Source organism: Gouania willdenowi, chromosome 10 (assembly GCF_900634775.1).
Source record: "Gouania willdenowi chromosome 10, fGouWil2.1, whole genome shotgun sequence".
NCBI classification, from domain to species: Eukaryota; Metazoa; Chordata; class Actinopteri; order Blenniiformes; family Gobiesocidae; genus Gouania; species Gouania willdenowi.
In genome coordinates, this window is record NC_041053.1 from 40063028 (window position 1) to 40193088 (window position 130061).

A 130061-nucleotide genomic window follows, 5' to 3' on the forward strand; every position below is an offset into this window, starting at 1 on the left:
CAGCGCTGAGACAGAAATAGAACGTGACTCAGGAAAAGAGAACACAGCACGTCGCACACACACTAAAATATTTACATGCATCCAAACAAACATGCGTAGGAACCAAACACATGGGAGTCCTGGCACATGTAGGCGTACAGTATGTGTGAAAGTGAAAGGAAGATCCCCAAACACACTGATGTTTGGGTGGGTTTCACTCCTCAATCATCATCTGAAGTCACTGTGATTTTATTCAAAACATCATTTATTTTGTGTCTTCTTACGTTGTTGTGAAGTTTGCATGTTCTCCTTTAGGTAGGTAATGTTTCTCAGGTCTGGATTTATTCTCTATATATACCAACAGTATCTGTTTGATTCTGTTCTGTTCCATTGATACATCCTGGTATACATACATTATTCAGCATCCTGAAAGCTTTTCTGTTCGCTCTTGTTGGTCCATTTATTCTGTTGATGGTTTCTACAGTCCCAATAATAAGAATAAGAATAATAACAGAAATACACAAAATGACTCCATAAAAACATAAGAACACAAAATAACAACAAAAATACACATAACACAACAAAAATAATCAACTTTATTCTAAAAACACACAAAAATAACAGAAATATATATATATATATATATATATATATATATAAATAAATAAAAACTACAAAAAACGACTCCAAACACACAACATAAAAAGATGTACACCAAAGGGGTACGCTACGAAGCTAGCTTACCTATTATCAAGCTAAAGTCCAGGATTTAATCAGTGTGTGCTGGACTACGAAGCTCGCTAACATCTTACGGAACTTAAATCACCGTGGTAACTTAGGCTGAACGACTAGCCTGGTCCCCACCAGGTTTTGTTTTGGCTAGGATCTTAGCGAGAGCTAAAGCCCCGCCTCCTGACCAATCAGTTCTCTTAGAAAACGACCCGCTCATTGTTAGATGATCCTGGTTGGTGCAGATCTGACAGCTGCGTTTAGGAATGAAAGATTATTAATGAAATCATTTCATTTACCAATGACATCCTTTAGGAAAGATATAGATTTATATCTGATGGACTGATCTATAGTCAGCTGATGAAACCTGTGTCTCCGTAAGCACGGACGGGTGAAATCATTCATTCATTCATAGCATACCTCCAAAATGACTCCATAAAAACAAAAAAATACACATAACACAACAAAAATAATCAACAATAATCCAAAAACACACAAAAAAGCAGAAAAAAATACAAAAACAATGAAAAAATTACTCCAAACACACAAAACAAAAACAAAAAAAAGAAGTAGACTTAAAATGACAAAATCATGCAAAAGGCAACAGAAACAAAAGTAAATACTGCAAAAACACACAGAATAAGAAGTAATATACAAAACAACAACAAAAAACATAAAATGAGAAAAGATACACACAAAAAAAATGAAACAAAAACACAAATAAAGACTCTCAAAACACAAAAACCAACAACAAAAAACACACAATGGGAGAAATAATAAATAAAACAAAATCAAAATAAGCAAAATAAACAAATAAACACCATAAAGTCGGACAGACAGAATAATGCACTGAGCGCACACACACGCACGCACGCACGCACGCACGCACGCACGCACGCACGCACGCACGCACACACACACACACACACACACACACACACACACACACACACACACACACACACACACACACACACACACACACACACACACACACACACACACACACACCTAACTGGTGCCAACCAACAGAAACAGCTGTTGTTGGATGTTCTCCAGAACATTAGATTAAACTGAAAGAGAACAGAAGGAGAAATTTAGTGATGAAAGAGAGAACAGGGAGCACGGCTGGATGAAGAAGAAGAAGAAGAAGAAAGAAGAAGAAGAACAAGAAGAAGAAGAAGAACAAGAACAAGAACAAGAAGAAGAAGAAGAACAAGAACAAGAACAAGAAGAAGTTTATAAACCTTGTTCACACTGAGGCTAAATATCTGTTTATTCTCCACCTTTACTTTGAAAGTTCTGAAAACATTCTGAGACCCTAAATTCAAGATTAATCAAGTTTTCTATTTTGACGACATAGAAAATGACAATATCATATACACCAATACATGTATTTTATAACTTACTTTGTATTAAAATACAGCATGAAAAGCAGAGTTTGATGGATGTGTGTACTAACCCAGGCCATCCACACTACAGAACTCACTCACACATGCTGTCTCTTAGAGGACAACAAGCTGTTAATAAATGTGTTTTATTCTCCAACAGGACTTACTGTATCACCTTCTCACAGTGCTAAAGCTACCAGTACCAGGTTTAAGGACCATGGTATCCCTGTTCTTCATTGACAAAATGAGTAATGATTGCTGTCCATGTTCATACTTTTCATCTTCATACTTTTTAGTTCACCAACATTTCTACAAATCTTTTTTTTTTGTATCAGTTTTAAGTAATATTGTAATTTTCTGAGATACTGAACTTGTGATTTTCATTAGTTGTCAGTTATAATCATCAACATTAAAAGAAATAAACATTTGAAATACATCAGTCTGTGTTTAATGAATGAATATAATATATAAGTTTCACTTTTTGAATAGAAATACTGAAATAAATCAACTTTTTTTTGATATTCTAATTATATAACCAGCACCTGTAGTTTACAGTATATCCAGGTATTTCTCACGTACTCAATCTTTTCATACTATTCTACTGTGAAAACACAACATACTCATTTTGACGTCAAACTTAGTACGAGTAGTATTCACTCTTCACACACACACACACACACACACACGGGAAATCCTCAAATAACCTCCATCATCAAATCCATCCAAAATGTTACAATCCCTGAGCTCAGCCACTCACTTGCTTACAACACACACACACACACACACTAACCATGGTGTGTGTGTGTGTGTGTGTGTGTGTGTGTGTGTGTGTGTGTGTGTGTGTGTGTGTGTGTGTGTGTGTGTGTGTGTGTGTGTGTGTGTGTGTGTGTGTGTGTGTGTGTTCCAACTGAAAAATGCAAACCTTTAACCAAACCTGCAGCAAAGAAGGAACAAAAATTTTAAGTATCATTTTCGTCCAAAACCTTGGACTGGCCACAGTTCATTCCTTCACCTGTGACATGATTTCTGCATTTTGTGTATTATTGTGGTCATGTTCTTTGGTTTTGTGATCATTTTGTACATTATGGGATCATTTTGTGTGATTTAAGAGTCATTTGTGCATTTTTGTGGTTATTCTGTGTGTTGTAGTGGTCATTTCTTGTATTATAGTGGTAATTCTTATTCCGTGAGTCATTGTGGTAGATTTTGTGGTTGATTTTGTGGATTTTAGAGGAGATTTGTGAATTTTTTTTTTGTAATTTTCTGCATTTTTGTGATCATTTTGTGTGTGTTTTTTTGTCTTTTTTGTGTCTATATGTGCTCATTTATTTTTTTATGTGCGTTTTTGTGGTTATTTTATTTGGTTTTGTGATCATTTGTCATTTAGTACATTATGTGATCATTTGTGTATTTTTGTGGTTATTTTGTGTGTTTTAGTGATCTTTTCTTGTATTATAGTGGTCATTTGTATTCCTTGAGTCATTTTGGGTGTTTTTCTGGACACTTTATGGATTTTAGAGGAGATTTTTGTATTTCTATCATCCTTTTTGTATTTTTGTACTCATTTTGTGTATCTTTGGAGTCATTTTGTTTCTTTTTGTTGTCCTTTTGTATTTTTGTATGATCATTTTGTCTATTTTTGTGGAAACGACCTTTGAGTTTGAACTTTGGGCTCAAAAACCAATGTCAACGACACATTACAGCAGCTTTATTAGTGTATATGATTGGCTAATATTCTAGTTAGCGCTCATCACTGATTGGATGATAAGTCAAGCATTGAAAGTGGTCGTTGTTCATTTATGATCATTAATTAAAAGGCCGACTCAGCTTTGACCTACAGTAGAACACACAAGTAAGTGCTGGCCCCGAGTAATACACACAAAGATCATACAAAATGACCACAAAAATCTACGTAAAAGGACAACAAAATTACACAAAATAATCACAATATTACACAGAAGGACAACAAAAACAAAAACAAAAATGTATAAAATTGTGGCCTAAATGTAAAAAATGACTCTAGGGACACACAACATGACTCAAGACTAATAAACAAAATGAACACAAAAACACACAGGACAACAAAATTACACAAAATACCCACAAAAATATACAGTCCAACAAAACACACAAGTAACCACAAAAATATACAAAAGGGAATAAAAACACACAAATAACCACAAAAATGTACAAATGGACAACAAAACCACACAAAAATATACAAAAGGACAACAAAAACACACGAGTAACCACAAAAATATATTGTAGTGTGGATGAGCCGTGAAATAAGGTTTACTGAAGTCTTGTCAGAAGTCGCTTTTAATTGCTGGTTATAGAGCAGGACAATCGTACACAGTGTTGTTACACACACCATCCACACTGTCAGACATGAACTAACTCCTCCTCCCGCCAACACTTATCTAAATCTCGTTCTACTCCCGCCAACCATGAACTAACGCGAGAGTGAGGACACAACAAAAGGAAACGTCACAATCACATACATCAACCCAGGGCGGCAAACACACACGGGAAACACCCAATGTGGCAACCCAGACATGGCAACAAAGAACAACATTAAGGCTGGATTCACCGGCATCACAATATCTAAAAGACAACAAAAACACACAAAAATATACAAAAGGACAACAAAAACACACGAGTAACCACAAAAATATACTGTAGTGTGGATGAGCCGTGAAATAAGGTTTACTGAAGTCTTGTCAGAAGTCGCTTTTAATTGCTGGTTGTAGAGCAGGACAATCGTACACAGTGTTGTTACACACACACCATCCACACTGTCAGACATGAACTAACTCCTCCTCCCGCCAACACTTATCTAACTCTCGTTCTACTCCCGCCAACCACGAACTAACGCGTGAGTGAGGACACAACAAAAGGAAACGTCACAATCACATACATCAACCCAGGGCGGCAAACACACACGGGAAAACCCAATGTGGCAACCCAGACATGGCAACACAGAACAACATTAAGGCTGGATTCACCGGCATCACAATACTAAAGGACAACAAAAACACACAAAAATATACAATAGGACAACAAAACACACAAAATAACCACAAAACTATTTAAAAGGACAACAAAAACACTCAAATTTCCACAAAAATGAACATATTGACAAAAACACACAAATCAGCACAAACATTTACAAAATTATGCCACAAATATAAAAATGGACTCCAGGGACACACAAAATGACTCTGAGAATAAACAGAATGAACACAAAAACACACAAATCAGCACAAAAATTCTCAAAATGACCACAAAAATATACAGGACAACAAAACACACAAATTACCACAAAAATGTACAAAATAACTTTGAGAACATTCAAAATGAAAACAACAATATTAAGAATTTCCCAAGATGGCTCCAAGAATCCAAAAGAACAAACTATGTAACTTTGTGTTGGAAAAATGAATGAAATCTGAATGATATCTTAAACATTTTGATCCAAACGACTTCCTAAACACTGTGAGACACAAACATTACAAGGACAGTCTGACATTGACATTAAAGCTGGAATGTATGGCCTCAGTGTGGCTTTGACCTTTGACCTGGGGACTGTTGTTGAGGCTAATGGAGGTGTGAACCTGAATGCCTTTCTCATTATAGTCCATGACTCACGAATGAGTCTCAAAGAAGCTGATAGGCGCTGGTAAGAGGGCGCTGGTAACCCAGTGGTCAGTTGGCATGCAGATATTCTGTGCAGTGAAGAAGAGATGCTATGCTAGCAGACAGAACTAATAGAAAAACGTGACTTTTACAGATATTCACGTAATATTACAGAAATTCTTTCAGTGCTAAAGGGGTAAGGAATCATTTATGAACATGTTTAAGAGTAGAAGGCGGCCAGAAAGAATGTAGTAGCAGATTTCGACCTCCGTCAACACTTCTGGACAAGAGAAGGATAAATATAAATAAATAAAAGTACTGCGATTCAATTTTCAGAGTATCGATGTGAACCGTGATACCTATGAATCGATTTTTAACTGCCTTACGATTAATCGCTACACTTTATTATTAATAATAAATGACCATATTTAGTCACTCAGTGGTATTCACCAACACTCTCGACCAATGAAAGAATCCCACTCTCACCTTGGCCTGGTTCTACACACCATTGACTGACTGACATCGTTTAACATAAACATAAACACAGGGAAACCAATTGGCTGGTATGACTCTGGGAGTTGAGCCCACAACCTTCTGACTGTGTGACAGCAATAAAAACAATACACAATTATTATTAAGCTTTTCTTGGTTTTACAGTTTTGTTTTTATCTTTTTCTTTTGTTATTGTTTTTTTAGTGCTGAGATACCACGCTGCTGTCACTGTGTGACAGTTAGGTTAGTTTGGGTTAGATTGTATTATGGGGTCAGTTTGAGTTATTTCTGGTTAGGATTTAGAATTCCAACAATATTCAGGCCATTAAAGCTCCTGTGTAATTTAGTTGCCATGGTTTCCCTTTCAGGAAAGCCTTTGTTTGCATCACATCCTGATTTTATCTTTAACTCAGACAAGCTATTAAAGTCTCCTCTCTGAGATGGTGAATTATAAATGACTTTAGAGCTAAGCTTTAGCAAAGCTTTCATAGTTTGAGTCGGTAAAACATAAACAAGGGACTTTAAATATCGATGATGTCACACACTTTAGTTTTTCAATGTAACAACAAAAGATGATGGTTGTGTATTGTGTGAGAGACCCTCAGTTGTAAGGTGTTAATAGGGGTTCTCATCCTTGGGGTAAGGACCCTCTTTGGGGTCACCGCAAAAGCGTTAAAAACTATTGGAAGACAAGAAAATATGCTTTTATTTTGAAAAGAGGATGTTGGATTTTTAGCTTAAAGACAGTCCCAGGACCATTTTACTTTCCACTCGCGATGCATCATTACAATTGAGTATGACTAGTGTGCACACCGTGCATACTTAAAAAATGTCCCTTAATAGCAGAGGTTCTCAACCTTGGGGTCAGGACTCCATTTGGGGTCGTGAGACACTGGGAGAGGGTCGCCAGATGCCTTCAAGAAACTGAGAATATTTTTTGAACAATTTGAGCCCATTTTTGCTCATTTTTCCCCTTTTTCTGTAACTACACCAAACTTGTCATATTCTTGCTCCTTTTAATGCATTTTTGCTACTTTACTCAAATTTCAATGTCTTTTCTGCACATGTTCTAGACATTTTCAGCACTTATAAACCCTTTCCACCACTTTTCCACCTCATGTCACATATGTTGACCCATTATTGTCACTTTTAACCTCTTTTCACCATATTTCTGTCCATTTTTGGTCACTTTGAACCCATTTTATTTGTGATTAAAACCAGGATTTCCATCTTTAAGATGACTATAATAATAATTAACGTTCCTGGATAACAGTGGATATTATTCAGATGAATAAATAAATGTGGTTATCACAGATTCATAGAACAATAAACCATCATTTTACTGACTTTATGGATGGACCCCAAAAATCTCCCCTTTATTCCCCCTTATAGATGGTCTGTCTCCACATGACTGTTCTTCAATGTTCATGTCTGTGTTCAACCACCTTTATGTGGGGGGTCCCCACTCTCTGGGACCTTTATTTTGGGGCCACGGCCTGTAAAGGTTTGAGAACCCCTGCTTTAAAAGAATAACTCTTATTATATGATATTTAACTCATCACTAATAAGCCAGAACATCACCAGCAGAAAGGATTTTTGTTTTTCCTGACATTGGATGACTACGAAGGATACGATGGAGGATTGAACAGTTTGAATTAATTAGATCACTAGAATTTTCTAGAGATAAACAGATAAAGAGGATTGAAATATCGAGGTTTAGTCGCTCTCATCAGTTTCTCCTTCAGTCCTTTAATCTTCGAGGGTTAAAAGGATCTGAGGTCACATAGAGGACTCCTGGTGAACGGTGGGAAAAGGATACGTCAGCACACACACACACTAACATACACACACGCGCACGTGAAATGCATGAGTACATTATGGAATCCATTTCATTGTAATGTGCAGAATGGTTTTATCATTGGAAACGTGAGCGTGTAACGCGTTAACGTTATAGCTGCAGCTGAAAATAATTCACCAGCCACACGTCACATGCACACACTTAAACTCTGTATGTAAAGGACGCATGTCGTGCACGCTCGCCTGCTTGAGACGCACTGCAGGTTTGCATTCACACATGCACTAACTCACTCACTCACTCACTCTCATGTGACACAAGGACGATGGTCGAAGGTCAGCTGGTCCCACATACCATGACTGCTGCACTCAGCTGTGTGTGTGTGTGTGTGTGTGTGTGTGTGTGTGTGTGTGTGTGTGTGTGTGTGTGTGTGTGTGCGTGCGTCGACCTCTAGGCAGCATTTACATTGCAGCACAGCAGAAACATGACTTTGAAAGGAACTCCTCCTCTATACTCACACACTTACATACATTAGCCACATTTACATGAGAGCTTTACTTCCTCCTTTAATTCAGAATAAAAATTTAATCCTCTTTAAACTGACTTGTAAACACTTAATTTCGAATGAAAATGCCCATTCTGAATTAAACTTAAATCTGATTTAAGTGCCTGGTTTATTCTGAATTGAATAATTCCTCAATCTTTTATATGTTTAAATGTATTTGTGGAGGACGTTATTATGGATCCAAATTCCAGGTGGATCATCTAAATCTGTGCATCATTCGTCCATTTGTTTTTCATTATGTAATAAAAACATGAAAAACTAAAAAAAAACACTCATTATTTGATATTTGTTTCCAAAACCAAAATGAAAAAAGCTCTTTTGCTTCGGTACAGAAAACAAAAAACGGAAAACGAACGCCTTTATCCGTTTTCTCCATCACCGATTTGCCAAAGTACGTGACACGGAAGTGAAGCGTTTCACATTCTGTGGTATCTTTAGCTCTGCAACACTTAGGATTCTCTAAATCCTCTGAAATGTCCGTGAGGAGGTTCTGTGTTCAACACTAGCTAAAGCTAAAAGGACACGTTTCGGACGCACAGTTGGAAGCAGCGATCTGGTCATGCCGAACCGTTAGCATAGCCGTTAGCGTCGATGAGAGTACACTTTCGGGTCATATCAAATAATGAGTGTTTTTTTAGTTTTTCATGTTTTTGTTACATAATGAAAAACAAATGAACGAATGATACACGGATTCAACTAGACTATTGGTCCTCCTAGTTATCAGTTATTCTGACGTAAGGCCATCGTACGTGTTCGTACCTAGCTAGTTTTTGCTTGCTGCACATGTGCACTTTCACATGTTTAAAAGAGGGTAACTGACTAATGGGAAACGGACTCATAAGAGGATAGTGGTGATGCTTTTCATTCAGAGTTGACAATAATCAACCTAGTAGTTATTAGCAGAGACGTTTATCCTAACGTAAGCTATAATTAGCGATGCGAGCCCTGGCACAAGTCACGCACCAGGCTCGTGCACGCTCTCTCACACACGTTTAATGGGCGTTCCCTCTTAGGAGCAGGTAGAGTGTTGAACATGTGCATATTTTCAAAAAGCTGAAAACTCTATACCTTTAAATTAATTCCAGTCGTTCTGCACACGCTGGTCCTGTCTAGGGTTTGATTTCCAATGAAAGAGGACACTTGGGCTGACCTCATCACAATCAAAGTACTCAACGTTTTCTTTCATTATAATGGCAAAATATAATATAGTAGATAAATACGTTGTCATTGTCCGTAAGGTTTAAAAATGTATTTCTCTCTTTATAACAAAGACGTAAAAACAATCTGAAGTCAATCCTCTTTATTATGCATCATAACAATATGTCCTTGAAAAATGTCATATTTACCATTTTAAAATCTCTCAATCATTGAAACAATCATAGAAATAAAAACAACTGTATAACAAAAAACCCTCAAGGCTTAGAGAACATTAAGTAATCATTAAATAAACACTTCAATAAATAACTGGGACTTTAACTTCCTATAGGATAATTTTCTCTGAGCCTCCATGGAGGTTTTATTTCCTGCTGACATTTATTAAATAAATCCACCGTTATTTGGTCTCTTTCAGTCTTTTTCGTTTCTCTGCTGCGTGTCTGATGATTTTGTCAAAACAAAACAGCATCTTTAATGATTCTGTCACGTGTGAGTAAAACTATCGTAATGATATGACACTGTTAGAGCAAAGATCTGTTTTTTAAATGAACGCTTTCCCCGCGATACGTTCAGGGTCCCTGGGAAACCTGGAAATTATCATCCATTTATAAAATCCGGCTGAACATGACGTTAAAAGGTCATGTCCGTGTGGTCACACTAGTCGTCGCGATAGAGTGCTGGTGACGACATAATCCAAGATGGCCGCCAAAGCAAACGTTGGACTCGAGCTGAGATTATTTATTTAATAAGAGCCTTTGAAGATATGGATAAAATAAAAAGATGGATGGAAGCATTTATACATGCAGACACGCACACATATTGGCCACACAGAGTTTCACTAATGATCCCATACGCTATTTGCAGGGAGGGGCATTTTTAATTAAAACAGTTTTTTGCTGCTTTGATTCCAACATATTACTGTTAGTTTCACGTCACAGATGTTTGTTTTACCCTGAGTGTGTCGGAAGTTTTTAATGAAATGGTCCCAAACTTTTAAGACTTTAGGTTGGTTCTTCTTCTGTTGTGCAATTCTTCATCACAATGTAAATGGTGAAGCTACACTGCACCCAGCAGGTCATGTATGGTACTGCAGGAAAAATGCTGCAGAAAGATTTTATCATGAATTTACAACATTAAACGATGCGTTGACACTAGGGATGTAACGATACACTCAACTCCCGATACGATTCGATTCACGATACTGGGTTCACGATACGATTTTCTCACGATTTATTTTACAAAATGGGAATGTTGACAAATATTCCTTTATTTTTTTGGGGAAAATACTATACTATTTTCCTTTTATTTTTCATTGTCAAAAGAATCCCTTGATAAACTATTCAAAATGATGCAATTTAACTAAAAATAAATCTTGAATGAAATAAATAAAGGAATGATACAAATGAAGAAGCCTATTAATTTAAATTCTGTTTCTATAATAAACAATTCAAAACTGCGCAATAGTTCTTTTTCTTTTTAAAAGTGCAACTGAAAATGTATTTTGTGCCTTAACAATTGGACTTTAAAAAAAAAAAAACAGTCATTTTACTATATTTACGTCAGATATTTGTTTAGACCAGCAGAGGGCGCTGGTAACCCAGTGGTCGGTTGGCATGCAGATATTCTAGCAGTGAAGAAGAGATGCTATGCTAGCAGAGCTAATAGAAAAACGTGACTTTTACAGATATTCACGTAATATTTCAGATATTCTTTCGGTGCTAAAGGAGTAAAGAATCATTTATGAGCATGTTTAACAGTAAATGGCGGCCAGAAAGAAAATAGTAGCAGATTCCGCCCGTCACGTCCGCTTCTGGAAGGATTCATATATAGCGCCCTCTGCTGGTTAAAAAAAGTACTGCGATTCAATTTTCAGAGCATCGATGTGAACCGTGGTACCTATGAATCGATTTTTAACTGCCTTACGATTAATCGTTACATCCCTAGTTGACACACATTTTTGAAGTCAACATTATCAATTATGTTACCGATCATTTTTACATGATTGTATGTTACACACATTGTGGTTGGTGAAAATCTGCGAGAAGGTCTATTTATTAAATTGCTCTGATTGGCTAAAGTACGTCTTTATCTCCTTCTCCTCCTCAGCTGACCAAAGTGAAACAGTGTGTTATTGTCCAGCTGCTGCTTCAAAACTACAATCAAAATAAAAGTGAGAAAACAGTTCTCGTGATGTGGTTTTCTATGTTGTAGCCCAGGGGTGTCAAACTAGTTTAGTTCAGGGGCCAAAAACGGACCAGTTTGATCTTAAGTGGGCAGCAGATTTTAGGAGTAAAAAAGAGCAATTTCAGTATTATTGCACCCTAGTTTGCACTTCTACGTATAAATGACATTAAAATAATAAAGTATGTGGGGCACCAATATTATTGAAGAGATAAGTGAAAGATATCATGTTCTCCTTTAAATTTTATTTATTTTGTGACAAATTTGTGTTTAATTTGGGAAAATTTTGTGGGATAATTTTCAGGAAAATTGCAGAATTTCATAAAAAAATTGAGAGATCTTTCAACAATTTGAAATTACAAATAACTGCCGTCATGTGATCTAAGCATGGGGAAAACTGACTTTTATTTTTGGACATTTATACAAGTGGATGAGGAGGAAATTTCTCCCATGGGCCCAAGTGCATGCGCTAAAGGGCCAGTTTTGGTCCCCGGGCCTTGAGTTTGACACGTGTTGCACCTGAAAAAGAAAAGGTTTGTTGTGTGTTTTTTCCCTATAGATGTGAATACATCACGTTCTCCCCTGTCCAATCAGAACCCTTCCCAACCCACAGACCTAAAGAGGAATTAAATAAACACGTTTTGCATGTAAACAAGAAACGGAATACTTAGATTTTGAATTATTTAATTCAGTATAATTAATTCTGAATTAAGATACATCATACACACTTTGGCTGCACTAGAGGTGTATGTGTACGGTATGTGATTCACTCCTGGATACATATAAAGAACTCTGCATCTCAAGCTGTTATTGATTAGTGCTGGTACAGCATGTGTGTGTGTGTGTGTGTGTGTGTGTGTGTGTGTGTGTGTGTGTGTGTGTGTGTGTGTGTGTGTGTGTGTGTGTGTGTGTGTGTGTGTGTGTGTGTGTGATGATAATAAGCCTCCATCTCTTCACATTGTACTGGCAACCATGCAGGTCATCTCAAGGACGCATCAGCTTCCTGCAGAGTGTTTTCTTCTGGATCGATGCTTTTAAAGCAGAGGAGCAGAATATATCTCACAGAGGTTAAACTGTCTCACATTATGAGGAAGGAAAAAAAAACCTTCTTTGAGCCTCTAAAATCAACATAAAAGTTTGATTCCAACTGTTTAAAAACAATAAATAAATTTAAAAAAAATTCTAAATCTTGACTCATTTTCTCTCATTAATATAAATTATTCTATTTTATTTTATTTTAACATATGATACAACCTGGACAGATGTATCACAATATAATTATGATATAAATCTAGATAATTTTATTAAATAAAGTCTGACCAGAAAAACAATTCTGGGTAAAATTTGCTGATGCAAAATGCTATTTCTGGTCGCCTTCTACTCTTAAACATGTTCATAAATGATTCCTTACCCCTTTAGCACTGAAAGAATATCTGAAATATTACATGAATATCTGTAAAAGTCACGTTTTTCTATTAGCTCTGCTAGCATAGCATCTCTTCTTCACTGCTCGAATATCTGCTGTAAATACAGTGAAATTACTGTTTTTTTGAAAGTCCAATTGTTAAGACACAAAATACATTTTCAGTTGCACTTTTAAAAACAAAAACAACTATTATGTAGTTTTGCATTGTTTACTATAGAACCAGAATTTAAATTAAAGGCTTCTTCTTCATTTGTATTATTCCTTTATTTATTTCATTCAAGATTTATTTTTAGTTAAATTGCATTGTTTTGAATAGTTTATCAAGGGATTCTTTTGACAATGAAAAATAAAAGGAAAATAGTACAGTATTTTATAGTTTTTCCCAGAAAAAAATTAAGGAATATGTTTCAGTCATCATTTGTCTATTGTCCCATTTTGTAAAATAAATCTTGAGAGAATCAAATCGTGAACCCAGTATTGTGTATCGAATCGTATTGGCAGTTGAGTGAATCGTTACATCCCTACTCAATAAAATTTTACAAACAACCAATATTGGCAGATTGCCAGAATACATCGTGACCGAGCAAAAAGAGCCAATCAAAGCCAGGATTGTGTTTGATGGGCTGTCTGACAGCTGTTGCTCACAGGCCCCGCCCCTTTCCCGGGGCTGTAGCGCCGTCTTTTTTTACAGTGTATGGTCTGGAGGAGTTGAAGATGGAATTAACTACTTTTCTGCTTGAAAGGTAATTATTGCTGCTTGCCTTACATTATGTTTAATTTGTAATTGTTACACTAGAACTCTGTGGTGCATGTGTTGTTCATGTGTGCGTGCAGCAGCCTCTGTGTGGGCTGCTGTAAGTTACAGTGTGTTGTTGCTGCTGCTGCTGAGGTGTGTGCAACGTTATGAACTAACCATAAACTACGTGACAGACTAACTAACCATAACTGCACGTAATGGTCACATGACTTCCGGTAACGTCATCTTTTGTACGGATAGAATGCCGGTATATGGATACGTACTACATACTAGGAGACACTTCCCAAATATTATGTCATAATTTAGAGAAATTGAAGGATTTTGTAAGAATTTTCAGTTTTTTTTTGACTGTTTAATATTAGAAATGACTGCAAACATGTGATATAAGCATTGGGAAAACTGCCTCTGCAAATATTAGATTTCAGGTTTTCTCTGTCATTTTTATTTTCTCCTGCAGGCTGAATTAGATATTAGGTCCGGACTTGGCCCCGGGCCATGAGTTACATATACTTTCTATGTTGTTTTTTTTTTTCCAATTTAAACAAAATGCATAAACAAAAGCATTTTTTCAAACTCAACTTCACATTTCTTCTTAAAAACTCATTTACAGTTGGATTCCCACCAGTTGTGTCTTCATGTTGAGAACAATCTGTGTTTGTTTCTTCTCAGTTGATCAAAAGGAATGAACAGAAACTTTTTGGACCATGCGTTGGAGGAAGGTGTTCCTCGTATATGGTTCCTGATGGAAACGCTGGTGGATGTTTAACTGCTGTTGCCCCTTCAGGCCTGGAGTGACACATACAGCTGCACTTTAACATTGTTTGTGTTCCAACTCAACAAGTATCGATTGGTCCCTGGACTAAATTTCAGATTTTCCCAGAATCATTGATTTTTTTTTTAGTAAAAATGACAGCGAAAACATGAATCATTGTGTAAATGAAACTCAACACTGTTTGCAGGCACTCACAGTTTTCCCCAGTGCTTATATCACAGTATTACAGTAATTTTAAATATTAAACTGATATTTAAAAAAAAAAATCTAAATTCTTACAAAATCGTTAAATTTTCCACAAATTATTTGATAATATTTCCCTTAATTAAATAGGAATCGGTCACAAAATCGAGGAAATTTAAAGTGTAGATTCTGTTGGGACTGATATCTGTCACTTATTGCTTGGATATTGTTGGTTTCTTACGTATTTAGTATTTAATGTATACGTAGAAGGGCAAACTAGGGAACAAAAATGTGGAATTTATTCATTTTCCTGCATAAAATCTGTGACCCACTCAAGAACCAACTGGTCCGTATTTGTCCCCTGAACTCAAATGAGTTTAGCACCTCTGTTGTACATTGTATACACATTTATATACATATACAATGTATATACATGTACAGCATATACATGCATACAACATGTATTGTATGCATGTATATACTGTACATGTATATACATTGTATAATTGCCTCTTAAACAAATCAGAATAAAAATTAGGAATCAAAATCGGAACCGGAATTCAAACGATGCCCAAACCTATAAGATCAGGAAGTAGAATAAAACCATAAAACAAGATTCCTATTGAACGAAAACTGACAAATAAACCCAACAGATCCCAGATCCTGAGAATAGATCCATAAAGCATTGGATCAGGATGCTCGTTAAGCTGATCAGTTCGTTAAAACTGTCTGAATCAGCATGTGTGTGTGTGTGTGTGTGTGTGTGTGACCTTTGTAACATGTTTCCAGCCTCTTTCCTGATGTCAGCTGAAACTGTCTCCATTCCCAGGTGAGGTGACCTCTCTGTGCATCAGGAGCTAAAGAAGATGGATGAACCCTGTCAAGAACAATCAGGAATCAAGGCGGCACCAGGAGAAAGTGGTGCTCCATGGTTCCTCCATTGGTTCCTGGTCTGTTCACCTTGTTGATGAGGTTAAATACTGGTTCAGATCCTTAAAGGGCCATGTTACGCTAAATTTACTTTTCTGTGCTTTAAACATGATAAAGTGTTATTAGGGCTTCATACACATGATCAAAGTGTTATTGATTCCATCAATCATTAGTTAGAGGGTGATTTGCTCCTTTCTTTCTACAGTGTGAGCACAAACACCTCTCTACAATTTGATGACACGTTCCCACTTTGATGATGAATTTGACGCGGCACTGAGTTTGAGAAGCCACGCCTCCAGGAAGCTCTCTGCCGTGATAAACATGTAAACAGACACGCCCACGAAGGTGAGCATTTCAGCGTCCTTAGTGCAGTGCTATGTATGTATTTTCTACAGTCTATGTATGTACCAGCAAATGCCCCGCCCCCACGCTCTGTCTCATGTTTATAGAGCAGCATGAGGGCGGGTCGTCCTCTAGCCCCACATTACCGTGCAGGGAGGAGGAAGTCAGTGTCCCGTCAATAGACACGCCCACTCATGAATATGCATAAGTAGGCCACAATTTAGCGTGTAGAGTTGCTCAGAAAGTGAATTTTCAGAAGCTAAAACTCTGGAAAACAGGTGAGTTTGGGAAAATAAATCTCAAATATTATGTTTTTGTGATTTTTAGAACAAATGGAGATGGGTGAAAAATAGCATGACATGGAACCTTTAAACCTTTAAACAAAACAAAGTCTGGAATCAACAATGACAGGCAAAGATGGCTACGTTATTCACAGCGGGGGGGCCACAAAAATATGACTGTATCTGACCTGAGGGCCACACTATCAGCATTCATGTCAGCATTTAGAATAATGACATAATCACATTAATACAGGAAACAACAAAGAAATTTCTTCTGATTTTGAAGTTATTTTGTGTGTTTTTGTCACGCGTTTGTGTAGCTTTGTTGTCGTCTTGTAGATTGTTTTGTGTTTTTTGTAATTTTTAATGTATTCAAAGTCATTTTGTGTATCTTTGTTTTTAAATATTTGTCTTTGATTTTGTATATTTTTGTATCTTTTTTTTGAGTCATTTTCTTTATTTTCATAAGCGGCTTGTGTGTTCCTGGAATAATTTTACAGTATGCGTGTATTTTTTTTGACGATTACTTTGTTGTTGTTTTGTCCTTATTGTTTCTTTTTGGGTGTTTTAACTTGTTTTTGTTCTAATTTTGTGTATTTTTGCATATTTTTCTGTCATTTTGTGTATTTTGATGTCGTTTTGGAGTCCTTCTGTGGATTTTTGTAGTTTTATTGTTTAATTTCTGTCATTTTGTGTCTTTTTGTGCTTATATTTGGACTTGTGCATGTGGTCCCCAGGTCACCAGTTGCTTATGTCAGGTGTATATCATTCCCCGTTGACTCCCTGATGTCGTTTACATGCAGCGAAGCCATAGCACACATTATTCCATCTGAACTGCTTTGTTGCTGCGTTCTTGTTTGTGTCGCTTTGCTTCGAGGGTCAGAAAGAGGCCGACGCCCCCCTCTGAAGCACGGGTGTCACACTCAGTACAGTTCCCCTGCTAATATTGTTGCATTCGGATTCGGCTGAAATGAAGAAATAGACATTTTTTTCAAATGAACAAATTCAATTTAAGCATTATTTTTGTCATATTGTATTTCCTCAAAAGTCCTTATTAGTAGATCTATGTCTAACAAAACATATTATGCACCATATTTGTTTTATTAACTTTTAAAAATAGGACTACTTTACAGTTTTAGAGCCTGTGTTCCTCCATCTTGAAATCATGTGATTGATGATGTCACACATGCCCCACTGCCTGTAAACATCCCATTGTTTTCTATTGGAGTGAAACATTCAGCCTGATTTTTAGATCATTTAGCAGCTTTTTAGATCATTTAGTAGATTTTTAGATCATTTAGCAACTTTTTCAGTCAAAGACAACTCGCGATGCTTTTGGTTGCTCTAAATAATCAGGAAAAGTTAAAGATGTCGATGTAAACCTCTTCAGTTTATAGAAAGACAATAAAAACATTTGTGACCTGAAAAACAATCTATGACTGCAGGAAGCAGTAGTAGACAATGAAGCAGAGAAGAAGAGCTCTCCAAAGGGACCTTTACTCTCCCTTAAACAGTACGCTGATACGCTCTGGTGGCTGAAGTTCGCAAGTAAATCATGGACTGTTGAAGACACACAATTCTGAGAATAGTAGTTCTTTTGGGTGGGAGTCCTTCAACTGTCTGTGATTTACTCGCTCACTTGAAATGCGTCCGCTCGCATGTCGTTGGGCTCCAGAGACACCAAAAGTCACCATCATTAGTGAGTTTGTTCAGGTGTGTTTAGCTACGCAGGCCTCACTAAGACGTTTATGTGTGTGTGTGTGTGTGTGTGTGTGTGTTCCCGCTCAAACGCACTATTGCTTCTATACAACTCTATTATGACAGTTGGCTCAGAGGAATTCAAAACAAGAATGCATGGAGTCCTCGCCGTGGGCTTCACAGAACACACACACACACACACACATACACACACACACACACACACACTGGATCGCACAGTGACATGCAGCAGCCCCCACCTCTCATGTTTTCATAACTTGGTGTAAAGGTTAAGTTGTGCTCTGCTTGTTTAACGTGCACACACACACACGCACACACACACACACGCACGCACACACACACACGCACACACGCACACACACACACACACACACACCAAAAAGGAGCAAAAACAACGCGTCCTGTGCAGGTGTAGGAGCAGGTCAGAGGCTGGACGGCATGAAAAGAAAACTTTCGTTTTATATTTTCATTTTCAAAAATGGCCGCATTTGGACATTTGCGGTAGCGCTGAAGTGTAAAGCACGAATGCCAAAGAGCGAACACACAAAAGAATAAACACAAACGCAAAAAATGAAACGCTAACACACAAAAAAAAACGTAAACATAAAAATAAACATGAAAAAGAAAATAGTATAATAGTATAAAACGTAGACAAAAATAACAGATGTAGGCATCATGTTAAGGTATTTGTATAAATGTTTTGTAGCAATAATAAACTAAACGCAGAGAGACTGTTTGACTCTGACTAGTGATAAATACAAGAATTATCAAAGGAAATGTAGCTACTATAAATACAGGTGACATTTATTTATTGTTTAAAACACAGTAGGTGTTCATGTGTATTACCTCAGGACGTGTGTGTGTGTGTGTGTGTGTGTGTGTGTGTGTGTGTGTGTGTGTGTGTGTGTGTGTGTGTGTGTGTGTGTGTGTGTGTGTGTGCGTGTGCGCGTGTGTGTGTGTGTGTGTGTGTGTGTATGTGTAGGTGTGTGCAAATTTCAACGGCAGCGCTGCTGATTTTGTGTCAGTGGAAAAAGTGGAGATAATGTGATGTGTGCGTGCATGTGAAGGTCATTGTGTGTGTGTGTGTGTGTGTGTGTGTGTGTGTGTGTGTGTGTGTGTGTGTGTGTGTGTGTGTGTGTCCATGTGATACGCTCCACAAATAGCAGATGGCCACAGAAGACCATGGACACCAACGGCTGCTCCCTGTGGTATAACAGAAATACACACACACACACACACGCGCGCGCACACAGTTTGTCCCAGCTGAGAATGATAATGACACAACACCCGACAGGAGAACAGGTGAAGATGGATGGCAGCAGAAGGAAAAGAGGAACTGGAAAAATGTTAAAAAAAAAAAAAAAAAAACGTAGCTAAAGAAGGTTGTGTTGGTCAAGCTGGAGAAAGAAAGAGGATGAAAATAGATCTGTCTCTGAATCATTGATCAGCTCTGTTAACGTCACCTTTTACCAACACAGGAAACACAACCAGGACATAAAAGCTCAGGGTTTCCCACACTGGGTTTGGCTCTGACACACGCACGCACGCACGCACGCACGCCCGCGACCCCCAAATTAAAGGTCCCAGAGAGCGGGGAACCCCCACATGAAGGTGGTTGAACACAGACATGAACATTGAAGAACAGACATGTGGAGACAGGACCATCTATAAGGGGGAATAAAGGGGAGAGATTTTTGGGGTCCATCCATAAAGTCAGTAAAATGATGGTCCATTGTTCTTTGAATCTGTGATAACCACATTTATTTATTCATCTGAATAATATCCACTGTTATCCAGGAATGTTTATTATTATTATAGTCATCTTAAAGATGAAAATGATTGTTTTCACAAAAAAAAAGCAATCTCTGTGTTTATATCCTATTTTGTAGTACAGCTGCTTTCTGACAGAGAATGTTTGGTTAGGTGAAGCTAATGCACAGATATTCTTGATATACTTATCCAGCTCTGTAGTACAGACCCCGAGTGTATTTTGTTATCGTTTTTGTTTTTTGAAGTCATTTCTATTTCGTTGGTTCCTTGCTTATGTTGTCGAGGCGGCTGACTGGTGCTGTGGTAGTCGGTGCCTGTCGTGGTGACCCATTGGTGGTGAAGCTGAAGAAGGGGTCCTATCGGCCTTTTTGGCCTGTGGGACTCCGGAGGCAGCAGACAGGTACCGACAGGCCAAGCGGAGTGCAGCCACGGTGGTCACAGAGGCAAAAACCCGGACATGGGAGGAGTTTGGGGAGGCCATGGAGAATGACTTCTGGACGACTTCGAAGAGGTTCTGGACCACCATCCGGTGTCTCAGGAGGGGGAAGTGGTGCACAGTAAACACTGTATGGTGCTGATGGTGCGCTGCTGACCTCGACTTGAGACATTGTTAATCGGTGGAAGGAATACTTTGAAGACTTCCTCAATCCCACCGACATGCCTTCCGATGAGGAAGCAGGGCCTGAGAGCCCGGGAGTGGACTCTTCTTTCTCTGAGGCCGAGGTCGCCGAGGTGGTTAAAAAGCTCCTCAGTGGCAGGGCCCCGGGGTGACTGAGATCTGCCCGAAGTTCCTCAGGGCCCTGAATGTTGTAGGGCTGGTATGGCAGACCGGGGTGGTGGTCACCTTCTCTTTAAGAAGGGGGATCAGAGGGTGTGCTCCAACTATAGATGGATTACACTCCTCAGCCCCCCGGTAAGGTCTATTCAGGGGTACCGGAGAAGAGGGTCTGCCAGATAGTCGAACCTCAGATCCAGGAGGAGCAATGCAGACTTTGTCCTGGTCGTGGAACTGTGGACCAGTTCTACACCCTCAGCACGGCCCTTGATGGTGCATGGGAGTTTGCCCAAACAGTCCACATGTGTTTTGTGGACTTGGAGAATACATTTGATCATGTCCCTTGGGGACTCCTGTGGCGGGTCCTCCGGGAGTATGGGGTATCGGACCCCCTGATAAGGGATGTCCGTTACTTGTACGACCGGAGTCAAAGCTTGGTCCACGTTTCTGGCAATAAGTCAAACTTGTTTCCAGTGAGGGTTGGACTCCACCAGGGCTGCCTTTTGTCACAGATTCTGTTGACAACATTTATGGACAGAATTTCTAGGCACAGCCAGGGCATTGAGGGGGTTCGGTTTGGGGGTCTCAGGATTGCGCTGCTTTTTGCAGATGATGTGGTTGTTTTGTGTTTAGACAATCACTAAAAGCTGTGACCTTGTTCACAAAGTGAGGGAAGGAAGGAGCGAGAGATTGACAGGCGGATTGGTGCAGCGTCCGAAGTGAAAGGGAGTCTGCACCAATGCGGTCGATCTACGTTCCTACCTTCACCTATGGTCATGAACGAAAGAACAAGATCGTGGGTACAAGCGGCTGAAATTAGTTTCCTAGGGTGTCTGGGCTCTCCCTTAGAGATAGGATGAGAAGCTCAGTCATCCGGAAGGGGCTCAGAGTAGAGCCGTTGTTCCTCCACACTAAGAAGAGCCAGATGAGGTGGCTCGGGCACATAATTAGAATGCCCACGGACACCTCCCTGGTGAAGCGTTCAGGGCACGTCCTTCTGGAAGGAGACCTTGAGGAAAACACAGGACACGCTGGAGGGACTATGTCTCTCGGTTGGCCTAGGAACGCCTCAGGATCCCCCGGAGAAGCTGGAAGAAGTGGCCGGGGAGAGGGTAGTCTGGGCTTCTCTGCTAGGGATGTTGCCCCTGCGACCCAGCAACAAATAAGCGGAGGAGGGGGTTGGATGGATGGATGGATGAATGGATGGAATATAACTGTAATTAAAAAAAATTAGAAAGCGACCCAGTTCCATTTGCACATTACAATAAACGTTTAACTTTATGAGCTTTTTTTTTTTTTTTGGTGGTTTAGATTTTTTTCCTATTGTCTTTGATTCCTAAAAAGCTATAAGAACAATTTCTCATCATTTGACTTTCATCTTCCTCAGATCAATCCTGACTGCTGTTACTCAGTCGTCTCCACACCTTCACCTCCATGGTGTCCTGCACCTCCTGTAGAGAGAAAAATGTGCATCTCATGAACTCCTCATCCACTCTGCCACTGCTGCAAAATACAGGTGCACACACACACACACACACACACACACGCACACACGCACACACGCACACACGCACACACACACACACACACACACACACACACACACACACACACACACACACACACACACACTCAAAGTCATCGTCACACACAGAAGCTGCTCATATATCGGCTTTTCTCTTTTCTATTTCACACACACACGTTTCCCCATAAGAGCCGTCTGATCTATTATTGAGCAGAGCCGTCATTTGAGGCCCTGAAGGTCACAGGCATCAATAACTCTGCTGGTGACCACCAGACTACCACACACACACACACACACACAGCCTAACATGATGGAAAGTTGGTGCTGGATGATCCACATTCAACGTGAACTCCAATTTAACAGCAGGAATGAAGCTGTCAGTCACTTAAAGTTACTGTAAATCAGAGAAAAGCAAACGTTGGACAGTCGTAGTTTTTTCTGTTCTCTGTAAAAAGAAAAGGATGACATCACAAAAAAAAGAGCCAAAGAACATCTGAAAATATACTACTCATGATTATTTTAGAGCCAAAATAATTGTTTTAAGTTACTGTTGACGAGCTTTGTTCACTTCCTCCATAAAGAATGTAAGTGGTTTGTTTACAAAAAACAGAGGAGTGCAAATAAAACACAGATTCAAATGGTTTGATTTTTATAAAAAAAATTCAGCTGACAGCCATTGGTCTACTTTTGTACACACAATGTAAAAAATCCAACAACAAAATAGGGAAAATGCGCAAAATGACTAAAAAACATTCAAAATTACAGAAAAATACACAAAATGACTAAAAAACATATAATTACATAAAAATAGACAAAAGGACAACAGAAATACAAACAATTACAACATAATTACAGAAAAAAGTCAAAAGGACAACAAAAAATACACAAAAGTTGAAAAATACAAAAATTACGACAAAATTACAGAAAATGACAAAAAACACACAGAAATAAAGCCAAAAACCTTGTGATTGAGAGGCACTGACCCGCCTACTTTGCATTATTTCTAAACATTTAGCTTTACACTTGGTGACCGATTTTAACATTTAGAATTATATTTAACATTTAGATTTACATTTAACATTTAGATTTAGATTCAACATTTACATTTAGATGTATTTTTGTGAACACATTTTTTAGCAATGATATAGAACGTGCTCTTTTACATGAATTTCTGTCTCAAATGAAAGAAAACTGAGCGAAATGTTCAGAGTATGTTGGCTATTAAAAAGTTTTACATTCGGCCCCCCATAGCGTTCCTGCTAACATGAGCAGGAACAACAGGTAGAGACAGGTACTGAGATCTAGAGCTTGGAGCTGCTGCTAATGGTTTAGCCTTAATGTAACAGAGTAACAGAGTGCTGATGTAAGCAGAACAGCAGGAGGATGTACAGGAGACACACAGAGGCAAAGGCACGCAGGGCGACGCCTGTCATTGAGGTTGGGGGCGAGCGAGGAAGAGCGAGAGAGAGTGACGCCACTTGGTCATTAACTCTGGTACAAACTGAGGATTATTGTGATGTCATAGCCAAACATTAGACAAACTCCGTTTATGGAGAAAGTGTGAGAACAGTGTAAATGTTGAAACAGACAAAGAAAAGCTTGCATGTTGTCATGGCAACAGAATAAAACAACCGAACAAAAAAAAAATGAAGTCAGTTGTGACATCTGTCAGTCACCTTGTCTGTCAGAGCTGCACACAAGCCGTCATTCAGCGTGACCTTTGACCTCCAACGTGTCACTAATCATCAGCTTCAATAGTTGACGAGATCCACAACAAGACCCACTTTTTCACACTTTTTCTTTTTCTTTGCCTTTCATTCAGTCACAGTCGTGACTCGTGATCATTTCATCTTCACGAACACGTTTCACTAGCAAAGCTTAAAGCTGCAGGAGCCCATCATTTATTATCATCAGATAAAGACATAGGCTGTGTAATAAATAAACGTACTACTCATCCTAACGTACTACTTATAGTAACATACTACTCATACTAACGTACTACTACTCATCCTAACGTACGACTACTCATACTAACGTACTACTACTCATCCTAACGTACGACTACTCATACTAACGTACTGCTCATACTACTCATACTAACGTACTACTACTCATCCTAACGTACGACTACTCATCCTAACGTACGACTACTCATACTAACGTACTACTCATACTACTCATACTAACGTACTACTTATAGTAACATACTACTCATACTAACGTACTACTACTCATCCTAACGTACGACTACTCATACTAACGTACTGCTCATACTACTCATCCTAACGTACTACTACTCATCCAAACGTACTACTACTCATCCTAACGTACGACTACTCATACTAACGTACGACTACTCATACTAACGTACTACTCATACTACTCATACTAACGTATTACTTATAGTAACATACTACTCATCCTAACGTACTACTCATACTACTCATACTAACGTACTACTACTCATCCTAACGTATTACTTATAGTAACATACTACTCATCCTAACGTACTACTTATAGTAACATACTACTCATACTAACGTACTACTACTCATCCTAACGTACTACTACTCATCCTAACGTACGACTACTCATACTAACGTACTACTCATACTACTCATACTAACGTATTACTTATAGTAACATACTACTCATCCTAACGTACTACTACTCATCCAAACGTACTACTACTCATCCTAACGTACGACTACTCATACTAACGTACTACTCATACTAATGTATTACTACTCATACTAACGTACTACTCATCCTAACGTACTACTCATACTAACGTACTACTCATACTAACGTACTACTACTCATACTAACGTACTACTACTCATACTAACGTACTACTTATAGTAACATACTACTCATACTAACATACTACTCATACTACTCATACTAACATACTACTACTCATCCTAACGTACTACTCATACTAATGTATTACTACTCATACTAACGTACTACTCATCCTAACGTACTACTCATACTAACGTACTACTCATACTAACGTACTACTACTCATACTAACGTACTACTACTCATACTAACGTACTACTCATACTAACGTACTACTACTCATACTAACTTACTACTCATACTAATGTACTACTACTCATACTAACGTACTACTACTCATACTAACGTACTACTACTCATACTAACATACTACTACTCATACTAACATACTACTCATACTAACATACTACTACTCATACTACATCAGAAATGTGTTGGAGAGTCACTTTGATAGAGTTTTTTGGGAGCAAACATGAGAAACGACACTGAGAATTAAGTCAAAACTCTACAGGACTCCATATCCCACAATGCAATGCATGTCAATAAGAGTGTGTTTATAGTGGGGATCAAAACAAACTTTTTTTCCGAGCAACTGATCTTGGATTTATTGATCCATGAGGCCGACACTCGCACTTTGGTCTGAAAAAAATTCTGAAATTTTTACCAATTATTCCGTGATTAATCAATAGTCAAACTGTAAATGTATTGTTTGATCAGATTAATATTTTTTTAGGTCAATTTAGTGAGCAGTGTATTTTTCGTCTATTTTCATCTTCCAATATCGCAGGAACTACATCACATAGGAAACTAAAATGTGGCACCATAATACAGCTCCACCTACTCTCTGAGAATATACAAAAAGATTTGCTATACATCCTAAGTTTGTCTGGTTTTCAGGCTGGAACATGTTGGGGCCATGTATAGCAGATCTCTATGAGACCGAAGTAAATGGAATGTCCTGAAAATAGGGATGTAACGATTAATCGTAAGGCAGTTGAAAATCGATTCATAGGTATCACGGTTGATATCGATTTTCTGAAAATCAAATTGCAGTACTTTTTTAAACAGCAGAGGGCGCTATATATTTATCCTTCTCTTGTCCAAATGCTGAGGCGGCGGGTGGAATCTGCTACTACTTTCTTTCTGGCCGCCTTCTACTCTTAAACATGTTCATAAATGATTCCTTACCCCTTTAGCACCGAAAGAATATCTGTAACATTACGTCAATATCTGTAAAAGTCACGTTTTTCTATTAGCTCTGTCTGCTAGCATAGCATCTCTTCTTCACTGCACAGGATATCTGCATGCCAACCGACCACTGGGTTACCAGTGCCCTCTGCTTGTCCAAACAAATATCTGACGTAAATACAGTGCAGACTGTTTTTTTTTTTTTTTTAAGTCCAAATGTTGAGGCATAAAATACATTTTCAGTTGCACTTTTAAAAAGAAAAAGAACTAATATGCAGTTTTGCATTGTTTACTATAGAATCAGAATTTAAATTAATAGGCTTCTTCTTCATTTGTATTATTCCTTTGTTTATTTCATTCAAGATTTATTTTTAGTTAAATTGCATTGTTTTTAATAGTTTATCAAGGGATTGTTTTGACAATGAAAAATAAAAGGAAAACTTTACAGTATTTTCTAAAATAAAGGAATATTTTCAATTATCATTTATCTACAGTCACATTTTGTAAAATAAATCATGAGAGAATCGTATCGTGAACCCAGTATCGTGAATCGAATCGTATCGGGAGTTGAGTGAATCGTTACATCCCTACCTGAAAATGTGTTGAAATGACATGAAATGTCTTTATCTGATTAAAAAATGCAGCTTTCTGTTTGCATGTTCTCCATTGAGAACCTCCTCTAATTCTGATTCATCTCTGTGACTCGACTCGTGCACAGAATGTTGTTCGATCCCGTTCTATTGATTTCAGCCCCAGGATTTATTGTTGACACCACTGCAGCTCGACCCTGTTGCTGTTTCACAATAAAAGCACACACTTTCTAACGTGTAGCCTGATACAAGCCTGCAGGTTAATTTGATACAAGACATCATCTCAGAAAGCTGTAAATGTGATTAACGAATAGATAATGACAAAAAAAAACAGCTTTTGTGAAAGTAAACATATTTTATCAGCAGCTTTGAACTTGTAGATCTGACATACTACAAGTACATTTTACATTTTCAGTTCAGAGGATTTTAGACGATAAAACCTGAAAGGAAATGCTACATGCAATCGTTATTTGAGTAAGCAAAAGCGTCCCACGCTGCGTTAAATACGTGTGTTATGTGTGTTAGAGGTCACCAGGAAGTTGGATTTTTACTATTGATTTTAGCAGAAGTGGGACATTCACAGGAGAATGTGGACATGGTTCAGGGTTGTGGTCAATTCTAATTGTAATTGCGTAATTGATCAATAATTAAATTTCTGACATCATTATAATTGTAAAAATCTCTTTCTCTTGTAATCGTAATTTGATTATAAATGAGTTCAAATAATTGACATTGTAATTGTAATTGGCATGTGACCGTTCTATGATTCAGACGCCCACACCAAAAATATTAGTACCATTGATTAGATAGCCATAACAAAGTAACCAATAGATAGAAAACAAATTCTCAATAAATATTATCAATAAAAAGAATAAACACTAAACAAAGAAAAACATACATAATTAAGTAAAAAAAAAAAACTGTTAATTAAATAAGGATTAAATCCAAGTACACACATTACAGTAGAATAAAAACAATAATAATAATACAAATGTACAAATATGTATATAATACAGATATATACAACAATCAACGCTGTCAGGTTACAGTGATGAATTGTACAGTTTGATCGCTACAGGCTGTAATTATTTCCTGTGGCTTTTACAGTTGATTTAAAGCTGCAGTTTGTAAGGCAAGGCAAGGCAAATTTATTTATATAGCGCATTTCATACTCAAGGCAACTCAATGTGCTTTACATGATAAAACATTCAATTGTTTAAAATCAATAAGAACATTTAAATCAATAAGAACATTTAAAATCATCAGTAAAATCAATTAAAATCATCAGTAAAATCAATTAAAATCATCAGTAAAATCATCATTACATCAACAACATGACAAAAAGTCTCTCTCTCAATCATATGCAGTAGAGAAAAAAAAGTGCCTTTAACTTTGATTTAAAAATGTTCACATTGGATGCTGACTTCAGCTCCGCTGGCAGTTTGTTCCACTTCTTTGCAGCATAACAACTAAAAGCAGCATCACCATGTTTACTGTGAGCTCTGGGCTCCACTATCTGATCTGTGTCCATAGATCTGAGAGACCTGCTGGGTTCATACCTGACTAACATGTCACTGATGTATTCTGGACCAAACCCATTCACAGATTTATACACCAGCAGCAGAACTTTAAAGTCTATTCTGAGGCTGACTGGGAGCCAGTGTAAAGACTTTAAAACTGGAGTAATGTGCTCTGACCTCTTTGTTCTGGTTAAGACCCGAGCTGCAGCGTTCTGAACCAGCTGTAGCTGTTTGATGCTCTTTTGGGGGATTCCTGTCAGAAGACCATTACAATAGTCCAGTCTGCTGGATATAAAAGCATGGACCAGTTTCTCCTGGTCTTTCTGAGTCATTAAACCTTTCACTCTGGAGATGTTCTTTAGGTGGTAGAAGATGTTTTTGTGATAGATTTGATCTGACTGCTGAATGTAAGATCTGAGTCAATCAGAACACCAAGGTTTTTGACTTGGTCTTTAGCTTTTAAAGATCGAGACTCAAGATACTTGCTGACAGCAGTCCTCTTTTCCTTGTTACCAAAGACAATCACCTCCGTCTTGTCATGGTTTAGTTGAAGGAAGTTTTCACTCATCCAGCAGTTTACTTTTTCTAAACAGTCACACAACACCTCAATGGGACCATGGTCATCTGGGTTCAGTGATAGATATAGTTGTGTGTCATCTGCATAGCTCTGATAATCAACCTTACAGTTCTGTAAAATTTGTCCTAAAGGAAGCATGTAAAGGTTAAACAGAAGGGGTCCAAGAACAGAGCCCTGAGGAACCCCACAGGACATTGGTAATCTGTCAGATTCAAAGTTTCCAATGCTTACAAAATAGCTTCGCTCCTCCAAGTATGACTTAAACCATTGCATTACTTTTCCATTTAGTCCAACCCATGTTTGCAATCTGTGCAACAAAATTGTATGATCTACAGTGTCAAATGCAGCACTTAGATCCAACAGAATGAGAACAGATACTTTTCCTGAATCAGTGTTCAACCTTATGTCATTGATCACTTTGATAAGAGCAGTTTCAGTGCTGTGATGAGAACGAAAACCTGACTGAAATTTATCAAATATTTTGTTGAATGTTGTTGAAAGCTTGTAGAATCCTCTCTCCGCTCCGTTTTGAAACCGAAACTCAATCTCCCTTACCGTTATTTTTTGTGAGGGCTCTTAGAGACTTTTTTCTCAATAGAGACATATTGACAAATGTAGGGATGTTATCTTGTGAAATTTTTCTCCAGAGTCCGCGATAACGCAAAGTGAACGAGATCTGTTCCTCCTCAGTGTTTGTGACTATATTCTGTTGCTTCTCCACCTCAGTCTGCCTTTTTCCCCTTGATTAGCCGTGTAACTGTTGTGTCTAATGCTGTGACGGAGACTTCAGCTGGAACATCTGCAAATGCACGTTTACTACCGATGGTACCTGAACGCACCTGACGTCAGTCAAACAGCCAATAGAAATGCCCAAAACAACTCATGGAGCACACTTTGATTACAATATGCTCAAAGATGATTATGGATTTTTGACCAAATGATGCCAAAACATTTTTTACAAACTGCAGCTTTAAGACATGGGTCAAAACTGACCTGTTACCATATGAGATGCTAACAGAAAACTAACACGAGAGGAAGGTTAAGTTTTATGGGATTATTTAATAAAGGCTCAGGGGAATAACAGTTAGAATTGGAGAAAATGCCTGTCACCGTAATCGGAATTGAGAGTGTGTGTGTGTGTGTGTGTGTGTGTGTGTGTGTGTGTGTGTGTGTGTGTGTGTGTGTGTGTGTGTGTGTGTGTACAGCGTGTCACTGTGTGTCAGGATAAAGTCTGTTTGTCGGCTTTAAAACATCAAAAGTTTCTTGAGAGTCTTGAAGTGACAGGAAGTGAGACGTGTCAGTCAGTCAGTCTGCTGAGGACAGGACGAGAGACGAGAACCTTAAAGATAAACCATCAGGACGTTCCTGAGAAGAATCAGTCACAGTTTAATGAATAACTCACACCTAAAACACTGAACCTCTGAGTAAACGGCTAGCTAGCTTAGCCTCTGCACACACTGTGTTGTAAATGTCATGCTAACACACGCAAACGGAGAAATAATCAACATTAATCCAAAACGCACAAAAATAGCAGGAAAATATACAAAGCAACAACAAAAAACACAAAACGACAACAAACACACAGAAAATAAGAAGTAATACACAAAACCACAACAACAACAAACGAAGTACACTAAAAATGACAAATATCACGCAAACGGCAACAAAAACACTGGCAAAGTCTCCTAAAACACACAAAACAACAACAAACACACACAAAATGAGAAAAGAAACACACTAAAAATGACATATCATGCAAAAGGTAAGTAAACAACATGAAAACACAAAATAAAAATACAATACAATAACATTACAAAAAGCATGCAAAAAGGCAACAAAACCACAGATAAAGACTCACAAAACACACAAAACAACAACAAACACACAACATGAAAAAATAATAAACAAAACAACAACAAAAAATGAACACAATGATTCTAAAAACCACAGAAAAGTCATTTTTGGGTAAAAAAATCCAGGATAAGGTCTGACAGACAGAATAAGGGTGACATACTGAGCACACGCACACACACACACACACACACACACACACAACCAAGGAAGGAAATGTTTGCCTCCTTCAGCATCTGCTGACATTAGAGGCTCCAAATAATTCCTGGAACGACGTTTCCACAGCGACCGATGTTTAGAACGACAACAACGCTTCATATCAGGAGTGAGTGACTCTCTGCATGGTTGGAATAACAACAATGACTTTATTAAACGTCTACAGAGCCATTAGAGAGAATCTTTCACTACACGAAACAATCTAAGAAGTTTCACTTTGTGGACTTTACCTCTACTGCCACCTACTGACAAGGAGGTAGAAATATAAAACCCAATGCATTATTATTATTATCATCATTATTATTATTATTATTATTATTATTATAAATGGTCATCCCGGCTACGGATAGTAAAAAAATAGCACGATTGTTTGCAATATCAGCTTTTGTGACCGACTGGAAGAAAAACGAGAAAAATATCTCATTAAAGCAGGAAAAACTCCAGAATGCTAAAAAACTGAAAGATGTCTTGTTAATTTTGTTTTAATTTTTGTGGTTATTTTTTGTATTCCTGGTGTTATTTTGTATATTTTCTCTCATCTTGTGTGTTTTTTTGCTCATTTTGTACATTTTTGTTATATTTGTGTTTTTGGTATTGTTTAGTAGGTTTTTCTCTCATTTTGTGTATATTTGGGATTCTTTTGTGTGTTTCTGGTGGCATTTTGTATATTTTGTATCAATTTTGGGGTTTTTTGGTCTTTTTGCTGTTATTTGTGTGTCCTTGGCATCATTTAGTAGTTTTTTTTTCCTGATTTTGTGTATCTTTGTGGTTGTTATTGGTGTTATTTTGTGCACTTTGCTATCATTTTGTGTTTTTATTGTTTTTGTTGTCACTTTATATTTTTCAGTTATTTTTGAGTATTTTTGTTGTTTTTGTATTTTCTTTTGGTAATTTTTGTTGTTATTTATGTGTTATTGGTATCATTTAGTAGATTTTTTTTCTGTTTTATTTGTTTGTTTTTGCTATTGCTTAATTTTTTTTCTGTTATTTTTGTGTATGTTTCTTGTTTTTGTATTTTCTTTTGGTAATTTTTGTTATTGTTTAATTTTTTTTCCTGTTATTTTTGTGTATGTTTGCTGTCGCTTGTGTGTTTCAACACTGGAACTGGCCTTGATGTTGAAGTACTGCAAAATAAAGCCCTAAAATGCTCCTTTTTTAAACATTTTTTATCTTTACCCAAAATGCAAAGCGTGCTACAGAAGTGTGAGCTACAGATGTCAAAGTCCCACGATGGTAGGACTAGTTTAGAGTGGAACACAGAGTCCAGTGCATGTGACAGACGTTAATTGGCCTCTGCTCTGTGTGCTGTGCTGTAAGAAGGCAGCAGGTGGAGGTGGTAATGGAGGTTCGCTAATTTACCCCGACTTGCAGGACTTGACAAATTCAGGTTAGGCTTGTGCACGTTTCGTGTGCTTCTCCATGCACGACGTGATGATGGTTAATGGTTTCTGGGGCTTGTTCTGTCCCCAGCGTGCTCCTGAGTGCACAGCAGAGAGGAAAATGAAGCGGTTCCACTTTGAGAATACATCCTGAGTGATTATTATCACCTCATGAGCATCCACACTGAGGCACATCCAGGGTTTTTATGTGTAATTCTAAGGAAACTGCTTGTTACCAGCTGATGTCGCTCCAGTGGAGCCAGAATTCATCTTTCACATATACTCTATGTCAACCCCAGAAGATGTGTGAACTCTGAAAAATACAATAAACAAAATGATAACAAAAAAACAACAGAATGACTACAAAAAACATACAAAATGACAACAAAACTTTCAAAAACACACCAAAAACAATAGAAATACATAAATTAGAATATATAAAAAAAAACACAATTTACAGAAAAAAATACACAAAATGACTCCAATAAAACACAGAATATTGACAAAAATAGACAAAACAACAACAAAGTACACAAAATGATAACGGAATACAAAAAATGACTACAAAAACTTAAACAACAAAATGGCTCCAAAAAGACACTTAAAAATAAACAAAATATTGACAAAACTACACAAAACAACAACAAAAAAAGACTCAAATTACAAAAATACACTAAATAGCACCAAAAATTCACAAAATCACTTACAGAAAAAAACAATTTTTGACACTTATAAACCCTTTCCACCACTTTTTCCACCTAATGTTGCATATGTTGACACATTATTGTCACTTTTAACCTCTTTTCACCATATTATTTTTGCATATTTAACCATATTCAAGATTGGCAATGCCCATTATTTACCAGTTTAAACACATTTTCCCTATATTTTTATATATATCTATAAATAATGGACACGGTAAATCGTAAATGTGATGAAATTGGTCAAATTAAGCATGAAATATGGTGAAAATAGGTTAAAAGTCACAATAATAGGTCAACATATGTGACATTTGGTGGAAAAGTGGTGGAAAGGGTTTATACGTGCTGAACATGTCTGGAAAGTGGGAAGATTTGCAGGAAAAGGCATTGAAATGTGATGGAGATGTGTCAGAAATAGGAGTAATGTAGCAAAAATGCATTAAAAGGAGCAAAAATATGGTAAGAAAAAGTGAAGAAGTTGGGTGTAGTTGCAGAAAAACTGTAAAAATAAGCAAAAAATAGGCTAAAAACACAGAAATTATTAGTACGCTAGCATAACACAAATTGAAGCTTGTGTTTTGGGTTTTCTTTGGTATATATTCCTCAGGTAATGTAGTTTCAGATTTATGATGTGATATTAATAACTGTTGCATTTTTAACAGAAATTATCTCTTCTTTCTTCTCAGATCCACAAAGACGATGCAGAGCAGCTTATTTTTAAACATCTTCTCATGCTCCACATGTATCAGGTGACTGTTGTCATTAGACGTGAAATGTCCCAATGAGACAGACAGACAGACAGACAGACAGACAGACAGACAGACAGACAGACAGACAGACAGACAGACAGACAGACAGACAGACAGACAGACAGACAGACAGACAGACAGACAGACAGACAGACAGACAGACAGACAGACAGACAGACAGACACACACACACACACACACACACACACACACACACACACACACACACACACACACACACACCATTAGCTCTCTGACTTTGTTACAGAAAGCGCTTTGGAGGCTAAAGATAGTCTGGATGTGATGCTGTAAGTCTGGCTGATGATATTAAAGGAATGTTAGTCACATGACCTGTACTTTGTGTTATACTCACACATTTATCTATTTCATTTTTTTATTCTTTTAAATAATTGAAGGAAAGGTGTGGAAATGCTAATACATCTAAAAAAAGCAAAAAAAAAAATTATGTTTAAGTCACATTTGGCCAAAATATTTTTAACGTGTTTATAAAAAAAATAATATTCTACTGTTAATACATGAAACATTGTTGCATGACATAGATAGAGATATAGATAGAGATAGAGATGTAGTTTTAAATGTAATACTATAAAAAAGAATACACAAAATGACTTAAAGGAACAATAACAACACAAATCAATAACAAAAATAGGCAAAAGGCGAGAAAAATACTACTGTAAGTACACAATCACTCTAGACACACAAAAATACACAAAAAATGTAATAAAAGTACAGAAAAATACTAAAATAGAGAACAAAAACATTTAAAAATACAGAAAATATCAACAAAAGCATTCAAAACAATTCCCAAATGCCACAATAAGACAAATGAATAGACAAAATCACTCCAGACATACAAAAATACACAAAATATCAACATTATAACAGAAACACACAACGTTTAATGCTCAGAATGGTCATTATTCTAAATGCTGACATTAATGTGACCCTTAAATCACACAGTCACATGTTTGTGTCCCTGCTGTGATGTGTGTGTTCCCCATCTAAGAAACTAAGGAAAATAAGTTTAGATTAGATCAGAGGTGGGCTGGCCATCTGGCATACCGGGCATTTACCCGGTGGGCCGTCGACCCAAAGTGGGCGGTACCGTCCGCTATGTGTTTTTTTTTTTATTTGACGAGTGAGTGGAGGCAGACGTGGTAACAGGTGGCTAAAAATAGTACAAAAGTGGCAAAAACGTGGCAAGAAAAAAGTGTAAAGTGACTAAAATGGGCCAAAAACAGTCAAGAGTGGCCAAAAATGGACAAAAAAAAGAGAAACATGGTGGTATGTAATGACAAAACGTAGCTTAAATGGGCAAAATGTGGCAAACAATAGTGAAAAAGTGCAAAATGTGGAACATAAAGAGGCAAAATGAAGGGTAAAAAGGAAACAAGTGGCAGTTATTAGTATTTATAGAATGAACTCTGGGTAAAAACTGGTTCAAATGTTTTCCCCCTTTTAAGGTTTTCTGGGGGAATAATAATTAAGATGAAGACAAAGAATCACATGTTGAGAATCACTGACCTAATTCACTGATAATGTCGTGATAATGTCGCGATAATGTCGCGATAAGGTCACGATAAGGTTGTGATAATGTAGCGATAAGGTCGTGATAATGTCGTGATAATGTCGCGATAAGGTCGCGATAATGTCGTGATAATGTAGCGATAAGGTCGTGATAATGTCGTGATAATGTCGCGATAAGGTCGCGATAATGTCGCGATAATGTAGCGATAAGGTTGCGATAAGGTCGTGATAATGTCGCGATAATGTCGCGATAATGTCGCGATAATGTAGCGATAATGCCGCGATAATGTCGCGATAATGTCGCGATAATGTAGCGATAATGTAGCGATAATGTCGTGATAATGTCGCGATAATGTAGTGATAATGTCGCGATAATGTCGCGATAATGTCGCGATAATGTAGTGATAATGTTGTGATAATGTAGTGATAATGTCGTGATAATGTCGTGATAATGTCGTGATAATGTCGTGATAATGTAGCGATAATGTCGCGATAATGTCGCGATAATGTCGTGATAATGTCGCGATAATGTAGCCATAATGTTGCGATAATGTTGCGATAATGTAGCGATAATGTCGTGATAATGTCGTGATAATGTCGTGATAATGTAGTGATAATGTTGTGATAATGTCGTGATAATGTCGTGATAATGTCGTGATAATGTAGTGATAATGTCGTGATAATGTTGTGCTAATGTTGTGATAATGTAGTGATAATGTTGTGATAATGTTGTGATAATGTAGTGATAATGTCGTGATAATGTCGTGATAATGTAGTGATAATGTCGCGATAATGTCGCGATAATGTAGCGATAATGTAGTGATAATGTTGTGATAATGTTGTGATAATGTTGTGATAATGTTGTGATAATGTAGTGATAATGTCGTGATAATGTCGCGATAATGTCGCGATAATGTCGTGATAATGTCGTGATAATGTAGTGATAATGTCGTGATAATGTAGTGATAATGTAGTGATAATGTCGTGATAATGTAGTGATAATGTAGTGATAATGTAGTGATAATGTTGTGATAATGTAGTGATAATGTCGTGATAATGTCGTGATAATGTAGTGATAATGTCGTGATAATGTCGTGATAATGTCGTGATAATGTAGTGATAATGTCGTGATAATGTCGTGATAATGTCGTGATAATGCAGTGATAATGTGATAATGTAGTGATAATGTCGTGATAATGTCGTGATAATGTCGTGATAATGTCGTGATAATGTCGTGATAATGTAGTGATAATGTCGTGATAATGTCGTGATAATGCAGTGATAATGTGATAATGTAGTGATAATGTCGTGATAATGTCGTGATAATGTCGTGATAATGTTGTGATAATGTTGTGATAATGTAGTGATAATGTCGTGATAATGTCGTGCACTGGTCTGGACACAAAATGCCAGGGCTGAATTTTTATCCCAGTCCACACTTGGATTAGATGAGCTGGAAAATGAGGACGTGAAACCCAGAGGAGACAGGACACAGAGATGAGGACAGGAAGTGGAGACTGGATCAGCTTTAGGGACTTCAAAAGAAAAAAAAGAAGAAAAACAACCAAAACAGTCGCAGTCATAATGAAAAACATGAATCACTGAAGCCTGAACGATATAAAGATGGAGGTGATGGAGGTGATGGAGGTGATGGAGGGAACAAACGAGAGTAGAAGGTGAAGAAAGGTTAAAAGAGCTCAGGAAAGGATTAAGGATGACAAAAAGGGGCGGGGCTAAGGCTTAAGTGATTTTATCAATAAGTTATTCCTTCATCAGCCTCGACTCACTCACAAACGTCCTTTTACAAACGACACATTTCATTAACAATGGATGGAGGACGGATATAAACCAGTGGTTTTATGTGTACGTTAAAGCAGGAGGAGCACAAGCTTACATTTATCTCATGCTAATATGCTAATATTCTCTATATTGGTATTAAACCAAAACATAAGTTACATTTGTCTCATCCTCGTTTGCTAATACATTTTTGTCAGTGTTTGCTTACATTTTGCTAATGCTAATATTTCCTGTGTTGCTAGGCTACTTAACCAAAATATAAGCTTAAATTTATCGCATGCTAATGTATTAATATTTTCTGTCAGTATTTAACCAAACCATAAGCTTAAATATTTATCATGTAAATGTGCTAATATTTTTTATGTTGGTATTAAATCAAAACATGTTACATTTTTGTTAGTGTTTGATCCAAACATTAGCTTACATTTGGTGTCTGCTAATGTGCTAATATAATATTGTTAGTGGGAGATCCAAACATTTCCAAGTAAACTTTAGCGTACGTTTTGCTAGTGCTAATTTTTGCCATTATTTTCTATATATAACACGAGCTGGAATGGATCTCATGCTAATGTGCTAATATTCTTTGTGTTGCTGTTATACCACAACATTAGTCTAAATTTAGCTTGTGCTAAAGTGCAAATTTTTTTTTAATAGAAAATTATAACATTAAACACACGTGTTACAGTGGAGATTAAGTGTTTGTTTCTACGTCATCCTTCAAAATACCACAAGCACAACGTTTCTCAAGCACCCACAGCCACTGAGACTATTTTAAGGATCGTGTGCGGGAAAATAAATCAAACAATTCCTGAGTCGTGGAGCCTTGACGCAGTTCTTTTGTTGCCCTGTAGGCGACTCAGCAAAGGCAACCACGTGTCTATTAATAGCTGCAGATCAGCTGAGGGAGCAGTTATTTATAGCTACGCACACACACGCACAGGGAGGCATTAAACGCATCATCAACACACTCACACAGAGTCATTCAGAGGCTGTTGAAGCGCCTTAAGGAGTTCAGCATCAACGCGCTGACATAAGCATTAAGTCATATGATTGGAGGAGATTTATAAAATATCTCATAAATACACATTTTCCCATGAGATATTTATTGATGGAGAGGTTTAAGGAAGGCGTTTTCACACTAAAGTCCAAACATTTCCACTCGTGCAGCCTCGATGTAACATCCACACAAACACGGAGGAAGTGGAGCAATAAAAGCCCCCAAACTGGCCCTCAAGTTCACACTTCAGTGCTCAGTGAGGCCTGCTAATGCTAATGCTCCCTGTGGAGAGAGACACACACACGCATGCACGCACTCACGCACGCATGCACTTCCTGAATTTCATTCAGATTTAAATAATGTGATGATTCCAAGTCCAGATGTTGCATGAATGGTGTCATATCGGCTGTAGCATGTTGTGCAGCGTGTGTGAGCCACAGCTGTAGCATAGCTACGTGTGTAGGTACGCACGCACGCACACACGAATGCTACAGCTGTGGCTAGCTACGTGTGTACGTACGCACGCACGCACACACGAATGCTACAGCTGTGGCTCACACACGCTACACAACATGCTACAGCCGATATGACACCATTCATGCAACATCTGGACTTGGAATCATCACATTATTTAAATCTGAATGAAATTCAGGAAGTGCGTGCGTGCATGCGTGCGTGCGTGAGTGCGTGCATGCGTCTCTCTCCACAGTTTAGCGCCTCCGAATCCTCCATTTCCGCTTCTCAATTCAAAAGGTGCAAAATGACACAAAAAATAAACAAAAATGACCAAAAAAATACACAAAATGACTACAAAACTACACAATTTGACCACAATGTGACACAGCCAAAACACAAGCTTAAATTTGTCTAATTTGACGTTCCGGTACAATTGTTGTTTTACCAAAACTTTAGTCAAAATTTGGTGCCTGCTAATGTGCTAATATATTATTGTTAATGGTAGATCCAAACATTAGTCTACATTTGTCTAGTGCACATTTTTGCCAATATTTTTTATGTTGGCGTTTAACCAATGTTATATTATTAGAGGTTACTCAATTCAAAATGTGCAAAATGACACTTGCAGCAGCCCACACGGAGGCTGCTGCACACACATGAGCACATGCACTACAGAGTTCTCGTGTAACAATTACTAATCAAACATAATGTAAATCAAGTGCTCAATGAGTCTGTTTTTTTTTCACACAAACTACTATTTTGATGTAAAGTTGTCCTTATATAGTGACAGTTGTAGCAAATATGACAAAAAGTCACTTTTATAAGAGTTGCAGACTGCACCTTTATTAAGGCAGACTCCAGAAGTCGGTCACCAGTTAAAATAGTCACCACGTAAACTATAACATTGGTAATGTAGAGCTAACGGACAGATAGCGTAGCAACAGCAGGAAGCAATGATCATAAACGACTGTAAAATGACTGATACGCAGCCATGGAGCAGTGAGAAGGAGGCGACGTTTGTAGGAATAGCGAGGTTTGTAGTGGGGGGCGGCTGTAGATCTACTTATAGCCCGGAGTGACTTAACTCTGGATTTCTATTGGGAACTTGTAAATTTAACGTATTTATTCTGCAGTAGACTTTGAAACTGGTGTTTGAGTGATGCTCTGAGTCTCAGAGTTGTGGGTTAAATTCCCTGGTAGGGAATGTTCAGTGATATATGGCGATATTTCAACACGCGATTATTGTATTCATCCAAAAAAAAAATGTCCAAATCAATTTTTTTTTAAAACATGTTTGTTTAACGTGAAAAAAAAATTAAATGAAATTAGTTGCGCTAACATTAGCTTAGCACGTAAACGCTAGGTGTCAGTGAACGCACCGTCAGACCTTGTTAAACTACCTCAATCCTCAATGCATTTTAGTTAATTGGACTTTATTTTCATAAAACATACTTTGATAGATGTATGTGGTTAGTTTTTAAAAACTTAACAGAATCAGAATCTGTTGTAGAAGCAAAAGTGTGTTTTTTTTTTTTTTAATGTAGTTTGATAAACATACTACTTGTTTTTGTTATATTACTACTTGAATTACAGTTAGTTACCATTTACTGGTTCTTGAAAATTAAAAAAAAAAACTTAAAAAAATTGTATTTCATATCATTTTGTACTTGTAAAGGTGAAATTTGTAATTATTGATATTGTGATATATTGCAATGTACATGGTATTGTTTAGTATCAGGATACAGTTGTGTGCGAAAGTCAGGGCACCCCTTTAAAAACAGCATATTTTATATATTTAAAAAGTTATATTCATATTTACTGTCTCTCTGGTATATGGGAAAAAAAGACAATATTGTCAGGAAACATTAATGCATAGTTACATTTTATAAATTGAACAAAATTACAAAAATGAAAAACATAATTTTGGCATGTGCAAAAGTCGGGGCACCCGACAGCATCAGTACCTTCAGTACTTAGTAACACCCCCTCTGGCAGATATCACAGCTTGTAAACGCTTCTTATAGCCAACAATAAGTCTCTGGATTCTATTATTTGGGATTTTTCCCCATTCTTCCTTGCAAAAGGCTTCCAGTTCTGCAATATTCCTAGGACGTCTTGCATGCACAGCTCTTTTAAGATCTACCCACAGATTTTCGATAATGTTTAAGTCAGGAGACTGTGAAGGCCATTCCAAAACCTTCAGCTTGCGTTTCTTGAAGTAGTCCATGGTGGATTTGGAGGTATGTTTAGGATCATTATCCTGTTGTAGAAGCCATCCTCTTTTCAGCTTTAGCTTTTTTACAGATGCTGTGATATTTGCCTCCAGAATTTGCTGGTATTTAATTGAATCCATTCTTCCCTCCACCCGAGCAATGTTTCCTGTCCCACTGGCTGCAACACAACCCCAAGGCATGATGGATCCACCCCCATATTTAACAGTTGGCAAGGTGTTCTTTTCATGAAATGCTGCTCCTTTTTTTCTCCAAACATACCTTTGCTTATTGTGGCCAAAGAGTTCTATTTTAACTTCATCAGTCCACAGCACTTGTTTCCAAAAGTCATCAGGCTTCTGTAGATGTTCTGTTGCATATTTTTGACATTGTATTTTATGATGAGGTTTTTTTCTACAGACTCTTCCATGAAGGTCTTGTTTGTGCAAGTATCGGCGCACAGTGGAAGGGTGCACCACCACTCCTGAGTCTGCTAAATCTTCCTGGAGGTCTTTTGAAGTCAAATGTGGGTTTTGGTTTACCTTTCTGACCAGACTACGAGCTGTTCTCTCCGAGAGTTTCCTTGGTCTTCCAGATCTCTTCTTGACCTCCACAGTTCCCCTCACCTGCCATCTCTTAATTATGCCTCGCACTGTGGAAACTGCAAGCTGAAAACGCTTTGCTATCTTCTTGTAGCCCTCCCCGGCATTGTGGGCATCAATTACTTTCATTTTTTCTGTCTTACACAGCTTCTTAGAGGAACCCATGGTTGCTGAGTGTTTGTACAAGGTTTGTGGAGTCGCCGTATTTAAGAAACCCTCAAATTGGCACCAGCTGGCACTCCCTAATGACAATTGTTGACACATGCTTCAGGACCAATGAGCTGGTAGAGGTCTGAGCTTGTAAAAAGAATCTGACACTTTGAAACTCTCAGGGTGCCCCGACTTTTGCACATGCCAAAATTATGTTTTTCATTTTTGTAATTTTGTTCAATTTATAAAATAAAATGTAACTATGCATTAATGTTTCCTGACAATTTTTTTTTCACATATACCAGAGAGACAGTAAATATGAATATAACTTTTTAAATATATAAAATATGCTGTTTTTAAAGGGGTGCCCTGACTTTCGCACACAACTGTATATTGTATAGTGAAAACAAATGGTGAAACATTGTGAAAGCAGAGCGACTGATTGGACAAAAACATAAAAGTCAGACAATCGTCAAATAGTTACTTTGGCTTAAAATTGAGGACAAACCCTCATCAGGGACCTTTAAGAAGTGATAATATTATTGATCGCTATGCTAATAAGATCCTCTAACATTCAATAATGTTGGTTTGAAGATGACAAAACGCTTGTCTTATTTTTATGTCAATATCTGTTCGTCCACTTCGCTCCACACCTGAATCGATGCTGGGAGTTGTTGTTGTTGTTGTGTTCTTCACATCTATAACATAATTACTGTTCACTCATAAATCAGCTGAAGTGATAGTGATGCCATTAGCAGACCTGCATCGTTCGCTGTCCTCACTGTTTGTTTGGAGGATTTTTTTTTTTTACAAATGTGGCAAAATTTAAAAGGGAAACAAACAAACATTCCAACGATATAAACACTTTGTAGAGCTGTTTCACTCATTTACATATGATATTTCTGCGTTACTTTACACATTTTGGTTTTGCTGGCCCCCAAATTTGATGTCATTACAGGCTATTAAACTTCCTAACACAGTTAATGGAGTTAACTATAGTCATTAATATCACATTTACACAATGAACAAATGTGTCCAAACAAGCACACCAGTGACGTACCGTCAGGGTAGGCAAGGTAGGCAGTGCCTACCCAAGGGTGAATTGATATTTTGATTATTTGTTTTAATTATAATATAATTATAAATTATTGTTCTTTAATGTTGTGTATGATGTTGATTTTGTTAGATGGCTAAATGCTTGTTCATGTGGATCTTGTTGGGTTTTTGTTCTTATTATGACTTTTATATTTTGATAAACGCATTGAGATGACTTTGTTGGAAATTGCTTTATACAAATAAAGTTGATTTGAATTGAATTAACACTTGCCAGCAGAAACATATGAAATTGTCATTAGTGGTCTTGATTTGCAACGTGCCTACCCAGCCCTAGTGGTCACGGCACGTCACTGGAGATCACGTAAGATTTAAATAAATAATAATTAAAGCCGTAAGCAACGATGAACAGACCCTTACAACCACACGCATGTCGGAACGTGGCACACGTTGAGGGGTTTCATGTCGGCGTGTGGCAGAAATGTGTTGAGATGTAGCTGATCATTTTCAAGGATTATATCACAAACTTTCCTGCAATGTTTTGTGCAAATATAATGTCTATGATTTCCTTTTACCAATGACTATGAATGCTTTTTTTTTTTTTTGGCAAACTCTTAATAACTACAATAAGCTCCATGTTCGCTCGTGCGCCATGTGATCCCCATATGCTGTTAAAAATTCCTGGTGAGAACCCTGTTGTGGAAGAAAGAAATAACACAACTCAGGGAAATCCTCAGTGTACTGAAGTAATAGTTCTACAGTACACTGAAGAATTCTGACAATTCTACAGAATTTCGTAGAAGTTCCACAGCTGGGAGCCAATACAATTTTCAAGGGGGCGCTACTGAGTCATTTTGACATTCACATGTGCAATTCCCCCAAAATACTTCAACGCAGATTAAGACTGGTGAAAAATGTGATATTTTGAACGTGTTTATGCCGTCAAAAATGTGATCATTTCCTCTATAAGAAAAATAATTTAAAAAGAGGAGCATTACAATATGATCCTACGCACCGTGGTGCTTGGGCCCTAATAATAATAATAATAATAATAATAAATGGTATTTTTTCTCGATATTTTTGTGCTGGATTTTATTTGAACTACATTTTTATTTGAGAAAGTGAAAATTTAGAATATTTTAGTTTTAGATTGTGTGTAGTAAAGAATAATTAAATAATTAACTATATATATATATATATATATATATATATATATATATATATATATATATATATATATCCATCCATCCAGGAGCAAGTGGGTTTGAAAATGGATGGATGGATATATATATATATATTTAAACAAAACAATTTTAATCAGTAATTTTTTATTAAATACTAGACATTTTAGGCGATGTTAAGTTAAAAAAATAAACAACAACACTGCTTTATATTATAAACTCTACACAAACATTAAGAAAATCTGTGTTTTGCTACATTAATTCTTTGTTATAATAATGCTTTTTGACAATAAATCTCATGAACAAAATTTCCCCAAATCCATTACAGAGTTAAGTCAGTTAAAATCGTACAAAATTACTCCAAAAATACGTCAAATGACCACAGAAATACACAAAATAAGAACAATGCAAAACACACAAGCACCAAACCAAAGAACAAAATTAAGATGGACTTGACAATAATCTAAAAAAACACATCTTCTCCTGCACATTGTGCAGAATAACAAAAAGAAAACAGAACATCATTGGGTTCAGCTTTTATTTTGCTCCTTAACACAAACATAACTTTGGCAAATACTTCAAACAAAGAAACAATTTCTGTCCAATAAGTTAAATCAATAAAACCATTACACACAATATTATTATTATTAATAATATCAAGTAGAAACAAAGCTGCAGGTTAGACTGGGAACACTGGGCATCAAACTAATAACAGACTGTGTGGTTAATACTGATATTAGTGAAGACTCTCCATCTCCCTCTAGTGGTGGAAACATGTAAATGAGGTCAAAAGTGCATCAATCCTTCATAATCTTTAAATACATGAAGTTAAAGATGGTTTCTTCATCTGCAGAGAACGTAAACTCATTTTTTAACCTTCTTATTATCCTCGAGGTCAATTTCACCCCATTCACTGTTTAAAAAAAAAATAAATAAAAAATAGCAGTAATTGATTTTATATTTCATTACTTTTCCTAATTACACCTGCCAAAAAGTGATATTTCACACGCTGTGGAGGGCGGGGACATTGATAGTTCTCTTTATCCAAATCAAAACAAAGGAAGAGGGATGAGTGAAAGATTATGGTGGTGAATAACCCAAAATAATAAAAATGTATAAATAAAAATAACCCCAAACATGTTATTTGTTTTTTCTTCAGTTTTTCTGAACAACTGCTTAGTCCTCAGGTGCCTAACTGAGTTATTAGTGATTAAACTACATGTAATGTCATCAATATTATGACTTCAAGATAAAACTATCTCCCAGTGTCTTAAACTAACTACATTTTTATTAAATTAAACAATCCGGCCATGTTTGCTCTCAATAAAATGAATAAAAGCATCTGTTGTTTCAAATTTCCTCTAAACTCAGAAAAAAAAAGTCCAAAAAACAGGAAAAAATGTACTCTGAAAAACAGAAGAAAATTTGCATGAAAAACAGAAAAAAATTACTCCAAAAAATAGAAGAAGAAATTTGTCCAAAAAACATGAAAAAAGCCTGAAAAACAAATGAAATAAGTGAATACAATATGTTTCTGTAAAAAACTATTCAAGATAAATTAATACAAAAATTAAAAACAGTTTGTCCTGATGGTGGCGCTAGAGAACAGGTCATGGGTTCATTATTAAGAGCTTATTTATGAATTCAACAAATAAACAAAGTGGCACAAAAATTTGGTCAACAATTTTCTGAATAAAATCATTTTCTGGAGGTAAATACAGTATCTCAATCAAATGTGTTAGTGATAAAGGATTATAGGAGGGGTAAAAATAAATTTACATGACAAACTAGTTTATTGAATTATTAATTATGACATTATTTGCAATGAAAATATAAATTTTAAATATTTATAATATTAAAAATGTAATTAAAACCTTTTGATCAAAGGCAATAATGGGCCAAAGCTTATATATCACTGAAATACTAAATGTGTTCCAATTACAAACAGTTCAGTGAATAAACAGATGAAGTTTGCAGGGTTCCGTACCTACGATAAAGTTAAGAAACACTGGTTAAAAGAGAACAGGTCAAGGTTTCATTATAAGAGGGTTGAAAAGGTGAAAACAGAGAACTTTTTCCCAGATTGAGGCGTGTCTAGAGGAGGAAAGAAGCTAAAATGTCTTCAGGCTGAAGGATTTCTGTGCTCATCGTGTTAACCTTGTAGACATTTTGATACTGTAGCATTCTAATCACACACACTCTTCTGTGTGTGTGTGTGTGTGTGTGTGTGTGTGTGTGTGTGTGTGTGTGTGTGTGTGTGTGTGTGTGTGTGTGTGTGTGTGTGTGTGTGTGTGTGTGTGTGTGTGTGTGTGACTTATGGGAACAGCAAAGCTCCAGCTGAGTCTCTGCTCACACCCACAGCAGCTGATGCAGCACAATCACAGTAGTGGAGCTGCTGGAGAAAAGGTGCGTTTTTATGATAATCATCCTTCAAATCTGCTCCCACTGGACCGCGATGTTCTGGAAATACGTTATTCCACGAGCCCAATTTAACTTAAAAATCCCCTTTAATGAAAAACACGTGGATGCATGTTGACTGATTAAAAAATGTCGCCTCTTTTTGTGTGACAGTTTAAAAAGTTAACCTGAGAGTGTGACATGTTAACTCCAGCCACCAGAGCGTGTCAGCGCACTGTTTAAGGGCGTTTTGTTAGGCATAGATCTTGTAATGAGGACATTTCAAAGGTTTAAGGCCACAAAAAAGTGGAAGATCCCTTTAAAGATGAAGGTCATGATAATAATTCCAAGACATTGGCCATTTTGTTTAGAAAAAAAAAAAATTCTTGCTTTTATTTTGAAGTCGATTAATGCATGCAGTGCCGACTCTGCACAGTAAAGCTTTTAATTTTGCAATGATTACATTGGGTTTTGTTTTTTTAAGTTGTGATTATCTTCCTAAATGTTGTCCTGTGTGCTTTTGGGTTCAAACTTCATTTTGGAATTTGTTGATTTTCTTTCGCATTTAAAATGATTGTTTTGACGCTAAACGACACAATAAGCAAGTAGAATATTAGCGTACAGTCTTATGACCTTTTCTTCAGTTTAAAGTAGACATAATTGTTTTAATCAGAAATAAAATTGGTTAAAAGTGACCAAGAATGGTGATAAAGGTGGTGAAATGGGATTTTAAAAACCACAGAAATTGGTTAAAAGTTGCCAATTAGAGTGGTAAAAGTGGTAAAAATGGTTCCAAGTGTCAATATTAGAACAATTAGGAGGAATAACTTGTTTAAACTGGCAAATAATGGGCATGACAATCATGAATGTGGTTAAATTGACAAAAATTAAGCATGAAATATGGTGAAAAAAGGTTAATAATGGGTCAACATATGTGACATTAGGTGAAAAAGTGATGGAAAGGGTTTATAAGTGCTGAAAATGTCTTGAAAGTGGAAAAAATGTGGAGAAAAGGCATTTCAATGTGTTGGAAAAATGGCAGAAATGGGAGAAATGTAGCAAAAATGCATTAAAATGAGAAAAAATATGGCAAGAAAAAGTGATGAAAAAATGACAAGTTTGGCGTAGTTGCAGAAAAAGGCTAAAAAGAAACTGAAAAATGGGCTCAAATTGTTCAGGAAATAATCTTAGTTTGTTAAAGGCATCTGGCGACCCTCTTCCAGTGTTTCGCGACCCCAGATGGGGTCCCGACCCCAAGGTTGAGAACCCCTGCGTTAGGGACTAAATATGAGAAAAGGAAAGCCAAAAACCTGACATATAAGAGAAGAAATCCAGTGGAGGTAAATGTTTCCACTCTGAAAGGCATGACCTGCATCGGCTGAGCCGTATCTATGGCAACAAGCTTTTTTTTTTTTTTAGTCCATAATCACCATCACACAACATCAAACCACTTTGAAACCTGACAGATTAATGAACAATGGACACGGAATACATTAAAAAAGTATACGTCTCTGATTCCAACACTCTTCCTCTTCCTCATTCCTTCATTTCTCGCTCTTCGTCTCCCATGAGGCCTTTTTTCCTTCGCATTCACATCACGCCACACAGTACGGGATGATGAGAGCCAGCGCCGTGTACTTGTCAGTCCTGAGCACGTCTAAATGTAGTACCAAGCAGCAGATATGTTCCTCCAATCCAGTGTCTGATTATTACTCATGGAATAGCGTTTAGTTCAGATAGCCACGCCCCCTGCCTCGTGTGTCCCATTCCAGTGTCTGTTCAGTAACAGACGAATTCCAGAGCGTCTTCAGGATTGTCCTTCAGCGTTACCGAGTGACACAGAGTGTAAAACATCAAATACCAAAAACTCAAAGACTTTCATTCAACCGCAAATGATCGATTCAAGGTTTAGCAGCAGAACAATGGGGGTAAAAAAAAAATGATGCGAGTTCCTCAGATGATTCCGGCAAGATTGTTTTTGTCTTTTTTTTTTTTTTTTTTTTTTAAATATGTTAAGGTTTAATTTATTCATTCAGACAACTGTTCATTAGGAAATCTACTTTGATCTCCTGACAAATGCCAGTCTTCGTCAGAGGCATCTGCTGGTCACTTTGATGTTTCCTTTGATGTTTCGTTGACTTCTGCGTAATAATTTCACCAACATAATTTTGTCTTCTTTTTGAATAACATTTCAAGGTTTCATTCATTCATTTTCATATCCTGTTCCTCAGGAAATCCACTTTGATCTCCTGACATGTTTCGACTGACAACTGCCAGTCTTCGTCAGAGGCGTCTGCTGATCGCTTTGATGTTTCTTTTACATCCGCGTAATAATTCAGAATCTTGCTGGAATTCTTACGCGGAATAATTATGCAGAAATCGGGGAAAAGTGTCAGACAAAAAATGTCAGGATCAAAGTGGATTCTCTGATGAACAGTTAAACCTTAATATATTATTCAAAAGAGACAAAGAGAATACTTTGAAGTCAAACTTCAAAGGGAAACTGGTAAAAACTTGCCGAGTCATTCACACAATATTAGCATCATGTAGCTAATGTTATTAATTCATCCTGATACACACGGAAATTATTTGCAAAGACGTGCTAGCCACATCTTATGCTGTCAGGTTGAAAAAACTGAACTTGCCAATAGCTAGCTTGATAACAGTGTTGGCTAAAAGCGCTTGATAACGGCGCTGGCAAACAACACTTGCTAACGGTGCTTGCCAACTTCGCTTGCTAGCGGCCCTTGCTAATGACTCTTGCAAACAGCGCTTGCTAACAGCTAGCTTGCCAACAGCTAACTTGCTAACGGTACTTGCTAACAACATGCTTGTAAAAAGTGATCAGCTGAGCTCTACATCTACATTTATATGAAAAAAAGTCCGACAAAAATAAAGAACAAACACCTTGAGATGAACCGTCTTTCCAAAGTGCTGCTTCTGATGTGCATGTTGCTTGTTTTTGGCCTTCGCTGCTCACCGTCGCCTCACCTCAGAATGGCTGGTAGCTCAGTGGTGGGGGCGGTGCCCCCACGGGCATGATGGTGAGGTAGTTGGAGGGCACGTAGCCTCTCTGGCCGCTCCTCGTCGCCACCAGACTCCATTCAGAGTTCCCTCGTTTGTCGTGAGCCTCCAACATTTGAACGGCCTCGCCGGCACGAACGGAGACTTCACGGTTTCCCCTCGCCATGAAATCATAAGCAGCCATCAACTACGAAAACAAACCAAAAAAATAATATGTTGAAGTTTAATTTATTCAGACAACTGTTTCTTCACCGTTATCACTGAAAAGAGGGAATATTCACACTATTATAACAGTCTGCATGAATATATGACCAAGAAATCCAAAAAACTAAAGAAAATATGCAGTTTGGATTCAGGGTGTAAGGATAGACTCAACAAATGATTCGATTCCAATCCTGATTTGTGTTTTTTAATTAAATTAATGATTTGGTTGTAACGATGCACTTAAATCCTTTCAGTTTGAAAACATACAGATGAGAAAAAAACTGAATAGTAAAAAATACAGATTCTTATTCTTCTATTTAAATTGTCAATAATTTTTTTAACTACTATATTTTCTTCTTAGTTTGGAAGAAAAAGTTCAACAAATATATATATATATATATATATATATATTAAAACACAAAATAAACATATTACAAACATTTTCAAATCATAAATACAGTGAAAAAAATAGAGGTGACTTTCTGTCTGTGTGTGCGTGTGTGTGTGTGTGTGTGTGTGTGTGTGTGTGTGTATTTTCTTGCAATACTTACATACAGTCTTAGTTATTACTGTTTTCTTCTCATCGTTATTAATTTTTTAACTTCATAAAGACAAAATGCTGCCACATCTGCTCTGACTTTAACCTAATAAAGCTTTAATTCTTTGCCTGAACCCGACTCTGACCTTTGGCACAATTTAGGATACATACCGTACTTACATCACAAGTTTTCATCTAAAACTTCAAAACATTTGTCAAAAAGAGCAATTTACAAAGGAAAAATGTATATCTTTCGGCCTACGACCTACAATGGGGTCCCGAGCCACAAGTTGAGAGCATCTGTTGTAAGTGAATAATCCTGTGTATTAGGTGAGTAAACAGATGCAGAATAAACAGCCTGTATAAGGTCAGTGGAGCAATCAGTCATTTTAACAGAGGACGTATCACACACGCACACACGCTCACATAAAACATCAGGCCGTTCCACGCCCCCCCCCCCCCCACATGTGAGTCTTATCTACACCCTCACAGCCGTTCCCATAGTAACACATCATTAACCCTTTAAATAAATGATTTTTTCCACACACTGGAGCAGAACGTCTCGTCCAATCCACGACAGAAAGCAAAACTAAACATTTAAACTGTAAGTAGACAATTTACCAGCAGTACCTGAACCAGGGTTGGGGTCCACTGTAATCACGTTAAATGATCATTAATTACAATTATGGCACAATTATAATTGTACTTATAAAAATATGTTGCTGTCGTAATCACAATTAAATTGTAATTGAGTTCAGAATTGACTGTAATTGTAATTGTCATGGAAATTCTATAAATTATTGTCAATTATAATTTAACATAAAACTGAGGAACCATGTAACTGTTCTATGTACAGTTCTACACATATGGAGTAAATCATTATTAAAATATGTTTCATATAAACCTTTATTAAAGGATCCATGTTACGTTAAATGAACTTTTCTGTGTTTTAAACATCATAAAGTGTTATTAGGGCTTCATACACATGATCAAAGTGTGTTTTTCATTGATTCCCTCAATCGTTAATTACAATTTGATGACGAATTTCACGCGGCACTCAGCTGGAGAAGCCACGCCTCCAGGAAGCTCTCTGCCATGATTGACATGTAAACAGACACACCCACGAATGTGCGCAGCGAGCATGAGCTCAGCTACGGAAGGAGAGGGAGGAGGGCGGGCCGTCCTCTGACCCTATGTTACGGTGGGGGGAGGAGGAAGTCAGTGTCCCATCTATAGACACGCCCACTCATGAATATGCGTACGTAGGCCACAAATCAGCCTGTTTGTGTAGAGTTGATCAGAAAGTGACTTTTCAGAGGCTAAAACTCTGGAAAACAAACCTCAAATATTATGTTTTTGTGTTTCTTAGAACAAATGGAGATGATGGTGAAAAATAGCATGATATGGAACCTTTAAGAGAAATTGAAATCTAGGAGTTTACTGACACAAAAAAGGTTCAGATGTACACACCAAAATATTAAAACCTACATTTTCATTGATTATGAAGCCTGACAAGGTAACCAATAATTAGGAAATAAATGATAGATATTAGTTTTTAGTGTATTTTACAGCTGATTTAGGACCTGTTAGCATTAGAGATGCTAACAGAAAGCTAACACAAGAGGAATGTTCACTTTTATTACAATATCTATTTCAGGTTTGGTAATTGAGATTAATTAAAATTGAACATTAGTAATTGAAAACATAATTGTAATTGACTTCCAGAGGGAAATGATAATTGTAAATTTAATTGTAATTAGAAAAATAAATGGAGGTCAGGATAATTAAAATTGAGTGCCCGTCACATAGAGCTGCTTTTTAATTTGTGCATAATTTAAAAAAAAACACTGTAGTTGTAGTTAAGGGTTAAAGTGTATTATTATTATTATTATTAATAATAATAATAATAATAATAATAATAATAATAATAATAATATGAGAACTAAAGATTGTAAATTTGAACATTTTTACATTCTATTATTTACCATTTATTAGCACACAAAAGTATGAAAGACTGGTACCGTTGCGTACGATGCTGAATCACAGGTATTGAGTATGGGTTGAAATGTGTGCATCCCTGATCATAACATGTGACACAGTTGGAACGAGCCAATGAATGGATGAGTTCACACCTGGAACCCTGGGGGCCTGGGCGGAGGTTTGATCTCTGCGGTGTACGAGTGTCTCCGTGCTGCGCTCACACCGTCCGGTAAGGTGAGGTGCGGTGAAGGGGGCGGGGCATCTGTGGCCTGGTGATAACGAATCAGCTTAGAGGAAGGAACGTAGCCTCGTCGACCTAAGAACAGAACCAGAACCAAGAAAAGTGGATTATTCAAAAAATACTGTTTGTTAATAAATAAACTGAAGCACAAAAACATTCCCGTCAGGACAACAGTGACGTTTCACTGTAATACCAAGAGTCAACCACCAGATGGCAACAACAACATTTAGAGTAAACGATAAAAACACATGTATCGTCTTTTTTCTTTTCTTTTTAACAAATGTGAATCTCTTATATTTTTTATGTCATTAGTGAAAAAAACTCAAACTAATAAATGATTATTAGACACAGACTCAAGCTACAATGACATCATGTAAAGGATTTACAATATTCACGAGTTGGGGTCCAAAATAAAAATGAAGAAGGTGCATAAAGAAAAAATGTTCCATATCCCAAGAAAGAGTAACATTTATACTATAAATTAAAACTATAAATTCTTACATTCCCACATGCAGTTATGGGCCAACGTTTGAATAATATCCACTGATATCCAGGAACTTTATCATTGTTTGGGCCATAGTATATATTCATCTTAAAGATGTAAATCATTGTTTTCATCAGAAATAAAATGGGTTAAAAGTGACCAAAAATGGTGGGAAAAAGTGGTGAAATGGGATTTTAAAAACCACAGAAATTGGTTAAAACAGACAGAAAACATGGTTAAAAAAAAAGGGTTCAAAGTGTCAACATTGGAACAATTTGCCAAAACTGGCAAATAATGGGCATGACAAATGGCGAATGTGGTTAAATTGTCAAAAATAAGCATGAAATATGGTGAAAAGTGGTTAAAAGTGACAATAATGGGTCAACATATGTGACATTAGGTGGAAAATTGATGGAAAGGGTTTATAAGTGCTGAAAATGTCTTAAAAGATGAAAAAATGTGCAGAAAAGGCATTTAAATGTGATGTTGAAGTGTCAGAAATGTAGCAAAAATGCATTAAAAAAAAGCAACAAAAAAAAGTGATGAAAATATGGCAAGTTTGGTGTAGTTGTAGAAAAAGGGTAAAAACTGTGCAAAAATTGGCTCAAATTGTTAACAAATATTCTTAGTTTCATGAAGGCATCTGGTGACCCCCTCCCAGTGTCTTGCAACCCCAAATGGGGCCATGACCCCAAGGTTTAGAACACCTCACTTAAATAACTACTGTATTAGCCCATTGTAATGCAGCTCCAGAAAAACCATAACATTTACACTTTGTAACAATTCATGATCTATTTATTACATTAAATGCTGCAGAAAAGTGATGTTTCTGTCACTGTAATACCAGTAGTCAACCACCAGATGGCACCAACAACTCATTCTATAGATTTACTCATGACAAACATGCAGCACAGCATGTTTCTATCCTTTATTTTACATTGTACACATTTTATTTTCATGTATAGTGTTGTTTTCTCTTCTGTTTAAATAAAGAAGAAACTTTAGATTTGAATGATTCCTAATCCTCACCTCCTGTGTCCACCAACCATCTGCGTTTGTCTCCACGTGTGTCGGCCTCACTGATCACAGCCACTAACTCTCCTTTGGAAAGGTTCAGGTCCAAATCCCTGCTGCCCACCACCGTGCTCAACAGCTGGTAGAGCTTCCCTGAGCCGTGTTTGTCCGTCAGCAGCTTCAGACGCTGCTGAAAGGACGGATTGAGGGGCTGGAGGAGGAAGGAACCAGCTTTTAGTACAAACACACACACACACACACACACACACACACACATACACCTCTGACCGTCAACATTGGCGAGGACGATGAGCACCACGTTTCTGTGCCGATCACAAAACAAGTCTGATCCGAGGGCCTCATACAGGAAAGGATGAAGGTTTTTGTCATGTTGTGTTTCTTAGTTTTCATTATGTGGTTTTTTTTTGGTTATTTTGTGTGTTTTTGTTTGGTTTATTTTTCTTTCATTGTGTGTGTGTTTGTCATTTGGGTTTAAGGGTTTATTTTGCTAATTTTTGTCGTAAATTTGTGTATTTTAATATAATTTTGTATACTTTGTACTTGTTTTGTGCACTTCAAAAGACATTTTGTGTGTTTTATGTGGTTTTGTGCCTTTCTGGAGTCGGTTTGTGTGTTTCCAATATCATTTCTTTTGTTTTTATTCTCAATTTGCCCATTTACGGAGTGGCTTTAAGGGTCTGTACTACCAGGTTAGGTGTTCAGACTAAGTTACCACGGTGATTTAACTAGTTAAGCAGTTAACAGGCGTCGTAGTACAACACATACCGAATAACGGCCAGAAGTTAGTTCATAGTACAGGCCCTAAATGATTCCAAAAACAGACAAAATGAGAGAAAATGCTTCAATATTATCAGAAACACACAATCAACAGCAGCAAATATGCACAAAATGACGTTAAAAATACCAATACTGAAATAAAAACAAATAAAATCAGATGTTGTGCTGATGCAGACATTTTAAGTATCGCACAGGTTAAAATCGTTGAAATTTGTGCACAAACTTTGAGTAGCTGCGTCTTTTGTGACTGTTTATCGCGCATAGCAACAGACGTAGCAACTTTTCCTGACGTAATTGGAGACTTCTGCAGTTTGGAGATGTGGATGGTTTCTCTCTTTAATGAGCAGCGTGGGCCGTACTAAGCCCCGCCCCCATCTCAGACGATAGAGACAATTTTTATTCTTTCACTTTGGTTGTGGTTTTTATATTTCTACAATAGTCGCTCCTTATGACGTAATTTTAAGCCAATTCATTGCTGTCATTATTGTTTGAATCATTAGTAAAGGTTGTTAATGACAAACATCATATACTGTAAAACTTTATTCATTTAGATCCTCTTTGTGCCAGAGGCTGAGGACGAGTAGGGGAGCAAACATTCTGTAACTGTATGATAAATATTATAAATATAAACCCACAGCTAAACAAACAAAGGAATGAATGAAAAATAAAGTCATAGTTGTGATTAACAGTGGAATCAACAATGGTTCATCTCTAGGGTGAAGTCAAGCTGCAGTGAGGTGTGAGCCGATTGGTCCAGGGCTGTGATGTCATCGTCAACCAGCTGGGTTCACGTCTCAGTGTGAATGTTCCTCTTCTGGTTCTGCAGCTTTCTTTCTCACCACGTGTTCACGTGTCGACTGACGGCTCGTGTTTGCTCGTAGCTTTGGCTCAAAGCCACGTGTACGTTTCCTACGTACGGTTATTGTTCACACGCTCTGAGACACTTTCATCTGGTTTCCATAAAGATATTTGCTCCCAGAAATAGGAAGTATTGCCCATTAACGTAGGTTTTCTCTCATTTTGTGTGTGTATTTGGTGTCATTTTGTGTGTGTTTTTGGTGTCATTTTGTGTGTGTTTTTGGTGTCATTTTGTGTGTGTTTTTGGTGTCATTTTGTGTGCGTATTTGGTGTCATTTTGTGTGTGTTTTTGGTGTCATTTTGTGTGTGTTTTTGGTGTCATTTTGTGTGCGTATTTGGTGTCATTGTGTTGCTGTTTGTGTTTTTCTGATAAAATGTAGTGTTGTCTCTCATTGTGTGTGCTTTTGTTGTTGTTTGTGTATTTTGGAATTATTTGCTATACGTTTTCTCCTCTTTCATGTGTATTTGTTGTCAATTTGTGTGTATTTTTTTGTCATTTTGTGTGTGTTTTTGGTATCATTTTGTGTGTGTTTTTGGTGTCATTTTGTGTGTGTTTTTGGTGTCATTTTGTGTGTGTATTTGGTGTCATTTTGTGTGTGTATTTGGTGTCATTGTGTTGCTGTTTGGTGTCATTTTGTGTGTGTATTTGTTGTCATTTTGTGTGTATTTTTTTGTCATTTTGTGTGTGTTTTTGGTGTCATTTTGTGTCATTGTGTTGCTGTTTGGTGTCATTTTGTGTGTATTTGTTGTAATTTTGTGTGCGTGTTTGGTGCCATTTTGTGTGTGTATTTGTTGTAATTTTGTGTGTTTTTTTGTCATTTTTTTGTGTGTGTTTTTGTTGTCATTTTGTGTGTGTATTTGTTGTAATTTTGTGTGTATTTTTTGTCATTTTGTGTGTGTTTTTGGTATCATTTTGTGTGTGTTTTTGGTGGCATTTTGTGTGTGTTTTTGGTGTCATTTTGTGTGTGTATTTGGTCTCATTGTGTGTGTGTATTTTTTTTGTCATTTTGTGTGTATTTTTTTTGTCATTTTGTGTGTGTTTTTGGTATCATTTTGTGTGTGTTTTTGGTATCATTTTGTGTCATTGTGTTGCTGTTTGGTGTCATTTTGTGTGTGTATTTGTTGTAATTTTGTGTGCGTGTTTGGTGCCATTTTGTGTGTGTATTTGTTGTAATTTTGTGTGTGTGTTTTTGTTGTCATTTTGTGTGTGTATTTGTTGTAATTTTGTGTGTATTTTTTGTCATTTTGTGTGTTTTTAGTATCATTTTGTGTGTGTTTTTGGTGTCATTTTGTGTGTGTATTTGTTGTCATTTTGTGTGCGTGTTTGGTGCCATTTTGTGTGTGTATTTGTTGTAATTTTGTGTGTGTTTTTTGTCATTTTTTGTGTGTATTTTTGTTGTCATTTTGTGTGTATTTGTTGTAATTTTGTGTGTATTTTTTTTGTCATTTTGTGTGTGTTTTTGGTATCATTTTTTGTGTGTTTTTGGTGTCATTTTGTGTGTGTTTTTTTGTAATTTTGTGTGTTTTTGTTGTAATTTTGTGTGTTTTGGTGTCATTTTGTGTGTGTTTTTTTGTCATTTTGTGTGTGTTTTTGTTGTCATTTTGTGTGTGTTTTTGTTGTAATTTTGTGTGTGTTTTTTTGTAATTTTGTGTGTGTTTTTTTGTAATTTTGTGTGTGTTTTTGTTGTCATTTTGTGTGTGTTTTTGGTATCATTTTGTGTGTGTTTTTGGTGTCATTTTGTGTGTGTTTTTGTTGTGATTTTGTGTGTGTTTTTGTTGTCATTTTGTGTGTGTTTTTGGTGTCATTTTGTGTGTGTTTTTGGTGTCATTTTGTGTGTGTTTTTGGTGTCATTTTGTGTGTGTTTTTGTTGTCATTTTGTGTGTTTTTTTGTCATTTTGTGTGTGTTTGGTGTCATTGTGCTGCTGTTTGTGTGTTTCTGATTAATTAGTATTTTCACTCATTTTGTGTATTTTTGTTGTTTGTTTGTGTGTGTTTGGTGTCATCCTGTGCGTTTTTGTTGCCGTTTGTGCATTTTTTGATATCATTTAACATGCTTGTTTCCTCTCTCTCTTATTTTGTTTGTGTATTTGCGTGTCTGTTGTCGTTTTGTGCATTTGTGCTGCCGTTTGTGTGTTTCTGATATCATTTAGTATTTTCTCTAATATTGTGTATTTTTGTCGTTTGTTTTTGGCATCATTTGATGTGTGCTTTCTCTCATTTTTTGTGTCTTTCTGCCTCATCTTGTGTATTTTTCTGTCGTTTTAAGTGTTAGTGGAGTCATTTTGTGTGTTTTTGTTGTTTGTTCATTTCCGATATCATAGTCTTTTTTCTCTCTCTTATTTTGTTAGTTTTTGCATTTGCATTTCTGGTGTCGTTTTGTGCATTTTTGTGTGTTTCTGACATAATTTAGTGTTTTTGTTCTGATACATGTTTTTGTTTTAGTATTTGTGTTTTATATGTCATTTTGTGTGTTTATTTTTTGTTTGTTTGTGTGTTTCTGATATAATTGAAGTATTTTCTCTCATTTTCTTTCTTTTTGGAATCATTTGATATACTGTACCTTTTGGCTCATTTCATGTGTTTTTGTTTCCATTTTGTGCATTTGTGCTGCTATTTGTGTGTTTCTGATATTAATTAGTGTTTTCTCTCATTTTATGCCTTTATGTTTGTGTTTTTCTATTATTTAAGTTCACTTCGGAGTCATCTTTTGTATTTTTCTGTCTTTTGTGAAGTGATTGTGTGTTTTTGTTGTATCTTTGTACTCATCTTGTGTATCATAAATCATTTGAGGCTGAAAACACGAGATTCCATTGTTATTTCAGCTTCTTTCTTGTAGTTTGAAGGTTACGTGTCAGTCTTTGTGCGACTCTAAAATCTATTAAAGCCTTTTTTGAATGAATAAATAAGTAAAATTAATAAGTGATGTTGTTCCAACCTGGACCACTGGGCCGTTGAGAGAATCCTCCACACTTCGACATAACGTCTGCAGCCTCCTCGCACCTTCAAGAACTACCGAGTCGGCCCATTCCCAGAATGCACTTGTGCTCAGAGAGCTGTGAGGCAGCTGGTGGAGAAGACATAAAGGGGTTAAAGGGGTTCATCTTCCATGGTGAGCATTGAAAGCACACGTACCTGCTGAGCAAAGCTCTGGAAAAGCTGCTCCATGTCTGCGGCCAGGTCTCTGTGCAAACAGCTGAACGTTCCCAACATTCCCCACATCATCTGCAGAGCCAGGCCGTTAAACTGAGGAAGCTCATTGAGCAGCAAGGTGTTCATCGTCCTGAGAGATGGAAAAACAACTCTCACACTCAACACTGAAGAATGAACCTGGAAATTTCACTTTCTGGGAACAGATTTTTTATTTTATTCTCATATTTCACCAAAAAAACTGGATTAAACCCACTTTATTGATCCTAGTTTCAAACTCTTAGTGTCTGACCTGTACGTGTTGGCCACCGCCTGCTCCTCGTAGCTCAGGTTGGACTTCCCTTCAATCAGCTCGTAGTCCAGCAGCTTGTCCAGTCTCTTCCTGATCAGGTTCCTAGGGCCCGCCAGGAGGTCACGGAGCGCACAGAGCGGCCTGTGGATCAGTGCTCTCACTCGCTTCTCCTGAATAGAGGTAAACAAACAGCAGAGCTATTATTCAACTACAAAACTCACTCACACATGCTGTCTCTTAAAGAGACACAGGCTAAAGTGGGTCACAAAGAAGAATTTTTTAAAGCAGTGTTTTTTCAAAAAATATATATTTACACTCGTACATATTAAGTAAAAATGGTAAAATAATAATAAACCTGATTGATTGGTAAGGCTGCAACAATGTGTTGATAAAATCGATTAAAAAAAAACTGAAAGCATTGGCAACGAATTTCATTATCGATTCGTTGCATCGTGGGATTTATGTCAATGACCGTGACGCAGTCATGTGTGTTTGTGTGTGAGCGCATCATGAGTGTTTGTGTGTGAGCGCACCACGTGTGTTTGTGTGTGAGCGCACCACGTGTGTTTGTGTGTGAGCGCATCATGAGTGTTTGAGTGTGAGCGCACCACGTGTGTTTGTGTGTGAGCGCACCACGTGTGTTTGTGTGTGAGCGCACCACGAGTGTTTGTGTGTGAGCGCACCACGAGTGTTTGTGTGTGAGCGCACCACGAGTGTTTGTGTGTGAGCGCACCACGAGTGTTTGTGTGTGAGCGCACCACGTGTGTTTGTGTGTGAGCGCACCACGAGTGTTTGTGTGTGAGCGCACCACGAGTGTTTGTGTGTGAGCGCACCACGAGCGTTTGTGTGTGAGCGCACCACGTGCGTTTGTGTGTGAGCGCACCACGTGCGTTTGTGTGTGAGCGCACCACGTGCGTTTGTGTGTGAGCGCACCACGAGTGTTTGTGTGTGAGCGCACCACGAGCGTTTGTGTGTGAGCGCACCACGTGCGTTTGTGTGTGAGCGCACACAAACACTCGTGGTGCGCGCACTCATGGTGGTCGCAGCACAAGTGTTTGTGTGTTTAAAAAAAAAATCTGATTCATCGATTAATTTACTGATCGATTAATCAATTATGATAATCATTAGCTGCAGCTCTAATGATTGGCAAAGTGGATGTAATAACTACTGTAAGTCTTCTTCACTTTTGTTAGCTTTAAGGTGGAGGTTATGGTGAAAACTCACAAATGTAGGAAGGATCCACTGTCTGAGGGCAGTGGTTATCTCTTTGTAGCAGATTGGAGATTTCTCTCCATCCATGTCCAAGTCAAACTCTTCTGTTTTACACGTGAGAAACACCTAAACAAACAAACAAACAAACAACCAAACAAACACACAAACATGTTTGTTATTGATCACTTAGGACGGTTCAAAGCAACGGGAAATCTTAACAGGAACTCAAGCTCAGAATTTTTGGTAATATTAAAAAAATATCTCTCATGGGAATTATTTATTGGAATTAAATTTAACCGATGCTAAAATAAATTTTTCTAACAATATTTACCATCCCCGTTAGAAGCCAAACTTCAATTTTGAAATTATCCTGTTACCGTAATTCCAATTGAAAGTTTCTAACTTTGAAAATACACAGAATTTTACAAACCAATTACGGCGTCTTCTTCTTTTTTTTTTTTAAATGGCTTCATTTTGCTTGGTTTTTAATATTTATATTTGGATATGACATTTCAAATCCAAAAATTCCAGTTAATTCCAATAAATAAATCTCATGAATTATTATATTTTTAAAAATTCCCCAAAATTCCTGAGCTTAAGTTCTCGCAGAAATGTATTCAGCTCAATTATGGCTTTTTTATGGTTTCATTTTGCATGAATATTAATATTTATGTTTCCCAATTTCACATGAATTCATATATTTTTAAAAATGATCACTTATTACTGCAAATTTTCCATCTCTTTTCAACCCTAATCACGTATAATCGGTAACACCAGCTGGTACAAAAAGCTCAATGCGATCAAAGTTGATCATTTTCCTGATCCTCAAAAAAGGAGTGCGTGTCTGATCACGCCGTTCGTTTAACACGCACACACCTACTGTTGATTAATCCATGGATCTCCAAGGTCTCACAGAACAAAACGACTGCGTACCTGTAGGTGATGAAGGTAAATCTCCACGTCTTCCAGAAGCTGCAGGATTCCACTCTCCAGGATGGAAAATAAATCTCTGAGGTTGTCAAACTGCTCGTCCACCAGCTGCAACACACAAATAACAGCAACGTTTGAACATTAGGAAGAAAAACAATAGTTGATACGTGATCTCCTCTGGCCGACACTCATTTCTGTCTTTTTATTCATTCGTTTGAGCTAACAGGCTAACGACCAGGACATCCTCACCTTTTCAAACACATTTCATGCTTTGAAATTAGTTCATGATAAAATAAACCAGTGGTTTTTAAATGAATCCTCCACTGTTTTAACAAATGTTGTCAAAAACCTTTGAAATGTCCTTATTAGTAGATTATTATTATTATGAACCATATTCATTTCATTTCCTTTTAAAAATAGGACTACTTTACAGTTTTAGAGCCTGTGTTCCTCCATCTTTAAATCATGTGATTGATGATGTCACACGGCCCCACTGGCTGTAAACATCCCATTGTTTTCTATTGGAGTGAAACATTCAGCCTGATTTTTACATTATTTAGCAGCTTTTTACATAATTTAACAGCTTTTTAGATCATTTAACAGATTATTACATCATTTAACAGCTTTTGTCATTCGTATACGTTTATGTTGTGTTTTTGTTCGTGCATTAAATGTATTTTTGTGTCAGTAGTTTCTTGTATTTTTTTTGTGATTTTGTCTGATTTTCCGTAATTTTGTATTTTTGCTGTTTTGTGTATTTTTGCTGTTGTTTTGTGTAATTTTCTTCTGTTTCCTGGGCTTTGTTGTTCTTTAATGTGTTTAGAGTTTGCTTAAATCTTGACATCTTTCCTTTGGTTCTTTTCTGCAAACCAGACAAATTAATGAACTGGGTTAGCATGAATGAGTGATTAACGCAAAGTTACTAATTTGTGTCATTTATATCAAACTTTGAGCTTTCAACACACATCGTATCTGTTACAGAACTGAGCTGCTAATACTGCAGCATGTGAGGGTGTGGCTTCTTTAATAGCAGTAGGATGGTTAATCATTAAAGTCTGACCTTTTATTATGTTGAATATCCTGTCGATCCTTTTAAAGCCTGAATGACGCACTGATCACAGCCTCCATGTGTGTTTCTGTTTCCATTTTTCTGACACTAAACCAAACTCACCATATTTTAACCTATTTTCATCACTTGTTCTTGCCATATTTTTGCTGATTTTAATGCATTTTTGCTACATTACTCCCATTTCTCCATCAAATTTCAATGCATTTTTTGCACATTTCTTCTACTTTCCAGCACGTGTGTCAACATATGTGACTTTTCCACCTAATGTCACATATATTAACCCACTAAGGTCACTTTTAACCTCTTTTCACCATATTTCACGCTTATTTTTGCCAATTTAACCACATTCACAAATTGTCATGCTCATTATTTGCCAGTTTAAACTAATTGTTCCAATATTGACACTTTGAACCCTTTTTACCACTTTTTCTGTCTGTTTGTAGCCAGGTTTGCAACTTTTAACTCATTTCTGTGAGGGATTTTTCACCACCGTTTCCACCATTTTTAGTCACTTTTAACCCATTTTATTCTTGATTAAAACAAGGATTTACATCTTTAAGATGAATATATATTATGGCTCAAATAATCATAAACTTCCTGGATAACGGTGGATATTATTCAGATAAATAAATAACTGTGGTTGTCACAGATTCATAGAACAATGGATCATTTACGTGACTATTTAATATAGAAAAGTACTATAGAATGACGGTCTGTTTGTCTGTTTTTTAGAACCACTACTTCTGAACAATTGAATCTACACAGACTTGGATTTTTTTGTGATCGCAGAAAAAACAGAATTCACGTGCTGAAACGGAAAAGGCAATCTGGAGTTGAATTTAAATAATTAGGTCCCAATATCAGGCCTGTTCTGGGATAATATCACACATTTACACGTTGTTTTCTTCCTTCACAGACAGGTGACTGAATGTGTAGCAAGTGTAGCGAACATCTCATACTTTGTAATCACACGTCTGCGCAGGATTTTGTTCAAAATGAAATGAAAAAAGTTCTATGACACAAAATAAACCCTCACTTCTACATTTCAATGTTTTTTTGTTTTCTCCATAAATCAAATGACTGTATCGTGGAGCTAACGGATAACCCAGCGATGTCATCTCACATGATTTCAGCATAACTTCCATTAATCATCTGAAGCCTATAAATCTAAAATGAATAACGAAAAAGTCACAGGTGAGTCGTACCTTCACAGCCATGCCCGTCTCATGTTTCAGCTGCTGACTGAGGCGAGCCGTCTTCTTGGCGATGCTGTGTGAGTTGAGTCGGTAAATTTTGTCCTTAATGGTCAGATTTTCAGTTTTTTTGTATTTATCAGCTAAAAAATGATGGAGAAGAAGAACTTTATGAGAACAACCCAACCAGTAAAGTGTATTTATGAGAAAAATCATCCTCACCGACTTCTTTAAAGCGCTTGTACTCATTGATGCGACAGTTCAAGGCCACGGAGGTATGTGCGGTCTGCTCCAGGAGGGCGTACGCTGGGTGAGACGGATCAGTGTGTTTCTGGATGGTCTGAAGAAGGAGAGGGTACCGGGCCACGCGCTGCACCGGCATCACCAGGAAGAACGTCAGAGAGGAGGCGTTGACCTCAGGCCTGAACAGACGGTTAGTGAAGAGTTAAAGGTTCTACTGAGACCCACAGTCAGTGAAGAGTTAAAGGTTCTACTGAGACCCACAGTCAGTGAAGAGTTAAAGGTTCTACTGAGACCCACAGTCAGTGAAGAGTTAAAGGTTCTACTGAGACTCTTAGTCAGTGAAGAGTTAAAGGTTCTACTGAGACCCACAGTCAGTGAAGAGTTAAAGGTTCTACTGAGACCCACAGTCAGTGAAGAGTTAAAGGTTCTACTGAGACCCACAGTCAGTGAAGAGTTAAAGGTTCTACTGAGACCCACAGTCAGTGAAGAGTTAAAGGTTCTACTGAGAGCCACAGTCAGTGAAGAGTTAAAGGTTCTACTGAGACCCACAGTCAGTGAAGAGTTAAAGGTTCTACTGAGACCCACAGTCAGTGAAGAGTTAAAGGTTCTACTGAGAGCCACAGTCAGTGAAGAGTAAGGTTTTCCTGTGTGAGAGATTAACTCACGCTGAGGCCTTGATGACTTGGACCATCTGGTTCCACAGAGCCTCCTTCTGTTTGTATCCGTTCTCCACCTCAGACACATGGTTGTAGTTGGATAAATACTCTTTATAAGCTGCTTCTATGTCTGAGGAGAGGTTGAGGAAGGAGTTACCTGTGGACACGGAGAACAAGACGTGATGAAGACACAGAAATGGGCTCCAACATGTACAGCACAACATTCTTTGGGTTCTGTTTGAGTTTAAAGAGCACAAGGTCTTTCTTTGTCCTTCCTTTAAATAAAGACTAAACAGAGTCTGATAAACGTCACTTAGCTTCATTCACTCTGGTATCAACTTTCTGCTTCCATGTCCGTCCTTGGCCACGTGTTACTACGCCTCACATCAGCTTCAGGGCCTCATTTATAAAACTTGCTGACTCAGAAAACGGGGCTCACAGACACTTTGGTAAAACGGTGCGGTGGTGAATTAAAGTAAGATTGATTTCATATATTCAATGTGCTCACATGTCATAGTTATAGATCCACATAATCACTTCTGCCATGAACAATCGTAGAATCTCATTGTTCAGAAGCTCGTTGTGATGCAAAAATCATCCATGAGTTACTTTGACCATTTATGGTAGAAAGTGGGCGTGTCGAGGGTGGAACAAGGGAAAACTGGTGTAATTGAGCTACGCACGGTTTTAAAAATCTGAATTATTTTTTGAAGTAGCACATTTTCAGGCTTTTGACGTACAATCAGTTTTAGTGTAGATTCTATTCAATGTTTTATAAATGAGGTATCGTCATATAATGTTGGACTGCAACGTTCCCTTTCATCAGAGTTTCAGACTCGACCCATACCCATTATTACATTATTGTTACATTATTATTACATTATTATTACATTTTCTGCATCAGCTTAGTCGTTTGCGTTCATTCAACATTTCTTTGGTCCTCATTTATCAACCTTGCGTGAAAACGAGTGCTAATTTGAGTTCACATTGTGTCGTACGCCAGGACCAACGTATGATTTATGAAATATTCTTATCTGTACAAATGATCAGGTGTTGATAAATCCAGTGTTTTATTTTAAATCCATGAAGCACAGCAATGACTTCTGCTCTGGTTCTCCTGTTTCACGTGTTGTGGTCTGTGCATCAGTGTAATGGGTATACCAGGAAGTTGTGCGTTATTTTTTTTAAATTGCAATTAACTAACACAAATATTAAGTTAAGAACCGTAAGTTGGCTCGATTGACGTGAACGTGTTTGCTACAGTTTCAGGACGTTTAAAGTTATCTAAACACGGAAAGATGATGAAACAGAAGCAAAGTGGAAAAGTGTAAACTCTGAAACTGAACTGAGGACCTTTTGAAACTGTAAATCAGGTTTTGTGAGATGTGTGAGATGTCACTCACAAAGTGTTTCTAGAAACATCGGATCCCCGGGCTGAACGTGCGTCTGATCCAAAAGACTGAGGAATCGACTGGAGACGTCCATCACGTCTTCGATGTAGAGAAACAAGCTGTCCAGGTTGGCTAAAGGAGGCTTTGGGACAGAATGTGATATGAACACGTTTTTATTAACATCTGCAGAACTAACAACGACTCCTTTTCTTTTCTATTCTTTCCTAATGAGACGAGAACAACAAGCAGCACATTGTCGGACACTGTCACAGTGACTCCATTCATCAGAGTTTGTTGTTTTTCTGCTGCTGCTCAGTTTGTTTCTGACAGGAAGACGTGTGAGGAACAGAACCAACGCTGTTTGAGGTCCAGTGTGAAACATCTACAGTCAGTCATGATTTAAGGTGCAATGTTCTGTTCTGTTCCTCACACGTCTTCCTCCAAACTTGGACCAGAATGAAACACACTTTACTTTCATCAGAAAAGAGGACCATGGACCACTGACCAACAGTCCAGTCCTTCTTCTCCTCTTTTATTCTGTAAAAACTGAAAAGTAAATGTATTCTATGTTTTCATAGTTTTTATGAGCTGGAAGCCCAAATGATGTAAAAATGAATAAATAAATATCGTTTAAACTGTGGGCTCTGAATCTATTATCTATGAAAGTTTAACCTTTTGAATGGAATTATGGAAATTAAACACCTTTTCCATGATATTCTAATTTTTTGGAAAGGGTCTGTACTTCTATTGTCATTTTGTATATATTTCTGCTATCTTTGTGTACATTTGCACTCATCTTGTGTATTTTTGCAGTTATTTTGTGTGTTTTCTGAGTCATATTGTAGATTTGTGTTGTGATTTTCTAAGTTTTTACTGATTTAATGTCTTTTCTGCATCATTTTGAGCATTTTTGCCCTCATTTTGTGGGTCTTTAGTACTTCTGTGTATTTATGTCATTCTCATTATTGTTGTCCGTGTACTTTATCATTAGTTTTTGTTAGTTTTTAGGATCATTTTCTGTGCTTTTAGTCATGTTATGCATGTATTAAAAGTGTGGATGATGACAGGAGGTGAGCTCCAGCTGTACCTGGATCTTTTGCAGGTTAGTCCTGATGGTGACGCAGCTGATCTGCAGCATTCGGAGGTAATTCCTCTCAGACTGGACCAGTTCCTCAGTGGCCAGTAGCTGTCTCTGAGCTGCTCTCTCTTTAGCCGCTGCCTCCTCATCCTCCTTCTTCCTCCTCGCCTCCTCTGCCAACACCTCCTCAGACACCGAGCACTCCTCGGTGAAGCTGTCCTGGGACGGCAGCCTGGAGATCATCCGAGATTTCTGTGAATCTTCTCCGACTCCGTCGTCCTTCGCTCCCATCAGAGGGAGAGACGAGGACGGAGATGGTGGGAGAACCAGGGTGAAGGGCGTGGGCTGGAGTCTCCTCGGTACCTCCATGTTAGGAACCACTGCAGGAAAAACACATGCTTTTATAACCAATCAGTTGCAGCTTCTGTATGATTGTACAGAAAACTCCAAAATACCACTTCAGCTCCATTTAGACCAACAAATAACAAAAACAGCACAAATCTGTGTCGTTAAAAACTATTTACTTTTACAAACTCCAGGAAAATCTTTGTTGAAGCGTCGTGTTTTTTTGTGTACTTTAGTTGTCGTAACGTATATGTCTTTGTGCATTTTAGTGTATAATTGTAGTCATCTTGTGTTTTTGTTGTCGTTTCACTCATTATTGATATTTCTTTTCATTTGTTGTTTTATTGTGATTGCTTGAAGTCCTTTTGTGTAATTTTGTAGTCATTTTGTGTATTTAAGTTGTCGTTTTCTACATTTCTCTGTGACTATTTTTGTCATTGTTTTGTCTGCTTTTGCTGTCGTTTCATGCATCTATATTAATTATTTTATGTTTGTCATTTTTTTGTGTGTTTTTGTTATTTCTTCTAATTTTGCTGTCGTTTTTGTGTGTGTTTGTGGCCCTTTTTGTGTAGTTTTCTCTGTGATTTTAGCAAATATTTGTAGTCGTCTTGTGTTTTTGTCGCCGTTTTTTGCATTTTTTTGTCATTTCTTTCATTTTTGTTGTTGTTTTTGTGGTTGTTTGAAGTCCTTTTGTGTATCTCTGTAGTCATTTTGCACATTTTTGTTATTTTTTTAACTTTTGTTGTTGTTTTGTGTGTGTCATAATTTGAGGAAAAATGGTTGGAAAGCAGTTGTTGAATTATGAGGAAACTAACATGAAAATATTTGTGCATTATTCTCCAACATATCAGGACAAACTTCTTCATCCTTTTAGGAGCGAATGTAGACGTGTATCAATCATAAACTAGGGCAGAATTAAATCTAAAACGACCAAAAAGGCTGAAATTCCTGCTGCAGTGAACACAGGAAAAGGTTGACACACAACAAGGTCTAAAAAGTTCAGATCCAACAAAAGCTGTTTGTACAGCTGTGCTGATTATCAGACAGATGTTACATCACAGAGAGGCAGCGTTTATCACAGCGGGGCCACAAACTATGACTGGATCTGATCTGAGGGTCACATGGTCAACATTCATGTCAACATTACAATAATAGAGATTTTGTGGCTTTTTTTGTGTATTTTGTGTTACTTTAGTGGGTTGATTAGTTATTGTGTGTAGTTTTGAAGTCATTTTTGTTGTTATTTTGTACATTTCTTTACTCACTAAGTGTATCTTTGTGTTTCAGAATCCTTTTGTGTGTTTGTTTTTATTATTAGTCTTGTTCTGCCTTTGTGCTGTCATGTTGTATATTTATCTTGTATTTCTGTTTGTGTACAGTACTTTAGTAGTCATATATTATTCTGTCATTTTGTATATTTTTTGCTTGAGTGTTTTTGGTGTCTTGTTTATTTTTTTGGTGTTATTTTGTTTATTTTTGGTGTCATTTCGCATATTTTGTGTTTTGTCTGTGTGTGATTTTCATTATTTTGAGTATTTCTGTTTTAATTTCTCTTTTGGAGTCATTTTGTGCATTTGCTGGTGTTTTATGTGTTTTTCGTATGGTTTCCTGTATTTCTGTGACTGACGTCATTAGAGTTCAGGGGTTTTCTTGATCAATAACTTGATCTAATCGTCAAAACAAACAAACTAGCTAACAAACAAACAAACAAACAAAACAGAAGAGCACGTGTCTGAACACAAAACTGATGAAACCAGTCAGTATGAAGTTTTCCACATGGCTCAATGAATGCAAACTGCAGCAGAGAGTTGTGTATTTTCCACACTTCCCACAAACCAGTGGGACACAGAGGACGTTTTGTCATCTCTGAGTTTTATAGCCACGTGGGCGCCCAGCGGGACGCCGCCCTGTGGCTCACTGAGCGACTAATTCTACCAGTGTTGTCACAATTAGCCGTTACATGGTCAGAAAATGGAATGTTTACCCTGTGTGGACTGGCCTGTCAGGTTCAGATGCTCCACAATAACAACAATATTCCATTAACTTGTGAGTTTTTTACCTTCTGCTAAAACGCAAGGTGTGGAGGTGAGAAATACAGAGGGGAACGGCGTGGGAAAACACGCACACCTCCACACAAAAACCTACAACAATATATACAATGACACAAACGTACACAAAATGACTAAAAACACACAAAATCATACCAAAAGCTAATGAAAAGAATAATTACATACGTGGTCTCCAGGCCCCGGGGGCTTGGCCCCCTAATAAAATACACAATAATGTTGCCACAAATACACAAAATTACTAAAAACCCACAAAATGAGGAAAAAATTTTTTTTTTTTTTTTTTAAATGATGCCAAACACACGCAAAATGAATGAGAATACAAAATTGCTTCATATTCATACAAAATGACGCTAAAACACAAATCCACTAAATGACTACAAATGTACACAAAAAGAGCAGAAAAATACACAATATGACCCAACAAAATAATATAAAGAAAACACCTCCAAAAACACACAAAATGTTACCAATAACTAACAAAGATAATGATAAAGTACATGGATAACAATAGTGAAGATGTCACAAATACACAGAATGACTAAAAACCCACAAAATGACGTCACATTCATACAAAATTGTGCCAAAAACAAACAAAACGACGGCAAAAATACACAAGATGACTACAAAAGTACACAGAAATAGCAGAAATACACACAAAATGACAATAAAAACACGTAAAATGACACAAAAAAAATACACAACATGACTCCATAAACACACAAACACTTTGTTGTTTCCTGTGTTTGGTCATTATAGTTAAATGTTGACATGATTGTTGATCATGTGACCCTCAGATAAGATAAAAATCACACGTTTTTTGGTTCCTTCTGTGATTAAAGTTTGCATTAATGATGTTTATCACCTCAGAGGTGAAAAGTGTTTATTTCCAAATAAAAGCTTGTAGAAAAACTTCCAGCTTATGGCTGTATGTGGAGGTGTGTGTGTGTGTGTGTGTGTGTGTGTGTGTGTGTGTGTGTGTGTGTGTGTGTGTGTGTGTGTGTGTGTGTGTGTGTGTGTGTGTGTGTGTGTGTGTGTGTGTGTGTGTGTGTGTGTGTGTGTGTGTGTGTGTGTGTGTGTGTGTGTGTGTGTGTGCGTGCGTGCGTGCGTGCGTGCGTGCGTGCGTGCGTGCGTGCGTGCGTGCGTTGACTCTACCTGCAGCAGACGTCTTCATTCAGTCGTGGTGAAGCTCGCCTCTGCAGATGACGCTGCAGCATGGAGGACACACACGCTGCTGTAACTTTCTCCAGTGACTCACACACATCAGGCTGCTGTTCTGTGTGTGTGTGTGTGTGTGTGAGCAGGGGGAAAAACTGAGTGTGGAAGTGTGTGAGGAAAGGGGGATGGGAGTGGAAAGGAAGGGGGAGGATAAGGTGGCACACACACACACACACACAGCTGTATAAACTGAGTGACTGCAGCAGCTGGTAGAAAGGAAGCAGCACTCACTAAGACAGCAGCTGATTGGCTGTTGACCTGAAACAGAGAACCAATCAGAAGAGGCCTTGGAGGGGTTTTAGGGGACAGTGAGTGGACCAATGGGGTCGCAGCCTGGAAGTGATGGAAGTTTTCCTCTCTGGAGAAACAAAAGCTCAGTGACGAGCCCCCATCCTCTCACTGGATTAAAAACACAAAGAGTCAGTGTTAGTGGGTAATAACACACACAATCTGTCACTACTGTCAAATATTCAGACCACAGGTTCTCAACTCAAGGGTCGGGACCCAAAAGTGGCTCAACTGCAACTGCAATTATTTTCATAATCGATTAATCGGTCAATAAATTAATCAATTAATCAGAATTTTTTTAAAACACAATCTTAAAATCACACAAAGCGCACACACAAACACTGCATGTACACACAAACACTCTGCATGCACACACAAACACTTGTGGTGCGCGCCGCACACACAAACACTCGTGCACTCACACACAAACACTCGTGCACTCACACACAAACACTCGTGCACTCACACACAAACACTCGTGCACTCACACACAAACACTCGTGCACTCACACACAAATCTCTGCAGGTGAATCAAACGGCTCTGCGTCACGATCAGTGACACACACAGTAAACTCCAGGACGCAACAAATCGATCATGAAATTCGTTTCCAATGCTTTTAATAGTTGATTTTTATTGATTTTATTGACTCAGATCTTTAGCACTGACAGCTTTTTATTGTTGAACATGAACCAGGGTCAGTTGAGGCTTAGACACGTTAGTTTAGCTCCAACTGGACAATTGGACACATGAGGAGAGCATCTGGACATCTGATGGAAAAACAGACCAACTCACACCGTCAGTAGACGTAGAGCACCGTGAGAAAGATGGTCCAGGTCAAATTATGTGTGTGTGTGTGTGTGTGTCCCCTCCCCCCCCGACAAAAAAAAATAGATAAAATAACAAAAACACAAGATGGCCAACAAAAATATACATAACGCCAATAAAAACTTCACATTACCCAGAAAAATCGTGAACATGAGCTGGGTTTAGACCGTCGTGAGACAAGTTCATTTTAAACTACTGATGATGTGTCGTTGCAATAGTAACGGCAAAAAAACAACAATGAAAACATAAAATGAAACCAAGACTCAGAAATGCCATTAAAATAAGTATGTAGTGCGTTGACATTAGATAGTATGCAAAGAGTGAGTATGTGAGAAATACCAGGATGTATACTATATGGGGACATTTTTTAAGTTTGCACGGTGGGCACAGTAGTCATACTCATCCGCCCACCCTGACTCCCTCTTCCCTGTTCCCTTCCCCCCTCATCAAGGTGTAACACTGAACTCTCTTTATAATTTTGACAATTATGCAATAAAATCTATTCATGTATTTCATTGCAATAATAAAACATGCATTGCTGACTAGAGAACATGTGCCGACAAGGTGAAAAAAAACAAAACAACTCTCGCACTCGCAGGAATTTGAGTCGTTCATCGCATACGTGAACTCACCATTAGAGTTTTAATCAGCGTGATGTAAGAGGAACACGGTTGGACAGGTTCATTAGACTGGAATGTGAGGAGGAATGCTGCTGTGCAGGACTTCCTGATCCCGACTCACACTCAACATTCAAGCACGACTTAAGGTGTGCAACAGGAAATGAAGGAAGAAATTCATAATATCAAGTTTCACCAGGGAGAGCTTCTCCAAACAGGAAACTCAGTGGATTCCAAGAGGAAACTTGATCATTAAAACATTTTTTTTAAAAAAAACAATTATACAAAATACACAAAATGCACAAAAAATAAAAAAATGACAAAAATACACAATCTTAGAAAACATGCAAAATGACAGAAAAAAATTCACAAAATATTGTTAAAAACAAACAAAATGACTTAAAAATACCTAAAAAAAAATATGAAGCAGTTCAAGAAAACACAAAATGACAGAAAAATACACAAAATATTAGTAAAAAAGAAATAAAATGACAAAAATATACAAGACGTTTAAAAAAAAAAAAATAAATACAAAATGGCAGAAAAATACACAAAATATTAGTAAAAAAGAAACAAAATGACAAAAATATACAAGACGTTTAAAAAAAAAAAAAAAAAAATACAAAATGGCAGAAAAATACACAAAAATCAGCTTGATAAAACAAAACAAAAAGACAAAATACACAAGGAAAAGTACACAAAACAACTTTTAAAACCAAATACAAAATGACAGAAAATTACTAACTAAGGACTGTTCAGAACAACTCAAGAATGTTTGACCAGAGAGACACGTAAACACATGTAAACTTGCGATGGTAAAACAGGGGACGGGACCCAGATAAGCAAACTGCTTCTCTCAGCTCCTTTTTCGGCATGTACAAAAAAAAAAAAAAAAAAAAAGTGAATGTAACCATATCGGAAATAAACTGAATAAATAAAAAAATAAAATAAATAATAAAAACTTTAAATGATGCAAAATGATTTGAATATTTAAGAAAACACAAAATGACAGGAAAAAAATAAATAAAATGCAAAAAATTTTTCAAAAAAAAAAAACAAAAATGCACAAAATTATAGAAAAGAATCAGAAAATACACAAAAGGACTGAAAAGATCAATAAATCTAATGTAAAAAAACAAACTAAAGACAGCAACACAAACGATGCACTAAGTATAAAACACATTAACTTTTATTATGACTTATTTATTTAATTTAAAAAAATGTTAAAAACTGAAGTTTATATTCAGCTCTGCAGTCCTGGTAGAATTATGAGTGGGTCCCAAAGTAGACGCACAAAAAACTGCAAAAATACACAAAATGGCAGAAAAAAAGACAAAAAACAACAACAGCAAAAACAGACAAAATTACTCCCAAATACAAACAAAAAAACAGCAAACATACACAAAACAATAACTCAAAACAAACAAAATCACACATACACAAAAATAAGAACATAAATTAAAATTACTCATAAAACACTGAAGACGAATCAAATTAATGTAATAAAAAAACAAAACAAAAAAACAAAACAACAAAGTTACAAAAAAAAAACTAAAAAAAGACAAAAAAAATACTGAAAAGATAAATTCAAGTAAAAACATACAACATTATTCATAAAATGCAAAAATACACAACATGACAATAACATTTTTGTGGCCTCCACTGATAAAAGTCTCTGAGCTAAGGAGTGAAAAACTGCTCATAATCAGGATTTTATTACTTTCCTGGACTTTTTCCAGCAGAACAGTTTTTCCACTTCATATATAATAATATATACAGTATAATAGAATAAAAACATGGTCGTGGTGTAGATGACACTCTGGAGTGGTGCGTCTCGTCTTTAGAGCTCATGAAGTGTCACAACAATTATTAAAGAGAAACCACAAACAGGTCCAACCCTTCATTTACCGTCAGTGTGTTTCTACATTTAGCTCTGAGAGAATCATTACCCCACCCTGCTCACACACCTGTGTGTGTGTGTGTGTGTGTGTGTGTGTGTGTGTGTGTGTGTGTGTGTGTGTGTGTGTGTGTGTGTGTGTGTGTGTGTGTTGGAGAGAGACCATCACTAGCCTCTGTAATATCTCTGTTTTTAGCAGTAAAGTCTGCACACAGACCGCTTAGGTCGATGAGATCATGGGTTTTAAATCTTTCTATGGTCCTCAACTAAATGTGTCCACGGGTCAAAAATAACACTTTATATTCAGCAACAGTGACTTTGACCAACAATAGTATAAACACACAAAATAACAAAATAAAACACACATACAGTAATGACTAGGGCTGAGTGATATGAACTCATATCTCAATATTTTCTTATTTTCTCTCAAAATGGTGATATATAATATTAATCTTGATATTCTTAACTTAATGAAGTTTGACCAGAAAGGTTCATTTAAAATGCCATACAGACACGTTTATTAACTAACAGCTGCACTAAATGGACCATTTTCTCCTCTCAGAGACAGCACGTGTGAGTGAGTTCTGTATTGTGGCTTGTTTAGTGGTATATCTGGGTTAGGACGCACTCAAGAATCCATCGAACTGAGCTTTTCATGATGTTCTGACAAGTAACAAAAGAAACGACTTCTAAAACAAATCATTTTAATACAAAATAAGCTATGAAATAAAAACATATTGTTAGAGACAATATTGTAATTTTCTGTAACGCCAAAAAATAAATCTCGATATATTGGCCAGGCCTAATGACTTGAAAAACCAACAAAATGAGAAGAAGAATTCCTGAAATGTTGACAGAAATAAAAAAAAAATGGCTTAAAGTACACAAGAGGAAATCCAGCTTCATAGTACAGGCCCAAGAAAATGTGATATAAATGACATTCTATACCAGAGGTGGGCAACTTTTATCACAGCGGGGGCCACAAAATGTTTGGCCAGAGGGTCACATGATCAACATTCATGTCAGCATTTAAAATAATAAGCAATCTGAGCATTAATACAGTCATTCTGTGTGTTTGTTGTTGTCTTACTCATTGTGAAGCATTCTGTGCATTTCTGTTGTCCTTCTGTGTATTTTTCCTGTAAAATATATGTTTTTTGGAGTCATATTGTGTATTTGTGTTGCCATTTTGCATTTTCTTTGAGTAATTTTTGTGTAAATCTGTTGTCGTTTTGCTTGTTTGTTAGTGCTGTGGTTTTGCGGAGTCATTTTTTGTGTTTTTCTTGTCTTTTTGTCTACTTTTGTTGTGATATCCTGTAATTTTGTATATTCTTCTGAGTAATTTTGTGTATTGCTGTTGTCGTTCGGTTCATTTTTGTAGTAGTTTTGTGTATTTTCTGTGTTTTTCTCTTGTCTTTTATTGTATTTTCCTGCAATGTTGTAATTCTTTGTGTTTTTTAATGTATTCTTGCTCTTGTTTTGTGTAATTTTCTGTCAGTTTGTACATTTAAGTTGGGGGCCGCATGAAATTAGACCGAGGGCCGCATTTGGCCCCCAGGCCACCAGTTGTCTATGTCTGTCCTAAATATAAACTAAGTTCCTTATTAAACAAAACAGGACGAGATCACTGGAGGATTTGAGTCATCACAACACACAATAATATCCTTCCAATGTGAACCAGCCTGTAGCAGTCTGCGTTCATTCATAAATAAAGATATTCATATTTCTACAGTTTATTAAGAATAACAGTGAAACTGAAACATGTATAACTAATATTTAAAGTTTAAAATAAAACAAACAAACACCTGAAGCACAAACATACAACAGAATTTCAAAATAAATACAAAGAAAATAAGAAATAATTTTCTAATAATTCCTATGAAGGCTTTTGAAAAATAGAATTGAAGATAAAAAGCACAGAGGTAAAAATAAAGTGGTTTAATGTGGAATCATTCCATGTTTCCCAGTATATTCCACTGGACACTGGGAGCTCGACACGCGCGCGCGGCTCTACAGGTACAGCCGCGCGTGCGTGAACATGGATCGATAATAAAAAATAAAAGCATGAAACAGCTCTTACCTGTCTGATATCGTGTGTGTGTGTGTGTGTGTGTGTGTGTCACACTCACCTGTTCGTGTGTCAGCGAACCGTCAAGTGTGGGAACATCTGCTCACGTGCACCGATTAGAATCCACACCTAACAAAATAAAAGCACAGGGAGGGTGAGGACAAAACAGTTACCAAAATAAAAGCATGATGGGCGAGTGAGGGGATGAGTTTACCTCCGTACTGAGATTATGATATAATGTAAAATACAAGTATATATATTACATTAGTAAAAAAAACACAACATACTAATATACTAATGTAATACAGATACCCCACATGGTGTCACAACCCCAAGGTTGAAAAAGTTGTTTCAAACTCAAGGTCCGGGGGCCAAATCCTGCCCTTCAGAACAGTGGTTCTCAAAGTTGTTGTTTTTTTCTCAAGTACTCCCTTTATCTGAATATGATTTACTTATAAAACTATTTAAAAACAATTATAAATCATAATAATGGAATGAATGAGTGATAACACACATAAATCATCTCATTTTGTAAACATGTGGAAAGAAACAGTATTTAGTGCAGTGGTTTTTTGGATCGTGACCCCGTTTTAATATCAATATTTTTTGCCGACACAAATTCTTTTTTTTCTATTTTTTTTAAAAATTATTTTATTTTTGCATTCGCATTTTAGTTGAACTTGATTCACAAAGTGAAAGTATAAAAATACAGTTGTTTAAGACTGTTATTAAATTTAATAAAAGAATCATTACAAAATTTCAAAAAATTATTTTAATTTTTCTGAAAATTACGGCAACCCCATTTAAACTCCAGGCGACCATACATGGGGTCCCGATCCCAAGGTAGAAAAACACTGATTTAGTGGCTCCTGAATAAATTTAATTCTATAGTTTTAATCCTCTCCAGTCATCTCACGCCTGCAGCGCTAATCCCCACAAGAGGGCGCCAGAGTAACTCAGAGTGAAAGCAGCCACAAAACACCATCGAAGAAGAAGAACTCCACAAAACACCATCGAAGAAGAAGAACTCCACAAAACACCGTCGAAGAAGAAACGCGTGTGTTTCCTCCTCCGGGTCGACAGGGGGCGACACTAACTGTTCACAGCGTGTTTACGTCACGAGTCAAAGGTAGTGCATGTGTTTGGATATTTATGTTGATGCTGGGCTTCAAACTTCCTCCTGCTCTGTTGTTTCAGTGCGTTTTTTAACCTTTGTTCTTCACTTTGCCTTCGCGTTGTTTGGAGACATGTTAGCTTGAAACTTACCGAAGATTATTCCCGTTTAAAGGTAAGGTAGAAGCGGTAGTTCCATTACCGGACATTGAAGAAGCCGTGAAGGAAAACCTTTTAAATCACGTGTCAAATCCCCGTATATTAGTATAAACTTTTTTTATATATATATAAATATATATATATATATATATGCAGTGTGTACGAGATAATAAATAGTTGTTTAAGATTGGTTGTTCTTGTTTTTTTAGTCTGAATGAAGTGTAGAGGAGATATGTTTGGGTTGCTTTGGTCACAGCTGGATGGTTTTTGAGAATTTTAGAAATATTTAGTTTATTTTATTTAGAAAATTAAAGGCAACGCAAATGGATTCGTACAGCGTATTTTAAACCAGGTGTTCTCAATCTTGGGGTCGTGAGACACTGGGGTCGCCAGGTACCTTCAAGAAACTAAACACTTTAAAAAAAAAAAAAAAAAAAAAACAATTTGAGCCCATTTTTGCTTTTTTTTAACTTTTTCTCTGAAAATACACCAAATTTGCCATATTTTAACCTATTTTCATCACTTTTTCTTGCAATATTTTTGCTGCTTTTAATGCATTTTTGCGATATTACTCATTTCTGACACTTCTACATCATATTTTAATGACTTTTTCCTTTTTCCAGACATGTTCAGGACTTATAAACCCGTTCCACCACTTTTCCACCTAATGTCACGTATATTGACCCATTATCATCACTTTAAACCTCTTTTCACTATATTTCATGCTTAATTTGGCCAATTTAACCACATTCACCAGTTTTCATGTACATTATTTGGCTTTGCTCAGCTTTCAGGGATCGACTCCTGAGGTGAAATGAGAAACCTGAAGCTGCTGAAGAGCCTGAGCAGCTCCAAGCTGCAGGGTTTGGGTTCTCCGCAGCATCTGTCGGTGCGGAGCGACACCAGCTCGTTGCTGATCGCCTCCCAGTACTCCATCACAGAGTTCGACCCGAGAACCGGACAGGTGTGGTGCTGATCTCAGAGTTCTCTGCTGGGTCATTACACGTCATTTCAACACATTTTTTAGGACATCCCACGCACTTCGGTCTCAAGAAATTCTGAAGTTTTTCTGTGATTATTCAATAGTAACTGTAAATGTTTAGTTTGATCAGATTAGGATCTACAGCACAAAGGAAACTGAATATTTTCAGTGGCTCATAGCTGCATGTGGGAATGTAAGAAAAACTCTGATCTCTGTTTTAATTTATAGTATAAAGCAGGGGTGTCAGTCGTTTTAGTTCAGGGGCCAAATATGGACCAGTTTGATCTCAAGTGGGCCACATGTTATAGGTGGAAAAAAGATTAATTCAACATTATTGGGCCTTAGTTTGCACTTCGACGTATACATAATACAAAAATATGTAAGAAATCAATAATATCCAAGTAATAAGTGACAGATATCAGTCCCAACTGAATCTACACTTTACATCTCCTCAATTTTCTGACCAATTTCTATTTAATTAAGGGGAATATTGTGTCTAATTTGAGGAAAATTGAAGGATTTTAAAATGTTTAGCATAAAAATGACTGCAATCATGTGATAAAAGCACCAGGGAAACTGAACACCTGCAAATATTGTTGAGTTTCATTTACACAATGATTCATGTTTTCTCTGTCATTTTTACTTTCTCCTGTGGGCCAAATTGGATGCTCTGTAGGGTCGGATTTGGACCCCGGGCCACGAGTTTGACATGTGGTATAAAGATTAGTCTTTCTTGGGATATAAAAGTATTTTTCTTTATTTGACTTCATTTTTATTTTGAACTCCAACTTTGGGTTATTTCACTGTACGCCGACATTTGCAGTGGTGGCCTAGTGGTTGAGGATGCGGGCTTGTAATCGGAGGGTCACTGGTTCGAATCCCACTCGGGCCATCACTGTGGGATGTTGAGCAAGTCCCTCAACCTTTACTGCTCCCCTGTGGCTGCTCACTGCTCCTCATGAATGAGTGATGGGTCAAATGCAGAGAACAACTTTCATGTATGTACCTGTGCTTATATGATGAAAATACCTAATTATTATTATATTATAATCATTTATAGTTTATTAGTCCAAAGTGCGTGGGCCAATTGTGAAATGACACGGAACGACCTTAAAGATGAGTGAAAACAAAGCTTCAGCTGGTTTCACGTCTGCTTCCTGCTCCAGGTGGTGAGTGAAGCCTCGCTGACGGCGGAGGGGTTCCTCTCAGACGATGGCAGTGGAGAGGTGGTGGGGCTACAGGAGCTCTCTGAGCTGGAGGCGGCATGTTTGGCCACGGCGGGAGGAGACGTGGTTCTGTTCCACCTCAACACCTGCCAGGTAAGGAAATACTGCTCAGTGCCACCTGATCATCTGAGGAGTATCCACTGAAAAGCAGTTGTTTCCACAGCTGGAGTGTGTGGGCAGTGTGGACAGTGGTCTGACCTCCATGAGCTGGAGTCCTGACGAGGAGCTCGTCGTCTTCACCACTGGTCAGTGAACCTGTCCAACTCCTCACAACAACACATAGGATCAATATTTAATACAGGGTTCCCACAGATCCTTAAAAAGACTTAAATTCATGAACCTAAAAATAAGGTCTTAACCCTCTGGGGCGTTTTACCTGACTCTTCTGATTGTTTTCATACATCAAAATAATTCAATATTGATACAAAAAAATGAAGTGCAACCAACATCTGTTCAGGTTAAATGAGCAGTGGTTCAACCTAACACTTTTTGTTTTGTCACAGACTGTAATGTCTTTAACCTCTTCAGCCCCATCGGACCCGCTGGCGGGGGCAGCTCCAGCTTAATGTTGTAAAGAATGAACGAAATCACATTCTGTACCTCTCCGTAATCCTAAGAAACTATAGAAGCTAAAACTGTAGCCACCCCACGTTCAGAACAAAAGACCACAGCACACCAGGCCATTATGTTCAAAGAGGGAAAACTCAGCCTTTTTCCACAGCTGTGAGTCACAAAATAAACACAGAGTTCTATAACAAGAGCCTACGTGAAACTACAGACTGATCTGAATCCACTGATATCCAGGTCTGGTATGTTACGTACCAAAACAACGCCACAATATCAGAAAATACACAGTGAAATAAGCCAGCAATGATGACAAATGGTGTCTGACCTTTGTTGTTTATCAAAAAAATGTTTAATTGTGCAAAAAACTACATAATCTGATAAATCCAAATCGTGTCATCAGACAGGTACCGCCATTACACACATCTGAGCACTTCTCAGCCGAGAATTCCGTCCAATTAGCGCATAGCGCTTGTGCGCAAAATGGCCGGTCCCTCCTTTGTCCAGCTCTGATTGGCCAGTGCTAAAGCCCACCCTCAGCGTTTGATATCACCAATTTCTCCAGGCTTTGAGCTTTGCAACACTGTGTCAATCATTCTGATTGGTCAAAGCATTGCTGAACTAAACACGTGTAACAGCACCAAAGAGTGGAACCAAAATTCATGTTATGCATGGCACCACAGAACCCTGAATAAATGTGGATGTGTTTATTTCAAGCCAAATTGCAACACCTAGTGGTCAAACATAAAGCTAACAATGATTGGAATCAATTTGTCTGAATATTACAGTTAAAAACTTGTTTCCAAACTTGTGGAAAACTTTGACACAGTTGTGGCACAGTGGGCCTGTGCCTGAACATTTTAGTAAAAAAACGTGCATCTTTGGCCTCATGTTTATTATTATCACCAAACTTGCTGCAGTTGATGTCCATATATTCATTAGTTCAATTATTCCTGCTTTTACAGCCTTAGATAATGAGAATTGGCTTTATATTTGATGTAAATCTCAAGGGTTTTTTGGGCAGACTACATATTTCTGTAATTAAAACATGATTTATTGTCACTTAGTATCATATATTTCCAAAATTTCACATCATATGGGTCCTATTTAAAAAAAAAAAACAGCCATGTAGGTCATGTAGAAGCTTTTTTGTTATGGGAATGTGATTTTCTTAAGTAAGAGCTTTTAAAACACATCCATATAAAATCTGCTGTAATTAAATTAATTCCGTTATTTCCTTCTATCAATACAATATTTTAAAAATGATTTTAGATCGATTAATTTCATCAGGAAGGACAGCTTGCCGAATATAAATGGATTCATCGATATAATGGATGAATGGTTGCACCCTTAGTGTGAATGTAACAGTCACTGGAACAAATAAAAGCAGTGGTTTGTTTTGTTCTCTCAGGTCAGCAGACGATCATCATGATGACCAAAGACTTTGAACCAATCACTGAAGTGGGAATCCATCAGGATGACTTTGGTGAAGGTGAGACACAGAGATCTGTTACCATTAGATGAATGGAGTCGTTTCACTCACTCTGTTTTTCCAGGGAAGTTCATCACAGTGGGATGGGGAAAGAAGGAGACACAGTTCCATGGCTCTGAGGGGAAGCAGGCGGCGCAGAAGAAGATCCTGGTGGGTGCACGCGCACACACGCACACACACACACACACACAGCAGCAGAGTTTGATGTTTTATCGCTGGTGTAACGTGTGTGAATCCCACGTTGCTGCTCAGGAGGTGCAGCCCGCTCTGGCCTGGGACGACCGCACACCCCGGGTCACCTGGAGGGGCGACGGACAGCTTTTTGCCGTCAGTGCCATTTGTCCTCAGACCGGAGCCAGAAAGGTCCGTGTGTGGAACCGTGAAGGCGTCCTGCAGGCCACCAGTGAGCCCATCAACGGCCTGGAACAGGCGCTGTGCTGGAAGTAAGAGATTAAACCACTCCCATAAAGTCAGTTTCTATTAGAGATGCACGATTTCTCCCAACTTGTTTGTCTGAAACTGAGCTACTGTTGCTTTGGACCACAGGCATCTTTTCTTCCGAAATGCTTTGATTTCTCAGTTTGGACCAACGATGTCAAAATTATTTGGTTGACGCCCCCTTTTTTTTTAATGACGGCGAGCTAAACGTAGCTTTTTTATGACAAAAACACGACGTCACTTGGTGGAGTTTTTGTTGGCGCGACGATGCTGGATGAAAATGTCAGTGGGTGTGGCCAGTCAGATGTTCATAATGCAGGAAATTTGGTGTTTTAATTGGAAAAAGAATAATCATTTTTTAAAATGACAAAAATATAGTTTTAAATTTAATTGACTTTTAAATAATTACATATTTATACTGTAGGAAGTGGAATTATAGAATACAGTTGTTTGAGATTGTGTGTCATTAATTTGAAAAAGAATAATAATCTAAAAAGTTACAAAAATCTAATTTTAATCAGTAATTTATTTCCTTTAATTAATAACTAGACATTTCAGGTGATCTGATTTGAATTCCGGACGATCTCATGTGGTGAAAAATACAACATTAAATCGTATGAACAGATTGAGTATGTGAGAAATACCCAGTTGTATACTATATTTATAAAGTATGCATGGTGTGCACACTGGTCATACTCAACCGTCCCATGATGCATTGCGAGGGGAATGTAAAAACATCCCCTTTTCAAAATAAAAGCATCTCTTCTTCTCTTCAATGAGTTTTTTAACAGTTTTGTAAATAGGGCTCTTATTTTTAAGATAACCGGACGTTTCTTCAGTAGAAAATCTCTGAAATGTGTGAATGAAATATGTTTACATGACTTTTATGGATCAAATAAGCACATGCTGATATTCTACGTGGTCACTTTCTCACTTCAAATGTTTTCAGAACTTTCAAAGTAAATCAACAGAGATATTTAGCCTCAGTGTGACGCTGTAGGTTCTGGTGTGTATGTGGCCCCTCAGCTCAAGGTGCTGTTGTTATTTGATGGTTCCAGACCTTCAGGGAGTCTGATAGCGAGCACTCAACGTCAGCCCAACAAACACAGCGTGGTGTTCATGGAGAAGAACGGCCTCCTGCACGGAGACTTCAGCCTCCCGTTCAGCAGAGACCAGGCCAAGGCACGTTCACACCTTCACCTGTTTGATTAATGACGCTTTAAAACAGCCCCACAAAGGTATAGATAACAGGCAGTCTGGGGGCCACAGGCGGCCCTCGAGCTAGTTTTGTGTAGCCCCTAGAGCAGGGGTTCTCAACTGATCTCACCCTGGGACCCACATTTTGCCACGGTCATTAAATCACGACCCACTCTTTTTTTTTTTTTTTTTTTTTTACATTTAACGAACCTAATTTAGTTTTTCAAAAATAACTGTTGAAAACACGTGTTCCTATGATCCTTAAAATGTCTTAAAAGTCATTCAATTAATGAATCTAAGGCCTTAATTGTCATTAAAATGTCTTAAATCAATGTTTGAAAAGTCTTACATTTTAACACAAGTATGAATTTATGATTGTAATTAGTCTCTCATTTCAAAATAAATGGTAACGTTTGTTTTTGTTTTGTTTTTTTAATTAAGATTGTTCTTAATGGCTTTTCTTGTTGGGTTTTTTTATATAAATAATTTTCTGGCTATTTTTGTTGTCATCTAATGTGTTTTTGGAGTAAATTTGATTATTTTAGTGTATTTTTTAGTGTATTTTACAGTCATTTTGTGTGTTTACAACAAAAAGTCTTAAAAAGTATTTAATTTAATTTGACTGAAGCTGTAGGAACCCAAAAATCAACATCCATTTCACAGCATGCCTGTCAATAGAAAAGTTTATTTCAAAATAAAAGACAAGTCCAATATGAAACATTAAGTATTAATTTATTTTTGGCCAGCTGTCCGCAACCCACCCAGTACAGGACCGCGACCCACTTTTGGGTCCTGACCCACCAGTTGAGAATCGCAGCCCTAGAGGTAAACGCAAATGTCTAAAAAAATGTACAAAATTGCAGAAAAATACACAAAATGACTCCAAAAGCTACACAAACATAAAAATACATAAACACACAAATGACACCTGAAAACACAAAACAAGAAAAACACTAAGTGGCAACAAAAACACACGTAATGACTCAAAAATAAAAAAAAATAAAAACTTAATATCACACAAAACAACAAAATATATACAGAAAATGATTGATATCACACAAAACGACAATGCTAAATGCTAGAAAAATACACAGAATGACATAAATAACAGAAGAAAAACACACAAACCCTTTGTTCTTTGCTCAGATTGGTTGTTTTTTGATATGATCCTCAGAATCTCATTTTTCTGCGATAAAACGCTTTGTGTTGTAGGTGAAGGAGCTTCTGTGGAACAGCGACTCCACGGTTTTAGCCGTTTGGTTAGAGGACATGACGGTGGGAGGTGATGGAGACGTCAAAAGTTACAGTAAGTCCTTCAAAAAAGAAGATTTTTGCAATAAAACGTTTGTGTGTTTTAACTTGACTGTGACTTGAATGAATAGATAATTATAATATAATGTATGATGCAGCTTCAAAACGACTGTTTTGTTTTAATTTCCCAATAATTGGACAGGGACCACATGTTTAAAGGGATCCGTTTTTACAAATGTGGCCTAAAACCTTTAAAATGTCCTTATTAGTGGATCTATGTCTAATAAAACACATTATACATCATATTCATTTTATGAACTTTTAAAAATAGGACTACTTCACAGTTTTAGAGCCTATGTTCCTCCATCTTGAAATCATGTTATTGATGATGTCACACGGCCCCACTGCCTGTAAACATCCCATTGTTTTCTATTGGAGTGAAACATTTGGTAGTAGACCTTTACTCTCCCTTAAACAGTGCGCTGACACGCTCTGATGGATGAAGTTATTGAGTAAATTTTAGACCCTGGGGACAGAAGTCCTTTTGGGTGGGAATTCTTCAACGGTCCAAGATTTACTCGCCAACTTTAGCCACCAGAGCATGTCAGCGTACTGTTTAAGGGAGAGTAAAGGCCGCTTAGGAGAGCTTTTCATCTCTGCTTCCACAGAGTTAGAACTATCACCCATTGTGCTCAGATTATTATTCAGGTCACAACAGTTTTTATCCTCTTTCTGTAAACAAGAGGTTTACATCAACATTTTAAACTTTTCCTGGTTCGTTAGAGCAACCAAAAGTGGCAGAAATTGTCATTTTGACTCAAAAAGCTGCTAAATAATCTAAAAAAGTTGCCAAATGATCTAAAAAGCTACTAAATTGCATAAAAAGCTGCTAAATAATCTGAAAAGCTACTAAATGATGTATAAATCAGGCTGAATGTTTCACTCCAGTAGAAAACAATGGGCTGTTTACAGGCAGTGGGGCCCTGTGACATCATCAATCACATCATTTAAAGATGGAGGAACACAAGTAGTCCTATTTTTAAAAGTTAAAACAAATATAGTGCATAATGATATGTTTTGTCAGACATATTTCTACTAATAATGATATTTCAAAGGTTTTTGACCACATTTGTTAAAACAGTGGAGGATCCCTTTAAGAACCACTGGATTATTTTGTTATTAACTCATTTCAATGCATGAAATGTGTTTGAAAAGGTGAGGATGTCCTCGTCATTAGCCTGTTAGCTCAAACGAATGAATAAAAAGACGATCAGTGGATCAGGCTGGTGATGTCTCATTATGAACAACGCGGTCTCTCTACAGTCCAGCTGTGGACGGTGGGGAACTACCACTGGTATCTGAAGCAGAGCCTGGACTTTGGCTCTGGGCCTCAGACGGCCCCGGCCTGCGTCTGCTGGGACCCACAGCGGCCCCTGAGGCTCCACGTGTTGAACCACAGCTGGACCAGCGTCACCTACGACTGGAGCTGGACTACAGAGAGGAGCTCAGGGACGGATGCCAGCGACAACGCCAATGTGGCCGTGATAGACGGAGGTCTGAGCCAATCAGACGAGAGGTTGAGGGTCATGTGTTGATTGAGGTTCTAAATATTCCTCTGATTCACTTCAGATAAAGTCCTGGTGACAACCTTCAGGCAGTGCGTGGTTCCTCCTCCCATGAGTTCCTTTGAGCTCCAGCTCAAAGCGCCGGTCAATCAGGTGACTTTCCTTCGTCGTCCTCCGTGGACCAATCAGATGGCTGCGCTCACAGCTGATGGACAGGTTTCAGTCTTCAGGGCAGGAGGTAGGTTTCCTCCGTATTTCAGATGTACGTGTTGCTTACATCCCACAATGCAATGCACCAAACTTTTCTGACAACTACCTTAAGGTTTCATTTGACACATGTTTGGAGTGACAACTGCCAGCCTTCGTCAGAGGTGTCCGCTGATCGCTTTGTTGTTTCCTTTGAAGTTTATTTGACTTCTGTGTAATAATTCCAAGATTATTTTCTAATAATATGTTAAGGTTTCATTTCTTTACATTTTCTTATTTTTCAAATATTTTTAATTTAATTGGTTTTTTTTTTAATTAAAGAAATTAAAAAATATAATTTAAATATTTTGTAATTATTATTATTGTTGGACCCAACTCCAATGGACATTTATGAACCATCTCCTTGACTTCTGTCAACACAGGTTCAGAAGAAGAAGAAGCTGATAGAACATCCAACGGGTTCAGGATGGTTTCTCCTTCTCTGCTGCTTCACAGAACCTTCAGGTATCACTTCCTCCTCCTCCGACACACACACTCCAGGTTGCCTCTTAAGCTTTTCTTCTTCTGTTTCTTGTTCTGCAGTCTGTCTGTCCCTCAGGACGTCCCTCTGTCCCTGCGTCACTTCCTGTGGTTGGATGAGGAGACCTTTATCGGTGTCATTCCTGGTCCAACGCCAACCTCGTCCTTACTGCTGATGCTCCGCCCCCAGAAGGAGACTCTAGCTGTCAGGTCGGCGCCCCGCGTCTGCTAGCCTCCCACTCGCACTAACGTACTACTAGTCGCACTAACGTACTACTAGTCGCACTAACGTACTACTAGTCGCACTAACGTACTACTAGTCGCACTAACGTACTACTAGTCGCACTAACGTACTACTAGTCGCACTAACGTACTACTAGTCGCACTAACGTACTACTAGTCGCACTAACATATGCATTAACATACTACTCGAACTAACGTATTACTCACACTAAGTCTGACACTTAAATGAGTATGTAGTGCGTTCACATTGGACAGTTAATGGCTAATGTTAGGTTTTTGTATTAATGCTAATGTTAATGTTATTGTTAGGCTCATGGTATTGCTAGCATAATGTTAATGTTAGGATAATTCTAACGTCAGGTCAATGCTTATGCTCGGCTAATGCTGTTGCTAGGCTAACGCTATTGCTAATGTTATTGCTAGGCTAACGTTATTGCTAAGCTAATGTAAATACTAAGCTAATGCTATTGCTAGGTTAATGTTATTGCTTGGCTAATGTTCAGCTAACGTTATTGCTAGGCTATGCAATAATTCAGTATGTGAGAAATACAAGGATGTATACTATATGGGGACATTTTTTAAGTATGCTCATACTCAACCGTCCCATGATGCATTAGGAGCTGAATGTTAAATGTTCCTGGGGCTGGCTTCAAGCTAAAAATCAAACATCCCCTTTTCAAAATAAAGGCATCTCTTCTTGTATCCCATAAGTCAACCGGAAGTTTCGTCAGTAGTAAATGGAGGGTCTCCTAAAATCTCCAAAATGTGTGAATGAAATGTGTTTTTGTGAGTTTTATGGATCAAATGAGCACATGTTGATATTCTACTTGGTCACTTTCTCACTTTCAAAGTAAAGGTGGAGAATCAACAGATATTTAGCCTCAGTGTGAACAAGGTTTTTAACGCTGTAGGTTCCAAATGCATCTTGGGAAACTTGGAAGTATACTTCAACCATCCTAACCATACTTATAGTATATGGTAGACAGTATAAACTAAATGAGTTTGTAGTGCATAGTACAGAGTGTGTCCATGTGTTTTTCTTCTCAGCTGTCAGGTGATGGTGGAGGGTGTGGTGGTGAGTTTGGCCCTTGGCTCTCAGAGCAGCTCTGTGGCCCTACAGCTGGAGGACGGACAGATCATGAGACTCATCTGGGGTCGGTCAGCTTTAAGTTCATACTTCACAGCAGAGATTCATCATTTCATTCACATTTGTTTTGGACCCTTCTTCTCTCTGCTACTTCTCAGACGGTCCAGTGAAGGCCTGGTGCGACTCCAGCGGCTGCACCGTCCGTTTCCCGACCCCGTGCATCCAGACGGAGCTCTGCAGCATCAGTGGAGAGGTAAAGGCTTTACTACATCTCAGGGTTCAGACATAAACCAGACAGTCTGAAGATGAGCTGTAGACAGCTTGGTGTCATGTGAACAAAAATTGTGGGAGGAGATTTTACACTTCTTGAATAAAAAGGTGTAATAAACTTAATTATTTGCAAGATGTTTAAATGTACAAAGGTTTCTTCAGTGTTGGAGCTACATTTTGGTGAAAGTTGCAGATCTGTTGTACATTGATTTGCTGTGAATTTTCAAACTCTGAACAACAGAGTCTTGCTGTAGCTCCACCTTTAGGGCAGTTGGTCTGTTTTTGCAGCTGAAACAAACTGGTATGGGACGAGATTATTATTAGAACATGAGAAGTGGGATTTCCTCAGAAGAAGAAAAAAAAACACGTAGAACAATATTAATAGCAAGAATATGTGCATTTCCTGAAGAAAATGCAAGTGCTGGCCCGCTCTGCATTAGCTTAGCATTACCTTAGCATTAACAGGAGCTAGTATTGGCATTACCAAGCATTAACATCAACTTAGAATTAGCTTTAACATAACATTAACATAGTATTAGCTTAACATTAACCTAATATTATTATTAGCCTAGCATTAACATTAACCAACATTAGCTAGAATTAACATTACCTAGCATTAACATAGTATTAGCTTAACATTAATCTAATATTAACATTAGCCTTGCATTAACATTAGCCTTGCATTAACATTAATATGAGCTAGCATTAGCATTACCTAGCTTTAACATTAACTTAGAATTAGCATTAACATCGTATTAGTATAGTATTAGCTTATGTTAACCTACTATTATTAGCCTAGCATTAACATTAACTAACATTACCTAGCATTAGTATTAATCTAGACTAGCATACCTTTAACATAACATTAGCATAGGATTACCAAACATTATTATTAGCTTAACATTAACTAGCATTAGCATTAACTAACATTAATATTAACTTGCATTAGTATTAACCTAAAGTTAGCATAGCATTAACCTAACGTTATTATTAGTCAAACATTAACTTGCATTAGCTAGCAATAGTATTAACTTATATTAGCATTAGCTACATTAGCCTAGCATTAACATTAGTTAGTATTAACTAGCGTTAGCCTCCTCCATCCTCACCAATAAGTGATGAAATGTCAAGAAATGATGAGCTTTCTTAGAGAATGTGCTCATACGTGTCATTAATTAACTTTTAAGTGTTTATGATGAACTAAAGACCGTTTCTAATTCAGAGACAATCAAAGAAATGCAAAACTATGAAGAAGAAAAAACGTTCACAGAGACTTAAAACTGATTTCTTCTTCTTTTAAAACTGACTAAACTTCTTTGACGTCCAGGAGCACGTGTTGGGCCTGACGGACAGATCTCACCTTTACGCTGGAGACGTGTTGGTAAGACGTGCACGTGTTTCATTGTGCGTGTGTTTGTGTTTAGACTCGTTTCTTCTTCTCCTCCAGCTGGCCTCAAACGTCTCGTCTTTCACTGTTTGTGACGACTTCCTCCTTGTCACGACGCACTCGCACACCTGTCGCTGCCTGCAGCTCAGTGCGCTCACAGTCACAGGTACGGTAGGCCAGAGGTACGGTAGGCCACAGGTACGGTAGGCCACAGGTACGGTAGGCCACAGGTACGGTAGGCCACAGGTACGGTAGGCCAGAGGTACGGTAGCCCAGAGGTACGGTAGGCCACAGGTACGGTAGGCCAGAGGTACGGTAGCCCAGAGGTACGGTAGGCCACAGGTACGGTAGGCCAGAGGTACGGTAGGCCAGAGGTACACTAGGCCAGAGGTACGGTAGGCCAGAGGTACGGTAGGCCACAGGTACGGTAGCCCAGAGGTACGGTAGCCCAGAGGTACGGTAGGCCACAGGTACGGTAGGCCACAGGTACGGTAGGCCACAGGTACGGTAGGCCACAGGTACGGTATGCCACAGGTACGGTATGCCACAGGTACGGTAGGCCACAGGTACGGTAGGCCAGAGGTACGCAAAAAAAATAGAAATATGCATGATGACCTTTGACCCCACAGGGCTGCAGGCGGCCTTGGCGTCAGACGGAAACCAGAACGAGGAGATGGTGCGGCGCGTGGAGAGAGGATCCAGGATCGTTACCGTAGTGCCTAAAGACACACGTGTTATCCTACAGGTCAGTCGCACACAAAGCTCAACTATCGGTCAGGAACCCAAATGGGGTCACGAGACACTGGGAGGGGGTCGCCAGATTCCTTCATAAGACTAAGAAGATTTTTGAACAATTTGAGCCCATTTTCGCGTATTTTTTACCATCTTTCTGCAGCGACATCAAACTTTCCATATGTTAACTTATTTTCATTACTTTTTCTTGCCATATTTTTGCTCCTTTTAGTGTAATTTTGCTACATTACTTTAATTTCTGACACTTCTACATCACATTTTAATACATGTTCAGCACATAAACCCTTTCCACCACTTTTCCACCTAATGTCACATATATATTTATCCCATTATTGTCACTTTTAACCATATTTCACCATATTTCATGCTTATTTTGGCCAATTTAACCACATTGACAATTTGTCATGCTCATTATTTGCCAGTTTAAACTAATTGTTCCAATATTGACACTTTGAACACTTTTTTTTTTTTTACCACTTTCTATCTGTTTATTGCCACTTGGATTTACACATTTTAATTTCTGTGGTTTTTAAAATCCCATTTCATCACCTTTTCCCCCATTTTTGGTCTTTATTTTTCAACCCATTTTATTTCTGATGAAAACAAGGATTTTTATCTTTAAGATGACTATATACTATGGCACTAATAATACTACACTTCCTGGATAACAGTGACTATTATTCAGATAAATTACTATTTAAACAACTACTTTTAACCATTTTATTTTAACTTATTAGTTTTTCACATTAACCAAATCTTGTTTTAACTACACAGTTAACATTGCACTTGAAATAAGCTTAATAAAACTTTAAATTAAACAAGTACGTCAAAACCAGTAAACATTCCATGAATTTACTGTTAAAAAATAAACAGTTTTCCAAACTTTACAAATATATGAACAATAAATGTATTTAACTTAAGTGTTCATGATAAACAATGTTTAAAACTGTTACTTTTGAATGAAGTATTCAACCAACAGAAGTTTATATAAACCCGTGGTTATATTTAGAGGATCTTACCATGAGATGTTCATCAAACATTTCAACTATTTCCACTGTAGCTGCTAAGCTAGCACTGCCATTGTTCACCACAGGTTAGACTCATTAACAGAATCAGGTGTGCACACTCACAGTGGGAGGGGCTTCACCTAGCCCCTCCCACTGTTTAGCAGGAAGGCGGGAGGGAGCAATCAGTTATAAGGGGGAATAAAGGGGAGAGATTTTTGGGGTCCATCCATAAAGTCAGTAAAATGATGGTCCATTGTTCTATGAATCTGTGATAACCATATTTATTTATTCATCTGAATAATATCCACTGTTATCCAGAAATGTTTATTATTATTATAGTCATCTTAAAGATGGAAATCCTGGTTTTAAAGAGAAATAAAATGGGTTCAAAGTGAGCAAAAATGGTGGAAAAGGTGGTGAAATGGAATTTTAAAAACTTCAGACATTGGTTAAAAGTTCTAAATTGGTGGACAAAACACACAGAAAAGATGGTGAAAAGGGTTCACAGTGTCAATACTGGAACAATTAGTTTAAACTATCAATAAATAGGCATGCCAAATCCTGAATGTGGTTAAATTATGCATGAAATGTGGTGAAAAAAGGTTAAAAGTAACAATAATAGTGTGACATTAGGTGGAAAAGTGATGGAACGTGTTTCTAAGTGTTGAAAATGTCTTAAAAGTGGAAAAAATGTGCTGAAAAGGCATTGAAATGTGATGGAAAAATGGCAGAAATGGGAGTAATGTAGCAAAAATGTATTAAAAGGAGCAAAGAAAAAGTGATGAAAATAGTTTAAAATATGGTGAGTTTGGTGTAGTTACTGAAAAAGGATAAAAAATAAGCAAAAATGGGCTGAAATTGTAAAAAAAAATATATATATATATATATATATATATATATAAGGAATCTGATTACCCCCTCCCAGTGTTTTAACAACCCTTTTCAAAATAAAAGCAGTGTTTTTCTGTTGTTTTTTTCCATTTTATTTGAGACTGTGTCTGTATCTGTCTCTGTGTCTGTGTCTGTGTGTCTGTGTGTGTCCAGATGCCTCGTGGGAACCTAGAGAGCTTCCATCACAGAGCGCTGGTTCTGGCTCAGCTCAGATCGTGGCTGGATCAGTGAGTGTCACCGTTATATCAGACGTTAAATATCAGACGTTAAATATCAGACGTTAAATATCAGACGTTAAATATCAGACGTTAAATATCAGACGTTAAATATCAGAGAAACACATGTGTTTGTTCTCACAGGTTAAGATTCAAAGCTGCCTTTGAGAGTATGAAGAAACTCAGGATCAACCTGAACTTCATCTATGATCACAACCCAAAGGTGCCATCATGGTGTTTTAAATCATTACAACTATGTGTTATCCTAATGCAGTGGTTCCCAAACTGGGGGGCGTGGGAACAGCTTTGCTGAACATAAGGTATGAAAAAGGGAAAAGATATTTTATCTTTTGCACTCAAACAACTTATGGACCATGTGATTGCACATTTTAGGTTTTTAAATGAGTTTTAAAGAACATTTACCCTTTTTTAATACATTTGAATTTTTCATAGGGGAGTGCAACTAAAAAGGTTTGGGAACCGCTGTTTTAATGTGTGTTTTTGGAGTTGTTTTGTGTATTTTAGCTGATGTTTTGTTTATTTTTGCTGTCATTTTGTGTATTTATGGAATAGTTTTGTGTATTTTTATTGTCATTTTATGTATTTTTGCTGTCGATTTGTGGATTTTCATGCTTTTTATGTGTTTTTTTAGTCATTTTGTGTACATTTGTTGTCGCTTTGTATATTTTTGTGGTTGCTTTGTATGTTACGAGTCATTTTTATGTTCTTTGTGCACTTTAGCTGTTGTTTTTTATATTTTTGCTGTCGGTTTCTGTATTTTTCTGTCATTTTTGTTGATTTATGGAATAGTTTTGTGTAATTTTATATATTTTTTCTTCATTTTAGCTATTGTTTTTTGTATTTTTTGGTCATTTCATGTGTTTTTAGAATAATTTTGTATATTTCTGTGTTTTTTGTGTTTATTTTAGCTGTTGTTTTGTATATTTTTCTGTCATTTTGTGTGTGTTTTTCTGTCGTTTTGTGTACTTTTTGTATTTTTGGAATAATACTTTGTATTTTTATGATTTTTTTGTTTATTATAGCTGTTGTTTTGTATATTTTTCTGTCATTTTGTGTTTATTTTTGTTTATTTTAGTATTAAGTATCTGCTCCACTGTTTGTTGCTCAGGTTTTCCTGGAGAACGTTGAGGCCTTCGTTACTCAGCTCTCCTCCATCAACCACATCAACCTCTTCATCACTGAGCTCAAGTACGACGGTCGGACCCCCAAAGGTCACATTTAATATGGAGGCAGACGTTTAATGTGTGTGTTTTTTCAGAGAGGAGGACACCACCTGCACTATGTACCCCCGTCCTGAAGGACCCCCGCCCACAACCCGGCCCACCACAGGAGCCAAGAAGGTGGACGTGGTCTGTGATGCTTTACGGAGCTGCATGGAGTCTATGGATCCCAACCGGTGAGCAACAGACGTCAGTTAGAAACAGAAATTTCTCATTTTCAAAATAAAGTGCAGGTACATCAAGTCGTCTGATCAACTGGATGTTAAAACAAGTTACGCGTGTATTTCCCTACTCGTATTCTACGATCCAGGCTCCTGACACGCCCACCAGGCCTAAATCGACCCAAGGTTTGTCAATGAAGGCGGACTGAGCAATGATGTCATTTTTCTGTGATTACTCGCTAACTTCAGCCACCAGAGCGTGTCAATGCACTGTTTAAGGGAGAGTAAAGGTCCCTTAGGAGAGCTCTTCCTCTCTACTTAAATGTCTACTACCAAACCGCAGAGTTGGAACTGTCGCCCCCTGTGGTCACACATTTTCCCCGTTAACTGTTTTTATTCTTTTTGTGTAAAAAAAAAAAAGAAGAGGTTTACATTAACATCTTTAACTTTTCCTGATTATTTAGAGCAACTAAAAGCAGCACAAGTTGTCTTTGACTGAAAAAGTTTCTAAATCATCTAAAAATCTACTAAATGATGTAAAAATCAGGCTGAATGTTTCACTTCAATAGAAAACAATGGGATGTTTACAGGCAGTGGGGCCGTGTGACATCATCAATCACATGATTTCAAGATGGAGGAACACAGGCTCTAAAACTGTAAAGTAGTCCTATTTTTAAAAGTTAATAAAATGAATATGATGTATAATAATGTGTTTTATTAGACATCGATCTACTATTAAGGACATTTTAAAGGTTTTAAGACTCACGAGGTGCATCAGAATGATCCTAAACTAAAATATAAATAGTTCAATGACAGTTGGTTGCTAGGCTACAGCTAACTACAGAGTTGTTCTCTCCCCAGGTTCTGTCTGTCCATCCTCACCGCTCACGTGAAGAAAAGCGTTCCTGAGCTGGAGGTCGCTCTGCAGAAAGTCCACGAGCTCAGAGGTGAGCGACGTCTGTCAGACACTGAGGAACAGTCAGTGATTTATCGTGTGTGTGTGTGTGTGTGTGTGTGTGTGTGTGTGTGTGTGTGTGTGTGTGTGTGTGTGTGTGTGTGTAGAGAACCCTCCTTCTTCTCCTGATGCTGTTAGCGCTGAGGAAGCTCTGAAGTATCTCCTCTTCCTGGTCAACGTGAACGACCTGTACGAACACTCTCTGGGAACGTACGACTTCGACCTGGTGGTGATGGTGGCCGAGAAATCTCAGAAGGTACGAAGTGACGCTTTGAATGCGCTAGGGCTGTAATCGTTCGTTTTAGCAACGATTCCAGTTGGATCACCATCTGTTGAGAAAGTGCCAAATTTGGTCCGCTAAATTCAAAATTGCAGACTTCATGTTGAAATGAAGAAGAATTATTATTGAATGTCATCGGGAAGGACAACTTGCCGAGCACAGATCGATGTAGTTGGATCGTAGGAATATAAATGGATGAATCGTGATTTCACTGCGTCTCCGCAGGACCCCAAAGAGTACCTCCCCTTTCTCAACATGCTGAAGAGCCTGGAGCCAAATTACCAACGCTTCACCATCGACAAACACCTGAAACGCTACAAGAAGGCGTTGCTTCACCTCAGCACGTGTGGTGAGCGTGTGACGTCATCTGATGATGATGAGGATGATTCAGGACTCAAAAGATTCTGAAATCGTTACCAATGGTTTCGTAATAATCAATATTCACACTGTATATTTTTAGTTTGATCTGATTAATACTTTTTGAGATATGGATAATTTAGTGAGGGGGGGTGTGTTCTTATTTTCTTCAATTTTCATTTTCTAATATCTCAGTAACTCCATCACATAGAAAGGTAAATATGGTATAGTAATAAGCTCCACCCACTCTCTCAGAACATATAAACAGATCTGCTATACATCATATTTATCTGGTGGACATGTCAGCTCCTCTAAATAGTCACAAAGTCAGTGTGTGTTTGGGTCTGGAACATGTTTGGGTCTTCAGTAAACTACTTAGCATATGTCTCAGCTCCCTGTAATGTGATCAGCATAGAGCTATGAACATAGACTGTTCACATCACTAATGATTAGTCACAGATATGCATTGGTTCTAGACTCACACGCTCTGGAAATCCAAGAAAATTATTTATTCTTTTTACTCTTTACTATTGACCCATAACTTCATGTGGGAATGTAAGAAAAAATCTGATCTGTTAATTTATCGTATAAAAGTCTTTATCGGGATATTAAACAATTTTTCTTCATGCAACTTTTACATTTTTATTTTGGACCCAAACTTTGGGTTATTTCACCTGTTTATGAATATTGAAAATCCTTTATATGAGGCCATTGTAGCTCTTTTATTCCATAAAAATATAACCATTGTATCAGAAAAACATTTATTTTGGAAAAAATAATATTTATTTTATGAATAAGTTTTAGCACCTCCTTCACTAAATTATTCATATCTCAAAAAGTATCCAATCAAACTAAACATGTACAGTGTGAATATTGAATAATCACAGAATAGGTAAAAAAAATCTGAATTGTTTTAGACTGAAGTGTGTGGAATGTGTTGAAATGACTCAGCTAAAAAGATTGAAGCGTCATTGTTGATTGAAACTCAGAATAAAGATGATCAGAGATGATTGATTACGTGTGTTTCCAGGTGAGGAACATTTTCCTGAGGCCCTGCGTTTGGTGACGGAGCAGAAATTGTTCAGTGAAGCTCTGAAGCTGTACGCTGCAGACGGTCCTCACTATAAGGTACGTGTCCGTACAAAGACGTTCCCTAAACGTCCCGACCCTTACGCTGATCTTTGTACTCCAGGCGCTGAGCTGTGCCTACGCCGAGCACCTGGTGGAGCAGCAGCAGGCGGAGCAGGCGGGCCTGTTGCTATGGCGATGTGGCGAGCTGGTCACGGCGCTGCAGGCGTTCGCCACCAGCTCCAGTTGGAGGAACGCCATCTGTGTGGCCCAGCAGATCCCTCTGCCCCCGGAGCAGTTAGCGCTGCTAGCCCGGGACCTGGCAGGTGACTGCAGTCATTCAGAAAGACTTCTGAGTGGTGCGTTCAAGGTCTGTGGGAATTTCTGACACAACAATGTTTGTGTTCGGACGTGTTCTAGAGAAGCTGATCGAACAGAGGAAATACTGTGAGGCCGCCGTGCTGTTGGATCAATACGCCAAAGTAAGACCATCATTATTTTACTGAGCGTCTTCAATTACTGCGGCCCTTGAATGCATCAAAGCCGCATCATTACTACTGAACCCTTTAGGACAGAGGTCCCCCACCTTTTTTGGGTCGTGACCCCATTTGGATATCACAAATGTTTGGCGACGGGGGGGGTTTCACACAAACTACTAGTTTCATGTAAGGCTGTCCTTACATAGTGACAGCTTTAGCAAATATGACAAAAAGTCCCTTTTATAACAGTTAGACTGCACCTTTAAAGAGTTGAATCTTTGTAGTGAATCATGACTCGGGAATCCATGACCTTTATAATCTCATCTTAAACCTGATCCTCTGAGATTCTGCTGATGACACAAAGGAAGTAAAGCAGAACTGAGTAAAGGCCAATAAACGTTTCCATGTAAACACAAAGCAGAATACTGTACTTTAATTATGAATTCAAAAACATCATGTAACCGTTCACACCACAGTTGGTGTGTGGTCATGTGATCAGGGTCTCATGCTGTGATTTCCCTCCAGGACTGTGAGGAAGCCATCTTGGCTCTCATCACTGGAGCCGTCTGGGACGAAGCTCTCCGATTGGTCAGTGACGTTTATCTTAGTGTTTCCTCGTGTTTTCTTAAGGTGTGTGTTATTTTTTCTTCTTCTGTTTGTTTGTTTAGATTCACGTGCACGACAGGCACGACATCACAGAGACCAACCTGAAACCTGCTCTGTTAGAAGGTGACGCTTTCAAACACTAGGTCACGTGACTGAAACGTGTTCAGGGACGTTGGCGCGTTCAAACTAAGGGTTCACACACAGTTTATGGAAGCCATAGCGATGACACCAACCTTGAGCGCTGAGACAGTTGATGATCTTTTGGATGAGTTGAATAATAGTCTGTAATATCATAGATGACAACACAAACCAAACACACTGAGATAATGCAGAATTTGAAATCTGATTGTAGAAGAGCTGAGCATAAATGGAGATCAACAAAACTCCAAATTCATCTAGAACTATACAAAATAAGTCTGCGTAAATACAATGATGGCTTGTTCAAAGCGAGGCAGCAATACTTTTATGAAACTATTGCTAAAAATGTCAACAACTCTCGCACATTGTTTTCTATAAATGAAAAGCTCACATGCCCCCCAGATCAGATACTGTAGCTCCTGAATTACTGTCAGCTGGAAAATGCAATGAATTTGTTGTATAATCATAAACAAACCAGCAAAATAACAAAAAGCTTGAACAGCTTCAAATACCAACTACAATGTTAGTTTATTACAGTGAACCCAAAAACGTCTGAAGGACACCTTCATCAGCCAATAGGGTGCAGCCTACTGTATGTGACGGTGCAGCTTTTACACTGATTGTTCTTGGAAGATTGCTACACTATTGGAATACGGCCAATACAGCGATGCGTTCAACAGATTTCTTTTCTTCCCTCAGGTGTTGCTACACAGTCTGCGTTCCTCGAGGCTCAGGTTTCCACATTCTGCCGTCACACGACTCGTCTGACTGTCGTACGTGAGCAGAAAGAGAAAGCCAGACTAGACATGCTGGGTGAGATCAAACTGCATTTGTTGTGGATTAAATAATCCACATTTAACCACGTTTGTTTGTTTGTTTCCTCTACAGATGAAGACGGTCCAGACTGTGCAGACGTTGATCTCTACTCTGAGGCCAGCAGCGCTATGAGCGGCTCCAAATACTCACAGGCCAACTCACGTGTCTCCTCGTAATTAATTCATTCTAACACACACACACACACACTTTGATAAAAACGTGTTGAACTTCTAACGTGGCTTTGATTCTGTGCTCTGAGGCGATCTTCAAAGAACCGACGTAAGGCAGAGAGGAAGAAGCTGAGTCTGAAGGAGGGAAGTCCCACAGAGGAGAGAGCACTGATGTTTGCTCTGAGTGAGATCATCAGCACCGTGGATAAAATGAGAGGTAACGACACACGCAGGTTCCATTTCATTCTAGTTTTTACAACGTTTCATCTCTGATTAAATGCTTTATAAAAGTAAAAGCATGAAACGCCGTTAGAAAGCAGCTCAAAAGTATCTGTGCTTCAATACCAAGTATGGGCAACTGGAACCCCTCCATCTACGTTAGTGTGGTTCAGAAAGTAAGCACACGAAACGACTCCAAAAACTCAAAATTACCCAAAAAACAATATTACAATAAAATGCACAAAATGACAACAAAACGTACATAAAACTATCCCCAAAACCCAAAATAACCAGAAATGTACACTAAAAATAGACTAGAAATACTATAAAATGACACAATACACATTACTCCAACAGCTACAATACACACAACTATCCCAAAAACACTAAATTACCAGAAGTACACACATAACAGAAAAACATTGAAAGAAAATACACAAAATGACAATAAAAACATACAAAACTATTCCATAAATACACAAAATGACAATAAAAACATACAAAACTATTCCATAAATACACAAAATGACAGAAAAATACATAAACAGACAAAACAATTCCAAAAACACACATTAAAACAGCGGTTCCCAAATTAGTTTGGTTGCACTCCCCTCATGAAAAATTTTAATGTATTGAAAAAGGGTAAATGTTCTTCAAAACTCATTTAAAAACATAAAAAGTGCAATCACATTCTTTAAGTTGTTTGAGTGTAGTAAATGCTTATTGTTCAGCAAAGCCGTTCCTAACTATCCCAAAAACACAAAATGACCACAAATATAACAGAAACGTTGCCCAATTCTGCTCCATTTCAATACTGGCATAATCCAATAATCAGTTTATTTGTTTGAATCATCAATGATGAATATTGGTGGTGGCTTTGACATCTGCTGCACATCTGGATTCTCTCTCACAGAGGAAATCCACATTCTGCTGAAGACGTTGGTTCTTTTCCATCTGGACAAACATGCAGAGAAGCTGCAGAGAGAATATGAGTCTGCTCTACAGACCATGGAGGGAGCACTACCAGAGGTTTGGAATGAAGGACTGAACAGCAGCAACACACAGGTAACACACACACACACAGAAAACAACATTATTACTAGAGCTGATCACACAATGAGACAATATTTTTGCTGTAACAAATACAGTATCGTTCCAAAAAATCTGTTTTAGCATAATAAGCTACCACTCCATGCATAAAATCAGGGGTTCTCAACATTAGGGTCTCGCCCTCATTAGGGTCTCGGGTCACCAGATGCCTTCAAGGAACTAAGATTTTTTTTCAGCCCATTTTTCAGAAACCACACCAAACTTTCCATATTTTAACCTTTTTTCATCACTTTTTCTTGCCATATTTTTGCTACATTACATTTTAATGCCTTTTCTTTTCCACTTTCAAACCCTTTCCACCACTTTTCCACCTAACGTCACATATGTTGACCCATTATTGTCACTTTTACACTTTTTTCACGATATTTCATGCTTATTTTTTGCCAATTTAACCACATTCATGATTTGTCATACCCAGTATTTGCCAGTATAAAACTAATTGTTCTAATATTAATTTGTGATTTTTAAAATCCCAACAGAAACACACAATCTGACTCCAAAAACAGTTACAGCTGAATTATCAACTTTTTAAGCCCTCAAATATTAGTATCGGCCCTAAAAGAATGGATCAAGCTGTAGTCGTTACACACAGACACTCACCCACTGTGTGTTTCTATCTACAGCTCACTGGACCAAACTCCACTGCTAACAGCATCATGGCTTCATTTCAGCAGCAGCAGCAGAAACCTGCAGCTACACAAGGTCAGAACAACTCAGATTATGTTCAACTGATCCAAACGTTTCTTTATCTCCAGTCTTCACGGTTTTCTCTCGTCTTTCCACAGATGCTGAAGTCCCCACGCCACCAAAGATGAGAAACAGTGTGAAGTGGAAGCTCGTCATTCTTAAGTAAACTTTTATTTAGCAGAACGTGATTAATAAAAAGTTTTTTCCCACAAGCTGTGGCACTGATCTCAACTACGTCCTACTGGTTGTAAAACGTACACGTCCTCACTAAGAATTGCGATATATTGTCAAAAACATTCTGTCATCCCACCATAGAGACGATAAATTCCCATGTCGGAAATTAGCGAGAGCCACAAGTCATTTGTCCCTGAATTTAGCCAAGAACGCCCCTGAAAACCTTGTTCCACGGGACAAAATTGCTCCGAAGTATTTTGTGAACAACGTATTCTCTGACGCGCCGTCGCTCACACACACAGACGACGGTGATCGTCATGGCTACAAGCATTCAACAAAGTGAACCACACCAAGTTCCTCCATCAGATCCACCCAAATGAACGAAAGCACCGAATGACTGTTACTGAGAAACCTCTGAAGATTGAAGGACCACACCCAGTGGATGGAGAGCAACGACTAGAGGTGCAGCTAACCATTATTTTCATAATTGATTGATCAGTTAATGGATCAGATTTATCATTAATCAGTTTATCTATAAAGCACATTTAAACCCTGCTTAAGCTGATTAAAATGAAATAAAAGTGTCTCACACACAAACACTTCGCGAACACTCGTGGTGCGCGCACAGAAACACCGCAAGCGCACACAAACTATGGCGTCACATTAATGCCAAAAACCCAAGCACATAAAAACTGTCATCACGCACAGTAAAGACCACTTTCTGCGTGCTGTGCCTTTCTGCCTTTTTTTTAGGCAGCAGTTTTTAATCCACAAACTCAGAATTAATCCAATTTAAGATTTTGGAAAATTAAAATTGTGTCCAGAGAAAGGTTTTAGACCCTCTAGTGTTAGAAGTGAGAAAGATTTGAATTCTGTTAAAGAAAATGAATTATCTTCAAAATACACGTCAAAGTGGTTGAAAAAAGCTTTGTAAAGCGCTCCTGGTCCTAATGTGATCAATTATCAGTCACAGAAAATAACACAAACTTCATAGGTTTAATGTTTATGATCTATAATAAAAAAAATAAACAAAACATGAGAATGTGTCTTTGAAGACAACGTCTACAAAAATGATACCAAAGTAAAAGCATAGAGTGAAAACAAGCAGACTTCACTCTGAACTCACGTCTGGAGAAAGTCTGACATGTCCGTGAGATTTTTATTATTGGGAAAATATAATAAAAAGTGGGCGGAGTCTTCAAGGCTTCCAGAGCTTCAGGAGGCCGTCCTCACTGTAAGTGCCGATCAGGTTCTGGTGAGGGTGGTGGGCAATGCCAATCACATCCTTCTCATGAACCTACAGAGATGAAAGATTTTTACATTTATGGACAACTGAGATCATATATATACAGTATATATAGTAAGAGCTGTTGGCCGAGACAATGAACTAAAGGCTGATATTTATGATGAAACTTCAGGAATCCATAGTTGTTGCTGAACTTTTTTCTCTTTCATTCTAACATGAGAATATGATCATCTAATATATGAGGACGTACCGTCAGTGTTCTCTCCAGTTTCCCCGTCACCGTGCTGAAGCAGTAAAGCACAAAATCCTCTCCTACGCAGTAGATCCACTCACCACGAGGAGACAACGTACAGCACACAAAGTCTCCTCCTTCCCTTTTACCAGAACTGAAGCTCCTCACGATCTGTGGAGAACACGTTTAAAGACCACAGCAGAGTGAGAAAGGAGTCATTTTGTGTAACGTTTGTTGTAGCTTTGTATATTTTTGTGGTCGATTTGTATGTTACGAGTCATTTTGTGTATTTTTTAATGTCATTTTTCTTTCAATTTGTGTGTCTTTGTGTTATTGAAGTCATGTGCATTTTGTTTGGTTATTTTATGTGTTTTTAGAGTCACTTTGTGTACATTTGTTATCGCTTTGTATATTTTTGTGGTCATTTTGTTGTATTTTTGTGATTGTTTTGTATTTTACAAGTCATTTTGTGTATTTTTTCCTCAACTTGTGTGTTTTAGTGTCATTAAAGTCATTATGTGCATTTTGTTTGCTCATTTTGTGTACTTTTAAATATTTTTCTCTCAATGTGTGTTTTTGCATTATTTATGTCTTTGATTTCATTTGGTTATTTTGTCGCTTTGTATATTTTTGTGGTTATTTCGTTGTATTTTTGTCATTTTGTTTGTTATCAATCATTGTTGTAATTTTGTATATTTTTCCTCAGTTTGTGAGTTTGTGTAAAATCATTATGTGCATTTTGTGTGTTTTCTGTGTGGATGCCATCATCATGTGACATAAGCATGTGAAACTTGTATCCTTGTATATCTGGAGGGGCTGAGATTTCTACAACAGAATTATTTGGTCATTTAAACAATGATACTTGTTTTTTCTGTCATTTTTACTTTCTCCTGCGGGCCGAATTAGATGCTCTATAGGGCCGCATTTGGCCCTTGGGCCTTGAGTTTGACATGTGTGGTGCAAAAAGGCGTTCACCTGTCCCTGCATGTTCATGATGACCACGGTGTTGGAGCGGTTGCAAACCACAAAGTGCTCTGGGTTCTTTGGCAGCAGGCTGACGTTGTTGACGGTGATGTCTGTTCCTGCTGATGAGCCCAAAGGTTTAAAGGTGCTGGTGCACTCTGTGGTTTTCACGTTCCACAACTGAAATGTACAAAAAAATGTAAAAAAAATAACCCAGGAGGAAACAGCAACACACAGAAACAGAGGAGGAGGAGGAGCTTCCTGAACCTTGACGGTGCCGTCTGAGGAGGCGCTGATGATGTGGTGACCGTCTGGAGTGAACGTGGCTTCATTGACGAACGACGAGTGACCTCTGAACTCCTTCAACGTTTTCCCAGATTTCAATCCATGAATCCTTTGGGGGAAAAGATTAAAAAAAACCAACGTCAGCGACTGAACGACGGCGTGATTCAGGGTTGGGGTGAATTATAATTGTAATTAGGGATGTAACGATTAATCGCAAGGCAGTTCAAAATCAATTCATAGGTATCACGGATTATATCGATACTCTGAAAATATTACCGCAGTACTTTTTTTAAACAGCAGAGGGCGCTATCTATTCCTCCTCCTCTTGTCCAGAAGCGTAGGCGGCAGGCGGAATCTCCTACTACATTCTTTCTGACCGCCTTCTACTCTTAAACATGTTCATAAATGATTCCTTACCCCTTTAGCACCGAAAGAATATCTGTAATATTACATGAATATCTGTAAAAGTCACGTTTTTCTGTTAGCTCTGTCTGCTAGCATAGCATCTCTTCTTCACTGCTAGAATATCTGCATGCTAACCGACCACTGGTTTACCAGTGCCCTCTGCTGGTCCAAACAAATATCTGATGTAAATACAGTGCAATGACTGTTTTTTTGTTAAAGTCCAATTGTTAAGGCACAAAAAACATTTTCAGTTGCACTTTTTAAAAGAAAAAGAACTGTTATGTAGTTTTGCATTGTTTACTACAGAACCAGAATTTAAATAAATAGGCTTCTTCTTCATTTGTATTATTCCTTTATTTCATTCAAGATTTCTTTTTAGTTAAATTGCATTGTTTTGAATAGTTTATCAAGGGATTCTTTTGACAATTAAAAATAAAAAGAAAATAGTACAGTATTTTATTTTTTCCCGAAAAAAATAAAAGAATATTTTTCAGTCATCATTTGTCTACAGTCCCATTTTGTAAAATAAATCGTGAGAGAATCGTATCGTGAATCGAATCGTATCGGGAGTTGAGTGAATCGTTACATCCCTAATTGTAATAGTAAATAATTACACCTATGATGTAATTATAACTGTAATTGTAAAAAATCAGTTGCTGTTTAAATCATATTTTAACTGTAATTTAGTTCAGATAATTCACATTGTAATTGGTATGAAAATTCTATAAAAACCGTCAATTACAATTTAATGAAATGTAAACCTGTGAAACCATGTTACAGTTCTAACACGTATGTAATTATTAAAAAAAAATGTTTTAGATCAAGTTTTCCCACTTTCTGTCACTTCTCTCGAGGATCATTTTACCATTTTTAAATAAAATTGAAATCTAGGAGTACAGTGACGCCCACAACAACAACAAAAAATCTACTTTTGCAGTTTTTTGATCACTAATGAGAAAACTCGAGTGTCCACCGGCACACAAAATGTGAAATGATTCCATCCAGTCGTTTGTTTGTGGTCTTTGTAAGTCTTACAAAACAGAGAAAATTGCTCCGTTTCAAATTTTCACATTTGTGACGTCACAAGCCAAATCGGGAAAGAAAATACCGTCCCCTCCCTCTGGTAACTCCACCGCCAACCCCATGAAAATTTCTGCAAAAGTCCACCATTGTTTTTCTCGCTAGTGAAGGAGTGATGGCTCACGGTGAAAATAAATACAGAACTTTACTGCTGCCGGTGCCACGCCTCCACAGTGACCATACACTGCAGTGTCAGCACTATTTGTTCATGCGGAGGAGTACTCCGCTCTTGTGGTTCGGTGCATTGATGAACCTGTTATATCGCCTCATATCACTGATCTGACGTGTTTGTGACACAATCTGACACAGCAATTGGAGAAAATAAAGGATTATCACCTTAAATGCACTATTCCTGTAGTTAGAAGAGGAATGGGGGAGGAGTTTAACACTCCGGTGTGAGTTTGAATGACTCCTGCTCAGATGTACGGACCCTGAAGCGCTGAGACAGACTCAAAACAACAATAGCCTCTTAAATATCCATGTGTTTTACTGTAATGTGCAGTTTTTTGGCTGAAAACAATAACAACAGTGTGTGGATAGGAAAAATAAAATCGCTTTGGTGATCACTGATCTCCCTGTGAAAGAGTGAGACAAGAAGTGAGTGATCGTCTACAGACACGCCCACTCATGAATATGCTAGAACTCAAATACTATGTTGGTGGGATTCTTAAAACAAATGGAGATGCGTGAAAAATAGCACGATATGTCCCCTTTAAAACCAATATAGTCATTGATTAGGAAGCCTAACAAGGTAACCAAGAGATGAAAAACTAATTAGATCATAGATAATAATTATTAGTGTATTTTACAGCTGATTTAAGACATGGGTCAAACTGACCTGTTAGCATTAGAGATGCTAACAGAAAGCTAACACAAGAGGAAGGTTACGTTTTAAGGGATCATTTATTAAAGGCTCAGTAATTGGTGGTTAATTGAATTTGGACATGAGAACATAATTGTAATTGACTTTCAGGGGAAAAATAATTGTAATTTCAACTGCAATTGGAAAAAATGCTGGTCAATCGTAATTCAACATGGATAATTGAAGATAGAATTGTAATTGAAAACCCTGGTGTGGTTTGGTCACGTGACTTTACCTGATGGTCTGATCAAAGGAGGCGCTGAGCAGCTGACTGCTGTCCTTACAGAAGCTCAGACACGTCACTCCTTTGCTGTGAGCGCGCTCAAACCGCCTCAGACACTGACCGCTGGCGATCTTCCACACCTACACACACACACACACGGTCACGTTTTAAAGCCATGATCATACTTGAAGTGGTAAAACCAACCTTGATCTTTCCGTCCTGTGCGCCCGTGGCCAACATCTCTGTGTCTCTACTAAAGCCCATACACAGCACGGCGTCCTCCATCATCATGAAGTTATCCTGAGCCTGATATTTCAGATCCTGTGGAAACAACACATTTACCAGAGGACGGGAGTTCAGTCATGTCTCAGGGTGCTGGGAAAAAAAAAAAAAAAACTATTCACGTCCGAATTGTGATTATTATTAATCCTTAGGATCACAGATGCTTTTCAACTTGTGTTGAAAGTGAGGACTCAAAACTACAACCAGTTTTTAAGTGATCTTGATAGACCTAGTAAAACAATAGTTATGATAGATTAAAAACGCTGCACTTTTTCTGATTATTTGCTGTCATTTTGTGTGTTTTTGGAGTAATTTTTTGTACATTTGTTGTTGCTTTGTATAGTTCTGTGGTCATTTTGTGTATTTTTGTTGTTGATTTTGCATAATTCTGTCTAAAAACGCTGCACTTTTCTTGATTATTTTTGTCGCGTTCGGCACAGAAACGAACAGGCAGAACAATGTGCATCATCACCTACTGGTGATGGTAAAAAAGACCCATTTTTTTCTCCTCAGATTTGGTGTTTTTGTGTGATTTTAAGTCTATTGTGTTAACCTTAACCCCGATTTAATACAGTATGCAAATTATCAATTAACTATAGATTCTTATAGCTGAAGTTGTGCTGAAAAAAAAAAGATACCAAACAAGGCAAACTAAACTGTTTTTATGGTGAGATGTAAAGTAAATGTTCACTCTTTGTCCAAAGTTAGCCTCTGTGTGTGTTTACTATTTAAAAATCACTTGATTGAACAATCAGTTTTTATTGGCACCCTTCCATACTAAGAGCATTGATTGTGAATCAAGAATCGTTTTGAATGAAATCATGAGTTGTTGGAAGATTCCCATCCCGACTCGTTACCTTTCTGATTTTGCCGGTGGTGAAGTTCCACACCTCGATGAATCCGTCCACAGACCCAGTGACTAAATACTGACCATCAGGAGAGAACCGGGAACACTCCACGTGGGATTTCTGTCCAAACTGAGAGAAAGAAAAAAGAAAGACAAGTTTGGTTTTCGCTCAGAATATTGACCAGAGTCAGGAACCAATATCATGCATTTCCACCATATTTTTCACTAATGTCAACCAGTATCTGAATTTGTTGACATGTTATAAAATGCAGCAAAAACAGAAGACTGACCTCGACCTTAAATAAGACCTTGAGTGAAAGTCAAGGTCACACAATGAAAGGAAATGTTGTTCAATGGTACCAGTCTGAGCGTTGTATCTCAATGTGTGGCCAGAAAAATGTCCAAATCCATTTTTTAAAATTGTGTTTAATGAAAATGTTTCTTTAAATTGCGCTAACATCTGCATAGCACATCACTAGGTGTTGGTGAACGCACCATCAGACCTTGTTAAACTACCTCACTCCTCAATGCTGAATGGGCTGACGTACCTTAATGTGTCTGCTGAGCTGAGTGGGAAAACGTTCCTCCTCCACGTCCTTCACTGCAGCTTTTCCTCTGAACAAGTCGATGGTCATACCTGGAGGAAGGAGACCCTGGTGCTGCTGCCACTTCAGAGCCTGGACAGGACAGAGGACACGGACCAACAGTCTGGCACTGATTTTAAATGACAAATGTCAGGTGTGTGTGTGTGTGTGTGTGTGTGTGTGTGTGTGTTACCTGTCCCAGCAGAGCCATGAGACGTGAGGGCGGCACCACGCTAACCTCTCCTGCTAACGCCAGAGCAATGGCAGCACGCCTCTTTTCCTTACTGCTGCCGTCAGGGTAGGCCTGGATATATACATACACGTGGTCACATTACTGTCGATGGAAATAAAAACACAGAACGTTTCATTGGTGGACGCTCACCTCTCTGGGATCAAAGTATGAGCGAGCCAGCAGGTTCTCCAGGTGAATGTACCGCTCAGGCTGCGTCTGCTTGAGCATTATCATTGGATCCGTCTGTCTGAGCAGTGAACGAGCTGCTCCCAACTCTCTCAACTCTATCAGCTCCAACACCACCTGCACACAGGACAACATGCACACTCACAGGTTATGTGACGCGCCAAGACTTCAATGTCTGACAGATGATGCCATCACTTCATGTATATACTGTAATTACTGCCAAAGATTGATCAGACGTAAGCAAAGCGAATAAACAAAATCATTAAAAAAACAAACATATAAAATTACTGAAAAATAGATAAAAACACAAACATTTACTCCAAATACATGGAAGTACAAATATACACAAACTAACCGAAAAGTGTGCAAAAATACAAAACAAAATACAATAGGAGTCAAAAAACACCTAATAACAATAAAAACATAAAAAAACTTACAAAATGAAAGAAATAAATTCAAAAAAGGACTCCAAAGAACACATGAAACAAGGAACATACAAAAAAACACTCAAAAACATTCAAAATTACAGCAAACTATACAGAATTACTCCCAAAACACGTCCACTACAAATATACACAGCAATGACAGAGAAACATACTAAAAAAAAAACAGAAAAATGATTCAAACACAAAATGACAAATTTATACAGAGGGACTCCTGAAACACACAACATTAAAAACCAGACTTTACACCAATCTGATCAGCCGATAGTTTGCTTTGTATATAATTAATGTGATTGGTTGTAATGTCTGAATTCACTGATCTGATCAATGACGTCATTGTTGTGATGAAACTTTCTGTAGATGCTCCTATTGCATTGTTTTATCGTTTTATTTACACTGAAGAGTTGTTTGCTCTACGTGACACGGCTTTATTTCACTCACATTTGTGCACAAAGGTGAAAACCTATGAGTGAACGGTGAAAATGTCGATCGGTTGGAGCGAAGCGGCTGAACGCCCGACTTCTTCCCCAGTCTACTGGCTCTGAAAGTGAGGACAGCATCTGCTGTTAGTGCCTGTGTGTGTTCGTATGTGTGCGCGTATTTGTTTTGTTTATTCAGCCCCAGCATGTTAAAAGTAAGAGTCCTAAAGCAGAGCGGTGCCTCCTGTTTACTTTCGCTTTCATAGCAGACACTTCTGTCCATTTCAGGGCGGTGGTGGATACAGAAGCGCGTGTGTGTGTGTGTGCGCCCCACCTCTGCTGTGCACCTGTGAATTTGGACTATAACCAACAGTGGGTTAAAGAGTTGGAGTGAAACTCACATTTACATCTGCCATGTTTTTAGTAAGTGTTCGTTCTGCATTGCATTTTAAAAAGCGAAGCCATGACGCTGTTAATCGTACAATGTGTCAACATTTCCTGTGTCTCGTCTTCAGACCGTGGGCGGAAGACACACGGGAGTCTAACTTTGCTCCGGGGGCCGAAGCTATCCTCAGCTTGGGGGTTAACTCCCCCGCTTCACAGCAGTCATTGAGTCTGACTGGTTTAATTCAACAGCTGCAGTGTTTACTGTGCCAATCACTAAAAATGGTAAACAGCTTATAATTGATCTGCTCCGTTCACACACGCTCGCTCACTCCTCACACTGGTCGAGCGGTCAGAGCGTTCATTCACAGTTAAAGGGCCACGCACACACACACAGACAACAAATGTTATGTTCAAGTCCTGCATGGAAATTATTCAACTATTCCACTCCCTCACAGTCACCAGGCTGCGTTTACATCTCGAAACATTGAACCGTTTGACTTTCCGTGAATCTGTATCAGGAAGTACCGAAAGAATTCGGTCGGTACCTAAAAAAAAAACACCTGAATTCAAATGATTGGATCGGTGATCGTTTTTTTTTTTAAACTTACTAATCGGTGATCGGCCCAAAAATCCTGATCGTGTCAAGTTTAATAAAAACTCACAAAAAAAAAAAGAGAAAAAAATGACTAAAATAAATGAAAAAAAAAAACAAAAATTTTAATTAAGACTCAAAAACAACTACAAAATTATGCAAAATGAAAGAAATATTAAGGGGAAAAAACACACAAAACACACAAAATACTCCATAAAAACAAAAGAGGACTACAAAAATATGCAAATCAATATTCAAAAATACAGTAAGAATATACAAAACAATTTCCCAACAATAATCTCAGTGAAATGTACACATCCATCGCATGGAAATGAGAAAGTGGACCGATACAGACACTAAATTTAAGTGTACCTGTTCATAAAGGTCTATGAGGGTCTTGTCTGGAAGCTTGAGGGACTGGATGGCCTGGAGGACAGTGTCCCAGTGTCCACTGTTGATGTCTGCTACAAAGCTCTCTATGCTGTCCACTGTGTTCAGAGACACGGTGGTCTCCTCCTGTAGGGTGGCCAGGGTACGCTGGAGGTTGTTTTCCTTCAGATACTGCATGATCAGACGTACCACGCTGTAACACACACAGAGAACAGAGACGTTACTCAAGAAAACAACACACGACAAACTAACATCACGGGTTTAAAGCAAGGGTTCTCAACCTTGGGGTCGTGAGATGCCTTTAAAAAGCTAAGGATTTTTTTTTTTTTTAACAGTTTCAGTCCATTTTTTGTTTAGTTTTAACCTTTTTCTGCAACTACACCAAACTTGCCAAATTTTAAACAATTTTCATCACTTTCTTGTCATATTTTTGCTCCTTTTAATGCATTTTTGCTACAATACTCCCATTTCTGACACTTCATCAAATTTTAATGCCTTTTCTGCACATTTTTTCCACTTTCAAGTTAATTTCACCACTAATAAACCCTTTCCTCCACTTTTCCACCTAATGTCACATATGCTGACCCATTATTGTCACTTTTAACTTCTTTTCACAAAAATACATGCTTATTTTTGCCAATTTAACCACTTTCATGATTTGTCATGCCATTATTTGCCAGTTTAAACTAATTGTTCCTATTTTTTCCTGACACTTTTAAGCATATATTGACACTTTGAACCTTTTTCTTCTTCCATCCATCTTTGGCCAAACATTGGCAATTTTTAACCAATTTCTGTGGTTTTTTAAAAAAAAAAAATCCCATTTCACCACCTTTTCCATCATTTTTAACCCATGTTTTATTTCTGCATTTCCAGAACCTCTTTATGTATATTTATTAAAATAACTGGATGTTAAAATGTCATGTAGGAATGATAATACCAAAAAATAAAGAAAGAAAGCTACATAATGGTAGCAGTTTGTTATTAATGTTTAAAAAAAAAAAAAAAAAAAAAACTGCACATCACATTTATAAAGTGGATGTCTCAAGTTTAAATATCACAATGCCATCAAAATATCAGACAATTGAAGTAAAAAAAAAAAAAAAAATTATAATAATTACTTAATGTACTTTATCAAAGTAATCTCTCCCCGATTCTTCTAAAACTGAATTGCTTAAAAAGTAGTTTAAAAAAAAAAAAATTCCACATATATATCCAATAATGTATACATACAATATTAAGAAGATAGACGAAAATTTAGGAGAAGAAATCATCTTACAAATACAATTGTAGCCTGGAAAGTATTAAAAATTAAAGCCAAATTCAGTAAATATCCACTTTAGACATCAATTTCAGCTGTTAGCATCAACAATAATATACTAAAGTTAAAAAAAAAGTAAATAACTAAAGATTAATAGCAATGTAGAATATTTATGTCTTATCGTAATTTCAACATAAATGACGATCTTTACCTAAAGCAAACACCGGCTAATGCTAACTAAAGACTAATGTATTTTCTATCGATAAATTTCAGCAAATAAGTTATTAAATTAATAAAACTAGAATGCCGTATTATTCTTTGTTAAGTTAAATTACACATGCCCGCTTAAAACCATGAATTATTTTACCACGTTTAACAGTAAATACTCACAGGAGAGTGCCTAGTAGGAGGCTAGTTAGCTTAGCTTAGCTTAGCTTAGCTAAGAGTGCTAACAGCTAGCGCTGTGCAGGACGGGCCGTAGCCTCAAACATGCAACAAAATGTGAACTTATCTGCAAACTGCATTGAGCATGATTGACGTAGGACAAACAAGAGGGAGATGAGCTACTTACTCTGCTGATTCAACCTCCAGAGACATGTTTATTTATCTCAGAATCACCGCAACAACACGAAGAACAAATCCGCAGCACAGACAGGAAATGCATGCGCGAGGAGATGAGAAATTTTCAAAGTAAACTGTTCGACAAGCGGTTCGACTCCGACTAAAATGAGATCATCCATTATTAGTCCCACTAACAAATCATTAGGAAAACAAACCATAAACTAAAAAGATAAAACATATACTTTTAAGAACAAATGAAAAGAAGAAAAACGGAATTAAAAGGAAAAAAATCTTAAAAAAAAAAAAAGATCATAGTCACAATTTACACTGTGTTGCTTTCGTGTTTGAGTATTTAAGGATTATGGTTTTTTTCCCTACCATCTACCACCATAAATTACAAAAACAAAATTATGTGATTAAATTCACTTAATTTAAGAAAAAAAAAAAAAGCCCATGAGCTGATGTTGCTGATGTGTAAATGTAATTTATGCGATGCGTGACCGCTATTTTATTTATCAAAATCTTTATTTATTTTTTACATTTAAAAGTTCCTTAATTTAGGTTAAAAAACATTGGTTGTGTTTGCTTAATTTCAGGCATTTGGACACACAATAACAATATTTTTTGGGAACCCTGAAAGTTGATTATTTTTTTGTGCATTGTGTTTGTTTTCAATTAAATCGATCTTTAATCATGTTGTGGTTTCTCCATGTAACCGCCAGGGGGAGCTGTCTGCACAGTTGTGCTTCAAAGGCCCACTTGACTCCCCACTTTGTGCTGGTGAAGGTCTTTCAAGGTTATGCTGATGATGCTGATGCTGATGCTGATGATGCTGATGCTGATGCTGATGCTGATGCTGATGCTGATGCTGATGCTCCACTTCAGTCGACAGGCTCAGCTTTGATTGTTTTGGACCATCACTTCATAATTTCTCTATTTTCATTGGCTCACTGAGACGATGAGAGGATGGGGGGGGGGGGGGGGCACTGTAGACGTGATGAATACACCAACAAAAGATGTCAATATCATTATTTCGCCTTTTTACAGCACGACAAAGCACAGGCTGCTGGAAGAGTGACAGCAGCACAAAGGACTGTAATGTAATCACTTCATCCTTTCTGAGCAAAACAAAAGCAGATTACACATGATTTTATTTTAAATGCTTTTTCTACTCCAGGAGGAAACAAAGCACAACCATCAGCTCCTTCACGGCTCTCCTGACGTCATTTTTACAATATATGAGTGACATTAGCTCTACAACACACTGTGTTCGACACAATGACTGAGTAAAGACTAATTATTTCAGAGCCAGAATGCAGCAAAAAAAAAAAAACCTTTAAAAACAAACCTAATCACTGCTTTTAAAGCAAGTTTTAAAGATTTAAGGGTTTTAATGGGAATCGATTACATTCACACAACAATATCTATCTTTCTCTCTCTCTCTCTCTCTCTCTCGCTCTCTCTCTCTCTCTCTCTCTCTGTCTCACTCTCTTTCTTTCTATCATTTATCTATCTCTCTCTCTATCTATCTATCCTTCCATCCCTCCCTCCCTCTCTCTCTCTCTCTCTCTCTCTCTCTCTCTCTATCTATCTATCCTTCCCTCCCTCCCTCCCTCCCTCTCTCTCTCTCTCTCTCTCTATCTATCTATCCTTCCCTCCCTCCCTCCCTCCCTCTCTCTCTCTCTCTATCTATCTATCTCTCTATCTATCTATCTATCTTGTGTGTTTCTATTGTTATATGTGTTTTTGGAGACTTTTTGTGATTTTTTTTGAAGTGTTTTTAACTATTGTTATGTTTTTTTGTTTTTGTATTTGTCATTTTGAGTGTTTTAGGCATCATTTTGTGTATTATTCTGTTCTGAGTAATTTGGTGTGTTTTTTGAGTCACATTGGGTGCTATTGTTGTCATTTTCTTTGTTTCTGGTGTTTGCTGTAGACTTTAGGCATTTTAAAAATGTGTGTGTGTGTGTGTGTGTGTGTGTGTGTGTGTGTGTGTGTGTGTGTGTGTGTGTGTGTGTGTGTGTGTGTGTGTGTGTGTGTGTGTGTGTGTGTAGGATTGTTTATGCATGACTGTGGTGGTGGAGGTTGTTTGCATCTATGTGTGAATCCTGATGGATGATCTAACTGTGGGTGCTGCGCTGCTCTGAGTGTTTTATTGACATGAACATTATTCAACTGTAGAAAGTCCACAAGCACCTTATTGAAGAACTTTAATCGATCTCTCTCTCTCTCTCTCTCTCTCTCTCACACACACACACACACACACACACACACACACACACACAGACACACACACACACACACACACACACACCACACACTGGGTGTTGAATGTAAAAACTTGGTAACAGCTCATTTTTCTTTCATTTGAGGCAGAAACAGCATTTTCTAATCATTGGTAAAATGTGTACACATAAAAAATTTATCTAAATCTGAAAGCTAAACATAAATCTAAATGTTAAATCTAAATCTAAATGTTAAATCTAAATCTAAATGTTAAATCTAACTATAAATCTAAATGTTAAATCTAAATCTAAATGTTAAACTAAATCTAAATCTTAATGTTAAATCAGTCATCAAGTGTAAATCTAAATGTTTAGAAATTAAGCAAAGATTTAACATTTACATTTATTTTTCTTGTGTACACATTTTTTTTTACAATGATATAGAACATGCTGTTTTACATGGGTTTCTGTCTAAAATGACAGAAAAATAAATCTAAATCTAAAAAGCTAAATGTAAATCCAAATGTTCAATGTAAATCTAAATGTTAAATATGAATCTAAACGTAATTTTACATCTAAATCTAAATGTGAAATCTCAATGTGAAGTCTAAATGTTAAATGTAAATCTAAATGTTAAATATACATCTAAATCGCCAAGTGTAAAGCTAAATGTTTAGAAATGAAAGTGGGCAGGTCAGCGCCTGTAGATCACACGAGAGATTTAACATTTAGATTTTACATTTAACATTTAAATGTGCAGAAAATGCATTGAAATTTGATGGAGAAGTGTCATAAATTGGAGTAATGTAGCAAAAATGCATTAAAAGGAGCAAAAATATGGCAAGAAAAAGTGATGAAAATAGGTTCAAACATGGAAAGTTTGGTGTAGTTACAGAAAAAGGGGTAAAAAAAAAAAAAAGCAAAAAAGGGCTTAAATTGTTGAAAACTTCTTAGTTTCCTGAAGGCGTTTGCATTAGATAGCGTTTCCATGACGCCCACAGTTAAATCCTAATTGTTCTCAGAAACAGCAGAGCTCACAGGAGGCTTAAGTCCTGCAGGTTGAAATGAGGTTATTATGCAAAGCACAGACAACAAAGGCAACTATTAGCAGTTAATTAGCGTGAGAGAAATAATTTAGAGAAAACAACAAGTGCAGGTCGTCACGTTTCATCTGCTGAAGCTTTTTCCTGGTTTTTACTAAGTTTAGTTTTACAACCGTCACAATCCATCCCTGGGAATTTCATCAAGAAGTTGAGATAAAGTGAAACAAACTTATTGACTTTTATCACAAAAACGTGATTGATCTGAGGGTCACATGATCAACATTGATGGAAACTGTTTACAACAATGATCTATTTGAGGAAAAAAAACACAGGAAATACAAAGCGTGTGTTTTTATTTGTGTTGTGGTCATTTTGTGTCATTTGTGTTGCCAGTTTGTTTGTTTTTATAGTCATTCCTTGTGTTTTTCAGAGAACGTTTGTGTATTTTGTCTTTTTTAAAAAAAAAAAAAATTGTTGTTGTTTCGTCTGTTCTTTGTAGTTTTATTGTGATTTAGTTTTTGTGATTTTGTGTATTTTTCTGTAATTTTGTATGTTTTTTGAAATCCTTGTATGTGTTTTTTTAGTAATATTTTTGTTGTTGTCATTTTCAGTGTTTTAGGCCTCTTTTTGTCTTTTTTTTCTACTTTTGCATATTTTTTCGTAGTTTTGAATGATTTTTAGTCATTTTTTTATATTTTTGTTATCGTTTCATCTGTTGTCCTTTTGTGATTTTTTTTTGTCCTTTTGTGTATTTTTCTGTAATTTTTTCAAATATATTTTTGTCTGGAATCATTATCTATTGTTGTGCGTGTTTTTGGATTCCTTTTGTAATTGTTTTTGTCTTTTTGCGTATTTTTCTTTAATTTTGAATGTTCATTTTTGTTTCTTTTCTTTGTTTTAGAAATACTTTTGTGATTTTTCTTAAAATCTGTTTTTTTGGTATTATTCTAGAGTCCTTTTGTGTGTTTTAATTGTCATTCCTTGTGTTTTTTGGAGTCCTTTTGTGTATTTTTCTATAGTTTTGAGAAATTTTTGTTCTTTTGTTGTTCCATCTGTTCTTTGGAGTCCTTTTGTGAGTATTGTTATATAATGTTATGTAACCGTTAAAAAAAAATATATGTTATTTTAGGAATAATTTTGTGTATTTTTCTATAGTTTTGAGAAATTTTTTTGTTGTTCCATCTGTTCTTTGGAGTCCTTTTGTGAGTATTGTTATATAATGTTATGCTTTATGTAACCGTTAAAAAAAAAATGTTATTTTAGGAATAATTTTGTGTATTTTTCTGTTTTTGAATCATTGTGTGTGTGTTTTTTTAACCATTTTGTGTGTTTTTTTACTCATATTGTGTGCTATTATTGTCATGTTTGTTTCTGGTGTCACTTTGTCTATGTTTTTGTCATTGTGTGTGTTTTAAGAGTCATTTTAAAGTATGTACATCTGGGACAGCACAGAATCACACCGAGGACCGCATGTGGCCCCCGGGCCGCCAGTTGCCCATGTCTGTTCTAGACCTTTGGCGTCTAAAAACAGGAACAGCATCTGTCCAACAGCTCTTCATTAGTGACTTTTTCTGTGGAGCCTGTATGTGACAGACGCTGAAAAATATGCACATATATATAAATTTAAATGACTGAAAAAACCAAACAACCAAGTCAAAGCTTCATTTTAGGCGATAAATGTCTTTTGATGCTTAATGAAAGAACCTGGAGTCTTCAGATGAATAAAAAAGAAGAGATTTCATGGCTAAAATGAAGAAGAGAAGTTCTCACCTTCTCCTGTTGCTTCATTTACATTTTAAAGGTCATAGTATAAGCAGGTGATGGACGAATGGTTTATTTATTCAGAGCTTTTGCAAAACCCCACAAGGAATAATGATGAATGTGTTTAGTTTGGAACGGTCGGTAGCAAAAAAGTAATAAAGGGAGCAAAAATATGTCAAGAAAAAGTGATGAAAATAGATTAAAATACAGAAAGTTTGGTGTAGTTGCAGAAAAAGGGTAAAAATATGCAAAAATGGGCTGAAATTGTTCAAAAAATATTGTTTTTTTCCAATTTTTGTCACTTTTAACCAATTTTATTTGTGATTAAAACAAGGATTTACATTCATAAAGTCAGAAAAAGAATAGTCCATTGTTTTATGAATCTGTGACAACCACATTATATTTTTCATCTGAATAATATCCACAGTTATTCAGGAAGTTTATTATTATTTGTCCCACAGTATATAGTCATCTTAAAGATGTAAATCATTGTTTTAAGTGGAAAAAAATATTTTGGAAATAGTGGTGAAATGGGATTTTAAAAACCACGTGTAAAAACAATTAATTTAACTGGCAAATAATGGACATGACAAATGATGAATGTGGTTAAATTGGCAAAAATAAGCATGAAATATGATGAAAAGAGGTTAAAAGTGACAATAATGGGTCAACATATGTGACATTAGGTGAAAAAGTGGTGGAAAGGGTTTATAAGTGTTGAAAAGTCATTGAAATTTGATCTAGAAATTGGAGTAATCTAGTAAAAATGCATTAAAAGGAGCAAAAATATGGCAAGAAAAAGTGATGAAAATAGGTTAAAATATGGTGACTTTGGTGGAGTTGCAGAAAAAGAGTAAAAATAAGCACAAATTAGCTCAAATTGTTTAAAAAATATTTTTAGTTTCCATATTTGCATCGATTTACATCCATAAAGTCAGTAAAATGATGGTCCATATAAATCTGTGATAACCACATTTATTTATTCATCTGAATAATATCCACTGTCATACAGGAACGTTTATTATTATTTGTGTCATAGAATATAGTCATCTTAAAAATATAAAACCTTGTTTTAATCAGAAGTTAAATGGGTTTAAATGCATTTATTTATTTTTTTAATTGTGTTGAAATGGTATTTTCAAAGTGTCAATATTGGAAAAATTAGTTTAAACTGGCAAATAATGGGCATGACAACTGGTGAATGTGGTTAAATTGGCAAAAATAAGCATGAAATGTGGTGTAAAAGGCATTCTAATGTGATGGAGAAGTGTCAGAAATGGAGTATTGTAGCAAAAATACATTAAAAGGAGCAAAAATATGGCAAGAAAAAGTTATGAAAATAGGTTAAAATATGGCAAGTTTGGTGTAGTTGTAGAAAAATGGTAAAAATAAGCAACAATGGGCTCAGCCCTTAGTTTTGTGGATGGAAGCGTTTATTCATTATTACGAGGTAGGAACAGCGTGGGACTTCAGATCATAACAGCAGTAATGTCAGCAGTGGCTCGGCTGTTACTCCACGTGTGAACTCAATCACATTTTATTTGCAGAGTCGGTTTGTGTTTCCAAAGTTAATGAAGCTAACAAACAGTGTGGCTTTTAAAAGGCCAGCTTTTCTTTGGTCCCAGAATGCATGTGGAGAAATATAGTTCTAATAACATGCAACAGACATGGACAAATGAAATCACAGCAGAGCCACAAACATGTGATCGGATCTGATCTGAGAGTCACATGATCAACATTCATGTCAGCATTAAATAATGACCAATCTGAGAATGAACACAGGGAAGGCTTTGGGTCTTTTTGTTGTGCTTTTTTAAAATCATTTGGTGTGTTTTTTATTGTCATTACCTGTATTGTTATTGTCACTTTGTGTGTTTAGTTGTCCTTTTGTTCATTTTTGTAGTTATGTTGTGTACTTTTGTGGTAAAGATGTGTGTTTTTGTATTGTCCTTTGTGCGTTTTTAGAATCTTCGTCTATTTCTATATCATTTTGCGCATTTTTTGTTGTCATATCGTGTGTTTTTGTTGTTCTGTGTATTATTTCTGTCTTTATGTATATTTCTGTTGTCATTTTTGTATATTTTTGAAGGCATATTTTGTATTTTAGTTGTCATTTTAGTATTTTTATTGACATTTTTCTAAGTATTTAGCTCTCAGGGCCTGCACTACAAAGCTAGATTTCCTTTTATCGCGCTAACGTCCAGGATTTATTCCATGTGTGCTGTACTGCTACGATGATGGTTCACTCCTTACCGTGAGTTGAGTTCAGATAATTGACTTAGTAACTGTAATTGCCGTGAAAATTCTCTAACATTACACAACATTAGCCTGAGGGCCACATTTGGCCCTTGTAGTTTAAACAACCTGTGTCGCTCACAGACCCTCACACCTCAGGTTGAAACCAGAACAGCTTGAAATGAAGCAGTAACTTTGACTTGGTGTGATGTAATAACCATTTCTCATGTTTCTAGCTCAGCTTTCTCTCCTCAAGCGTCCCCACGAGTCGGAATAACTGGGTTCCTCAGCCACTTACCTGTGAGGAACATTCCCTGCCAGTGAAGGATGATCTCATTACACCAACGTGGCCACAAAAAGTCACATTTCATTGTGACTCCATTACTTCAGGGAGCGCCGTCCAATTCCACTCACGTCTCCACATGTTAGCTCACATTTATGCCTCTATCTTTTCCTCTTTCAGCAGGTTTAGTGTTTAAAAAACACCATCAGGAGCTCAACAACAGGAACCTGAAGACGACTTTAAATATACACAAAATGACTCCAAAAACTGACAAACACAGACATATACAAAATGAGCAAACACACACACACACACACACACAAAAAACAAACAAACCAACTAATATGCACATTTCTCCAAATACACACAACTACAAATATACACAAAAATACCTCAAAAATGATACAATAACCACCAATTATTGTCAAAATGACACAAAGCACAAAAAAGCAACAACGCATTTGCAAAATAACTTCAAAAACACACAAAACACAACAACAACAAAACTGGATCAATGATCCTGATCAATCACACTTTAAAGGTTTGGAAGACGTTCCAAAACAGGAAGTGAAACAGAACTTATGACTAGAACACGTAGAACCAGTTCAAAAAGTTGAACATAGAGATTTTAGAGATTTTTCAGTTCATGGATCCAAATCATGCCCAAAATCTAATCACTTATTCAATTCTGGATATTTACTGAAAATTTCATCAAAATCCATCCTTTAGTTTTTGAGTTCAACTGTTCACAGACAAATTAATACGAACAAGAAACAACAAATATACACAATGTGATTCCAAAAACAAATGAAAAACAAAAAAAAGAAAGAAAAATACACAAAATTATCACAAATATTCCCAAAAAATACAATTCAGTCAGGACCACTTTAGTCAAAAAGAAATGATTTATTTAGCGATACAGGTTTGTTCTGGGCACACAGTGGTTTTGTGGTTAGCGGTTAGCACGTCTGTTTCACCACTAGAAGGTCCTGCGTGTCCCACAGACATATTTACTTCTGTGGTTCTGTCTCCATGTTTGTTTACAGATTCTGTGACGTCTTCATCACCTCAGCATCGAAAATCAATAGTTAATCAGAATTCTGTGGAGCAGTGAGAGTGGATATTCATTCAGCCATGACCAGGAAAAAATAACACAACAAACACACAAGGCCACGACAAATATACACACAAATACCAGAAAAATACATAAGATGACAATATAAATACAGTAAATTAATCAAATAAAATCAAAAATACAGTAAATTAATCAAACAAAATCAAAATACAGTAAATTAATCAAATAAAATAAAAATACAGTAAATTAATCAAATAAAATAAAAAATACAGTAAATTAATCAAATAAAATAAAAATACAGTAAATTAATCAAATAAAATAAAAATACAGTAAATTAATCAAATAAAATCAAAAATAAAGTAAATTAATCAAACAAAATCAAAATACAGTAAATTAATCAAATAAAATAAAAATACAGTAAATTAATCAAATAAAATCAAAAATACAGTAAATTAATCAAATAAAATAAAAATACAGTAAATTAATCAAATAAAATAAAAAATACAGTAAATTAATCAAATAAAAAAATACAGTAAATTAATCAAATAAAATAAAAAAGACAGTAAATTAATCAAATAAAATAAAAAATACAGTAAATTAATCAAATAAAATAAAAAAGACAGTAAATTAATCAAATAAAATAAAAAATACAGTAAATTAATCAAATAAAATAAAAAAGACAGTAAATTAATCAAATAAAATAACAAACATAAATACAACCACAACACACATTCACAAAAAAAACTTCAAGATCAAATAAAACAACAAAAACCCACAAAAAACCAAAATGACACAGAATGACTCAAAAAACAATAACAAACACACATAAATAACAGGAAAAACACACACAAAATGACTTCAAACATAAGAAAACTACAAAAAAAAGACAACAAAAACACACTAGAATAACAGAAAAATATAGAAAATGACAACAAAAATACATACATTCACTCAAATTCATAAGATCACTATAAATACACTCCAAAATACCAAAATTATACATAAAATGACAACAGAAATACCATAAATTATTCAAAAGTGGCACAAAACAACGAAAATACACAAAAATAACAGAAAAAACCTAAACAAATCTACTCCAAACATAGGAATAATACAAAAAAACCCTGAAAAATACAACACAAACACACAAAATAACAACAAAAACACACTAGGAGAACAGTAAAATATAGAAAATGACAACAAAAATACACAAATGTACTCAAACACACAAGATGAATACAGAAATAACATGAAGACAAACATCATGACGATAAAAACAACACAAAACAAATGAAGCTTTAGCTGTTTCCTGTGTTAATGCTCAGATTGGCCCTTGAATCAGACATATCTTTGTGGCCCCCACAGTGATCCAACGTGTCCCTCTGTCTTCTACCACTGAACCTGAGCTGTAACGTGAATAAATGTGACCATAATGACTCAGCAGCTCTTATTTATGCAGAGCTGACCTTATCAACACACTGTGCTTCCACTTAAACGCTGACCTCATTGTTATTCTGACAAAAGTGAAAAGAATAATTTTCTCACCCTGGATGGAAACATGTATTTTCCATTGTCTGGAAAATAATTACAGGAGCAGTTTAACAGCCTTTAACTTTCTACAACAAATGTTCTCATCGTCCCTGGAAAGATTGAATAAAAAGTGAAAGTGTTAAACCTCCAGCTTTGTGACATCACATGTTTAATTACCATATGGAATCACGACTAATTTCAACATTAACGCAGGAAAAAACAAAGAGTTTGTGTTTTTTTTTTGTTTATTTTCTGGTCATTGTGTGTTTTCATTTTGCATATTTTTGGACTCATTTTGTGTATCTATCTCCTATTATGTAACAACAACTTTTGTGTGTTTTGTTATTGTTATATATTTCTTTTGTGTTTTTGTGTGCTTTGAATGTAAGTTTTCTATCATTTTGTGTATTTTTAGTTGTTGTTTTGTGTATTATGGGTTATTTTGCATGTTATAGTTGGGTTTTTTGTGTTTTTGGAGTCATTTTTGTTTTCAGTTTGCATAATTTTGGACTCGTTTTGTTTATTTTTCTCCCCTTTTGTGTGTTTTTGTTTATTATTTTAGATTTTTATTTTATGATGTTGCTCCTGTTGTTGTAAATTCACCTTTGTTTTATTATTCTTTTATGATGTTGCTCCTGTGGTTTTAATTTATCCTCTCTTCTGTACAGCACTTTGTATCTGCCAAAAAAGCATTATTAATAAAAATGTATTTACTATTTTTGATAACTTTTGTGTATTTTTATATTGTTATATTTTTTTTTGTGCACTTTGAATGTAAGTTTTCTATATTTTTCCATCATTTTGTGTATTTTTTGTTGTTGTTTTGTGTATTATGTGTTATTTTGTGTATTTTTGTTGTCCTTTTTTGTGTTTTTGGAGTCATTTTTTTCCATTTTGCACATTTTTAGACTTGTTTTGTGTGTTTTTCTCCTATTTTGCGTGTTTCTGTTTTAGATAACTTATGAATATTTTGTTATCATTTCATATTTTTTTTGTTTTTTATGTGCTTTTAATGTAAATTTTGTATATTTTTCTATAATTTTGCATTTTCTTTATTTTTTTTGTGTGTTTTCTTTTCATTTTGTGTATTTTTTTTAATAATTTTTTAAGTTTTTGTCCACATTGTTGTTTTGTATGTTTTTGAATCAGAATTATTCCTCAATTGTGACGTAAGTTATTCCACAGTTTCTCTGTGATTGTGATTGGTCTGACGCTGCCAACTCTGCCCCCCTAGAAACATAGAAAACTGCACCAAATGTTTTGAGACTTGTCCAATTGTTGGTTTACATACTCACTAATTAGAAGTAAGAATGCTGCAGTAGCAATGTGGCTCCTGATTGGCTGCTGAGCACAGAAACTCACCTTGAATCTGATTGGCTGCTAAATAGAACCTCTGGCTACTGAAAACATCAAAGGACATGATAGGACCCATCAGCCTTTGGAACCAGCATATCTACCTTTCATCTTAGTAGAACAGGAGTAAACAAGCAGCTTGTTATAGAAATACCCAACACACAGTCTGAAGGAGATCATCACAACAGAGAATTATGAATTACACAATGGCTGACCCTCAATACGCTTCACAAAGTAATTATTGCATTTGGTATCAACAAGCATTGAACAATCAGACACAGGACAATTTTGACTGGGAGGGGCCTGCTCAAAGATCACAGGACATAGTTCCAAAAGGACCACTATATGACTTCCTCGTAGGTCCTGACCTACTTAAAATGCTGGCACCAGAAGCTGAACCAAGCACCATCAATGGTGCTCACCAACCTGTGAATGCACAGCTATGGGTTCCACAGGACGTAATTGAAGAAGGACCAGTATATGACTTCCTCGTAGGTCCTGACCAATTTGAAATGCTGGCACCAGAAGCTGAATCGAGCACCATCAGTGGTGCTCACCAACCTGTGATTGCACAGCTAATGGCACCAGAAGCTAAAAATTCACTAGTTGATGGAAGCTCATCACTTGTGTATCCAGGCTCTGTAGCTGCTCCACCTGCATCTGAGCAGGATGGCAGGAAGCAGCTTACATCTTCAATTAAACGGAAACACATGGACACGAGCGACAACAGCTCCAAGGAGGATGCCCCAGAGAAGAAGAAACGCTGCTTATCGAGAAACAAGGAGGCTTCCTTAGTGTATCAACAGAAGAAGACACCTGTGGATGCACAGATAATGGTACCACAGGACGTAGTGGAAGAAGGACCAGTATTTGACTTGCTCCAAGGTCCTGGCCTACTTGAAATGATGGCACCAGAAGCTGGACCAAGCACCATCAATGATGATCATCAACCTGTGGATGCAGAGACGTATAAAAAGAAACTCAGCTTATTGAGAAACAAGAAGGCTGTCCATTTGTATCGACAGAAGAAGAAACAATATGTCAAAAACTTGACAGATCATGTTGCCATGCTGGAAAAATTAAACAGCAAACTGAAGCAAGAGATTAAAACCCTAAAAGAAATATACCATAAAACTCCAGGTTGTTAAATGATGAGAATCAACCATGTTCTCCCCTCCCCTCTCTGAATAAAACTTGTTGCTTCTTCATGAACGGGCACAGCTGTGGTTTGTTAATGACTTTTTTTTTTTTGTTCATCAGAAGATATTATCATTCAGAGGACAAATTCAAAACTACTTGCTTCAAAACATCCTATTTATTATTTATTATTAGTGTTTTTGCTCATATTCACTGAAAAAAGAAAATGCAGTGTTACACACTGCCATCATAAAATGAAGTGCATCAAATAACCATTGCAACACATTGAAGGCATTGTAACTACCACTGAAATATTGCAAAAATACACACAAATATTGAGTAAATATCAATATATATATACATATATATATATATATATATATATATATATATATATATATATATATATATATATATATATACAGTATATTGTATATATATTTAAAAAATGATTTAAAATTGACACTCATACCCAGTATGAATGTGGTTTGAGTGAGTGTTGGTCAGAGGCACCGTTGGTTCACTATGGCAGCCTCACTTCTGTCAGTCTGCCCCAGGGCAGCTGTGGCCACATTAGTAGCTTACCACCACTGTGTGTGGAGTGAAAGAATGATGCACATCAATGTAAAGCACTTTGAGTGTCTATGAAAAGCACTAAATAAAATCCAATGCGCTATGATTATTAATATTATTATCCACTGGTATTCATCAAGTTGCCCGTAGTATTGTAGTGGTTGCTCATTAATTCAACCAGAACTCCAAACTCTGAGTATGCTTTACAACGACTGTGTCCTCTTAAACTAAAGTATCCTCTTCACCTGTCCGTCACTAAGGTGAAAGTTGTGCCGACTAGCAAGCAAATCCTTACGATCTTTATAGTTTAACTCGATTTCAAAGTAAAAATCAATAAACGGATGAATATCCAGCACTGTGGATGACGCCATTGTGATGACCTCGATGATGATCCGGAACCAGTCTCTGTAACTCCCAGTGTTTTTTTTTATCCATGTCACCTCCAGGGTACGTTTCAGTTCTATACTCATGTGAAAATGTTGTTTGTATTTACCAGAGAAGTTATACGCCCAGAGACGTAATTATTCATTCATAATTTAAATAGTCTTTGCAGAAATATTATTTACAGTTAAATCTTTGTTAAATCATCTTTGTTCACTAAATTCCATTGCTCTTGTACAAAAATGTAATGACCAGACAACAATCAAATGCATCACATCATAGCCGACCAATCAGATTAAAGGTAATGATCTGCGCCAGGTTGGAGTTTCTACTTATTGTTGTTACTCACATGGCATATTTGATATGCCACTGTATTAGAGTTCATAAATGTATCTATACGTAGAGCTTGATAATTTTTCTTTTTTTTTTAATTAAATGTATTTGTTTTATTTTATTGAAAAAAATAATTGTGTATTTTTAAAAACCTTTATTTTTATACAGATGCCTTTGTGGAAAATAAAATAAGTTACAATCGTGCAAAATGTAATCTTTTCCTTTTTAAGTTTATACATGGATGTTTACTGTATGCAAGGGAACGGTGGCAAGATTTATGACCAAAAATAAACTTGGGGGATGTGTGAAAGTAACTAGTTACTTTTACTTTCAGTACTATTTAATTAAGCCATTTTTAACTTGTACTTGAGTATTTTATGTATGACTTACATGCAGAGGTGACAACGACCTGTCACAGGAGCACGCACATAGCCAGGCTTAAATCACCTGGGTTAAGTGGACGTGTTGATATCCTGCTTCATAGTACAGCTGCTCTGTGACAGAGTGTTTGGCTAGCTGAAGCTAACAAAGAGATATCAGGGTATACATATCCAGCTTCATAGTACAGGCCCTTTGTGTATTTCTGTTGTCATTTTGTGTATTTTCTTCACCTACAGGCCCCTCCTGTCGTTCCTCCATCATGTATGAGTGTGGAGCATGTAGAGCATGTTCACAATCACCCCTCCCCCCACCAGCTCCTGATTACAGATAATAGTTAAATACTTCACTATCATCAAGATAATTATGGATGAATATTTATAGGATCTATGAATAGTCTCAGGGACATGCTGCTGGTTTTGAGCTAATTAAAAATCTACAAGACTAGCTACAGCCCCACCATCTCATTTCATTTGGTGCTTAACAAGTCTCTCACTCTGTAAGTGGAAAAAATGCTGAAAACTATCTGTATTTGAAGAAGCAAAAGTCTAAAATGGTTTAAGATAGAAAAGGTAATGATAATGGCTGAAAGAGAATGAGTAACTCAACATTTTACATGTTGAATGGTTAAAATCGGTTGAAGAATGATTGAACATTTGAACTTCAAAGGTAAAGCAAAAGATGAATAATATTATCTATTTTTTTAATAATAAATAATAAAAAAAAGCCAAAACATAGAAAACTGCACCAAATGTTTTGAGACTTGTCCAATTGTTGGTTTACATACTCACTAATTAGAAGTAAGAATGCTGCAGTAGCAATGTGGCTCCTGATTGGCTGCTAAGCACAGAAACTCACCTTGAATCTGATTGGCTGCTAAATAGAACCTCTGGCTACTGAAAACATGAAAGGACATGATAGGACCCATCAGCCTTTGGAACCAGCATATCTACCTTTCATCTTAGTAGAACAGGAGTAAACAAGCAGCTTGTTATAGAAATACCCAACACACAGTCTGAAGGAGATCATCACAAGAGAGAATTATGAATTACACAATGGCTGACCCTCAATACGCTTCACAAAGTAATTATGGCATTTGGTATCAACAAGCATTGAACAATGAGACACAGGCCAATTTTGACTGGGAGGGGCCTGCTCAAAGATCACAGGACATAGTTCCAAAAGGACCACTATATGACTTCCTCGTAGGTCCTGACCTACTTAAAATGCTGGCACCAGAAGCTGAACCAAGCACCATCAATGGTGCTCACCAACCTGTGAATGCACAGCTAATGGTTCCACAGGACGTAATTGAAGAAGGACCAGTATATGACTTCCTCGTAGGTCCTGACCAATTTGAAATGCTGGCACCAGAAGCTGAATCGAGCACCATCAGTGGTGCTCACCAACCTGTGATTGCACAGCTAATGGTACCAGAAGCTAAAAATTCACTAGTTGATGGAAGCTCATCACTTGTGTATCCAGGCTCTGTAGCTGCTCCGCCTGCATCTGAGCAGGATGGCAGGAAGCAGCATACATCTTCAATTAAACGGAAACACATGGACACGAGCGACAACAGCTCCAAGGAGGATGCCCCAGAGAAGAAGAAACGCTGCTTATCGAGAAACAAGGAGGCTTCCTTAGTGTATCAACAGAAGAAGACACCTGTGGATGCACAGATAATGGTACCACAGGACGTAGTGGAAGAAGGACCAGTATTTGACTTGCTTCAAGGTCCTGGCCTACTTGAAATGATGGCACCAGAAGCTGGACCAAGCACCATCAATGATGATCATCAACCTGTGGATGCAGAGACGTATAAAAAGAAACTCAGCTTATTGAGAAACAAGAAGGCTGTCCATTTGTATCGACAGAAGAAGAAACAATATGTCAAAAACTTGACAGATCATGTTGCCATGCTGGAAAAATTAAACAGCAAACTGAAGCAAGAGATTAAAACCCTAAAAGAAATATACCAGAAAACTCCAGTTTGTTAAATGATGAGAATCAACCATGTTCTCCCCTCCCCTCTCTGAATAAAACTTGTTGCTTCTTCATGAACGGGCACAGCTGTGGTTTGTTAATGACTTTTTTTTTTTTGTTCATCAGAAGATATTGATCATTCAGAGGACAAATTCAAAACTACTTGCTTCAAAACATCCTATTTATTATTTATTATTAGAGTTTTTGCTCATATTCACTGAAAAAAGAAAATGCAGTGTTACACACTGCCATCATAAAATAAAGTGCATCAAATAACCATTGCAACACATTGAAAGCATTGTAACTACCACTGAAATATTGCAAAAATACACACAAATATTGAGTAAATATCTATATATATATATACATATATATATATATATATATACAGTATATATATATTTAAAAAAATGATTTAAAATTGACACCCATACCCAGTATGAATGTGGTTTGAGTGAGTGTTGGTCAGAGGCACCGTTGGTTCACTATGGCAGCCTCACTTCTGTCAGTCTGCCCCAGGGCAGCTGTGGCCACATTAGTAGCTTACCACCACTTATTTTGTGTCGGTATTTATTTGGTGAGATTTTGGAGTCACTTTTTTCTTAGTTTTTTTGTAATTTATGTATTTCTATGTCCTTCTGTGTATTTTGTGATTTTTTTTTTCAAACACAAAACACTCAAAATATAAATAAAAATACACAAAATGACAACAAAAACACCAAAAATTACTTACAAAAATATACAAAATAACACACAAATGTACAAAAAACTAACAAAAGTACACAAAATCAATTAAAAAATGCTCAAAATGAATCGAAAAACACAAAACAACAATAAACGAACATGAATTGACAGAAAAACACACAAGATTGTGTATTTTCTATAAATCAATTTGTGGTTTTTTGGACTCATTTTGTGTGTTTTTTCAGTTTTTGCGTTTTTGTTGTCTAATCTTATTGAAATCATTTTGCATATTTGTGTTCTAGTGTTTGTGAGGTTTTTTGGAGTTCATTTGTGTTGAGTATTTATTTGGTGTGTTTTTGGAGTCACTTTTTTTGTTTTTTGTTTTTTCCCCATTATTTTTGTAGTTTTTTTGAGTATTTTGTGTATTTTTATGTCCTTCTGTGTATTTTGTGATTTTTTTCAAACACAAAACACTCAAAAATATGAATAAAAATGCAAAAAATGACAACAAAAAATGCAGTGACTCCAAAAA

General features: G+C 37.1%; 3 protein-coding genes across 10 annotated transcripts; 1 reads left to right on the forward strand and 2 right to left on the reverse strand.

Annotated features, from left to right (window-relative positions):
- Positions 1 to 48674: 48674 nt before the first annotated feature.
- Positions 48675 to 76148, reverse strand: arhgef37 (Rho guanine nucleotide exchange factor (GEF) 37). Of its 5 annotated transcripts, none has more exons than XM_028459700.1 (16): positions 76110 to 76148; positions 70584 to 70751; positions 70290 to 70342; positions 66733 to 67103; positions 65658 to 65787; positions 64264 to 64411; positions 63578 to 63777; positions 63368 to 63498; positions 61097 to 61201; positions 60176 to 60289; positions 58952 to 59121; positions 58645 to 58792; positions 58448 to 58576; positions 53871 to 54066; positions 52269 to 52432; positions 48675 to 49581 (listed from the first exon to the last, which is right to left on the reverse strand). In XM_028459700.1, the coding sequence occupies exons 3-16, from the start codon at positions 70306 to 70308 to the stop codon at positions 49363 to 49365; spliced, it is 2244 nt and encodes a 747-aa protein (XP_028315501.1). In that variant the 5' UTR covers positions 70309 to 70342; positions 70584 to 70751; positions 76110 to 76148; the 3' UTR covers positions 48675 to 49362. The 5 variants fall into 5 exon arrangements, with proteins under 5 accessions (XP_028315501.1, XP_028315505.1, XP_028315503.1 ...); XM_028459704.1 differs by having other exon boundaries at positions 70290 to 70447; XM_028459702.1 differs by lacking the exon at positions 76110 to 76148 and adding an exon at positions 76061 to 76109.
- A 946-nt stretch (positions 76149 to 77094) lies between these two features.
- On the forward strand, positions 77095 to 102270 carry elp1 (elongator acetyltransferase complex subunit 1). 4 transcript variants are annotated; one of them, XM_028459254.1, is made up of 37 exons: positions 77095 to 77177; positions 78108 to 78284; positions 79469 to 79621; positions 79692 to 79773; positions 81504 to 81584; positions 81649 to 81734; positions 81837 to 82027; positions 83081 to 83204; positions 84432 to 84525; positions 85794 to 86024; positions 86100 to 86273; positions 86665 to 86746; positions 86825 to 86971; positions 88052 to 88158; positions 88250 to 88344; positions 89689 to 89742; positions 89809 to 89914; positions 90378 to 90493; positions 92553 to 92626; positions 92759 to 92837; positions 93744 to 93823; positions 93894 to 94031; positions 94878 to 94963; positions 95079 to 95227; positions 95477 to 95600; positions 96639 to 96736; positions 96801 to 97002; positions 97097 to 97158; positions 97681 to 97743; positions 97824 to 97884; positions 98599 to 98712; positions 98788 to 98887; positions 98975 to 99102; positions 100018 to 100169; positions 100838 to 100916; positions 101000 to 101063; positions 101378 to 102270. In XM_028459254.1, exons 2-37 carry the CDS (start codon positions 78135 to 78137, stop codon positions 101385 to 101387), a joined length of 3936 nt encoding a protein of 1311 aa, XP_028315055.1. In that variant the 5' UTR covers positions 77095 to 77177; positions 78108 to 78134; the 3' UTR covers positions 101388 to 102270. The 4 variants fall into 4 exon arrangements, with proteins under 4 accessions (XP_028315055.1, XP_028315056.1, XP_028315053.1 ...); XM_028459255.1 differs by having other exon boundaries at positions 77171 to 77244; XM_028459252.1 differs by lacking the exon at positions 77095 to 77177 and adding an exon at positions 77184 to 77336.
- On the reverse strand, positions 102053 to 112703 carry smu1a (SMU1 DNA replication regulator and spliceosomal factor a). Its single transcript, XM_028459257.1, has 12 exons — positions 112566 to 112703; positions 110716 to 110926; positions 108467 to 108619; positions 108278 to 108388; positions 108049 to 108177; positions 107511 to 107630; positions 106576 to 106692; positions 106384 to 106511; positions 103784 to 103910; positions 103529 to 103696; positions 102572 to 102724; positions 102053 to 102372 (listed from the first exon to the last, which is right to left on the reverse strand). The coding sequence occupies exons 1-12, from the start codon at positions 112589 to 112591 to the stop codon at positions 102274 to 102276; spliced, it is 1542 nt and encodes a 513-aa protein (XP_028315058.1). The 5' UTR covers positions 112592 to 112703; the 3' UTR covers positions 102053 to 102273.
- Between the last annotated feature and the right edge of the window lie 17358 nt (positions 112704 to 130061).

Excerpts from the sequence above, each read along its gene's own strand:
- arhgef37 (XM_028459700.1), bottom strand. Across the intron at positions 64,412-65,657 it reads GATGTTTCTAGAAACACTTT|GTAACTCCTTCCTCAACCTC; the intron begins GTGAGTGACATC and ends CCGTGTCCACAG. Across the intron at positions 60,290-61,096 it reads TTTACCTTCATCACCTACAG|GTGTTTCTCACGTGTAAAAC; the intron begins GTACGCAGTCGT and ends TTGTTTGTTTAG.
- smu1a (XM_028459257.1), bottom strand. The coding sequence starts at position 112,591 with ATGTCTCTGGAGGTTGAATCAGCAGA. Across the intron at positions 108,178-108,277 it reads TCATGGCTCTGCTGGGACAG|GCTCTGAAGTGGCAGCAGCA; the intron begins GTAACACACACA and ends TGTCCTGTCCAG. Across the intron at positions 103,911-106,383 it reads TCCTTTGATCAGACCATCAG|GATTCATGGATTGAAATCTG; the intron begins GTAAAGTCACGT and ends TTTCCCCCAAAG.
- elp1 (XM_028459254.1), top strand. The coding sequence starts at position 78,135 with ATGAGAAACCTGAAGCTGCTGAAGAGCCTGAGCAGCTCCAAGCTGCAG. Across the intron at positions 79,774-81,503 it reads GCTCGTCGTCTTCACCACTG|GTCAGCAGACGATCATCATG; the intron begins GTCAGTGAACCT and ends TTGTTCTCTCAG. Across the intron at positions 100,170-100,837 it reads TGAACAGCAGCAACACACAG|CTCACTGGACCAAACTCCAC; the intron begins GTAACACACACA and ends TTCTATCTACAG.